Below are 121,896 nucleotides of genomic sequence, written 5' to 3' on the forward strand. Positions count from 1 at the left end.
TTATATAAATTCACTGATTCCTCCCAGCAACCTGAGACAGGTACTATTAACAACCTTAGTCCACAGGTGGGAAAACTCAGTAGCAACTCCCCAGAATCAGACTCTGATAAGTGGCAGAGATGAGATTCCAACCCAGGCCTCTCTGAGCCCAGAACCCATGAATCGAACCACTGTGATGATGTGGCCTCTGTCCCATCTGCTCGCAGATGCCCTACAGCTGGCATTTGCCACTGTGAATGTTGGCTGAGCCAAGAGGTCCCATGTAGGCTCCACAGCTATAGTGTCCTTGGGGACACCTTGGCCAATTTTCCCAGCATCCCCAGCAAGCAGAGGGGCAAGTATGTCTCACAGGTCCCAATGGTTTCATGCTACCCCTTCCTACAGTGGCAGGGACAGGGACTGTCTGGTTCCATCTCCCTACAGTCCGAGATCTGGTTTGTGGCACAGAGTAGGGTGTTTCTCGGAACTTCAACTATAAAGATGTTCCATTTTGATTCTCAGCTTAGGGCTTTCTTCTTGCGGTAATGACCAGCTAGTATCTGGGGGTGTGGGAGAGGGAATCTTTCCTTAATTCTTTGTCACCTTTTAGGAAAGAATGCAAAAGTGAACCTAAAGGCAAGAAAGACCAGAAAGAGGAATAGATTCTCTGGTGATCAGCCACTCCCGACAGACTAATACACCACTTGGTCATATGCGCAACTGACTTTCTATTGGATGTGAGCAAGAGGACAAGAACCATACCTTTCCCGTGCTCCCAGCACAGCGTGGGTCATGGTAGGCACTCAATGAACATTTGTTGAGTCAACGCTGCACATTGCCAAGGCAGCCTCATTTGGCATGGTCTACGGGAATAAAGTATAAAAAGGTAAGATGGAATGAAACAGACACCCCCATGGTTCTTGGCAGTTAAACTCTCTGTACCTAATAAAAGGTAACAGGGCTCTTCTACTGGAACTCTGTGGCCTCCTCATTGATTACAGGTGAACTCATATTGAGGAATAAGTATTTTCACATCTAGACCCAAAGCACTCATCATTCAGGCACAAGTGAGACTGGCAATCAGGGTGGGGACAGCGAAAATGAGGAACCTGGCACCAGGCTATGAAAATGCAGTTCCATGGGAGTTGCTTGAGCTATGCAAGTTGGAATACTAATCTGAGACACAGATACTTCCTTTGAGTTCCACAAAAGTTAATTTGCAAAATGTCATCCCATTGCACGTGCACCACTGCTCCCCTTATTCTCCTTCTTATAAACTCTTCTTTTCTTTTTTTTTTTTGACAGGCAGAGTTAGACAGTGAGAGAGAGAGAGAGAGAGAGAAAGGTCTTCCTTCCATTGTTTCACCCTCCAAATGGTCCCTACGGCCAGCACGCTGTGTTGTTCCAAAGCCAGGAGCCAGGTGCTTCCTCCTGGTCTCCCATGTGGGTGCAGGGCCCAAGCACTTGGGCCATCCTCCACTGCACTCTCAGGCCACAGCAGAGAGCTGGCCTGGAAGAGGAGCAACTGGGACAGAATCCAGTGCCCCAACCGGGACTAGAACCCGGGGTGCCGGCACCGCAGGCAGAGGATTAGCCAAGTGAGCCACGGCACTGGCCATCTCCTTCTTGTATACTCTTGACATGTCTTTTTTTTTTTTAATTTTTATCCTTATTCCACAGATACAACTCCAAGAAAACAACCATAATGCAGCCCCCTCCCTTTACTTCCTCTTCTTCTTCAACTTTTGCAAATACACAACCCCAGTCCACTCTGTCATCACAGGCCAAGGGCAACACTAACCCTAATGCTCAACCAGTAAAAAAATATAAAGACCACAGCTCCACAGGAATATAAATAATGGCTAAAAACAACAATCAAATCACAAGATGTCTGTTTCTTTCCTACACCTTTTCTGTATTCTATATTAACTACCACATATCAGAGACGAATCAGACTGGTTCTTATCCTCACAGATGCAGGTAACACACAAGGCAAGACAAGTCTACATTTTAAAGGGAAAATCATCAGTCCCAGAGAGGGCCAGAGACTTTGCTGTAGGAGCTCAGAGGGATCTGAATGAGTCCAACAGGAGGTAACAAGGAAGGCTCCAAAGCAGAGGCCGCTGCTTTGGAACTGAGTCTCCAGTGTTAAAAAGGAAGCACTTGGAAACAGAATATAAACATATACACTGGGTATGGCTTATAAATAACTAATCTACGGAATTTTCTGTGTTCTAAAGAAATGCCTGCCTAAAGGCCTCAGCTAGATTTCCAGCAATAGAAAATATATATGTGCAGAACAAGGTACTACACGTTCTCCATTGGAAAACTCAGTGTCAGCTGAGCCAAAACCCTAACAGGCAAGACCTAGTACCACGATGTCCACATGTCACAAGTGAGCAAAGCAAGGCCCTGTGGGGTTTTTTTTCTCACCCACAGTCACACAGACAATTAATTACAGAGCCAAGATTGAAACTCAGGTGGTCAGAGTTCAAACACCGCCTCTCAGACAAAGGAACACAATAATAAAGTGATTGTTCTCAGATAATTAAGTCCCCTTGAAAATATGCTCTCGAGACAAACAAATTTTAGATCTTGGTATGGTATCTTATGGCACAATCCATCTGGGAAAATATGTTTCAGACTGAAAAGATACAAGCATAAGACCTCCTTCTGCACCGGCACCATTGGCTGGCATTCCAGGGTATTTTGTGCTGTGACCGGTAGATGGCAGAAAGGGACAAGAAAAACACTGGAAGCCACAGTGGGAATCGCAGCCCTGCAGCTAGCTCCCAGCCAGCAGGATGAAATACATTTTGCCTGCAATATGGTTTGTTTAAAGTAACAAATCCTTTCTTAAAGCCAGCTCTTGAGTGGAGACTGTCATTGTTTGTTTGAAACTCTCCAGTCCCCAACTGCTAATGACGCAAGGAGGAACAGCCTCAGCAGCATCACCCCGGAGCTGTGGTCGGGCTCTGGCCAGGGCTGACCAAGTCACCCCAGCCTCATCCAGGGCCTCTCTTCAACTGCAGAAAAGGCTAGGACTGCGCCAGCGATCAAGTCAGCAAAGTAGCTGGTGATGCAGTAAGAGTAACCCCCGGTAAAGACCAAGGCCAGCAGAGCATTCTTTCAGTGAGGCTGGGTTACACCTACTGTGTGAGCACAGGAAAGCCTGGCAGCTGCTATTTAACCTCCCCCTGCTCCCTAGCTGCTCACTTGTGCCAAATGAGCCAGGAAAGAAGCTACTTCCCTGGATTTGTTTCCCAAGCAGCTCTGCCATGAAAAATCTGAGAACCTGAAGATATGCTGGAAACCTGGACAGAATTCTAAGCAAACCTCAGAGAGTCCCAGTGTCATCTTCCACCATAAAGGAGTTCTCCCATTAATAAAGATGCCTCAGAAGCTACAGAAGAAATTATAAACTTGATTTTATAGACATTTTAATCTTCTGAACTGCAGAAAGTACTTTAAAATCAAAAGGAAAAATGTAACACATGTGACACAGAACTAATGTTCTTAAATAGAAATACACTAAGAACTATCATCAATAGAATTTGTATATCAAAGAATGTTATAAATCAATAAAAGAGGAAGGAGGAAGAAGGGTGGGAGCATTCACTATGTTCCTAAATCTGTATTTATGAAATTTGTTTACCTTAAATAAATTAAACACACAAAGAATGCTATAAATCAATAGAAGAGGCAATTCACAGGATAAAGAGGAACAAAGGACCCCCTAAACTCTGGGAATAGGTCCCACAGCATTTGTAACAGAGAACTACGAACTTAGACACACACAGTTATTTTTTACCCCTGAGTTTGGGATTCCAGCCATATCTTAGGGCACTGGTAAATCCAAGTTGGCAGAAGTTACCCTAGAACGATTTGACATTTAGGAGCATGTTTGCAGGGCCAGCGTTGTGGAACAGACACTTAAACCACTGCCTGCAATGCTGGCATCACATATCTGAATGCCAGTTCAAGTCCTGACTGCTCTGCTTCAAATCCAGTTCCCCGTTAACGCACCTGGAAAGGAAGCAGAGGGTGGCCCAAGTGCTTGGACCCCTGCCACCTACGTGGGAGATCCAGATGGAGTTCTTGGCTCCTGGATTCAGCCTGGCCTAGCCCTGATCATTGAGGCTATTTAGGTAGTGAATCAACAAATGAAAGACCTTTCTCCCACCCCGATTTTCCCTCTCTATAATTCTGGCTTTTCAAATAAATAAAAATATATTTTTTATTCCCTTGACTCGGAAACTCTAGTCCCTGCTTCCCTCACTCTCATGCACTCATAAGTCTCCTGGCTTCCCACAATTTCCATAGCCTGACCACGGCCCAGCTGGGTCCCAGTCTCATTTCTGAACCCTGACTCCAGGACTGTACAACGATCACAGCAAAGCTCAGGCCTCAGCAGGATGCCCTTTCCCTTCCCCTACCTTCTTAATGGCCCCTCCCTCACCCTATCTTAGTAAATGATTGTACCACTCACATTTAAGTCCCCAAACCTTGGGCTCCTCATTGAGTCTTTCTCTGCCAGACAGATGTCTATCTTTAACTTGCTGTTCTAGAACTCTCTCCATTTGGTTCATTTAGGTCTCTCATCAGAGAAGCCTTTCCTGACAGTCCCCGACCCCAAAATAGCGCCCCTAGCACTCCCCTGCTTTATTGTTCTTAGTGTGTCACTGCCTGATTTCTATTCACCTGTTCATAGTCTGTCTTGTACAAGCATGTTCTGTCATTCAGGCAACATCCATCTCTGTCTCCAACACCATGCTCCTGGTACCTAGCACAAAGCAGGTTCTCAAAAATAGATGTGGGATGAATGAATCTAGGGCTTTATCTTATCAATATGTGTGTATACAGATAGAAGGGATCCTCAAAAAGTTATAGAAGTACATATGATGAAAAATATGCATAGATTTCAACATTTTTGCACCAACATAATCTTTTAATTCCATTTTCCATAAACTTTTGAAATACATATATATGCATACAAACTCATGTTCAATTAAATTCACCTTAATATGCCTGATTAAGTGAATTGTGATTAAACAGCCTCCATTTCCTCATATTAAAAACTATGGCAGGGGCTGGTGCTCTTGTGTAGTGGGTAAAAGCTGCAGCCTGCAGTGCCAACATCCTATATGGGCGCTGGTTCGAGTCCCAGCTGCTCCACTTCTGATCCAGCTCCCTGCTAATGTGCCTGGGAAGGCAGCAGATAAGAGACCTGGAGGAAGCTCCAGCCTCCTGGCTTTGGATTGGCACAGACCCAGCTGTTCAGCCAGAGAGACCTTTCTCTCTCCCTCTGCCTCTGCCTCTCTGTAACTCTGCCTTTTAAATAAAATAAGTAAAGCTAAAAAACAAACAAACAAACAAACAAACAAAAAACAAACCTATGGGAAAGGGGCCAGTGCTGTGCTGTAGTGGGTAAAACCACCACTTGCATTGCAGGCATCCAAATGGGTGCTGGTTCAAGTCCCGGCTTCTCCGCTTCCGATCCAACTCTGCTATGGCCTGGGAAGGCAGTGGAAGACGGCCCAAGTCCTTGGGGCCCTGGCTCTTGGCGTCAGATCTGCCCAGCCATTTGGGGAATGAACCAGTAGATGAAAGACTTCTCTCTTTCTCTCTGTCTCTGCCTCTCTGTAACTCTGCCTTTAAAATAAAAATAAAATAAATCTTTTTTAAAAACTATAGGAGAAAAGTACCTACCTCATATGGTTTTTGTGAGAATAAAATTATTTCTGACACTTGTTACACAGGTGTACTCAATAATAAACATCAGCTGCCAGCAAGGAGCAGTTGCTTTGTAACCATTAAGAAGAATGAGTTAAATTAAATGCACTGGCATGGAAGCTGTCCACAAAATAATGGTAAAATTTTTTGAAGACCAATGTTGCAAAGCAATATGCATAATACAATCTTAGGGAAAGTTCCAGAAAAAAATCTGGTGAGGTACCCCAAATTGGCAGTTGGCTGTGGTGGCTAGTTACAGTGAATAAAACCCAGACAGGTCTGGGACAGAGAGAAGGAACCAACATGTAATGATTTTTTCTTAAAAATTTTTCTTTTTCTTGTACTGTGTGAAAGTTTTTGTAAAACCTATTTACTGCATTTACAATACTAATTTAATTTTGAAAGAAAATAGATGGGAACCAGAGCCCCTCAGACTCTCGGAGAACAGCCCTGCTGTTAGACCACATCAAGGAAATGTACCGCACGAGGTCAAACTGTTCACGAAAGGCTGCCCCCGCCTGCCTCGTGTTTTCATCGGTGAAAGCTGAGACTACACTACAAGCTCAGGACAAGTCAGCGAACACATTTTGCTAGAGTCTAGTGAGAAACCTGCTAGCTTTGCTTTTGAAAGAAAGCTCTCAGGATGGCTGGAGGGTGTGGCTGGGGGGGAATGAGTCAACAAAGGTGAAATGCAAAGCCTGGTCCAGGACGGCCACCCATTCAGTCCCAGCTGTGTCGGAATCTGATCCACAGAGTGACCTTTTGCTGGACTGGGGAGACTGATTCGGTTGCATCTGCTGTTTGCTCTCCTTCACTCCAGAGCATGTGCTTTGTGCCAGGAACTGGGCCAGGTGCGGGAAGCACAGGACCTCACAGGCTTCCTCCTTGCCCTCAAACCCTCTCCTTTGCCATTCCTGCCACTGCAGCCCTCCAGGGTTAGCCAGGATGTCAGGCATCCTGGTTAGTGAGGCAGCATGATTATCTGCAGTGTAGTAAATTTTTATCTACAATTAAACATATAATTATTTGGGGCTGGCGCTGTGGCGCAGTAGGTTAATCCTCTGCCTGTGGAGCCGGCATCCCATGTGGGCGCTGGTTCAAGTCCCAGCTGCTCCACTTCCGATCCAGCTCTCTGCTGTGGCCTGGGAAAGCAGTAGAAGATGGCCCAAATCCCTGGGCCCCTACACCCGCGTGGGAGACCTGGAGGAAGCTCCTGGCTCCTGGCTTTGGATAGGCACAGCTCCGGCCACTGTGGCCATTTGGGAGTAAACAGAGGATGGAAGACCTTTCTCTCTGTCTCTCCCTCTCACTGTCTGTAACTCTACCTCTCAAATAAATAAATAAAAACATATAATTGTGATAGAAAACTATCACAATTGGAAATGCAACTAATCTTCTTGAGCAATGCATTGGCATGAGCATAGTCTTCAAACAGGCATATTCCAGTGAAATAACATACTGCACAATGTCAGTTCTGCATGTAGCAGGAACAGACACTATACGAACTCCAAGAAGAAAAGTCCCCACTTTTGTTCAAAGTAACAAAAGGACCCTGACCGAGTAAAAAGAAAAACCAACAAATAAAAAATCCCAAGTCATTGCACTATGTACAAGAGTCAAGTTTCACAGGCTCTTTGGAATATTGTCTACTTGAAGAAGGGCATGTACCACAAGCCAAAGTCAAGAGACAATACATGGAGCCTGTGATGTGGCACAGTGGGTAAAGCCACTGACTGTAATGGCAGCATCCCATGTGGGCACCAGTTTATTCCCCAGCTGCTCCACTTCTGATCCAACTCCCTGCTAATGGCCTAGAAAGCAGCAGAAGATGGCCCAAGTGCTTGGGCACCTGCCATCCACATGAGAGATCGAGAAGAATCTTCTGGCTCTTAGCTTCAGCCTGGCCAGTCCTGGCTGTTGCAGCCATCTGGGAAGTGAACCAGCAGATAGAAGATCTTTCTCTATCTCTCCTTCTCCCTCTGTGACTCTTTCAAATAAATAAATAAACCTCTTTAAAGAGAGAGAGAGAGACAGACAGACAGACAGACATAAGAGGGAGGGCAGACTAGAATACATTTTCAACATAATTTCCCTTAGCAGTTTCCAAACTCCAGACCTGGAAACTCTCCCAGCCAGAGCTGAATTCATGGCAGAAACCACACACATTTGTGACAGTGTGCATACTTGTGCTCATACGGGTTTGGTGTGTGGGCCCCCCAACCATTCATTTCACAAGGATTTCTTTACAAACTGCCATTCACCTTTCTTACTCCTCTCATGGGGATCAACCCAGTGCCTCGTCCAGAGCTGATACCTTCAAAGCCATCTGTACCTGTTGAAGATAAAGCGAGTGGACTTTACAACATCTAATTTCCTTGGATACAGAAACAGCATGAGAACTCTACTCTGTGGTCCCCCCACTCTATCTCATGCTTGAGCAAGACATTGAACAGAAAGTATTAGAGCAAGGCTGGCTGTGTCATTAGTATTTGTGGAAGGGAATAGAGCAAAACTAAGTAACTGAAGGCCAATGTGACCTGTAACCAGGAGACACACTGGAAAACAGTGCTTTTGAGTTGCCTACTTCCGATGGCCCTCCAGGACTAACTTTAAACCACACATTGCTGCTTTTATAGGAGGTATAAGCTAAATCAGATCTCATAAAAAGTTGGTTTTGTTTTCAGTTTTCTCCTGTAAGGAGTTGTCCCCAAAACACTGGGTAAAATTTGGGGGTGCTGGTGAAAGTAACACAGGAAGAAAACTGGAGATCTGCCTTTGGCTACCTCTTTAGACATTGAAGAGTACCTTTCAAAGCAGAGAACACAGTTCAGTATCAGAAAAGCATTGCCCAGTTCCCAGAATTCCTCAGAAACACTGCTGCTTGGTTCTATCCAAATATCTTATTAATTATTAGTGGTAAAATGAAGAGTTCTAGAAGTAAGAATATTTCTGTTCTTTTTTGAACAGAAGATATTTAAATCCTCCTCTTCTCTATAGCCATAAACCTTTCAAAGGTAGATCTTGAATTCAAAGATAAACTACCCCTGAAATGCATTCCAAAGAATTTTCATTCACATTCAGCAGTTCCTGCACTTAACCTTCATTCCTTTGGATTTCCCCCTCAGGCCTGCACATCCTTTCTGGCCCTACCCTCAGCCCCTGGCCATCAATATGAGCCTTGGCAGGCAGGAAACGCTTCCACCAGCTCTGCAGGAAACTGATGTATGCATCTCCCACCTCCTTCCTTGACCACCGTGGAAAACCCAGCATAGCTGTAGGAAGAGGTCATGGGGAGAATGATTCAAGGGAAAGCTATGGGAGGCTTAGGAGCACTCACATTGACAGTAGTCACCCTGAAGTCTGTCTGGATGGAACCCTCAGGTGAAATCGGGGGTCACCAGAGGAAACAGCCACTCAGCACCCTGAGCATCTTGTGACTTTGCAGAGACATATGACAAGTACAGTCATAAACTCAAGTCCTAAGACTTAGCCTTGCAAGATGTTTATCTTAATTCTGTTGAGTAGTACAACTGTTGAGTACTACCAATGCACTGTGATATGTTAACATGATTATAGACAAATTTTTAAAAATTGTTTTTGCCCTATGGGAACAAAGAAGCCACAGCCCACTGTTCCAAAAAACATTCTCCTTTAGAGGAAATCACCAAAGCAACAATCTAGAAATTTTGCCATTGCCACACTTTAAAGGCCTGAGTTTTCCAGACAGAGAGTCTGCACAGACAATAAGAGAATGAGGCATCAGAACACTGGGACCAAGAGCAGATCCTAAAGAGTCTAAAGATGGAGCAGAGTGTGTACCTGCTTATTAAAAAAAATAAGGAATAAATTTAGCACTGTAGGACAATGGTTAAATGTCTCAAAATTCAAAGGGAAACATACATCCAACACAGAATTCTCTGCCCAGTGAAATTGCAAAGTCTCAATTTTTCCTTTCTTGGGAAGTTTCTAGATCAAAGAAAAAAAGACAATGTACAATGGATCTATGAAAGGGGGGAATCTTTCTTAAGGGGGACACAAGGGAACCACTAAGATGTCAGAGAAAAAATATTCCAGGATGATCACTCTCCCCAAGCCCAGCATGCAGCAGGTCCAAAAGCTCTCAGAACACTGTCTGCTACAAGAAAAGGACAGAACTCCTGGTGTATTTGAGGGCTTAGACAGCCAGGGGAGGGGATGGAGGATGAATGAGTGATGAATACATAGAAACCTAAGCAAACAAAGCATGAGATAATGATTAACTTTAGGAAAAACGGTTGTGCAAGGAAAAAGGCATATCTTGCATGGCTCACACGGGACTAGTGTTCATATCAAAGTAATGTAAATACTGAATATGGATCTCACTGAAAGAACGATTTCACGCTACTGGGAGGATGCAGGAGCGTGGACAAGCAGTAATACACGTATAGTAGAAGTGGACAGAGAGGTATTAAGCTTTGCCTGCCCTCGTGAAAATTCATTGAATAATGCCTACAAATTGGGAAAATTAAGAAGTACATGAAAATGAGAGGGAAAAGCCAAAAGAGTTAGGAGTGTCTGATGCCAAGAATAGAAGACGCAGATAAAAATGGGTAAGGCATAGGTGGTTTTTATAATACGCCTTGCAGAGCCATTCCACTTTTAAACTATGTGCACATGTATTTTTGACTTTAAAAATCAAGGAGGGGAGGCCAGCACCGCGGCTCACTAGGCTAATCCTCCGCCTGAGGTGCTGGCACTCTAGATTCTATCCCGGTTGGGGCGCCAGATTCTGTCCTGGTTGCTCCTCTTCCAGTCCAGCTCTCTGCTGTGGCCTGGGAAGGCAGTGGAGGATGGCCCAAGTGCTTGGGCCCTGCACCTGCATGAGAGACCAGGAAGAAGCACCTGGCTCCTGGCTTCGGACTGGTGTAGTGCACCAGTCACAGCCGTCCGTAGTGGCCATTTGAGGAGTGAACCAATGGAAGGAAGACCTTTCTCTCTCTCTCTCTCGCTCTCTCTTTCTCTCGCTCTCTCTCTCTCTCTCACTGTCTAACTCTGTCTGTCAAAAAAAAAAAAAAATCAGGGAGGGGCAAAAAAGCTAAAGACACATTGTCCTCTAGACTATTTCCATCTTTCACAGCCTGGGAACCACTGTTACAGTTAAGACTACATAAAGCAGAAATTAAAACACGAGCTTTGAGTCAGACATATCTTGGCTCAAATCCTGGAGCTCTCAGCTACTCATCAGGACCTTAGAAAAGTTACTTTACACTTCTGAGTCACAATTTCTCATCTGTAAAATGAGGATGGTGGGGGACAGCGCTGTGGCACTGCGGGGTAAAGCCCCAGCCTGCAGTGCTAGCATCCCATATGGGTGCCGGTTCAAGTCCCAACGGCTCCACTTCTGATCCAGCTATGGCCAGGGAAAGCAGAAGATGGCCCAAGTCCTTGGGCCCCTGCACCCACCTGGGAGACCCGGACGAAGCTCCTAGCTTCGGATCAGCTCAGCTCTGGCCATTGTGGTCATTTGGGGAGTGAACCAGTGGATGGAAGACCTCTCTCTCTCTGGCTCCACCTCTCTCTGTAAATCTTTCAAATAAAATAAAATAAATCTTTTTAAAAATGGGGGTGGTGGTAATAATAGTATCTGTCTTGTTTGGTATTGCAAAGAAAAAAAATGGTTCACAAAAAGCACTTTAAAAGTTAGATATTATTATTGCTAGGGAAGTAGGCCAAAACCCAGAGATCAGGTTAATGGAAATAAATTCAGTGCTAGCTGTGTGTCTGCCTGGCTATATGAAGTCTGCTACAATCCATAACTCAACATCTGGTATACTGAGAATGGTTCTTTGACTATCTTTTGAATGAATGAATTCATGCATGCACGTATAACTCTTAGCCTCCAAATCTCTCTAGATAGTCTAGAAACAGTTCAACCACAGGGAGAGGAAAGATAACGACCCTTGGACTCAGGCTGTTAGTTGTCAACAAATAATGTGTCTTTCATTCCTCAATATTTGAACTTCAAGTTTTAGCTGGGCACTGTGGCTATCCAGAAGGAGACAACACTTCTTCCTGATAGTACTTATCTTCTGCTCTTGGATTTTTCTCCCCTACTTCCTGTTTCCTAGCTGTTGAGTCTGCTTTCTCTGGCTCCTCAAAGGTAAACTCATGGCACCACTGCTTAGACATTGCCCATGCTGGCTCTTGGGCTGACAAACCAAGGAGATGAATAACTGGGGGAGAAGTCGACATCTGACTGATGTAACTGAGGATCCTCATTTATAAACAAATGCCTATGCTTACCCCAACAGATGTTCAATAAATGTACTTTGACATTTTTCGGCTAAGCCAATAATTCAGGTGACTTTTACCCAAAGTATAACTAAATGATCTGTTTCCTTGGTTATTTTACTAGTTTATCCACAGATACATCTCTGCTCCTGGAATTTGGCTGGAAGTAGCTAGTTGTCAAGGAAGGTTTTAAGAATTTCTCTTTCTTCGCTGGCACCGTGGCTTAACAGGCTAATCCTCTGCCTTGCGGCGCTGGCACACCGGGTTCTAGTCCCGGTTGGGGCGCCAGATTCTATCCTGGTTGCCCCTCTTCCAGGTCAGCTCTCTGCTATGGCCCGGGAGTGCAGTGGAGGATGGCCCAAGTGCTTGGGCCCTGCACCCCATGGGAGACCAGGAGAAGCACCTGGCTCCTGGCTTCAGATCAGCACAATGTGCTGGCCGCAGCGGCCATTGGAGGGTGAACCAACAGCAAAAAGGAAGACCTTTCTCTCTGTCTCTCTCTCTCACTATCCACTCTGCCTGTCAAAAAAAAAAAAAAAAAGGAATTTCTCTTTCTCACACATTGACGATGCTTGTGGGTCATCTCATTTACCAACTCTTGCCTCTCGTGTTTTCAATGTGCCAACACCAACAGAGGTAACAGAACTGACAAGAATGACAAAATGGATCCTGTCTCCATGGGAAAATGAAAAATAGTCACTTCAGGAGGGAGATTCTCCCTCCGGAAATCAAAATTTTTTTCATAAAAAGCCAAAAGATTGATGCCATGGGAAGCTACTAGACTTCCTGTGTCAATAACTAAATACTCTTTGAAAGAACTGATTCTCTTTACAAGAAAAAAACAACTTTTCTTACCGTATTAGTTTGCCAGAGCTACACAGCAGAACACTACAGGGCAGCTTAGACAACAGAAGTTGATTTCCATACAGTTCTGAAGGCTCAAAGTGTGTGACCAAGGTGTGGGCAGAGTTGGTTTCCTCTGAGTTCTCCCTCCTTGGTTAGCAGATGGCTGACTTTTCACTGTGCCCTTGATGTCTCTCCTCTGTGTGTACACATCCCTGGTATCTATGCGCCCAAACCTCCTCCTCTTATAAGGATATCACTCAGATCAGTTTAGGGTCCACCTCAATAGCTTAATTTAATCCTAATTACCTCTTTGAAGACCTTATACCCAAAAACAGTTAAATACTGAGGTCCTGGGCATAGAGTTTTTCAACATATAAATTTTGGGGAGAGGAGAAGGAACCCAATTCAGTCAACAGCTTTCGTTCTTTCCATCTTTAAATTAGGATAACTGAGACCATCAATGCATAGAGAAGGAAGAAGGCCATACCACTCCCAGGAAGCAAGACAGAAACCTTAAGCATTATTGTGGGAAGGCTGGGAATCTGTGGGACAAAAGGCAACAAGTAGAATGGCCAGAGCATCAAATACCTGAAGAGCTGGATATAACATGGGGGGAGGGGGGGTTGGTTTGCAACCTGGATGATGAAGAATTGGAACTCGAGTTTTTAGACCCAGGTGGCAAGCTCAAGTGTTTATGACCCCAGGGACATATTGTCATGACAATAAATCAAGTTGAAAGGGAAATATAGGTGCAAATGAATACATTTAGAGCATGATTGAGACAGGGACAGGTGCCCATCAGAGGCATAGGCTGTGTCCCTCTTAAAGGGCAAAAGAAAGAGCTTCTTAGCTCCAAGCAGGCCAAACGGCACCCATTGCTTCCAAATCCTGATATTCTTTAAAAGAACCAAATCCAGACTTTTATGTTACTCTCATAAATGATACTCTTAACATTTTAAAATATATAATTCAAATCAAATTTGGACTACAGGTAACGAGTTTGAGTCTTACTCTAGGCTTTTCTGAGCTACCAAGTAATACGAAACAAGGGTGATTGGCTTAGTGTCCATAGGCTGTGCATCTGCAGTCCACTATTCCCCCATGGACACTGTGGGATAACTGTATTCATATTGAGAGATTGTGTACACCTAGCAACAAGTGGCATGGCCTTCTCACTCCACCACAAGCACTGTGTTAGGAGCTGAACATATTTTGTCCTGATTGAGTCTCACAATCCCAAGAGGCAGGGATTATTAGCCCTGATTTCACGGATGAGAAAATTGAGGGTCACACAGTGAGGAGCACATCCAAGGTTACCTTGCCCTTCAGTGGCAGAGCCAGATTCGAACCCAGGTGAACGGACCACGTGCTTCTATACCACCAGCTGTCCTCGGCCATGACTGGCCTATGCCAATCACTTGAGGAGCTTTTAAATCTCTCCATAGCCAGATCACACCTAGACAGTTAAATCAGAATTCTTTGGCCTAGGACCTAGGCATCGCTGGCTTTCAAATCTCCCCAGGTGATTCAAAGGGAACCAAGAACCATGATCAAAGAGACACTGGCATCCCAAGGAGCTTGAAAGGAATGCAGAGCCCAGGGCCCCACCCCAGAGTGACTGCATCAGAATTTTCATTTTCACGAGCTCTCCATGTGATCTGAAGGCACATCAGTTTGAAGGACATTACTCCAGGGGAGAAATAATGAAGCCCTAAACTAAGCTGCACATGGCTGGTTCATTGCCAAAATTTGGCATTTATACATTATCCATAAAGTTGAGAGGAGGGGGCACAAAGGAGAGAAGGAAGAAGAATTTACCCTGAGGAGCAAAACACACCCACGGACCCAAAAGCTATGCTTTGGTTTCCAGGGGCTTTGCAGATAACCCATTTCGGTTCATTTGGTTTATTTTTTCTTTACCCCCAGATCATTAAAAGATAACTGGCACCGTCTTCAAGGCTTCAGACTCTTTCTTGAGAACAAGGAGCCACAGAAGTTACCATCAGCCAAGATTGACCAAACATGGACCCAACTTCACACGAAGGATTGGCATCCCTCTAGCATCCAGCAAGTACCCTCAGGGCCAGGCACTCAGCAGGCAGAGAAAGGGAAGGTGGCTTGGGCCAACCCCCCAGGCCATGTGGCCCAGCCTGCAGGCCCTTCATCTATCATCCCCTCCTGGTTTCCCACCTTGATACGCAGTAGAGGTAATCTAGGGGAAAACCCATCTCTCTGGTTCTCCTCCAAGTTACAGGCCGCACCTGCAGGCCCAGCACTGTCCCTCCTCCTCACCCACTTTGCTCCTTAGATGCAGAGAGGCCTGGCTCCAGGGAGGCACTGGCACTGAGTATTTTACAGCTCTTTATTTCTGCCTGATTATCCTCTGTTCCCACAACCTGGCTCTTTGACTGCTGCTTTCATGGTGTTGTCAGGTCTTTCTTTGATGCCTGAATTAGTACTCATGGGAAGCGCTCTCAGCTGTTTGCTTACTGTTCTTCCTGCTCAGTGTCTCCTGCTGAATACCACTCAGTTGGTGCCTGTGCTCATCTGTCAACCCTTTCTTGGACCCACTTGAAAAGAAGCCTGAGGGTCTCACACAGGGTTTGCCACTCCAGAGCAGGAGTGGAGATCGCTCCGAGATCTGCCTGTTCCCTTGTCTGGATGCAGCCTTTGACAGCTGGGCTGCCTATGCTGCCCTTCACACTTGCCAATTGAATGATTTCTCTGTAGGCCAATCCCGGGTACTTGAGGAGGCCCCGAATGGTTCTCCTGACCCCAAGTACCTTCTTCTGTGGCCTGAGGGCAACTGTAACGTCACCTCTTCAGAAGTTGTTGCTTTGGCTTGTTTTCACATTTGAACCAAAAGAATGAGTCCAAATAGTTTTGGGATTGTGGCATATTCAAGCCACAGTGAGTACTCATCTGGACTGGATGCAGTCTGTTGACAGACAACCGAGGGTGGCATGGAAAAGGGGCCCATGGGTGAGGAACCACCTCCCTCTTCACAACTTTGCCTGCAGGAAACTGTGATTTTAGTGAAAAAAAATGTTAGCCACCCCCACTTCCCAAGATCATTTCTCCTGGTTTCTTTCCTTCCCTAAGTAGCCAATATTCATGTTCTGGCCAGAGTGCAGAGAAAGAAATAGAAAAGAAAGTAAATTAGTCACACATCTTCAGAGTCTTCTAGATTCAGAATACAGCGATCTAAAGTGCCATCGAGACTCAGAATACAGCAGTCTTACACAGTGTCTAAGTTCAGGCTAGAAGACGCCACAGAGACCTACAAATAACTTAGACATTGCCTGCAACACACACAGCCGAAGGTGCAAAGTGACACATACACCTGGGGTCGGAGGATAGGTAAAAAGGAACTTCCGACCGTTCTCAGAAAATGGGCTTAGAAAAACAATTTACTTTGGCGCAAGAAACTTTGAAACCCATGCGTAATTTCTTAATATGTCTTCTCTGTGACTTTTATAAAGACCAGTTACATGTATACACACACACACACACACACGGTTCTACAAATTTTATATATCTCTTCCTCCCTGTGTGTCCCTTCATGCTTTAGTCTATACACTTAGACACATAAGTAGACATAATGTTCAGTTCATAGCAACAAGCCTCACTGAATAATAAACTTCTCATCATTGCTGATCACACAGTCTGGATCCTCTGCGCCCATCACCTTTGATCCCCTCCTACTTTTCTTCAACAGCCTCAACTCAGGGACATGTGCTCCTATTCTTTACTTGCTGCCTCTCCTTCATCCCCTCTATTTTCTCCTTATCTGAATACTTCTCGTAGCCTTCCTTTTGGTAGCCATCCAGAATCTCGTATTTGCCAGTTCTCTTGTCTTTTTCCTCATTATTTTCTTTCCTTCGGTTGGTTGGCTTCCTCTTCTTTTCTGCTTGAAGACTATTTCCTTGACTTGGTCTTCCCAATTATTGGGTGATTCAGATCACAGTTTTTAGTTAGAAAATCTTTTCAAGCTCTTCTTGAATTTCCTTAAGTAGTGGTATTTTTCTTAAAGTCAGCAAGTGTCCCCCCAGGCTACTCGACTTCACTTTTTGCCTCTTTGGTGTGTTGTTGTTGTTCTCTGCCTGCTCTTTGGGGTCACGCCCTGTGGGGATTCCCGTGGAACCTAAGTCTTTAATTGGTCTGGAGCCCCCTGCCAGCCCTCACAGCTGCTTCAGTCAGGCCTGTGGGGCTTAGCATTGGAATGGAGGGGAAGTGAGATGGAGTCAGGTTGCTGATGGCCCAGAGTCCCCTAGAAATCTCTGGGAGCTGAGCACTTTTTCCAGACACCCAGCCTGAGGCTGGATGATGCGGACCGAGTGCAGTGCTTTATTTGCCATCTTATGAGCTTGAGCATGCCATTTAAGACACAGAGTTCCTGTTGCTCCTGAATAAATCAAGGACTAGCCATTCTGCCCTGCACGCCACCCCACCCCCGAGGTGCACTGTGGAGTCCAGACACGATGATAGCTGACTTGCACATATCAATGTGTCTTTGCGGTTTCTACTATTCTCAATCCCAGCTCTTTTTCTTCCTTTGTCTAGAAGAATAGGAATGGAAGAGGAAAGCATCTAGAAAGTCATGAAATAACACACAGCTGCCAGCACCTTACAGAGAGATGTCTGCACGCAGAACAGTCGTGGTGTACTTTCCGGATAGCTAAGAATTTACCTGTTTAGCTCAAACCATACACAGGAAGAAGGGAGGAGAGACAGCTGCAGAACTACAACAATACCTCCCGACCTGTGAAGCAGGCCTGGGAGCCCAGGAGAAGGAGAGGAGGTGGAGGAGAGGAGAGACAGATGGAGCAAACCAGCCTGGGAATCAGAGACAGCAATTAAAGAACCCCCCCGCCCCAGCAGTCAGCATTGAGAAAATAGAAATCAATTTAACACAGTTTAAGCAAAGAACGAGTCATGATTGGAGCAGCCCTCAGATTCAGAAGGGGTGCAGGCAAGCCCTTCGCACAACGTGGTGCTGAGTCCTTTCACATAGACAGGAAAAGGCTGAAGAAAGCAGAAACAAGGAGCAAAGGAGTGGATCAATCATTTCAAATTTACTTTTCTCATCAGGCTTAAAGCAGAGGGCACTTCTCATGCTGGCTAAAACTGGCCTGTTGAGGGATCTGGTTATTATCACTCTCTCCTGATTCTCAGGGGGTCCAATAAGCAACTTAGCTTCGGCTTGGTCACCTGGACTTTAGCATGAGTGACTTTCATGTTGATTTGATCCTTTAGCATGTGGTCAGCGCAACAGCCCAGTCCCAATCAATGACAGCCTACAAACGTCATTTAACTACATGTATATAACGTTGGACAAGTTATTTTATCTCTTTGAACATATTCCCTCATCTGTAAAATGGGCAAATAATACAACAGCTTTGCCACGGGGCTTGCGAGAAGATAAAGCGAGTTAATAACATATTCATAAAATGCCTGCACACAATCAGTTCTGAGTAGATAGAAGCAAATAGCATCGGTATTTCTCTTTCCAACTACTCGACTACAGTGCTTGACTTCACAAGCAGACAAACCCTTTTTCAATTTTCTAATTTAAACTCCCAATCCATTCCTTGTGATTCAAGGAGGGAGGAGGAATCTCTTTCCTGAGTTATAAAAGAACAGCCTTCTGTAATGGGCTTGAACGATGAGTTTTTCCTCTGCCAAGCATGAAAATAAAGGGAAATTAACATTCTCATCAGCTGAACACAGGCCCCAGCGAGACTGGCAACTGCCACTACGTCACCGTGAGGACACATTGAGAAGCAGGGACACAGAGTGCCTGGTATAACACTGTCTAATTATAGAGCCAGTAATTCACTGGGCTATTCTGGCGATGGCCCCCAGCACAGATTCATGAGGACAAATAAAGATTCTGCATATTAACACTTGGCTTCACAGCCAGCAAGCGCTTACGGAACACCTGCTCAGTGCTAAGCACCAAGCATTAGGGGGAATCAAAAGAAATTAAAGAGGTGGTCCCTGCCCTTGAAGAGCTTATGGTCTGTACCACCTAGTTGCTTCCACATTCTTGCTTTAAATTTATATATATAAATAGCTTTCCCTACTCACTCTGGATTTGCAGACCCTTATTTTGAAAACCTCGGGGGCTGGCATTGTGGTGTAGTAGGTTAAACCTCCACCTGTAGTGCCAGCATCCCATAGGGGCACTAGTTCGAGTTCCAGCTGCTCCACTTCCTATCCAGCTCTCTGCTATGGCCTGGGAAAGCAGCGGAAGATGGCCCAAGTGCTTGGACCCCTGCCCCCATGTGAGAGCCCCAGATGAAGCTCTTGGCTCCTGGCTTTAGATCAGTCCAGCTCCAACCACTGCAGCCATTTGGAGAGTGAACCAGCGGGTGGAAGACCTCTCTGTCTCTTCCTCTCTCTGCCTGAAACCCTGCCTCTCAAATAAAATAAATAATCTTTTTAAAAATATGTGAAAACTTTACATTTTATGTTCTCCAACCCTCTTCATTTTGTAGTTTAAGTAACCGTGAAGCCTGCAGAGTGTGTGTAACCTCTTCATGCAGAAAGTTCTCCTGTTTTCCGATAAACTACCAGCCTCAGCCACAGGTAATTAACATCTTCCACTCTCCCTCCCCCAGCATCAGAATTCTACAAACATTTCTCTTTCGGCATGATGAGAAGTTGCCACCTAAAACCCTGTTACAAACAGCCACATGCTCTAAATTTAAATGCTGTGTCCAGACAGAGGGCTAAAGAGGTAAGTAAGACAAAATGAGGGTGCAGATCTAATCCAACAGGACCGATGCCCTGGTGAGAAGAGAGACACCAGGAATATGTGCACACAGAGAAAAAGCCGAGGGAGGCCACTGTGAGAAGGCACACTGCCACAAGCCAAGGAGAGAACCCTCATCAGAAGACAACTCTACTGGCTCCTTGATCTTGGAATTTGGGGCCCCAGAATGGTCAGAAAATAAATCTCTGTCATTGAAGTCACCTACTGGGTGGTATTTTGTCATGGCAACCCTAGGAGACAAACATAGCCGGCCTCAGTGACTCGAACTCCATCCCCTTCCCTGAAGTCTAGAGTGAAACAACTGACATGCACAACCATGCAGTGTGGAAGGGAAGCCATGAAAACTGCTGCAGTTGCCGGCAAAATGGAGACTGCTTACAATCTCCACACCAGCAAAAACGACGAAAGATACTCCAAGGCTTTGCAGTTCCCGTGTAAGGAAGAAAGAATCACAACTGAGTTAATTGATCATCTACCTTTTTTATTTTTTTAACTTTTATTTAATAAATATAAATTTCCGAAGTACAGCTTTTGGATTATAGCAGCTTTTTCACCCCATAACCACCCTCCCACCTGCAACCATTCCATCTCCCACTCCCTCTCCCATCTCATTCTTCATCAAGATTCATTTTCAATTATCTTTATATACAGAAGATCAATTTAGTATATACTAAGATTTCAACAGTTTACACCCACACAGAAACACAAAGTATAAGGTACTGTTTGAATACTAGTTATACCGTTAATTTACATAGTACAACACATTAAGGACAGAGATCCTAAATGGGGAGTAAGTGCACAGTGACTCCCGTTGTTGATTTAACGATTGACACCCTTATTTATGATGTCAGTAATTACCCAAGGCTCTTGTTATGAGCTGCCAAGACTATGGAAGCCTCTTGAGTTCACCAACTCTGATCTTATATAGACAAGGCCATAGTCAAAGTGGAAGTTCTGTCCTCCCTTCAGAGAAAGGTACTTCCTTCTCTGATGGCCCCGTTCTTTCCACTGGGATCTCACTCACAGAGATCTTTCATTTAGGTCATTTTGTTTTTTGTCACTGTGTCTTGGCTTTCCATGCCTGAAATACTCTCATGGGCTTTTTAGCCAGATCTGAATGCCTTAAGGGCTGATTCTGAGGCCAGAGTCCTGTTTAGGACATCTGCCATTCTATGAGTCTGCTGTGTATCCCGCTTCCCATGTTGGAATGTTCTCTCCTTTTTAATTCTATCAGTTAGTATTAGCAGACACTAGTCTTGTTTATGTGATCCCTTTGACTCTTAATCTTATCATTATGATCAATCATGAACTGAAACTGATCACTTTAACTAGTGAGATGGCAGTGGTACATGCCACCTTGATGGGATTGAATTGGAATCCCCTGGCACGTCTCTAACTCTACCATTAGGGGTAAGTCCGATTGAGCAGATCATCTATTTTTTTAAATTATTTAAACGACAAATGAAAAAGGTCCACCTTGTCATTTCATGATGAAAAATAAATTTTTTTGCACTCTATTTCCTGTTGTGTCACTAGTTAGGATGTAAAGTCTTGGGAATAATGTTTTGGTTTTTCCAAGTGTTCATTTCTTTCAAAGCAAATTAGTCAGACGATCACAACTAATATTAATCTGTCATCATCATGGCCCTTGATCTCAGAACACTACTATGCTGAATCCTGAGATAAATCTTTGTGCCAGAAATCCTATTATTTAGAAATACATCAAAAATAACAATCGGAGATGACATCAGCACTGTGAGAACATTATACTCTTCTTCTTTTTCATATCAGAAGAAACTAACTTCCGCTCATCATTGGCTAACACCACAATACCAGACCCTGCAAAATATCTGGTTGGCTCCAACATAAATAATCTTCTGTCCTCTGGGAAAAATTCTTTTTTTCCCTCCCAGGCTTCAGAAAAGCCACTGACATGAGCATACAACACCTTCTGGAGATGGCATGGAAATGAATTGAGAACAGATAAGGATGTGTTTTCACACTTGTGGATAAGTAGATGCTACTTGGAGTGCAGTGGTCACTATTGTCAACACATCCCTCCTCAACTCTTAGTCTCCAGCTTAATTAAAGACATTACAGGGAGCAGTGGTTGGGGGGATGGAGGAGGTGCAGTTAGATGGAAGAAATTGGCAAGAGTGCAAGACAGATGAAATTGAAGAGATGAGGCTAGGCCAGAGGAAACATCTGGAGCCCCTGGCTAGGATGGCTGTAGGCTCCTCGCCTGCAGAGGCCCATTATCGTGTGCTCCTCATTGTTGGGCTAGGATCTGGTTTTTCCTGCCATTGCAGATTTCTCTAAAAACAAGCAGGATAAAAGGAAACACTGCCATTTGCTTCTAAGGTTCACAAAATGACCTCCCAAATCTCACATGCCACTCTTACTTCAATAACACACACTGAGTTGGGGTATCTGCTTAAACGGGTCCTCAAAACACCACTGAACTTAAAGAACTCATGGCGAGCACCAATCCGTGTCTTCTTGAGCCACCCATGCCTGTTTCAAATCTAAGAGAAAGCCCCGTGAACCTATTCCTTGAGTATCACCGAGTTAGTTGCCTTTTATTTTCAAGTAAATATTCCAGATAGATATCTGGAATGTTAAGAGAAAGTGGTTTAGTTTTTTAAGTTTTATTTTATTGTGGTAAGAGCAGTAGGTAGGTGCACAATGCAGCAACATCAGCTCCAGGCACAATGATGTACTGCAGGCTCCTGCTTGGTTGCATGTTAAGCCCATGGACAAGTAACTAACTGTGTTTCCTCCTCCCCTCCAGCCCCTGGCAGCTACCATTCCTTCCTTTGATTCTATCAATTTGATTGATTCAGAGACCTCAAATACATGGAATCATGCAGCACATACATTCTTGATCTTGCTTCTTCTGCTTAGTATAATGTCCTTGAGCTTTGACCACGTGTCTTGGAAAATGGATGGTTAAGGCAGTAAAAGTGAGTGAGACTCCCCTGAGTGAAGCCCTCTGAACTGAACAGCCCCTTCCATTGCCTGAAGATGCTCCTGTGTCTTGCAGAGCTAGAGGGTTTTAATGCTAACCCTCAGTCCACAAGAAGAAACTCTGTAGAAATAGGATGTTGAGCTGACACAACACAGACATCGCTCTGGAGAACAAACTGCAGTCTATTGATTTGTCATTTTCAACGTTCTCAAAAAGGAAAAAAAAAGAACCCAGACATTTTGGTGACCTTTATCTCTCCCCCCTAATTCAATTACATATTTCTGGGGACATTCCAATCCTAATATGTCCAGTCACTCTTTGGTGATCCCCTGACTTTATTTTCTGTTGCCATAATAAAATACCTGAGATGTGGTAATTCATAAAGAATAGGGGTTTATTTAGCCTACAGTTCTGGGGGCTGGGAATTCCAAAGGCATGACACTGGCATCTGAATGGCACGTGTTGAGGGTCCGGCTCTGGCTGTGGTATGAATTTGGACACTGAGCAGAGAATGGGAGCCGTCTCTCTTCCCCTCCCCCCTCAACTCTTTTTTCTCTCTCCTTTTCAGATAAATAAGTAAATAATAATTAGAAATGGAGAGAAATAGTGGAAACAGAAAAACAGGCTGGGACTGACCCCATTAGGATGGATAATATAACAACCACTGGGTGCAGATAATCCTTATTCCCCACCTAAGTATGCCAGTGGGCTGGGACTTCTCAGTAAGATGCACAACCCATATTGGTAATAACTCAGTGCTTACCTAGACCTATGCTATGGTATCTATATACATTATTTCATTTGATACCAACATCAAGCCTACCAGGCAGACATTACTATACACATTGCAAGATGAGGAAACTGAATCTTAGAGGGATTAAGCAACTTGGCCATGAAGTGAGTGACAGAGCCAGAATGTGGACCCTTATAGCACGGATTGCCATTATAGCAGTGGGCATCTCTGAGGTCAAAACTATTCTCCTAATACTAAGACTTATTTGTTTTTACTTTCATCCTTTCCTAAGTGTGCCATCGACTTTTCCAGAAGCTACATGATGCAGGTATCCTTCTGATAGCTAATAGGATGTGTTCTTGTGAATTCTTGTATTTTAAAAGCATACCACTTGAGCACCCTGACCTCAGAATCAGTTCTTAAGGCATTCTGGTCTGGCTGAAAAGCCCATGAAAGCATTTCAGGCATGAAAAGCCAAGACACAGTGGTAAAAAATGTCCTACATGAAGGACCTCAGTGGGTGAGACCCCAGTGGGAAGAAGTGGTCATCAAAGAAGGAGGTTCTTTTCTCTGAAGGGAGGAGAGAACTTCCACTTTGCTTATGGACTTGTCTAAATACTGATGGAGTTTGTGGACTCAAAGGCTTCCATAGCCTAGGCAGCTCATGTCAAGAGCCTCAGGTGATCACTGATGTCATATAAATTAACAACAGGAATCACTGCATACTAACTACTCATGCAGGATCTCTGTTCTCAAAGAGTTATGTTATAATTATGTCTAAGTGTAACATTCTTGGGTGCTTCTTTAAAGTTAAGTTTCTAAAAAAAAAGTGAAATTAACTTCAAGATGCAATGACTTTGAACAGCCCTTGTCTCAACTATTGAAGAACAGGTTTTTTTTTCTTTTTTTCGTGCAAATTGTTGAACTCTTTACTTAAGTATTGAGTTGGTCTTCTGTTCACTTCTATAAAGTGAATTGAATATGGATCTTAGTGGAGAATGGGAATGGAAATGGGAGAGGGAGGAGAAGGTGAGGTGGAAGTGTGGGTGGGAGAGTAGGTATGGTGGGAAGAATCACTATATTCCTAAAATTGTACTTATGAAATGCATGAAGTTCGTATTTATTAAATAAAAGGATTCCTTGAGGAAAAATAAAATAAAAAATAAAAGTAAATATGATCAAAATGGAAAAAATGTACCATTTGGGGCTGGCACTGTGGCACAGTAGGAAAAGCCATTGCTTGCGATGGCAGCATCCCATATGAATGGCGGTTTGAGTCCCAACTACTCCACTTCCAACCCCACTCCCTGCTAATGGCAAAGGATAGCCCAAGTGCTTGGAACCCTGCACCCATGTGGGAGAACCAGAGGAAGCTCCTGGATTCTGGCTGCAGCCTGGCCCAGCTCTGGCCTTTGCACCCATCTGATGAGTGAACCAGTAGACGGAAGATCTCTCTCTCTCTCTCTCTCTCTCTCTCTGTCTTTTCCTCTCTCTGTAATTCTGCCTTTCAAATAAATAAAATTAATCTTTTAAAAAAATATCACTCTTCATTTTTAACATACTAAATAATCATAGGAATAAACCCACATGAACAAAATCACTTTGGGGTCCTCAATAGCTTGTAAGAGTATGTAAAGCATATCTTAAAACCAGACAGTTTGAGAATCTCAGCATTATATGATGACTACACTGCCTCCCAGAGATTGAAGACATCCCAACTTCAGATTTCAAGTAGCCCAGTAAATTAAAAAAAAAAAAAAAAAAAGGAACCCTTGTTAGCAAAGCATTTTGTTTTAAATCAAAGGGTTTTAACATCCAAGAGAACTTCAAAAGTTCATGGAAATGCACATTATCTTTCAAGTAGGTTTTCCCACCAAGTGTTTTGAATTCATATTTTACAGTCAGAACTCTTCATTTCAAGGTTGAAGAGAAATAATGAGTTGGTTCGAAAACATAGTTATGAAGTGGGTTTCCACTGAATCCTGGAGATGTCAGTCTGACTGCGACTTCCTTTTGAGATCAAATGGCAAACTTCTCCCCTTCGTGGGACATAGTATAGTGTCTAAAGGCTTGGTTATGGGTCCACAGCCAGACTGCCTGGTTTCCACTCCTGGCTTTTCAGCCCTAAGCACATTGTACTACCCTTTCCGGACCCATTTCTCCATCAGAATCATGCAGCTGATAATTATGTTATAGGGTTATTGGGAACCCTACATGAGATAATGCTTCTTAGACATGAATGAAAGGAAAATCAGTTAAAATGCTTTGCACGCCCCCTTTAGTACATGGTACACACTCAACATGCTTTAGCTGTTGTTATTTTTCTGTTGCGGTCAGCTGATAGCTAAACAGATCATTCTTTGTGGTTTCATTTTTTTCCCTTCAGCTTCACTCAGATTTCAGTGAACAGTTGGCTCTTTCTTTGGCAAAGAATTGATTCTTCCTCTTCTATCACATTTTTAGCAATGGAGTGACAGAATATTCGGGAAATTTTCAACAAGCATCTCAGTTGGTTGCTTCTTCCTTTTCAGGAACCATCTGTCAAAGATGATTCTGGAAAAGATAGAAACCGTGGACCCCACTCTCAGACTTGTCTCTGCTGACAACTTTGGGTGTAACCCACAGCAGACTGTGTCCTCCTCTGAACCCCCTTTCTCCTCGTGAGAAGGGAAGGGGTTTCAGTAACAAGGTTTATAAAGATCCTTACAACTAAGTCACTCCATGATTATGTGTTTTCAGATTTAAGCACTATTTTCTCCCTGAACAGGCCATGCAGTATTCAACATGTCTGTGGCATTATTCTGTAGTATTATACTTAAGAATAATTGAGTAAGATGTGCAAAGTATTATAAAACAACAACATGAATGCATAGTCCTTCATATTTTCCAGGTAAAACAAACACAGATTTTAATATGTGCATGGTATTTTGTCCATTTTCTTGAGCATTTCTGATTTATCATAGGAACATAATCTAATCCTGGACTGATTTCCCTAAGGGATTAGTCAACATTTATTTTAATGCCTTTTAAATCTTTGGGTTCATAAAATCTTACATCTCTCAATTTAAATGAAATCTTGATTTCCTGGAAATACTAGTTAATGTCAGAAATCCCTTGAGTCCTTAAAGAGTAGCTGAAAACTCATGGAAATATTTGTAGCAGATTAATTCTTAGTGACCATGGCTTTCTCACATAGAAAGCAATGTATTTTTGGCTTTGTTTATTTATATGTTTTATTTAGTCAGTCATCAAATAGTCATTGAGCATGGTCTTACTTAATAGTAACAGGCCAATATATTTATTTAAGTTATCCCTAGAATTTAAATACTGTTAATCATTCCTTTGCTTTTTCCTCACCAGCACTGTGACTTTGAGATTGCCTTTATACTCATTTATTCATAAACACTCTTCCTATTTCTATTTTCCTTCCTATTCCAATTTTCCTTCCAACTGTACAAAACTGTAAAGATAAATAAGGTACTGAAATATATTAAAGAATATACATTTAGCACATATAAAGTATATAGTAGTATGTATATTACTCGTAAGTATATAGCATATGTAGTGATTAATATATATAATAGCTATATGTTCACATGGATATACTTGTTGGTAACACATGCATAAACTGAAAGTCATCAAGGACTAGAGTGTCTTGAAATTTTTGTTTCACTTCCTCCCTTTCATCTCTAATAAAATAATGTTCTCTGTCTGTTGGGAAAGGAGTGGCCATCCTTGACTTATTGCTGATAGCAGAGTACCAGTGCTAATCTGTGACATTTAAAGGGAAGCTCTTGTGGCATTAGCCAGGCACACTGGGGTCATCAACATTTACCTTCATCACCAACACCATCAACATTATCATCAGTCAAGTATAATAATCTAGGAATTCACTGGATGGGCTATTCCAAGGTGACCACTGAGTATCTTGTTCTTGTGAATTCTGGGACGGGGTTGGGATGGTGGAATAGGGACAGAAGAAGATCGTGGAGAAGACAACCCCCACAGTGCCAGGTCTCTTCTCCCTGGTTTTTTTTTTTTTTTTTTTTTAACAGGCAGAGTGGACAGTGAGAGAGAGAGAGACAGAGAGAAAGGTCTTCCTTTTGCCGTTGGTTCACCCTCCAATGGCTGCTGCAGCCAGCGCATCTCGCTGATCCGAAGCCAGGAGCCAGGTGCTTCTCCTGGTCTCCCATGAGGGTGCAGGGCCCAAGGACTTGGGCCATCCTCAACTGCCTTCCCGGGCCATAGCAAAGAGCTGGCCTGGAAGAGGGGCAACCGGGATAGAATCCGGCGCCCCAACCGGGACTACAACCCGGTGTGCCGGCACCGCAAGGCGGAGGATTAGCCTGTTAAGCCACGGTGCCGGTCTCTCCCTGTTTTTTTAGAAATACCCTCTGAAGTTCCTATTTGAGAACTGGTAGAAGCCTGGAAGATGAAGGGAAAGTGAGACACAGAAAAGAAAGGATTTGCAAATCAGAACACAGTTCCTTTGAACAAGAGAACCCTAAGAGAGGATGGAAGGGAAGAGAAGAAAGGTATGGAAGAGAACCAGGGACAAAACCTGCCCCATTACTTACCACTGGGTTCTGGGGTGAGGATGGACGAGTGGCACCAGTCACAAAGGTGGACTCCCAAGCCTCTTTTTTTTTTTTTTTTTTTTAATTTGACAGAGTTATAGACAGTGAGAGAGAGTCAGAGAGAGAGGTCTTCCTTCCATTGGTTCACTCCCCAAATGGCCACTACGATTGGCGCCGCACTGATCCAAAGCCAGGAGCCAGGTGCCTCCTCCCGGTCCCAAGCACCTGAGCCATCCTCCACTGCCCTCCCGGGCCACAGCAGAGAGCTGGACTGGAAGAGGAGCAACTGGGAACAGAACCGGTGCCCATATGGGATGCCAGCGCCACAGGTGGAGGATTAACCAAGTGAACCACGGCGCCGGCCCCTCAAGCCTCCTTATAGTCTCTGAAAAACGAGAATTCTTTGAACTAATTATAATATCACATCTTACGAATTTTACTTTAGACCTGTAATACTATCTCATACAGATTTCAAATAGTGTTAAATGCAAGCAGAACTCCAAATTGTATAAGAAAATGTTTGGAGATTTTGATTCACTGCTCAAAATTGAAGCTACAGACATCAACAGCCCATTTCGTTAGGAATGTCCACATGGCTAGCCATCAGCAGTGTGACTCCGCCTAACAGGACAGACTGCCAGCACGCAAGCTTCCCCAAGGGTAATATGAATCTGAGTTTCCACTCACCCCACAAACAAAAAGGTCAGGGTCCCGCTGACCTTGCGACAGCACTAAGGCCCTCACTCCCACCCCACCACCACCTTGTAAACTAAGTTAGCTTTGGCTGTCACACGGATGACATCCACACAAGATAACAAGATGATATGGCTGACAACTATGCAAATACAAGAGACTGGAACAACAGTCATAGCTTTCTTCTGGGAGTATATAAAACAGTAGTGTAGATCAAGCATACTTTGTTCTTTCTCTTATTTTCTTTTTCTTTCTCCTATACATCACAATGTCAAAGATGTATTATATTCCCTTCTAATAGACAAAAGGCCTGAAAAACTCCCTCTCTTCACTTTGCTGTTAAGGAGTTAGTGAGAAACACGTTAAAGCATCATAGGAGCCTGTTACTGCCGAACATCCTAAAGGTGGAAGGCAGCTCCGATCTGCTCCTGTGCACTGGTTCTCAAGCGACTTTGCTGGACCCACACCCGGAGATTCTGATTGCGCAGGCACGGAAGGAACTCAGGTATGTGCTCACTTGAAAAGCCTCGGAATTTGTTCTACAATCCAGCCAATGTGGGCAACTCTAGTCCAAATATCTTATTCATGAGAAACTAAAGACTGAGGAAATTGTTGTGAAGAGTCACTTAAATTTCTTTAGAAATAAAAATGTTTTATTATCCCATAATAAAAATACACAACCTCACTGTGTGTTATGCTCTAAGACAATGAGAATATGCAGACCAATAAGACAGAGACCTTGTCCTCAAATCATCTGGCTGAGGCAAATAATCATCTAACGAGTTAAAAACACTTGCAAACTCTAAAATGTTATGCAGCTGTAATGTTTAATTACTGCTTCTCTGTATTTAAACCCGGGAATTCTATGTGAAGTAAATACCCCTGCACAGGTGCACTGGTTTTTCTTTTCAGGAAACGGTGGTAACTATTTTGACATATGATGGAGCAACCTTAGATGCCCAAAATACTATTTGGGGAGGAATGGTGAATGACTTTTGTGTATCAGCTGGACTGATCAGAGAGAAATGCCATGGTACTATCTCAATTGACCTACATATATATTCTCACTCACCAATGTGAAGGAGGAAAAATTAGACTTCAGTTTTTCCAGATCATTCTGCTGTCCCTGTGCAGAAGGCCTAAGACCACAGTCACGCCCTCTGCACGTGCTGAGCTTCTGAACATGCACTGCACATCCAACAAGAAGCTTCCAACGGCCCTGCTTCCACCTTTCCATCGGCTGGTGGTCCAGGCACCCCTCTGCAAGCCCCACAGTGGAAACCTACATTTTGGGCATTGAACTAGACAGGACTTGGATTCCTCTTCATTCCCATAGCTAGTGCTGGTGCATCTGCTCCCTGATAGAATGCTCTAGAAGATTAGCATGAGCATTCATTTTCCGCTAACTGCACACTAACACCCAGAGGCGACTCAGAGGCTCACTGATACCTCAAACAACACTGCTTTCCAAGTTTGCTTTTCATTCTTCTCTGTCTTTTCTTGTGCCATTTGGCACAGTGTCTCTACTCTGTAGGAAACTAACTTTTGAATTTTTTTTTCCATTTATATTCAGATTCTTTTGTTTCCCACTTGGGGCAGAATTTTGCTAATAAATGCTTCAACAGAAACTCCACATTATGTGTATGTTTTCATTGCCAGAATAAATACCCACTAACTAATTATACAAGTAGGCCCTTGGATGGCTTAGGAAAAATTCATTTTATTGTTAAAAATAAACAGCGGAAGAGAAATTCCTTGTAGACGGCACCATATGCTCTCAAGGGAGGGTTAAGGATATTATATTTTTGGATGCGCCAGGAATATTTTGAGAACAGTCTTCTGAAGAATGATGATCATCCTTTACCATAAATTATCCTTCAGTCCTGTTTCTGGGGAAAAATCCTAAGATGGGTGGACCATAGTTCTCACTTAAAATACCCTCTGATTTGTTTGCTTTTAATGAAAGAACACAGATACAAATATAGGCTTGATGTCCCCAGTGGGGAATTACTTACGAGTTAGAATGTTCCGTTATGCTATAGTTGGCCTTCCTTCTTTACTTTCACCCACATATAGGAGGGATTAAATGGAAATGGAATAACCCCAGTCTAGGATGTGGTGGAAACTTTAGTCTCAGAACAGGGCATCCTTTGATAGCATTTTAATCATGCATTTCCTCTTGGAGCCGGGTTCCGGGGAAGATGATCCTGCTCCGTGACAATGCCTCCAATCCCTCACTCTCTCGGAGCCAAAGTCTTATCTCAGGTTCGCTCTCAAACACTATGGACCAAGCATCCGTGGCCATCTTTCAAGCTCTTTTCCTGTTTATTGCCTTAAAACTGGGAAATGGTTCACTGAACAAAGGCAGTCTCCCAAGGCCAAGCAGTGTGCAACACGCTAATAAATATTCAAGCCAATGTCTTTCAAATGTTATTGTGAATCATCTTTCCCTCCTTCCTTCCCATGGTTCAGTCATCTTGCTGGCTCCAAAGTTTCACCCTTTGTCTCAGCTTCAGCTGCCTTCAGTTTTCTGCATATGACTGCAATTGTCTTTGTCTCCTTTATCCGCTTCGCCGTGTCTCATTTTCCTAAAGGTTCTGGCACCCACTTTTCCACAACATTGTTCCTTTGTTCCAGGAAAAAAAATAATTTTGGGAGGCAGCAGAAACACAGTTCCAAAGGCCACAGGGTGACATCCTCCCTCACCTGATCTTTATTCATATCTGGTTTTTAATTGCATTTTTTTCCCATTTCTCAAGCACTGTACACCTCCCTTCCTCCCCGACAGGAAGGAGCATTTTATTTCTCATTCAAAATGCTTTCCTACTGATCTCTATTCTTCAGAAGCTCCCGAGGCCCCTTGTTACCTGTTGGTTTTTCTCGTGTTGGTTGATCTGTTGGCCTTGCTGTAGTTTATTACCTTTTCAACCTTTTTTTCTCTTCCTCTTTCCGAACTTAGGCCAGAACTTATAACCTGCTGTCTTTTCTCATCTTCACTATCATTATCTTCAGACCGAGTCTTCCCAAAATGGATTTTTTTACCAACCCCGTGCTCTTTAAAGAGACAAAGAGGAGAATTATGTGATGGTTTCCACTGTCGGAGCGTCTGCGGCTTTGTTTGAGCGAGAGCTTCAAATCCAAAGCTAAACCTTGACTTAACACAAACTCAATTGACGAGAGGAGTACCCATGTTCAAGCCCACCAATTGGCCGAGGACACAATCAGAGGGTTATTGGCAGGTATCTTCTTATCTCCCTGGTGCACTGAAAAAACTCAATTCATTAAAATAATAAAAAAAGATCTTGGTCCCTCATGTGAGCGGCATGTGATTTTCCATGAACGTACGGCTCAGAAGGCATCGTGCCTATTATACATTCCATTTATAAATCAAACACCCCTCGTCCTGCGGCTGCACGCTGACATGTCAGCGAGGTTTGGGTCAGCCGCACACACTTCCACGTGAACAGCAGATGAAGGCAAAGAGACAGAGAAGCGGCTCTTTTCTGCCCCCCTTTTTCACCAGTAATAGGCAGCTCGAACGTTAAAATTGGGCTGAGACTCCAAAACCAAAGTCCCGTGAACCATAGAAGCAAAGAGACTTGAGATCAAAGACAGGATCTGTCTGTTCCCTTGGATCCTTCACCTTTCTTTCTCTCCCCTTCATCATGTTCATTGGAAAGGACAGTATGTGCATGCGTGTGTGAATTAAAGAATATGTCTAGGAAAAGATGGGAGAAAAATCTAGCCCAAGGAAGACTTTGGTTTCTAAAACCTGTGAAGGTGGTTTGGGCCTGGCAGTCTAGGGCTTTGTCCATGTCCAGAAGTGAAAACAGAAAGAGGACGTTCAGCTGCCAATCAGAAGGCCATGGAGAGGCCTGCTGAGTTGCTCCACCATGAAGGCAACAGGTACCAAGTCAGCCCCACCACGTTTTAAGGTCATATTGCTGTTCCTCACTGCATGTGGAACTAGTTTTATCTTGTAGCTTTCCATCCATGTCAAAAACAGGTAATTCGCCAAGATCTGCTGGGGAGAAGATTTCGTTAGGAATATTGATTTCCTACAGAACAAGGTATGTCAAAATTTTCCAGTCTTTGCTCTCCTGTCCCCACTCCCATCACTTATAACCCTATTATCTTTTGTCATGAATAATAGAAAACAAAATCAGTAGGGGAGGGAGGGAGAAAGGAGAACTCATAACTTGCATTTCCTTTGGAATTTTCATTTTTACCTACTGTACTAGTTAACAACTAGAAAGGCAATGAGTTGAAGGGATCTAGAAAGATGAAAACATACTAAAAATGAGAGGTTCTGACTACATACATCATTCTCATTGGGAAGTGGGCTCAGCTCATGGGTATTGATCCTATAAACAAATGAGGGAAAGCCACAAGCAGAAAGGAGGTATACTTTTTTTTTTAACCTATTTTTTTTATATGTGTTGTCCAATGACTTACAGCCCTCCTTACTCCCCAAGCTTTGAGAAAGATAGAATAAATAATTCACTAAAGCCCCCTAAAAAGGAAAAACAGTAAAAATTAGAGTAGAATATAACTAGTTCTTTTCCTTGAAACCATGATCTATTGTCAACAAAAGAAAAAGCAGGCCATTACCTGATGAGCTAACAGGAGTCACCACTCATATTTCCTTCCCAAAGATCAAATTTAAAGTAATGGTATAGAATTCAGATAGATTAAAGATAAATTGGTTGTGTCACAAATGTCTCATTGTCGTACAGAATGGTCTTTTTCAATTTTGTTGATATCTGAATTAGCATTTAGTACTGTTTTCAAAAAACAAATTGTAGACCAAGTGGTGGGGTCCAGGCATGTGAATTTCAAAAACACGAAATCCTCAGATAGTCCTAATGGATTTCAGAAGTTTAAAAACAATGAGGTAGTGCCCTGGCTCATGTACAAATTGAGGGCTCTAAATAATCAGTAATGCATGATTCTTTGAACAAAGAGTTGGCATTCCATATTACTTTTTCCAGTAATGGAACTGAATCTATATTGTTCAACTGATTCTGGCACGGCATTTGTCAGAGGTGATAGAACCTCGAAAGGAAAAGATAACTGTCTTCCAACTATGGATCAAGTTTCCTTAGTAGCCAGAGACCTATACAGTCTGAGCTCACCTGCAACAAAACGAGCACAGTGTAGTGTGTAGTGCCTGCAGTGATTTGGTGTAACACTATCACAGGCATGATTCTTACTGTTTTCATTAGGTGCAGTAACTAAATTGAGAATTTTTTCTTAGATAGGGTATAATGTACACTTAGTAAGATTTATATGTTAGTGCCTGATGTTATTTCTTTAGAATAGTTTCTAATTATTTAACTATAGATGACTCATGTTCTCAAGGTATTCATCTGATTTTGGAAAGTCAGCTTCTGCATTGGCTGGCAACATCACAGGGTGCATAAAACAAGCAGTGATAGGTGCAGACATTTGGCCTAAAAGTGTAGATGCCCACATCCCATATTGGAGTGTGGGTGTGATGCCTGGCTCCAGCTCCAGCTCCAGCTCCAGCTCCTGACTCCTGTATCCTGCTATCACACACACTGGAGGACAGTGGTGAGGGCTTAAGTAATTGTCTTCCTACCGCCCACATGGGAAACCTTGATTGAGAGTGAGAACCAGCAGGCGGAATCTCCTCTCCTCTCCTCTCCTCTCCTCTCCTCTCCTCTCCTCTCCTCTCCTCTCCTCTCCTCTCCTCTCTTCTCCTCTCCCCTCCCTCTTTCTCCTCTCCCCTCTTCTCTCCTCTCCATTCTGTCTCCCATTCCCACCCTCAGCCTCTCAAAGAATAAGTAAAGATTTTTTAAAAAGAAATAGTTGTAGCAGGATAAATTTTATGGACTAACATTTAAGGTAGTCAAACAGCTTAAAACCAACATTTCGAAAATATATGTCCCATTTGCTCATAAATGTGCCACAACTGATGAAGGATTTATCCTTAGAATATCATGCTATACATAAGTCACCAGCAATAGAATGCCACTTTAATAGTGTTTTTTTCCTTTAAAAATTGTATGTGCCAGTCACTTAAGTTTACCCAGTTCTTTCTATTAAGTTTTTATTTGTCAATCTATGGTACACAATATCCAAAGCTTTATTAAAAAAAAGTCCCACTTAGTTCACACTGTGTGATTTAATCTAGTAACAAAGCATTTAGATAAATGCAAATGCATATGCACAGATTCATACAATATTGTAGCCGCGAGATGCTTAGAGAGCTCCTATTGGAAACCTTTCCATCAGCAAGTGAGAAAATGAAATGCACAGATGAGATGGCCTGGTAGGGGTAAGAATCAAGTCCCCCAGTGCTTTTCCCATTAAGTCATGCTGCTCTGATAGTTACTAATTAACAGGGCTCAGATTAATTTAAAAATGGGAAGTACTGACTCTTGACTAAGAAATATGATCCACCAGCTTACAACCAAACTAAGAAGTGAGCAGAGGAAAGAGAATCTACGAACAGGTAAGAAAGTGCAAGGGAGGGAGGCTTATCTGCACACTGTAGAGAGGAGGATGCTTGGGGCCTGTTAAAAACACAGCCAGTCAGAATTATTGACACACAAAGTACAAATTGTGCTAGCTATAAATGCCTTCATTAATTAGATGCTTAGAGATGAAAGCTTTTCATTTCTAGATCTTTTGGGTAAGATTATATCTGAAATGGAATAGAAAAATTCACTTTCAGTAACAACACAGATATCTTTCTCAGTTCAATACAATTCCATATGAATAACAGATCGACAGTGTATTTAGCCGTGTCTTATGCATTATGTCTGCCAGTGGAAAATTAGTGCTGACAATTTAAAGGCTAGTAAACTCCAAGAGAGTTTACTTAGAAGAAAATTACATTAGCAATCTTATGTTCCACTGATTTATTTCAAATTTAAATTTTCTATTTATCAAAGTCATATGTGCACAGTCTAAAATTTCAAATAGTTCAGAAGCTTATTTTTTTAAAAGACCCCAGAGTTGCTCTCCAGAGGCAGCTTCTCTGTATTCTTTCAGCTTCTTTTTTATGTTAATATCTTTCAGTAACTGGTCACTCGTATAGAATGGCATTGCAAGATTAGCATCCGCAATCATAGTCACACCTCAGATATTAAAGATTTGGCTTTTCTTCCCCACTGCTACACTCATTGTCATCATCACATATGTATACACACATATATACATATATTTATGTAAATTTCATATATAATAAACATACCACATATATTCTCATATGTAACATGTATACTTACATATTTTTCACATATATGACCTTAAAAAGTGTATATACCTTCTGTACTCATCACCATGAAATATGAAAGTACTTCAAAAAGTTCATGGAAAATGGAAATAAAAGGTAAGTTTATTTTGGTGCAAAATATTTTGAAATTCATGCATATAAAGGATGTTCATAAAGTCAATGGGAAATGCATATTACCAAAAACTATGTATGTATTTCAATTTTTTTGTCACCAATACACAAACCTTTAAAATTTATTTTAGGGCACTTATAAACAAAAAATTGCAACCATCTCAGAATACATTAAATTGATGTGTCAAATTTCTCCCTTAAGATTAAACAGTTATAAATATCATTTTTAGTCTACAAGAATTTGAAATAAAATGGTTAAATGAACACTTTAGGTTTATGCACTGGGATTTAACCATCATAGTGTTCTGATATCCATCATTACACATTTGAAACACAAACTCATTTTTCTTATTATTATTTCGATTTCATTTCCCCATAGAGTATTATCCTAATATAACAAATTTTTATATTCAAGTATTTCATTGATCACATTACATATTCAAACAAATGTCTAGGTTGAGGGAGAATTAATTTTTAAAAGCTCTCAATGACTATAGGACTTGTACATATTTAAAAGATCTTCTGGATTGAGTTATCAGTATAATGCTCAAATGTACACATTGAGCAAAACAATACAATTTAAATAAATTATTAAACACAAAATATAAATTTTATGCATCTCTTAATGAAACTAACATGGTAGGGTTCTGTTTTCTCCACTTGGTTTATGTATCTGTGGATAAAAATTACTTGTGGCTGGAATGAGCCAGAGAAAAGTCATTGAGAAAACTTATTCATAAATAAACAGAAGGTATTTCCAAAACAGCAGAGACATCCAATTATTTTAATTTCTTCCAAGTCATATCCAGGCTTATAAATAATAGAAATCTACCATCTGACCTTCCCCTCCTGGTCATCCACAGTCATTCACTGTCAACAGCACCTTCTGGAACTGCCTTCTACCAGGCACTTGGTGGGATTTCAGGTACCCGCCAATCCATAGAACAGGGCGAGCCTTGGTCTTTCTTTTGTGGGGAAGAGTGAATGTATTTCAATTTTTTGCATCAAAATGAACTTATCGTTCAATTCTGTTTTCCACAACTTTTTGCAGTACTCTTAACTTCTGGTTAACTTATGGTTAATTCATATTCAGTGTTTACAATATTTTCACTATGTTTATCCTAATCATAGAGAAGCAACTTTATTCAGTTGATTTTAAGATTTTCCTCCCCACCCACATGTCTGACAACTAGGATGTGTTTCAAATGCTGTTATCCAGTCATTGCCATATAATCATCATTGCATCTGCACAAGTTTGGTCAAAGCTATTGATAACTCACTTCACTGAGTTCATGCATGGTTGGCAGGAAAACAAATGTTGAGTTTAAGTGCCACATAAAATACCTTCAGGAAAAATCGTCATTAAAACAAATGGTTATGTACAAAGGCAAAAGAAAAAAAAAAGAACAGTGGTACATAAATTTATCAGCAGTAAAATAAATGTTTGTCATTGGAAGAATGACAGCAATTAAATACTTCCTTGCAAAACATAACCCAGTGTTTTGGGAAATCCTAGAACAGACACCCACTTGTAGATGAAACTGTCTTATGTTGGTAAAAATGTCTATGGAAAGGATTCCCTATCAGAGAAAATGCAAGTAAAGACAAACACATAAATCTCTTACTACAGTGGAAGAAATTTCAAAGCAACAGGAGACTGATATGACAGGTTCCTATTCCATCCGGGACCAACATTATATTATTTTGTCACTGTCTGGTGGCAGAGGTTTCTCTTTCTTGGTGGTACATACAATATTGGTGCATCTCATGGTTGATGACATCTTAAATCAACAAAATAAGGAACATGGTATGTTATGATTTTATTTACGGTTTTGAACATTTTGGTTTTTTAAAGTTATTATTCTATCTTTTCATTTGTGTTGTTTTCTAAATGGTTGTTACAAATTCATCCATAATTTGTTCTCTTGACATGCAAATCTTTTCTGAAAGAAGGCAAGATCAGGAATATTCCCAGGATTATTTGACTGGTCCAACCTGCCCTAAGTACTCTGTCTTCTATCACACAGCTGATGGCCTAAGACTTTTCTTCATTAGCATCTTAGGACTTTCTTCCCTGTTGTTTTGTGTACTAGATACCATATCATTCCCCTTGTCTTATTTTGGTATATCACAACTCCTAGATAGTTATGGAAAAAGGGGTTATAAAAGTCATTCCTGGGGGCGGGCGCTGTGGCTCACTTGGTTAATCCTCCGCCTGCGGCGTCAGCGGCATGCCATATGGGCACCGGTTCTAGCCCCAGCTGCTCCTCTTCCCATCCAGCTTTCTGCTATGGCCTGAGATAGCAGTAGAAGATGGCCCAAGTCCTTGGGCCCCTGCACCCACGTAGGAGACCTGGAGGAAGCTCCTGGCATCCCTGCTTCAGATGGGCGCAGCTCCGGCCATTGCAGCCATTCAGGGAGTGAACCAGCAGACAGAAGACCTTTCTCTGTCTCTCCCTCTCACTGTCTGCAACTCTACCTCTTAAATAAATAATCTAAAAAAAAAAAAGAGTCATTCCTTTGAGGTGTTGCATATCAGAAAATATCCTTGCTCTGAATAGTGGTTTTGCAGAATATAAAATTCCAGGCTGGAATTCATTTATGCTCAGAATTTTTAAAATATTATTCCTATGCCTTTTAACTTCCAGTGCTGCTATTGCTCACTCAAATGCCATTCTGATGTTCTATACCTGTGGCTTAATCCTCACCCTTTATTCCCTTTGGAATCTTTATGATTCTCCCTGTATCTCCAGTACTAAACGCGATGGTGATATCTCATAGTGCATATCTATTTTCATCCATTATAGTAGTTTCTTGGTGGGCTCATACAATTAGAAATAGGAAATTTTGTGACTTATTTTTCTAATGATTTCCACTCCTTCTGTTGGTCTATTTTCTCTTTCCAGAGTTCAGTGATTTACATATAGGCACTCCTGAATTTATTCTCTAATTTTGAAAAATATTTTCTTTTTTCTATCTTTGTCAAATTGTTCTACTCTATTGGAACTGTTTTTTCTTTTTTCACTTCTATGATATTTTCAATTGTCCAGATTATATTATAGTCTCTGAATGTCTTTTTTTTAAGCATCATATTCTTGTTTCATAAATATAATAATGTTTATGTTTTCAAGGCTGGTTCTTTCCTCACAGCTTTCTTTTTTATTCACATTATGTTTTCTATTTCCTCCAAAACTCTTTTTCTATTTTTTTTGTCTCTGTTTTAGAGACTTCCCTCAAATGTCTAAGAATTGAGAACTAAAGCACTGTTGGAAGTTGTGAGGAGGTGACCCTTCAGGGGTCATAATAAACTTGGGCTTCATTCTAAGGGAATTTCCCTTGGCGTTTTATTTTTTTTTTAATTTGCCAGGCAGAGTTGGACAGTGAGAGAGACAGAGAGAAAGGTCTTCCTTCCATTGGTTCACCCCCAAAATGGCCGCTACGGCCAGCGCGCTGCTACGACCCGAAGCCAGGAGCCAGGTGCTTTCTTTCTGGTCTCCCATGCGGGTGCAGGGGCCCAAGCACTTGAGCCATCCTCCACTGCCTTCCAGGGCCACAGCAGAGAGCTGGACTGGAAGAGGAGCAACAGGGACTAGAACCTGGCGCCGCAGGTGGAGGATTAACCAAGTGAGCCACAGTGCCGGCCCCTCCCTTGGCTTTTTCATTCCTGGATCCTTGGCTGTCAGAACTTGCAGGTCCATGCTCTTAGACTAGTTAGATTTCTCGGAAAAAGGATTTCCCACATCCTGTGTGATTTCTGGCATTGGGGAGTGGCGTGAAGGAATGAAGTTGGAGTTTTCCCTTTCTACTATATAGATATTTGTCTGATCATTCTAATTTTAGGCAGTCATCCCTCCCCTTTGCTGTGCTAGTGTCTCCAGGTCCAGAGATCCTCTGGTTCATCTCTCCAGAAAATTACTCTCCTCTCTTTATATTATGATGTAGAGGAATGGAGAAGGGCAGCAATTGTCCACCTACATTGTATCAGAGTCCCAGTCGGGGATGTCACTGATGCTTTAACAACCTCACCAACACTTCCCAGTTTTCAGTCCCACCTACACCTTCATATTCAAAGATACCGTTTACTGCCAATTCCTGAGCCTTCTGGGACTTAGCGGCTCAAATCAGACTGCTTCGGTGCTTCTTCTATCTCAGCCTTCAGTTTTCATGGTCAGGTGCTTGTCCATTACCTACCTGGTTTCCATCATGTTGCTAGTATTGTCTCCTCCTATTCTCTGTCCTTGAGGATTTATGCCTTAAATGACACCTTTCATTTCATTTTAGTATGGCTTTAGCGGGAAGCTGTGGTTATCACACATGTTCACTTCATCAACTGTAGTTGGAAACTCCCCATTAAACTATGACGCCTCTGTTGGAATCATCCTTATAATGGTACTTCAAATAAGCTGCTATCATAAAAACTGATTCAAACATCAGTGACAGAGAAGAGTTCATATAAAAATGGTGTTTATGTAGATGTTATTCTGTGTCCTGGTAACATGAAAAAAACCAAGACATTGCCCATAAATGCCACAAGGCTTTAACTGTTTATATTGGTTAGTAGCTTAGGAAAAAGTAAATATTTCTCACCTAAGCTCTAGATCCAGTTCTTTCACAAATGGATATTGTTGGGTTTCTGTCACTGGGAAATGGAGAAAGTCCCTGGAAGAGAAAAACATTAGGAAACTGAGTCTTAACAACTGATGCAAGTAATGTGTCTACTGAGCTTGGATCATTTGGTGGTCAGGTCCAAGGAAGGCCATGATGCCCATCTCCTCCAAAGCTATGCCATTCCCACCCTGCTCTGCAGCTATGGGCTTCAAAGGGCACTGATGTCTTCAAAGACGTAAGCAAGTCAAGGGAATCCCTTTGATTTTGTCACAGGGATCAGGTAACTGAAGCCTTCCAACTATTAACGCATGGCATTCTACTGGCCACAACAATTGGCACTGAGCTCACATCGCTTGCCTGATGATTAAAGAACATTCCTTTTCCCTGAGCATTTTCAAGAAAGCAAACAGCCCAGCTGCTCTTGGCAGCCTCTCTAGGCCTGCAGAACAGCCAGCTTAAAGTTGAAGGCAGCAATTTGAATGGCAAAGCCGAGAGGCAGGGAAAAATAAAGGAACAAAACCAAATAGATCCTTTATCAAAAAACACAGAACAAAAACCAGTGGTCTGCCTCTATTTTCCAATACATAAGTCAATAAACTCCATTTTTAAAAAAACTGGGTTCAGGTGGGTATTCCATACTAACACACTTCGTCACATGTATATACTATCTAGATTGTTCAGCACCATGACACAGTTTATTACGAGGAAAAATACTTCTGAGCTTGCCCACGTTTGCTCAATTAACTATTATCAGAGTATTAAAATAGTTCTGACATTAAAACTGAAGCCTTGCTGATGACAGGAATTCATCACATGGGCTTATTTGCAGTTGAGTAAACTCCTTATCTTTGCCAGTTGTTTTCATTAGATAAAACAACAAATACATTCACATATCTTTGCCTGGTGACAATATTTCCTCCTGAGTCCTTGATTAGTAGGATTTTGCTTGGGCATAACTTAAAAGCCAAATCACCAAGATGAGAACAGTCAAGTCATCGGTATCAGAAGAAATAATTCTCATATTCCAACAAAACATTTGACTTTAATTCATAAAATAAACATGGATGAGGATCATCCCCCGTAGAGAATAATTTGAAAGCATTTTTGAACTTTACTGTTCTAAAGGTTAACATATCATGGATTAAATAACACAAGGATAGAGCAGCACAAAATGTAGCTGTCCTGATGTCTGAATAATAATGTAGACATTTGTAGAAAATTAAGCCAGATAATTGAGGAAAATTAATCTGCTTTGCAAATGAAATGATTTGATTGACTATCTTTAGTAATTAAGATAATTGTCAATTTTCCCTTTTATTTTGTGCAGTGTAATAATTTTCTAAACACAATGAGAAACATAACAAATCTCAACACATGAAACAGAATAATGGTGAGGGCACAGTCCTTCTGCATTCTCTCCACTCTCTCCGCACTCACTGCCTTGGTCATCCCATCCACACTCTTGGCTCTGAATACCATCAATATGCCAACTAGGACCTGTTGTGGGGTTTTTTGGTTTGTTTTTTGTTTCAGAGAGTTAGTAGGAGAGAGGGAATAAGAGAGGGAGGGAGGGAAAGGGGGTAGGGAAAAGGGAAAGAGAGAGAAAGTGAGAAAGAGAGAGAGAGTGCTATCATCCACTGGCTTACTGCACCAAATCCCTCCCCACAACTAATTTTAGATTCCTGCTCCTGACCTCCTTCTAGTCTCAAGACTTCCACATATAACTGCCTTTATGACATTACTATCTAGGTGTTTAACAGGCAGCACACACTTGCATGGCATGTCAAAACTGAATCTTTGACCTCCCATCAAATCTATTCTACCCAGTCTCCCTACCTAGTGGATGACAACTTCACCTGTGCAGTTCAAAAGCATTGAGTCACCCTTGTCTCTTTCAAACATGTTATCTAATTTATCAGTAAATCCTTCCTATTGGTTCTGCTGCCAAACACATCCAGAACCTGATGATGTGTCTCCACGGCCAGCTCTTCTAGCATGTGCTGAGTCATTGTCATCTCTTGCTTGAAATGTTGTGATAGCCTTCTCCCACCTCTGTCACCCCACAAGATTAATACTTTGAAAGATTCCGATGACGTTACTTCTCAGATCAAATTCATCAAATGATGTCCTGTTTTTTTTTAGGATGAATCCCAAAGCCTTCACAATGATCTCTGAAATCCTCTGTACCCTCCCTGGTACCCTTCTACTCCCTCCCTTTAGCTCACTCAGCTCCAGCCTCACTGTGAGCAGGCTCTAACCCGAGGGTCTTTCTTCTTTGTTCTCTTCCACTCACCTTCCAGTGCCTTAAGGTCATACTTGAATGACGCCTACCAAGGAACTCCTATTTAAAATTGCAAATCCTCTTCTCTTCAACCACCTGTCCCAATTTCCCATGGTGCTACTGTTTTTCCACTTTTCATTGGCAAGGAGCACTTTCTAACATTCTCTGCAGTTTACTAAGCTATTACATTTACTGTCTTCTCTCTCCCACCTGAAGGTTAGATCATGAATTCAGGAGCTTGGTTTGGCTATAGGTTTATCCCCAGCACCTAGGTCAGTCTCTGGAACACAGTGAATAATTGATCCATTCTTACTGAATAAATAAGAAAGGTAGGCTCCTAAATATGTCTTATTTGTTGATGACAAAAATAGAACATTGCAAGATTAAAATTAGACCTTTTTATAAAAGGCTTTATAATTGGCATTATTTATTTTCTACAGGATATGAAACCTTGAAATATTTTTTGGAAAATATATACTGACATATATAATACCTAGTACTAATGGAAAAAACACTACTAAATAAGCTCTAATATCTCATATATCACACATAACACCTCTCTACAGATCGTGAAGCTTGACTGAGGATTCCAAATACATTTCTCTTTTTTTATTTTTAAAGATTTATCTATTTATTTGAAAGGCAGAGTTACAGAGGCAGAGGCAGAGGAGGAGAGAGAGAGGTATTCCATCCGTTGGTTCACTCCTCAAATGGCCACAATGACTGGAGCTGGGCTGATCCAAAGCCAGGAGCCAAGAGCTTCTTCTGGGTCTCCCACAAGGGTGCAGGGCCCCAAGCATTTGGGACATCTTCTACTGCTTTCCCAAGTCACAGCAGAGAGCTGGATCTTAAGTAGGGCAGCTGAGACTCAGACTGGCATCCATATGGGATGCTGGCACTGCAGACTGGGGCTTTAACCCATTGCACCACAGCACCAGCCCCACATTTCTCTTCTTTAGCACCATTTGGGGTGGTCCAGGCAGATGCCTTGGTTGTATCCATAGCTGGCTCTTGTTCTGAGATAAAGCTATTTTCCTTTTTCTTTTTCTTTAATTATATTTTTTTAGTTGACAGATAGAGTTAGTGAGAGAGAGAGACAAGTTAGTGAGAGAGAGAGACAGAGAGAAAGGTCTTCCTTCCATTGGTTCACCCCCCAAATGGCCGCAATAGCCAGAGCTATGCCGATCTGAAGCCAGGAACCAGGTGCTTCCTCCTGGTCTCCCATGTGGGTACAGGGGCCCAAGCACCTGGGCCATCCTCCACTGCCCTCCCGGGCCACAGCAGAGAGCTGGACTGAAGAGGAGCAACTGGGACTAGAACCCAGCACCCATATGGGATGCCGGCACCACAGGTGGAGGATTAACCAAGTGAGCCGCAGCACTGGCCCTCCTTTTCCTTTTTCTCTGGAAATTTCAAACCTAGAAAAAAGCTTTAAAAATAGTGTGATGACTATCATACACCCTTTATGTAGTTTTCCAATTTTTAACATTTTCTCGTTCTCACATATATTTTTTTTTCTTGAACTGTTTGATAGTAGCTTGCTGCCATCATGACATTCCACCCTATATTCTTCATCAAGTATTACTTAAGAATAAGGACATATTTTCATATAACCAAAATAAAAACATTCTTGAGAAATTTGAGATTTTCCTCCTTCTCTTCCACCTCCTCCTCCTCCTCCTCCTCGTCTTCTTCCACCTCCTCTCATCACCTTCTCCTTCTCGTTCTTTGTCTATCATATCATTGACATTTTTAAGTGTGAAGGCCAACTGTTTCCTTGTTATCAGATTAAGGCTAAAGATTTAGTAAAACCTCTACCTAAAAATCATATTTATATGCATTAATAGCTAATAGACAAGCCTGGTCCATCACCCAGAACCAGCTGGGCTCAAGTCCAGCTCTACCACCCAGAATGAAGTGTTCCCTGCCTGTGCTCTACTATTCATAAGATGGAGAAGACCACACTACCTACCCATCAGGACTGTTGTGTAAATAGGTTAAGTATATATGAAATGCTTAGAATAGTACCTGGCATGTGACAAAGGTTTAGTGAGTGAGAGTTTTATTTATAGTATTAAAACAACTTGGACATTTCTACTTAGTGGCTGAAGTGAGGTGTGAGAAACACAGGACAAGTCTGTTTTAATTTTTTAAGCAAGCTCAACATTTTTATTTGCAATTTGTATCCAGAAAGAAACAAATGTTGTGTTTTCAAAATCTGTTTTCAATCCTCTACCTGTAGATGTTTAATTAATTTATTCTGTACAGGTATAAATTACCTTTTGATGAAAGAAATTTGTTCTGGATTTTACATAACGATATTCCCTTCCTCCCTCCCTTTTCTCTCCACCCCACCCTCCTTCCTTTTCCCTTTCTTTTTTTAATTTTTGAGATAACATATTTTAAATTTGCATTACAGGAAAAAGGCTTAATATGCAGTTAAAAGCTAAAAAGCAAAAAAGACACTAGTTTAGTGGGAATGCAGACAATGGCTATAAACAAGAACTGAACTGAAAAATGACCTATTCAAAATACAGTACACTTTGAAGTAATCACAGATCACTAAAACTATAGTATAATATTCTTAACCATTGGTTTCACAAAGGTATAAAACAGGGTTTTACAAAACTGTATTTGCAGCCATACTGATACACACAGACCTTTCTTTTATATTTTTTTTCTTTTTTCGGTTTGCTTTCTGAATTTTAGCTCTCACATATAAGGGAGAACATGCAGTATTTGTCTTTCTGAGTCTGCCTTATTTCACTCAACATAATGTCCTCCAGTTGCATCCATTTTGCTGCAAATGTAGAATTTCATTCTTTTTTTTTTTTATTTTTTTTTATTTTTTATTTTTTGACAGGCAGAGTGGACAGTGAGAGAGAGACAGAGAGAAAGGTCTTCCTTTTGCCGTTGGTTCACCCTCCAATGGCCGCCGCGGTAGCGCGTTGCGGCCGGCGCACCGCGCTGTTCCGATGGCAGGAGCCAGGTGATTCTCCTGGTCTCCCATGGGGTGCAGGACCCAAGGACTTGGGCCATCCTCCACTGCACTCCCTGGCCACAGCAGAGAGCTGGCCTGGAAGAGGGGCAACCGGGACAGGATCGGTGCCCCAACCGGGACTAGAACCCGGTGTGCCGGCGCCGCAAGGCGGAGGATTAGCCTGTTGAGCCACGGCGCCGGCCAGAATTTCATTCTTTTTTACAGCCGAAGAATATTCCATTATGTATACATACCACATTTTCTTTAACTGATGACAGGCACCTTGGTTGATTCCAAGTTTTGCCTAATGTGAACAGTGTTGCTGTGAACATGGTGGTGCAGCTATCACTATGTTTAAGTCTTTTGGGTATATCCCCAGTAGTGAGATTGCTGGATCCTATGGCAAGTCTATTTCTAAAGAAATCTCCACAGTTTTCTACAGTGGCTGCACTAACTTACATTCCCACCAACAGTGTATAAGTTTCCCCTTTTTCCACAGCCTTACCAGCATTTGTCACTCTCTGTGTTCTGGATTTTAGCCATTCTGTCAGAGGTGAGGTAATATCTCATTGTGGTTCATTAGCATTTACCTGATGGCTAGTGATGTTAAGGATTTTTTCATATATTTGCTGGCTATTTATATTTCTTAAGAACTGTCTATTGAAGTCCTTTGCCCATTTCTCAATGGATCAGTTGTTTTTTGTTGTTGAGTTTTTTAAGTTGCTGATATACTCCAGACATTAATCCTTTGTCAGATCAGTGGGTTGCAAATATTTTTCCCATTCTGTTGGATGCCTCTTCACTCTATTGATCATTTCCTTTGCTGTACAAAAGCTTCTGAGTTTGATATAGTCCCATTTAGTTTTGCTTTTGTTGTCTATGCTTCGGGTGTCTTGTCCAAGCCATCCCCTACCCCAATGTCTTAGATTGTTCCCCCTGTTTTTTTCCAGCAATGTCATAGTCTCAGGTCTTTAATTTAAGCTTTTGATCCATCTTGAGTTGATTTATGTATACAGTGAGAGGTATGGCTCTAATTTCATTCTTCTATATATAAATCCAGTTTGCCAGCACCATTCACTGAAGAGATTATCCTTACTTGTGTTTTGTCAAAAATCAATTTGCTATTTGTATGTGGATTAATTTCTGGGTTCTCCATTCTGTCCCACTGATCTGTGTATCAGTTTTTATGCCAGTTCCATGCTGTTTTTTTTTTTTAACTTTTATTTAATGAATATAAATTTCCAGTGTACAGCTTATGGATTACAATGGCTTCCCCCCCCCCAATAACTTCCCTCCCACCTGCAACCCTCCCCCCTCCCGCTCCCTCTCCCCTTCCATTTGCATCAAGATTCATTTTCAATTCTCTTTATATACAGAAGATCAATTTAGTATAAAGATTTCAACAGTTTGCACCCACATAGAAACACAAAGTGAAACATACTGTTTGAGTACTAGTTATAGCATTAAATCACAATGTACAGCACATTAAGGACAGAGATCCCACATGAGGAGCAAGTGCACAGTGGCTCCTGTTGTTGACCCAACAAATTGACACTCTAGTTTATGGCGCCAGTAACCATCCTAGGCTGTCATCATGAGTTGCCAAGGCTATGGAAGCCTTCCAAGTTCACCGACTCTGATCATATTTAGACAAGGTCATAAAAGACAGAGTGAGGATAGTAACCAATGATCCTAAGAGTGGCATTTACCAGGTTTGAACAATTATACAGCATTAAGTGGGGAAGAGGACCATCAGTACACACATGTTGGGAGTAGAGCCATTGGTGGTAGAGTAGAGGTTATGATTACAAAGGAATGAGGCCCAAGTGCACTAGACAGGGCCTAGAACAAAGGACAGAGTCATTATTAGAGGAGCTAAGAAAGGTGCTGTCTAAGCTACAATGAAGTTTTCTGATTGAGAGGCAAATAGAACCTGATAGAAGGGGCTTGATAATAATCTGGTGGGCTTTAGGCCTTGTAAATTCAGAGGCCCAGACCTATCTATCTCTTCACGTGGGGTATATCCTAAGGGAGGTGTGAACCTCCTAGGGGAAGGCACTCTGTTGACTTTCATTACTTGGCTGGCCTGGGAGGAGAGCTGGCCAGGTAAAGGCAGGGGGCATCTCTAACAAGAAATTTACAGTTCTGCCTGCAATGTTGCTGACCCTACTTGACCATCCCCTCAGCTGCAGTGGTCACTTTGGAAGTTGGGCTGAGTGAAGGGCTTTTCAGCTTAGAGCCAATAAGATCTATGGCTCTGACCTGGGCATCCTTCGACTCCAGGGCAGGTCCATTTCCAGTGATCCAACTCTTGGCAGAGCTGCCAGGGCTCTTCACAAGCTGACTTCTGCTGAAGCCCAGGCTTACCACATTGAAAGCCACTGCAGTGGACTGGCCTGTTGGGTCTCCTTGAGGGCAGATCACTGTACAGATCAGCCATTAATAGGCCTGCCACCCATTGCTTCTGATGCCTAGCTTTCTTTTCCTCCTGGTTTGTGTTAAAGCAGACCAGAGGATGCAAGTCAAGGGAGTGCCCGTTTCCCATCTCTAATCTTCGGTGGCCTGAACTACAAGTCTATAGTCACAGGCATGTTCTGTAGTAGTTTTTCTAAGGTAGACAATGCCCATGAGGAAAATTATATTCTCACTTTAAAACTTTCTTTCCCTTTGGTCTGAAAGGGAGGTTTTTTCTACTTACTGTATACTTCGCTGATGGCGAAGTGAATCTAGCTATGAGATTATTATTTAAGTTCTTATTTTGGCTATGCTATTGCAGAAAAATGTTAGCCATCTCTTTTATAAGGTCTAAAGATTAAATTGTGCATCCTACAGATTCCTTCATAATAGAATTAGTTTCCTACCTTGAAGAGAATAGAGAAATGAAAGAACAAGTTGGGCTTAGAATAGAGAAATGAGGGAGCAAGTCCTAGATCGCTTGCTGACAATAGCAATATCACATGAATACTTAGCAAACCGTTTCAACCATTAGATAACAACTTAAGAAAACATTTACCAGAAGGTCCAATGCCTTCTATAAATTTTAAGAATCATGTATTTGAAAACACCTCTTAACTATCTAACATGGTGTAGTTTGTTTAGCCAGTAAACTTAAGCACAACCATCTAAAATGTTTTTAGTTTCTTTCTACCAACAAGTCTAAAACATATGATACACAGATTCAGGTCACACAAATTAAAATGTATCTTTGATTGATTTTAGCAGCTTAAATTTATGGACAATCTTATCTATAAGCCATTTAAAATAAAACTCTTAATAAAATTTCCCCATGTGGACATACAATATGTACACACATATAATATAGCATAATAGACCAATATATCAATTTTAATAATAGCTTTTAAAATCTTTAACTCTTTTTGTAGATTGCCAATTGATTTGCTTTTTCTTTTTAGTAACCTCAGTTAACCATACTTTCTCTCAGTTGGTACTGTTAATACATTATTGGCTTCATCTGTTTACAGAGCCATCCCAAAGTACTGAATACAATAAAAGTGGCTGGAAAAAGTCCATAGGAACCTATAGGAGGACAGCTAAACACAGAACCAACAACGCTTTAGTTTTATGAGCAGCAGATATTCAAATTTTTGAAAAAAGCACATATTTAAATAACCCATAGCTCTTAATAAAAATTCAGCTGTTTTTGAACAATTAGAATTTAACAGACATCAAGAGAACATAATAGATTACTTTAACACATTGCTTTAACAGAGCATCAGAGTTTAATTCTATGTCAAAGAGAAACTGAGCTTCCTGTGATCTTTTGCTGTGAGGTTTCCTTCCTTTACCTTCTTTCATATTGGTGACCATGTTTCTGTGTTTCTGTGTGTAACACATCTTTAAGCATCTTTTGCAGGGCAGGATGAGTGGCAACAAATTCTTTCAGTTTCTGTTTGCTGTGAAAAGTCTTATTTTCACCTTCATTCACAAATGAGAGCTTTGCAGGATATAGTATTCTGGGCTGGCAGTTTTTCTCTCTTAGTACCTGGGCTATGTCTCGCCATTCCCTTCTAGCTTGTAGGGTTTCTGATGAGAAGTCTGCTGTGAGTCTAATTGGAGATCCTCTAAGAGTGATCCGACGTTTCTCTCTTGCACCTTTTAGGATCTTTTCTTTATGTTTCACTGTGGTGAGTTTGATTACAACATGTCGTGGTGAGGATCTCTTTTGGTCATGTTTATTAGGGGTTCTATAAGCTTCCTGTACTAAGATGCCTCTGTCCTTCTCCAAACCTGGGAAATTTTCTGCTAGTATCTCACTGAAAATGCCTTCTAATCCTTTCTCCCTCTCCATGCCTTCAGGAACTCCTAGAACCCGAATGTTGGGTTTTTTAATAGTATCCTGTAAATTCCTGACAATATTTTTTAGATTTCTAATTTCTTGTTCTTTTCTTTGGTTTGCCTGTTTCCTTTCCTGTTCTCTGTCTTCTAAGTCTGATATTCTCTCTTCTGCTTCGCCCATTCTGTTTTTAAGGCTCTCTAATGTGTTTGTCATTTGATCTATTGAACTCTTCATTTCATTATGATTTCTAGTCACTATCAGAGTTTCTTGTTCCACTAGTTGTTTCATTTCATTTTGATTCCTCCTTAATATTTCACTTTCACGAGAGAGATTTTCTATCTTGTCCATGAAGGATTTCTGTAGTTCAAGAATTTGTTTTTGAGAACTTCTTAATGTTCTTATCAATTTTTTGAGATCCGCTTCTTGCATTTCTTCGATCTCATCATCTTCATAATCTTGAATTGGGGTGTCTTTTTCATTTGGGGGCGTCATAGTTTCTTCCTTGTTCTTGTTAGCTTGGTTTTTGCGTTTGTTGTTTGGCATGTTGGAGATATTTGGTTTCTTCACTGTGGTGTTTTTTCTTGTTACACTATGGCTCTATATTAAGTGGACTGTCTGCTTTCAGTGGAGCCTTAGAGGCTTGAGATGAGTGTGGACTGAGAGCTGTGTTTGGTTCCTCAGGGTTGAGGGTGTGTCAAGGATGACACTCCCAGGTTAGGTGTGGTAAATCTCTCTTTCTTTTTTTGATTTAAAAGGGAAGTAATTCCGCACAGCTGAACGTAATTGGAGGTAGTTAGCAGGCAAATGATATACCCACAGGAGCCAGAGATCGGAAGCTCTTTCCCAAGGACCACACAGGGAATCTCTGCTGCCCTCAGTGTGGGCTCCAATTCTCCTGCAGTCTCCCACTGGGTTGCCAAGTTAGATGCTAATCTCCTGTTATTTCACCCCTCCCCACAGAGTCAGGTTTTTCTGCTAGGCTCAGGGCTGGTGCAGACCTGAGGTCGCCCTGCTTATGACGTATGTCCAAAATGGCGCCTGCTCTGTCTTGCTCGCCTGTGAGAGGTGAGCGGAGAGAGAGAAACTTGTGTCCGTATCAGTCACTTTTTTTATTTTTTTTTCTCTCTCTTCTAGTTAGCCTGGTGAACTTTTCCCCACGGAGTTTCAAGCCTCGTTCCCTTTAGCCTCCTCTTTCCGCTTGCCTGCTGGTATCTCGGGCTATGGAGGTTCGGCTCACCTCGCGTTCCAGCGCTGGTGCGTTGAGTCTGCCACTGGTGTCCCGAACTTGGGCTCCCACGCTCTCCACGCAGGTCCACTGTGAATCACTAGTTCCGAAAGAGTTTCCTCTGCTGTTTCATCCCCTACTCTTCCTTGACCCTGCAGTATCTCCACTTATATTAAACTTTCTCTCCCCCCGGACTAAGTGTGCTTCCTGCCTATTCCGCCATCTTGCCGCCTCTCCCATGCTGTTTTAATTACTATAGCTTTGTAGTATGCTTTGAAGTCAGATATCGTGATGCCTCCAGCTTGATTTTTCTTGTTCCAGATTGCTATGGCTATTCTGGGTCTTTCATGATTCCTTACGAGGTTTAGGGTTGCCTTTTCTAGTTCTGTAAAGAATGTCATTGGTTTCTTGATAGGGATATCATTGAATCTGTAGATTGCTTTAGGTATTTCAGACGTTTTAATGATACTGATTCTTCCAATCCATGAGCAAGGAATATCTTTCCACTTTTTGTCTCCTTGATGATGTCTTTCATCAGTGTTTGACAGTTTTCATTGAAGATATCTTTCACTTCTTTTACTAAGATTATTCCTAAATATTTGATTTTTTTTTGGTGGCTACTGTGAATGGGCTTTCTTTCTTTACTTCTTTTTCTGGGAGTTCAGGACAAGTTTTAGATGTTCCCTGAGTACCAGTAACCATCAGTGGCCAGTAAGGGAACTGTAATCGTTTTAATATTGTTTTGGAAATTCAGGGTGTCTTACTCTCCCTTTTGATAAACGGCATTTACAGAAGACCCAAGAGAAAGAGGAAACGGCGTTGCCATGCATACTCAGCAAAGGCTCAGAGGTGGGTTGTCTTGACCCAACTCGCCTCTGGAGGGCAGCAGAGGCACTAGCGGCACTCCCACTCCTTTGCACGCCAGCCTCCAGACCATAATAAACGGGATAGGAGTTCAGTTTGAATCAAGAGACTAAATTGATGTGCAATTAGTTACCTGGGGAGATGGAGAAAATAACCATGGGTAATACCAGCATACATTATCTTTTTGGTATTAAACCTAATCTTACATTTAACTTTCTGAAGACTAAATTTATCACACTAATGTGCTCACCTCATCCAAACCATGGTAACTTGAGGCTCAGTAGCTCTGGTTTCAGCAATTTAATTCTTAGTGAGCAGCTGAAGATTGGGAGTGACTCGTGGTAGAACTGCTGCAATGACAGCTCCCTGTGGGCAGAGAGTTTGTCTGCCTGGCCACCAACTCTTGTTTTCTTAAGTTTTAAAACATGTACAAAGGTTTTCTACTTCATATCAACTTAAGGCCATTTTATAGATGTCTCTTGCTATTAGAATCCAAGTTTTTGGGGCAGACATTTAGTGCAGCGTTTAAGATCCCATATTGGAGTGTCTAGTTCAAGTTCCAGCTCCTCCTACCCAGCTTCCTACTAACACACACCCTCGGAGGCAGCAGGTAATGGTTCAAGTACTTGGGCCCCTGCCAGCCATGTGGGAGACTGGATGGAGTTCTGGGCTCCTGGCTTCTGCGTGACCCAGCCCCAGATGTTGTGGGCATCTCTCTCTACCTGTCACTCCATTTCTCTGCCTTCTCTTAAATAAAGTGAACAGAATAAACATTTTTAAAAATTCAAGTTTTCCATAGCTTAGCTACTTTCAGGGGTCGTGTAGAAAGATCTCTTTTAAAAACTGTAGATCCTGCAGTGGAGAGCTGCAGGTGACTGTTAGCAACATTATCAGCACGTTCTCTACACTCCACACGGGTCACCCAGAGGGAGGGGTAAAGGCACAGAAGACGGAAGCAGGCAACTTGGGTTCAAATGCCAGCGCCACAACCAGCTAGCTGTCAGCTCTTGAACAAGTTATTTAATCTCTTTGTATCTCAATTTCCTCCTCAGTAAAATGGAGACCCTAACAGTACTTCCTAGGGTTGTTAGGAGAACGTAAGGAACAGACGCTTCAAAAAGTTTTTGGAAAAGTGGAATTCAGAAATATAAATTTATTTTGATGAAAAAAATTGGAAATCCATAGTTTTAAAAATTTTTCCATGAGCATTTCTGAAGGCCCCTCCTAGATACGATTTCAACATATTTTGCACCAAATTGTATGTTCCACAAATACTGTGAACTCTTATTAAGTCCCTTGCATGTAGTAAATCGAATGGCAGCATTAGCTTTCACTATCTAGGACTGCAAAATCTTTTGCAAGCATTCAAGCTTTTCCCTTCCTCAATCTCCCCTCCTCCACAGTCATGATTCACGTAGCAGATCCGGTGCTAGGTACTCACAGAGCATCACCCCCACTTATGCAAAAGAGGGGTACTGTCCCCCTTTACCTAAAGCATACAGGAGGAACACTGAATGATGTCTACACCTAAGACTCCCCCTTAAAATGCTCTAGCTCTGGTTAGCCCCTCCTTCTTGCCCTTGCGTTATCTTCCCTGAGGTTGTAAGGTTCTGCCTGGTTTTCCCATGCAGGTGAGCAAACACTTGTTTCTCTCCTGGTCCCCCTTGAGGAAATTACTTAAGAGGTCATCTCACACCATACAGTTTTCCCTCTCTTTACCTAGCAGAAACAGACACGCATTATGCATACTCCCTGTATTTATTTTAAAATAAAGACAGAGAGAGAACTCACCACCCACTGTTTCACTCCCTCAAAGGACTGCAAAGGCCAGGGCTGGGCTAGACTGAAGCTGGGAGCCAGGAACTCAGTCCAGGTCTCCCATGTGGGTGGCAGGGACCCAACCTATAGGGTTACACCAACTAAAACTAAAACACTAAAGTAAAAAGGGAGGGATTAAAAAGATAATGTGTATATAGAGAATCAAGTCAGCATTTTAAACTGATGTAATCTCAATGTTAAAATAGGATCTGTATAAACACAGCTTGTTAATGAAAGACTTGTGGAATCATGTTTTACAAAATTCTACCCTACCGTGTGGATTCCATCAGTTAGAGTGTGTTATTCTTCGAAGTACACCAGTTGTCTAATTTTTAGTCTGCTCTCTGAGCCTGCCTTAGGTTTGGGGGCTTGGGTAGCTGAAATTCAGTCCAACAAGACATGAATGGTTTTATCCCAGCCATACTTTCAGCATTTTCAGAAACTGAGTATCTTCAAAATAGTTTGTGCTAAGTGTAAAAACTGCTGTGGTATTGATAGTATCACAGTACCCTATAAAGATATGATCTTACCCAACATGGCATGTTGTTAAGCACAGGGCCTTTGGAATCAAACTGTAGGGTTTCTTTAAAAAAAAAAAAAAAAGTAGATCTTATTTATTTGAGAGGTAGAATTAGAGAAAGGTCTTCCATCCGCTGGTTTACTCCCCAGTGGCTGCAATGGCCAGAGCTGGGCCGATTCAAAGACCGGAGCTTCTTCCAGGTCTCCCACACAGGTGCAGGGGCCCAAGCGCTTGGGTCATTTTCCGCTGCTTTCCCAGACCATAAGCAGGAAGCTAGATCAGAAGAGGAGCAGCCTGAGACTAGAACCAGCACCCATATGGGATGCCAGTGCTACATGCAGAGGGTTAGGCTACTACACCACAGCGCTGGCCCCCAAACTGTAGGGCTTCAAATCCTAGCTATGCCACTTATGAGCTTTGAGATCTTGGGCAAGACTCAGTGGCCTTGACTGTCACATGGAGATAAATAACATCATCTACCTGTCACAAATTGTGTTGCTATTTCTGCACCTGACACTTTCCTTCCACAGATCGCTCTCTCTCTCTCTGTCACAAGACACACACACCCCTTCCTCACCACCCATGGAAGCTGTCAGCCAGTGACTGTGCAGCAGAATGGAAGCCTCGTTCCTGTTCCCAGGCCACACCCCACAGTCACCCTGTGGGATAACGCTGCCCGGAAGGACTTTGGCCTGAGACAAACCCTTTCCTGACTGCCTCCCTGTTGCTGTCCTGCTTCTCCCAGTCCATTAGTGGGCTCTCCTGGGGTCACCTCAGGGACAAGTCTGCACTGGAACCGCTGCTTCTGAGGACCTAGGACTTAACACCTATCCTGCCTAGGATTTGGAATGGATGGATTATGACAACATGAGAGTTTTTTAAAAAACTCATGGGAAAGTCTTCTTATGAAAAAAAAAAAAAAAAAAAAACTATGCACCAAAATTAGTCTAGCTTCAGATTCCATTTCCATGAACTTTTTGAAATACTCACATGTAAAGTGGCTAAACCAGGGCATGGCATAGAGTTAAGTGCTACTTTGGTATTAGCTATTGTCATTATCAAGGGTTAGACCTATGGTACCCTGGAGAACAGAGGGAGCAGTATAGGGATTCGAAGCAATCAGAAAACCACAAACATACAAACTCCTGAGCAATGTTGAGGGAGCTGAATAATCCACATAATTGCTTCCATTCGCATCAGTGGTTGTACCCTTGGCCTTAATTACTAGGGAATAAATGCTTCTGGCTGAGTTGCACTAGAGAGAGGCTGCTACTGTGTGCTCCCAAGAGACCCACCGCAGGCATCCAATTTAGCTAATAAGTATGGATACTAGAAGACTGGAATGTTCTCCCTCCCACTCCCATGTGCTTTTTTTAAATAAGTGAAACTCTTTGGTTCGTCCTTTACCCAGGTTTCATAGAGCAGTTTCAAGGTGGCTTGTTTGAAGGTAAGCAGCAGGAGTCTTAAGAACTTAATTTTAAGAAATTCAAAGAGCAAAGAATGCACTTTGTTCTTTGAGTTTCTTAAACCTATATTTCATATCCTTTCATAATAATTTGTCTTTTATGGATAAAATATACACAAATCACTTAGGAAAAAAGGCATCTGAAATGACCTTGGGCGACCAAGTTCTTCTGTTTTAAAACGGCATGCACAGAGGATATTAAGAAGATTTCTATATGGTAGCATTTCTAGCACATAGAATAGCTCAGAAAGAGAATTTATCATTTCTTTATTTTTCAGTTCAAAAATAAGGGCAAAGAAACTTACTCATAGGATTTCTTTTTTAAGGTTTTCATTTATCAGCTTCTGGAGGAAAAAAAAAACTGATATAGGCAAAATCCCAACATGATAAAACCAGAACTAAAGTAAGAGTGGCTGGGGGGAACCTCTAAGTGAATTATTATGATCCTAGGTCCTTAAAAAATTATTCTTCTCTGGCTCTCTCATCTGACCCCACTACAGACTGGCTTTTGTCCACTTCACAGCACTTGAGCCATTAATGATCTCCTCCAGGCCAACTGAACCTTCTCTCTCCCATCCCTACTCACTTTCATCTATTTGTCGCCTTTGTGCGACTCAACCACGATCTTCCTCCTCCTCCATAAGCCTCTCTTCTCCTAATTTTGTCTGATCCTTTAGTATGTCTCTTCTTTTCAATTTTATGATAGATTTTAAAAATAAAATGAAAACGGTAATTAGAGAAAAGGGGGAAAAAGGACCCAATCCAAACGCTATTATTTTATTGTGTTTCCTGGATTTTTTTTCTTCTTGGATTTTATAGATTACAAATAGGATTCTGTGACCTTTTTTGAGAACATACTTCCCATTAATTATTTTCCATGTTACTGTATAGTCTTCATAACCTCCCTCCTTAATGCTTCTTAATAATTTCCTCTCTCCCTTTGATTCCTTCCTCCTCAGTCTATTCTCTTTCTCTCTGGGAGTTCACAGCTTTGCAGCCCCCAAGAATCCACCAACACGTCAAAAACTATATCCCACATCCTCTTTTAGTGTCCATGTGGCCCTTTTATTGTTACAACATGAACATCATTTACATAAAAAACTCCAGTGTGCCCACCAAAATAGCCAAACCAAAATACTACTTACTTGGGAAGTTAATGTGGCAATTTATATCAAAGATGTATTCTTTGGAAATATCCAAAACATATCTTTCCTTTAAATAATTCCTAAGATGTGTGCAGAGTTTGCAGAAAAATAACAGGTAAGTACAGGTACTTAATTAGTAGTTATTAACAAGATTGATATATAGTAGTAGTATTGAAATTCTCTTCTAGGTAAGACTAGTGAAATATTAGTAGCTATTTGGCCTTAAAACGAGGTGGTTCCATGATAAAAAAAAAAAAAAAAGGTCTGGAAATCTACATTGAGCAAAATTTTAAAAGTTTCCTAACTGTAAGAATTTTTAGAGTCATTAAAATATGAATCCCCAAAACCCAGCATCATTGGTAGGTGTTCAGTATATCTGTTTATTACAGAAATATATACTGTGAACCTCCACGAAATAATGTTATCTGTAATATTTTCCAAAAGGAAAGTAGTTTGAGATATTTAAACACTGTTTTAAAGATTATTTCAGCATTGTTTGGACTAGTTAAAAACTCCCAAACAATCCTCATGACCGTAAGCCAGCGGCTGGTTAAACAAATGATAATTGACAGTACAACAAAAACTCATGTAGCCCTTACAAATTATGGTATGGTTCCATATTCACTGACATTAAAAGGTGTCCCTGACATGTGGGAAAAAGCAGATTATGGGATAGTATGAAATTTTACATGATCTCTTTTGATAGATATGTGGGTAGATTACATAAAGCACTTATGCCTATAAAAGATGACACAGATACATAGCAAAAAGTTATGTAGCAATCTTTGGTTGGTGGAATTACATGGTTTTTCACTTGACATTTCACATTTTTACTTTTATTATTATTTTTACAATGAATATGCCTGATTTAGTCAGAAAGGCTATTTCCATTTCTAACAAATAAAAACATATAAGCAGCATTGAATGGAATTACATGACACTTGGGAGCCATTGGTATAAAATAACAGATAATAAACCAAACATTTGGTGCTTATTTGGACTAAGCATTTTAATCACAAAATGATTTTTAGACATTCTACCTTATTAATCACAGTAACAACAAAATTAACAGTGAAACAGATGTGAGAGTCCATTTATTTTTTTTTTCTTTTTATTTTTTGACAGGCAGAGTGGACAGTGAGAGAGAGACAGAAAGGTCTTCCTTTTGCGTTGGTTCACTCTCCAATAGCTGCCACAGCCGGCGCGCTGCGGCCAGTGCACCGCGCTGATCCGAAGCCAGGAGCCAGGTGCTTCTCCTGGTCTCCCATGCGAGTGCAGGGCCCAAACACTTGGGCCATCCTCTACTGCACTCCCGGGCCATAGCAGAGAGCTGGCCTGGAAGAGGGGCAACCGGGACAGAATCGAGCGCCCCGAACGGGACTAGAAACCCGTGTGCCGGCGCCGCAGGCAGAGGATTAGCCTGTTGAGCCATGGCGCTGGCTCCATTTAATTTTGCACCTGTATTCTCAAGTGCTACCTGGATAGCTAACAAACTTGAACTTTCCAGAGCATCTTGAGAGGATAAGAGAGCACCCGAGTATAAGACTGGATAACTGCTCCTTGTTAGTCATGACTGTGGACAGAACACATAGTGATTTCAGCACCAATTTCCTCAACTATGGAAGAAAGCTTTTGGACTAGATGATAGTTGGATCCCTTTATCCAAATGTGATGATTTTATCCAAACTGTCTCAGATGAGCTATGGTGAAACTTTTTGGAAATTAAGTGAAATGCAGGGAGTTATAGGAAATGAGTTAAATTATTTTTCCTATCTTCTTTATGGGTTGCAAACATTATAATAAGTAAATAACCAAATAAATAAATATATACATTTTATATCAGTTCCATGCAAAGTATCATCTTACAAATTTCTATATGCTTTACCAGCAATTCTACTTTTGGGATTCAGCCTAGCAAATTATTCAAGAATGCAAATAAAGATTTAAGTTGACAAAGATGCTCATTTCAATATAATAACAGAAGAAAAATCAGACATCAATAGGATCCAACACCAAGGCATTAAATAGATGATAGTACATAAAAGAATATCACAATATGAAGCCATTAGGATGAGGTAGAAAAATATTTAATGCCATGGAAAAAGATTTACAATGTTATTTTTTAAGTTGAAAAACAAGATTATAAAACAGCACATACAATATAATTCCATTTTGTTGTAAAATATTTACACATGCTTAAAAAAGCATAGAAGGATCTACAACAAAAACTTTACACATAATTACTGGGTTTATATATGTTCCCTAAACTTTATAAAATTAATACATACAGCTTATAGAGCAATAAAATCAGTGGCCTTCCTTGTAAATTTTTTCTTAGTTTGTTTCCTTAGTACCCTGGGTAACATAAATAAATCACTTACTATCAAAGAAAAAAATAAGATTTAATAAAACTATGTCAGCAAATACTTGGTTAAATACTTTGTAGTGTTAATAAGACTGATACCAAAAATGCCGATTCTCTTTTCCAAAAATAATCAAAGTGTAGTGTGCACAGAAAATTTCAACATGTCTTTAAGGAAACAACAATTTCTATGCAATGGCATGTGGCCTTACCTTTCTTAATCCTCAACAATCTGATGTATCAAGTGGTGAAGATGTGCACTAGTATCCATGACTGAGACCTAAAAGAAATCAACATGTCCTGATTCTGAACAGTTAGCATAAATGTATCTGAAGACTCAATGATCTGTGCTAAGGAATAATTTCAGAGTCTCTGTTATGACACCGTAATGCCATTCATAACATTCATGCCTCTAAATGCCATAGACAAATATATTTTTGAGAGGGATGGTATCCATAGAGGGTTGACAATTTTTATTTGGTTAAGAACATGAAAGAGAATATGATGGACAGTCTCCACTGTTTAAAAAGAAAAGCCAGTCTAACCTTAAAAATGTCCGAATTAAAAAAAAAATTGTAAGTCCTTTTAGTTGGCTTAGCTTTACAAACACAAGTGGTAGATTGTGTTTTTTCTCATTTTGCTGCAGATGGGTGAACACTTCAGTGGGCACTGGCACCATTCTTCTAGGCTGTATAGGAAAACACCCCAGGTACCCCAAAAAAGCAGTCAAGCACTCAGACAGCTGTCGAGAAATGGTTCAGAGGATTCAAGTATATGAATGAGGTCTAACATTATTTGGTGGGGCAAAGGCGATTTTCTGGTTAATTTAAATAATAAAATATTAAAACTAAAATGATCTGACTTCAGCTGGTCATTAAGACCATCTGGGGAGTGAACCAGCAGATGAAAGATATCTCTCTCTCTCTCTCCCCCCATCTCTATAACTCTGCCTTTCAAATAAATAAATCTTTAAAATGACCTTAAAAATCCTTCTTCCCAGGTTTTCCAAACTTCAATCACTCATGTCTCCCACCAAAGAACTAACCAGGCACGACCCTGCTTAGCTTCCAAGATCGCAGGAGCTCAGGCTGTGTTCAGGCTGGTATGGCCATTCCAACAATTACTTAGGTCTTAAATTAGCTGCATTTAAACATAATGCTGTATAGATCCATTTGTTATCAAGCCAGTGAGAAATCCCTTTTTTCTGGTTTAAGTGTTGTCAGGAAAGAGAACTAATCCGATGATGTATTTAAAAGTGTTGCAACGGCTCCTACTGAAGATGACAACTTTCGACCACATTTAGCTTTTGCAAAAATTGATATTTGGCCATGTTCATTTTTTGCATGGATTCTTCTTCAACTCTCAGTTGTCAACTTTTTTCTTCTGCATTTTTCTCCTCTGATAGGAGAAATACACCACACTGCAAGATTAAATCAGGTACAATATAGCTTGAAAGCTTGCAATATCACAGCTCACCTCTTCTTTCTCTGACACTTCTCTGCATAACACTGGTGGGAATTTTACAGGGTAGAAAGTAATGAAAATCTGGCATCCTGGGTGTTACTTGTGGTCATGAGCCTTTGGCAGTAAAGTCAAATTCTGTACCCAGCCCCCACCTTCCAGCCACTAGATGACACTGCCTCCCCAAAAATAAAAATAAGAAAGCTATTAATAGTTCTCAACAAAAGAGAAATCTGCAAGACTCAGGAACTGTGTTGTGTTCAGTGCTTTCTTTTTTGCAAGACAGAACAAAAGTAATGATAGTTTCCAGAGATAAAATTTCAAAAGCTCCCAAGTCTAGATCAGGACCAAACCTGTTAGTAATCGGGTCTTCCCTTGGGTCTTCGTTGCCTTTTTTTATGCAATTGTTCGTATTTAGTCAGCACTATTGTAGTGTATAAATCAGGACAAAAATCAGCTTACGTGCCAACCCCCCCCCCCCCCAATTTCTCCCCAATACAAGAAGACATGGCTGGTGGTTTAAGAATCGATCAACCTGACCCTCAGAATTTATTATGGACGGCTTCTCTGCCTTCCCTAACCCCCGCCCACATCTAGTTGCTCCCTCTGGGGTTACTCTGCCCCGGCAGAACTGCTGCAATGCAGCTGAAGGGCTGCAGCTCACACAGTGTATTATGCATTCAGGTGTTTGCGCTTGCAGCGCGTCGGTCTGCTAGCAAAGGTTTATTTCTGTTCAGGTCCGCACCTGGGCTTGCCAGACAGCAGAGCATTCCCAGGTGCCTGTGGCCATGGAGATCCACAGACACCCCCAGGCAACACACACAATCCCCTGAGCAGTCACCTAACAACATACCCCCTCTAACACAACAGCAACACCCTGGCCTTGTTTGTAGCGACCTTGGAATAAAGATGCTGATCAGCAAAGATACTGATGAATTTAAGCTCTGCATGGATTCACTACCTAGAACGATTTATTCCTTCTCTGAATGGAGGGCTCATACACAGCCCCTTCTCACTGGGTCCTTCCGGGATGGGAGGGGCAGGTCAGCCCCCTCAGGACACTAATCCCATTCCTGAGAGCTCCACCCTGCCATCTAAAGATCCTGCCCCAAGACCCCACCTTTTAAAACAAGGCCTGCCAGATGAGGATTCCAGCATAGGGATTTGGGAGAGTGGGGAGTGGCACACATTCCCATCACGGCTGACAGCTCACTTGCCCACTCAAAGGCTCCTGCTGCCTCCTGAAAGGTTTCTCCCATCTCCCAAACAACTGATTCCACTACACAGAGGCCTCTGGGGCCTATGTGAGACCAGACATGGGTTATCTTGGCTCTGAATCCTCTCAGGCCCAGGGAGAGTTTAAGTGATGTTACCCCAGAGTTCAATCTGGAAACAGACTATGATCTATGCCCTTGTCTCAGAAAAGTTGGCCCAACTTCTCTCTGGCCTGCCTTCCGATTCTCCCTTTACTCTAGTTTCCTGGGTCCAGTGAGTCTCCACTTGCACACCATCGTGAATCTGCCACGGTTGGAGCCAGAGTGCTCTGAAACTTGAGGATTTTGCAACTCCAACCCCTAGGCTTTTGAAGCCTGAATCTTTTCTTTGTTCTTCTGCAATATCATCTCCCCAGGTCAATGCTGCTGACTGACCAGAAGGAAAGGATGGGGCGTGACAGGAAGCATGGAGCCGCACGCACCATCCTCGACTGGTTTCTCCAAATGTCCCCTGCCCTACTGAGGATAATCCAGGCAGGAGGCCTTAACGGCCAAACACATGAGAACGGAAAGGAAAGGAGACTGAACAATACACGGTGAAAGATGCAACAGCAAGACGTTGTTTGTGGAACAGGCACGGGCCTGTGGTGAGAAGCAATGAACAGGGCGGGAGGGCGGGGCTGAGTGGAGGCAGTGCCAGTTGTCCTTGTCCTGTAGGGCTCACGGTCCCCTTCTCCTCTCTCCTCTCCCCCTCCAGTCACAGGTGCTGCTCAGGAAAAGCTTTTCACGTCCATATCCATCCTCCCCATCACTACTTTCCTGGCGCTTGTTCATGCCAGCAACCTCCCTCCTCCAGACCGTCTACTGCATCAACTCCAGTTCTCTCTCTCTCTCTCCTCCACGCCCCAAGCCCCTACTAATTTACTCTCTATTCAGTCATGAAAATGACCCTTGCATAGAAAAATCTGATCATGTCAGTCAAAATTCTCCTCTGGCTCCACAGCGCCTGCAGAGTGCCATGGTGCCATGGAACTCCTATGCCTATGATCTTCAGGATGGGGCTCACTCCTGTCCAGCCACCTTCGCCCTGACACCCTTTACCTAGGGCTGTAGCTCTGGCCAGAGCTGCAGCACAGTGCAGTGGCCCAGGGCAGGGACTCACTGCCAGACAGTCGGACTTGGCTTGGACAAGTGGTTTAACTTCTATCATTCAGCATCCTCATCTAGAAAATGCCACTAGGATTAAATATGCACTAAGAGGTGCACCTGGTACACAGTGGGAGCTATATAAATATACAAGGGTATGTCAAAAAGTTAATGAAAAATAGAATTAAAAGACAAATTCATTTTGTTGCAGGGAGCCAGCATTGTGGCATAGAGGTTTAAGCCACCGCCTGCAGTCCTAGCATCCCTTTCGGGTATCAGTGAAAGTCCCAGCTGCTCCACTTCTGATGCAGCTCCCTGCTAAAGCACTTGGGAAAGCAGCAGCAGATGGCCCAAGGTCTTGGGCCCCTGCACCCATGTGGGAGACCAAAGCTCCTGGCTCCTAACTTTGGCCTGACTCAGCCTGGGGCCACTGCAGCCATTTCAGGAGTGAACCAGTGGATGGAAGATCTCTCTCTGTGTCTCTCCTTCTCTGTCTATAATTCTGCCTTTCAAATTAATATAAATGTTAAAAAATTTTTTTTAAAAATCCATGCAGTGGTCTTATGCATATTATGAAGAAACTGTAGATTTCAAAAAAATTTGTACATCAATATAAATTTACCTTTTTTAAAAAGTATTTATTTGAGACAGCATGCATGTGATTCTATCAGCTGGTTCATTCTACAAATGTCTGCAATGGCTAAAACTAGGCTGGGCCAAAGCCAGAAGCCAGGAACTCAATCCAGGCCTCCCAGTTGGGTGGGAGGGATCCAATTACTTGAGCCATCTATGCTGCCTCCCAGGATTGAAATTAGCAAGAAGCTGGAGTTAGGTACTGAACCCAACACTCTGATGTGCGATGCAGACATCTTAACCACTAGGCTTTTAGATGCCTAAAAATTCATCGTTTTAATTCCATTTCCCATAAACTCTTTGAAGTAGCATCGTAGATCAAAGTCTCTCCTAACCCCATAATTTGCACCATGAGTGTCTGAAACCCATTCAAGGAACCCATTTCCCTCAGCTGATCTTTATGCTCTCTTGTAGAAGTTAAAATGTCAGACCCTCCCTGACGCCCTTCTGTTGCACTTTGTTCAGCTCTCTATTAAAATTTTATCAGGGGTAATCTGCATTAGTTTCCAGTTGCCGTGACAAACTACCACATATGGGCTGGCTCCAACAACAGACATTTTTTCTCTGCCAGTTCTGGAGGCCAGGAGCCTGAGATAAGAATCCTTGGGCTACAAGCAAGGCATTAGCAGGGCTGCATCCCTCCACAGGCGCCAGGGAAAAATCCACTCCTGGCCTCCTCCAGCTCCTGGGAACTGCTACATTCCTTGGTTTATTGCCACATCACTCTGATCTCTGCCTCCTCCTCTGTCAGTGTCAAATCTCCTTCTGCCTCTCCTCATAAGGACACTTGTGACTGCGCTGAGGGCTCACCTGGATAATCTAGGCTCGCCTTGCTAGCTGGAGCTCCTTAATTTAGCACAAGTATCTCTAAGACCTTTTCAAGCCCTGGAGGGTAACATTTACAGGCTGCGGGGACTGGAACCCCGTGTTGACGGTTGTCATTACTCAGCTGCTTCACAACTGTCTATGTGCGTGCTGGTCTTTTCATCTACAAGGGGTCTGTTTCATTACAGGCACTTGATCGATGAACTGGATGCACAGGTATGGCGGTACAGGGTACAGGACCCTTGTCCATGCTCACCTCCTTTGCTAAGGCTTTATTTCCCTAGGCCTCAGCTCTTTCTTTCACGTGCCAACCTGTCCCTGGAAGGATATTTTACTCATGAATCAGATCAACCTGTAGGTTAGAGAAATTCCGCACTGGGGGTCTTCATCTTTGTAACGTTCTCCTGAGCTTCAGGGACGCAAAAGGTACCCAAAAACCTCCTTCCAAACTCGAACCCTGCCGAGCCACGGCAGTGTGGCAGGCGGCTGGGCCCTGCAGCTCGAGGCCTTCTTTCACGGAATGTGAGAATGCAGAGTGGCAGAGTGACAAGCATGAGCTTCATGAAGAGCGCTGTCATCGGCTGGCCCCTGCTGGCTCGTGGCCATCCCTCGGCCGTTTATTTTAAACACAGTTTTCGTCGTAACTTAAGCTCCCACATTCGTGGCTCTTGCCTCACGGACCATTTCCCCCAGCTCGGGTTACTAAAGTTCAGCACGGGCATTTTTCCGAAATGAGGCTGTTTCTTTTCCAGTGTTCTCAAGTCACTGTCACCTCCACCCACAGGGATAAGCCTGCTGCAGCCACCGTGCACCTGAGAAAACAAGTCTGTCACCGCACTATCGTTCCAGTATTCCCCCAAAAAACCATGACTTACAATTACAGAAAATGAAACAAGTAGATCACTTCGCACAGTTCATCTCTGAGGCAGTATATTGTCTACTGCATTACAAGTCTGTCAGTCTTTTCATTTTCTTACTGGTTAGAGTTGAAATCAGAATGTAAAAAAAAAAAAAAAAGCTATAAACTTCAAAAAAGTATTCAAGATTTCCCTAGGCAAGCAGATGTTCAGAAACTTCTAATTCTCCCCTTTACATATATTATCGAAAAGCAATTGTCAGAATCAATATAGGTCATGCTACTGGAGCAAAGCTCATCTCATATGGTGGCCTGGAGCTGGCAGAAGCTTCATTGCTCAGGGTCAACTCCAGCAGCCTGGCTGAGAAGACCTGCTTACTTCCCAACATCCCCCGGAGCCACACTCTCTTTCCAGCTCCCCTCCAGTCACTCTTTCAGTCTTTCATCCAGGTCACACCTGTTTCTTCCAACCAGTGGAACTCTGCGCATGCCGTGCCTTCTGCTTAGAATGCCTGTCCCTCCTCACCTCTCTTGGTTAAGCTTTACGCATCCTTTGGATCTTAGGTCAAGTGTTCTTCCTCTCCCAGACTCGGTTGAATCCCCTAAGCACTGCCTTGGTATTCGAGACCACCGAGAGCTTGCATTTATTTGTGGGAGGGTCTCATTAAACCTCTGCATCCTCCCCATAGCACACAAGGCTGTGAAGGCAGGGATGTTTCCATAGCATCATCAGCCCTTAATACTGTTCCTGGAACACAGTGAGCACGGCATACATACCTAAACGCTGAATAAATTCATTCCATGTCATGGACTCTCCTGCTAGTTCTGTGTTGTGAGGCAAAGCACCAAACATCAGGGGCCTCGCCTTCCTTATCAGTAGGAAAATGCCTGTTCCATTCCAAAACTTCTGGGGTAGCGCTGCTACCTCAAGTCTGGAAAGCTGCAAGTCTGGAAAGCTGATCGGGCTAAAGCCAAAAGGCAGCACAATGCAGTGTACGCTGGCCTCACATCTCCCCACGTAGAGACACTCCATGCCTAAGCAAGAAGCTGGAATGACCCTTTTTTTTTTTTTTTTAACTTTTTGACAGGCAGAGTGGACAGTGAGAGAGAGAGACAGAGAGAAAGGTCTGCCTTTTGCCATTGGTTCACCCTCCAAGGGCCATCCTCCACTGCACTCCCTGGCCACAGCAGAGAGCTGGCCTGGAAGAGTGGCAACCAGGACAGAATCCGGCGCCCCGAACGGGACTAGAACCTAGGCGGAGGATTAGCCTGTTGAGCCACGGCACCGGCTGGAATGACTCTTGACATCTTTGCCTCTTTTCCTGAAGCCACTGCCTCGAGTCCAGCTTTCTCCACCCTTTATTTTGAAAACAGCAAATGCTCCCTTAACTGGTGGTCCTGGGTTCAACCTCTCCTCTTTCCATCCATCTGCAGTGCTGCCAGAAAAACTCAGTCTAAACCACTGGGCTGAGCGTGACGCCCCTCTGCTTGGACACTGCCAGTGGCTTTCCCTCGGCCTCTGGGATGAATCTCACCTCTGGACAAGATGGCCTTCCACGGTCCTTGCCTCACCTCCTGTCCTCTCTTTCAGGACCCACGCTCTTGTAAGAGCTGCTCAGAGGACTCAAACCATCCTCTGTCCTTGCAGGTCCTCTGTCCTTGTATGTGGCTGTCCCTGCCGGGAAGCCTCTCTTCCCTCAGCCACTTGCAAAATCCTGTCCATCATTCAGGCTCCGCATGCATGTAGCTTGCAGGTGGCTTCTGCCTTGCTCTTCCCCAGGCTCTATTTGTCATTCACTGCCTGTGCTCCCACAGAACATTTTGGACAAACCACCTAGGAACACTTACCCCAGGGACCTGGGTTTGCAAAAGCACATAGCGATCAGGGGCATGGGCCCTGATAATCAAAGTCTGCAATGTACTGTGTCAGGGACTTGAGTCTTGGTTTCCTAGCATTGCAAATGTGGGAGGTAACACCAAACTCACCCAGCTGTTCTAAGGATTAGATAAGGTGCTTAGCGACTTAGAGCAACTGCCTACCCACAAAGTTAGTAACTGATGACAATCGTCGTTGGTGTTGACTGTCCAATCAAGAACCCAGGGCTACCTCTCCTCCACCTTTCGATGGCAGTGCCTAGCCCTAGTCAATGCTTCTTAAAATGCATACATGAAACCATAATCATGAGGGCTCAGGCATGCCCACTTGGCCCAACCATAAGGAGTTTTACTAAAGTGCCGAAACTCCCACTGAGCTCTCGACTTAGTCTGTATCATTCCCCTCCCTTTACTAAGCCAGCCCTGGATTCCCAGGGACCACACAGTTCGAGATATTTGAAGGAAAGGGTTTCTGTTCAATGATCCCTTCCTACTTTATTGGAGTCTGCATGCGCATCCATCGCAGCCCTTATTGCCACCTGGGACCCACATTATATTCTTTCTCATATGAAAAATAGCGTGTGGGGTGTGTGTGTGGTGGTGGGGGGGCGCTGTCGACGCTTTCAATTCCAGGTGATTCATTACCTGATTATCGACTTTTCTGAGCTCACAGTGGGGACGCAGTCAAACCCGTGAAAATCACGGCCAATTCCAGCGGCAAGAGCTCAAGTTCCTTGAAGACCAGGTGTCTCGGGCTCCCCGCGCGGGGCTCCTGGGGTGCAGCGACCAGGGAGCTGGGCGGGCCAACGCCGCTCCGTCCCTCCGCGGAGGCCACTTCCGCTCTGGGGCCGAGGGCCGCCGAGGTTCACCTGAGCGCCTCAGGAAGCCACAGCCCTTCGCCCTCAGCGCCGCGAACTTCGCGAGCGTGCTCCCCCCTCAAGGGTCTGCGACACGGACCCGGGGACCCCAGCTCGGGACACGGCCTCGCCCCCTCCCCCGGCCCAAGGGCGGGTGACGCCCTGCGCCGGGCCACGCACGGTCCGGCCCAGACCCCCGGCAGCGTGGGCGACCACCCCGGCCCAGACCCGGGGCGGGGCGGGGCAGGGGGCGACCACCCCGTCCGGCCCCGCGGCCAGGCACGGCCCGCCGCGCCCACGCCCCGCGCCACCCGGCTGAGTCGCTCGCGCCGCGGCTCTTTGTGGCCGCCACACCGGAAGCGGGAGCGAGTGCGTGCGGGGCCGCCGCCGGGGGGGGGGGGTCCCGCGTGCGCGGGGCGGGGCCGCGCGGCCGCCCCCCTCCCCGCGGGGGCGCGCGAGGCCCGGGCGGGGCGCCGTCCCTTCCGGGGAGCGGGCGGCGTCCCAGCCCGCCCCCCGCGGCTCGGGGTGACGCGGCTCCAATAACAGCTCGGGGGGGAGCCGCCGCCGCGCCCCTGCGCGCCCGCCCAGCCCAGCGCAGCCGCGCGCCTCGCTGCCACCATGCGGGCCGAGGGCCACGGCGGCCTGGAGCGCTTCTGCAGCCCGGGCAAGGGCCGGGGGCTGCGGGCCCTGCGGTCCTTCCAGGTCGGGGACTTGCTCTTCTCCTGCCCGGCCTACGCCTACGTGCTCACAGTCAACGAGCGGGGCAACCACTGCGACTACTGCTTCGCCAGGTAGGCGGCGGGGGCGGCCGGGGGCGCCGCGGCGGGAGGGAGCGCGCGTGGCGGGCGGGGTCCTAGCGCCGGCGGCCGAGGGGGCGGGCAGGGCGCGGAGGCGGCGCGCGTTTCCGCCCCGCGCCGGGCCACGTGCGTTGGGGCAGACGAGCCAAGTTGCTGCTGCACGTTTCCGGGGTTGCCGGCTCGGGACGCGCCAGCCAGCTCTCCCACGTGGGCTGGGAGCCAGGCTTGGTCCGAGCGTGGGCGTGCGTTGCCCACTGGGCACCTTGGGGGCCCCAGACTGGAGCCCGCGCGGCTGGCGCCAGGCCCTGGCCACCGCAGCCTGGCCCTGCCGCTTCTCCTTAGCTCTCTCCCCCAAGGAATTGAACGAGGGGGGTGTGTCCAGGACGGGACCCTGCGCTTCCTTGTCATTCTCTGCCTTAGGTCCTGGGAGAGATGCCAGCCGGCCTCCTGGGATCTGGAATGTTGACCCTTATCCCTCCCTGATTTGGGATCTGCAAAACATAGGCGCTGGGACAAAATGCGTGGTGGGAGGTGACGTTTAACTGTAGCATGTCATAAGTATGATATGTGTCATCCGTGTATTCATACAAACGATGTAGACGTGTACATTTGCCGCACCCGCTCACGATTGTGTCCTCCTGCGGTTTCAGACAGTTTCAGAGCTGAAAGGCAACGTTGGATGTCACCAGTGTCACCTTCCTCCCTGCTTTACTTAAGGGGGTACTGCAGCCCAGAGCCGGATGTGCTTGTGTGTTTGCATTCACAGCGCTTAATTAGGGCAGTGAATCTTGGTTCCTTGTGTTCTGCCCGGTTCCCTCCCAGGAGCCCAGTATGTCCACCAAGGCAGGAAGCCTGGGTTGGGGTTCAGTTTGCCCCTCTCCTCTCTGAGGGAGGGACCCTGCTTTTCTTTCTTTGAACCCCCGTTTCTTCATCTTTGAAATGGAGATGCCAGGGCTAGATGAAGCTGACCTGAGGCCCGGCGGAGACCTGCTGAGTAGAGAGGTCTCCAGTCCCGCATAGGCTGAAGCACTCCATCTCCGAGGCCCGGTGTCTCATTCCACGAGAAGACGGAGCGAAAGAAGGGACAAAGGCTGGATGTTGTAGTAATCTTGCCCAGACTCCCTGCCAGAACTGTCTTCCGCTTGGGGGGGGACCTGGAAAGGAACTAGACACAGAATCATGCCGTGGGCAGCGTCAGGGCTGTATGTGATGTGGCTCTTTGAATTGGTGAGCCAAGAGCTAAAGGGTCATGGCACCACTTTGCGACGTTTGAGTGAAGTGAGCATTGGGTTTTCCCAAAGTTAAAAAGGCTGCTGCGACTGGTCCCTTGATCTTCTGAGCCTTGCTGTGGCTCGGAGTCTGCAGCAGTGTGGGTGTCTGCAGTGGCGGGAGCAAAGCAGGTCACCCAGCACAGACGGAGCCTCCCCCAGGGGTCCCGGGGAACTCCTGGAAGCCACCGTGTGAGATGAGACCTCGTGTGCCAGGTACCGAGTAGGTAGTCAGGAGAGTTGCCGGCCCTCTCCTCCCGCGGATTAAAGATCAGATGTCTGGGTTTAGCAGGGAAAAGAGGAACTGAGAGATGCTTCCCTTTCACTGAGGATCCTGATCCTGTCTTCTGCACACACTCCCAATGTCGGGATGTTAACGCACGATCAGATGCAGCCTCGGGTACTCTGCCGCGTGGGACGTCATTTGCTGCTCTTCATTTTTGCATTTTTTTTTTCCCTGCTCGACATTGGTTAGGGTCACTAACTCTTGCCTGCAGCGGGCTGGCATGGCGGTGCCCCCTCCCCACCCTTCTCTGGCTAAGGCGAGTGTCCACCGTTCATTTCCTCTCTCTCCTGCAGAGACTTGTTGGAAATCAGCTAAAATAATAACACACAAGTAGTGCCCACAATACCCACGCAGTTAAAATGTCTCTGTACTCCTCTTTGAGCTTTTGATGAAGGTGGATTCATTTGCACTTGGCGGTTAGACCCTGCTAATAGAGTTGTCGGCTGCCTGTACGCGACAGAACAAATCAGTCTCTCCAGCTGTATCCAGAAGTAGGAGTAGAATTCTGCCAGCGTCAGGGGTTCAAGGTCAGAAGCTGCTACTGTGCCCCCTACACCCCTACTGAACCCCTCTCTCCTGCAGGAAGCTGAATGTCAACAGTATTGCTTCGGAGAAGTGAGCCGGCCAAGAGCTTCCACAGCATGTGGATTGTCTTCGAGAGTTAATGTATTCTGAAGGGAGAAAAAGGGATTTCTTCACGAATAAGCATGTTCTATAAACTAAAAAATCCAGGGAAATTTCTCTGTGGTGGGGGATTCTTACTGTCAAGACGGTTCGGGCAAAGATTTGTCTCTGGGAGTTTTAAATTGGAACCACGTTTTCTCAATTTGGTGAGTGACACTTAGGCAGATACGGATCTTGCCTTAGCTGCTGGAAGCACTGTCTAAACATATAAATGTCTTCCAGTTAGAAGCTGTCCTGTTAGACCTCAGCTACGCTGTATACACGTGCGTGTGTTGGCCACTCTTCATCCCTTGTGGCAGGTTTTTTTTTTTTTTTTTTTGTGCGTGTGTTTTAGGTCTATAGATGAATTCTTCTTCAAGGTGAATGAGTATTGGACACTTTATTTTCTTTTTTAAAGGCTTATTTATTTGAGAGTTGCAGAGAGAGAGGGGGAGAGAGCAAGCGAGCTTCCATTTGCTGGTTCACTCCCCAAATGGCTGCAACTGTAGGGCTGGGCCAGGTGGTAGCCAGGAGCTTGGAACGCCATGCAAGTCTCTTTATGTGGTTGCAGGGGCCCAAGTCCTTGGGCTGTCATCCCTTGCTTTCCCAGGTGCATTAGCAAGTAACTGGATGGGAAGTGGAGCAGCTGAAACTCAAACCCACACTCTTGTGGGACGCCGTTGTCCCAGGCTGCGCCTTAACCTGTTGCACCACAACGCTGGCCCCAGTATTATAGATTCCACTTGGTTTTATAGATATTACTTTGACCCAGTGCTCCAGCTGAGTATTCACTCTGTGTGTGGTTCCTCAGGTGGGCAGGTGTCTCCCTTTTAATCTTTTTCTCCTGGGTCCTAGGTGGTTGAAGGGCAAGAATGTTGTCTTGGCTTTGTTCTGAGCCTGGAGAAGTCGGAAGGCCCACTTAGCCTCCTCCAACAGCTGGCAGAACCCAGTCTCCGGGAGCTAGCGTCATGTCCACTCGGGTGGTTGCTTTCAAAATTAAAGTGCTTGCATGAGCAAACAGTGGTTAAGATGCCCATTTCAGGGTTTGCAGCCTTTCCTGCCGGGTCCCCAGATTTGTCCTCCAGCAATGTCTTTATTGTTGTTGGAGCAGACTGGCAGAGTAGGCTTCACTTGATCTTGCCTGGCAGTAAGGGCCGTGGAATCCTAATGCTCCTCTTTTTTTTTTAAGGTTTATTTATTTATTTGAAAGGCAGAGTTGGAGAGAGGCAGAAGCAGAGAGAGGTCTTCATCGGCTGGTTTACTCCCCAAATGGCCGCAATGGTCAGAGCTGGGCTGATCCGAAGCCAGGAGCTTCTTCCAGGTCTCCCATGCAGGTGCAGGGGCCCAAGGACTTGTGCCATCCTCCATTGCTTTCCCAGGCCTTAGCAGAGAGCTGGATTGGTTGGAGCAGTGGTGACTGGAACCAGCGCCCATATGAGATGACGGCACTGCAGGTGGCAGCTTTACCTGCCACGCCACAGCGCTCTTCCTATGCTCCTCTCAAGGTTCTCTGAAATAGCCCTGGCCTGAGCTTGTCCCACAGAACGGGGAGATGTTGTCCCAAAGACTTGTGTGGGTTCTGGTCACTCCGAGGACGTTATCTGAGAACCGTGGAGTATCCAAGAGGAGACGTGGATGGGAATGCTCTCAGATTATCATGTTGCCTGAATGAAAAATTGGACACAGGCTCTAGTAGGGGGATTATCCTCCTATTTTTGGAATCTTTTTTTTAACAGTGATACAATTAAAGCATATAGACAGCAGATTTCCTCTAAAAAGTTACCTTAAAGAATGTAAAATTAAGCTTTCTGTATAAAAGGTAAAGAACCATTTCAATCTTGTAAGCTTTTCATTTACTTCAGGTAGGAACAGCAAAGCAGTGACGCTGTGCTGCACAGCCTGGGTTTGAGCTCCAGCTTCCTCCCTTCTGCTGCTTTGTCTTTAGGCCAACTCGGCCCACCTCGCTGAACTCCCAGGCTCCTTCATCTGGGAAGTGTGCAGACGAAGCCGGCCCTGCCAGCTGGTCTAAGTGCGATAGTGGAGGTCAGGAACTTGGCCCACCCCCAGCGGGAGTAGGCTGGCAGAGTCGCCTGGCCCCTTTCTGGCTCTTGTCGGATGAACTCTGCCGGCTGGATCCGCCTTAATTAAGTCATGGGATAAAATGTTGCCCTTTCACGGGCATTTTTCTGGGAGAGGGGCTGTGGTCAGGGGTACTGGGAAAGAAATACGGCGAGCCGGAGACCCTGTTGACATGTCGCATTGATCCAGGGCTGAAACCAGCAGTACTCGACCTTGGGGTCCTCCAAAACGATTCCGGGGGCTGGGGTCGGTGTTCAGTGTTTTTGAAAAACTGGTGGAAATGATAGAACACACCTACACACAGGTCGGCACTGCTTCGAGAAAGCCTTCTCTGACATCCCAGTGCTTAGATTCGGTGCTGTTCTCTTAGCAAGAGACTAAGCAAATGTTTGTAAAGAAAAATGGAAGAAAATGGGCTTTTCCACAGAGCACGGGAGGTGGTGGCCCCGCTTCGCCCCTCGCCTCCAGCTGTACGCTTGCAGCTGGGCCCAAGACAAGGCTGAGACCCTTTAAGACTTCAGTGTGCCTGGCACGGTGACACAGGCATACTTTCCATATGCAGGGAGCCTGATTTCCACCGCAGCTCATAGGGGCTCAGTGGCCAGGCCTCTCGTGTGGAAATGATTTCAGATGAAAGAGAAGGAACAGCAGCAGGAGCTCCTGAAGTGAAATTCAAACCCTGGTGAGTTAAAGCCGCCAGCTAATGCCATTCCCGCCCCAAAGCAATTGCACAAAATCCTGTCCATCAAAAAAAAATCTGAAATCCCATATAAAATGACGTTCCTTTAGATCATACTGCTCTTCGCAGCGCATAAAGGGCTTCGGGATTCTTATTTTGGACCTTCCATGCATGGCTGGGGTAGACAGGGCCTTATCCTATTTTATGTAGAAGGCGACTGAGTGTTGGCCTGAATTTCACATATTTTTGGCTCAAAAATTTTTTAAAAGACTTATTTATTTGAAAAAGTTACAGCGGGGCCAGTGCTGTGGTGCAGTGGGTTAATCCTTTGCCTGTGGCGCTGGCCTCCCATGTAGGCACTGGTTCTAGTCCTGGCTGCTCCTCTTCCGATCCGGCTCTCTGCTGTGGCCTGGGAAAGCAGTGGAAGATGGCCCAAGTCCTTGGGCCCCTGCACCTGCGTGGGAGACCTGGAAGAAGCTCCTGGCTCCTGGCTTCGTATTGGTGCAGCTCTGGCTGTTGCAGCCATTTGGGGAGTGAACCAGCAGAGGGAAGACCTTTCTCCCTGTTTTTCACTCTGTAACACTACCTCTCAAATAAATAAATGAAATCTTAAAAAAAATTAAAAAAAGGTTACAGTGTGAGAGGGAGAGACAGAGAGAGCTTCCATCCACTGGGAGCTGGATCGGGAGTGGAGCAGCTGAGATGGATCCGGCGCCCAAAGGGGATGCTGGCAGAGCAGCTGGCTGCTTTACCTGCTGCACCGCAGCGCTGCCCTGGGTCAGATATTTGTTGAGTGTTTCCTGTGGGCCGAGCTCTGTGACCTTCAGGGAAGGAATCAAATCTTCCTGTTTAGAGTGTGATTTTTCCTTTCTGTGACCCCTTTGGCCTGAACCTACTGTGTGACTCACCTGGACTTAATTCTGTCTAAACCTGCTGTGTGGTTCACTGGAGATCAGAGATTTAATCCACCTGATAACTCTTTTGGTGAACACAGGTTATATCACCTGTTTTCGTTTGGTTCCCCTCCCCACCAGGTAGATTAACAAACTAATGCATTATTTTAGAAAATATTTTTTAATAGCCACTTTTTAATTAAAAAAAATGGGGGCCGGCGCTGTGGTGCAGTGGGTTAACGCCCTGGCCTGGAGCACTGGCATCCCATATGGGCGCTGGTTCAAGACCCGGCTGCTCCACTCCCCATCCAGCTCTCTGCTATGGCCTGGGAATGCAGTAGAAGATGGCCCAAGACCTGGGGCCCCTGCATCTGCATGGGAGACCTGGAAAAAGGAAGATCCTGGCTCCTGGCTTTGAATCTGTACAGCTCCGGCTGTTGCGGCCAATTGGGGAGTGAACCAGCAGATGGGAGACCTCTCTTTCTATAGCTCTCCTCTCTCTCTGTAACTCTCACTTTTAAATAAATAAATCTTTAAAAAAAAATGTGAGAAGCAGAGAGTGAGCAAGCTCATATCTACAGATCTGCAGCAGGCCAAGGCCAGGTGGGGAATGAAGCCAGGAGTCAGGAACAGCATCCAGGTGGGTGGTGGGAACTCTGTTACCACCTGGTGCCTGCCAGTGTCTGCATTAACCGGAAGGTGGATTCAGAAGCCTGAGGCAGGGATCAAACCGAGGGCTGTGGGCATTGTAACTGCTAGGAGAATGTCCACTCCAAGTTTTTGAAAAGTTTGAAAACCCAGTTGGTCCAGCTGTCTGCCGGCCTACATGGGTTCGGAGGTGTTGGCTTTATTAGGACACTCTGGAATTTGCATGGGAGCCACATGTATTCTTTTGTTTGTGTGAGTTGTTCCATCATAAACCATAAAAGAGCTCCTGGCTGTGGTCCTTTGGTGGGTTTGTTATGTTTGGACTCGAGTCTGTGTCCACATGGTCTGGTCGGCATCAGTGTTCTTTACTTAAACACATCCATTCTTCCCTGGCCTCTTGCTGCAGAAGTTAAATTGGTCAGGAGTGAAAGTTTTGGTGCAGCTGGTGCTACCCATCCCCCTGGACGGTATTCTTGTAGGATAAGCAGGTAGCACACTTGTCATCCTGTCAGAAAATTCTCCTTTTGAAGAATTATTTTATTTTTGACAGGCAGAGTTAGACAGTGAAAGAGAGAGAGACAGAGAGAAAGGTCTTCCTTCCGTTGGTTCACCCCCCAAATGGCTGCTACGGCCAGCGCGCTGCACCGATCTGAAGCCAGGAGCCAGGTGCTTCCTCCTGGTCTCCCATGCAGGTGCAGGGCCCGAGCACTTGGGCCATCCTCCACTGCCTTCCCAGGCCACAACAGAGAGCTGGACTGTAAGAGGAGCAACCAGGACAGAATCTGGCACCCTGACCAGGACTAGAACCTGGGGTGCCGGCGCCGCAGGCGGAGGATTAGCCTAGTGAGCCACGGCGCCGGCCCTGAAGAATTATTTTATTTATTTGAAAGACAGAGAGAGAGGTAGAGCCAGAGAGATAGAGGTCTTCCTTCCGCTGGTTCACTCCCCAAATGACCACAATGGCCAGAGTTGAGCTGATAGGAAGCCAGGAACTTCCGGGTCTCCCATGCAAGTGCAGGGGTCCAAGGACTTGGGCCATCTTCCACTGCTTTCACAGGCCATAGTGACATCGGAGTTTGCGGTGCCATACGATATGATATCAGTGTGTGCTTATTAATAAGTTCGCAGTATTAGTAAGCCTGTGTGGGTTCTTGCCTAATACTCAGAGAATTCTGAATACTGGCATAAATGAACGAGGCAGCACGATACGTTTTAAGCTTTTTATTCAATGGGAGAAGTGCGTAGTAGAGTGAGGGCCCTATGTAAAAGAGGGAAATCTGGATTCATAGTGAGTACCAGGAGCCAGCCATGTGGAGGAGCATGCAGGCCAGGAAGCATGGAGCAGGTGACCCAGAGGCCATATGCACTGCAGGCACAGGGCCGCAGGGCCCACAATGGCAAAGGGCCAAAAAGAAGAAAGGGAAGGGGGCACCAGGGTTTTAATCCACTTCTGAAGGGGGGTGGCTAATTAACCCGATTGGCCAGTGGGCACGCAGGTATAGCCAGGTAGGGTCATGAGGTCACATGGGCGTGGCTTTCCGGCTCACAAACCTAACCAGTTTTATTTTGTATGCCTGCCTACAGCAACAATAGCAGAGAGCTGGATCTGAAGAGCAGCAGCAGGGTGCCTGTGCGGCAGGCTGGGGCTTTAACCCACTGTGCCACAGCGCTGGCCCCAAGGTTCTTTAAGAGTACTAAGAACAGCCTGAAATTTCCCAGGAAGATCCAGGGTGCAGTGCTACAGTGCTGCAGGAACCTGACATTCAGAACTTGGGACAGTGAAGCTGTCTGTTTTAGAATTTGAAATGGAGATTTACAGAGAGAGTTCCTACTTTCTTTTGGTGTTAGAGACTTACCTTTTTGGACTTAGGTTAACATTCCTTTTTTTATTCCTGCTAATGTAAAAAGAAAATGTGGAATGATTATGAATTTTTACTTCGTTTCTGCCTCTCAAGGAAGCGGGAATGATGATAAACATCCTTTATAAATCCTAGAGTACATATAACTAAGTGCACTCCCCCTGCCCCCTGCCCCCTCGCACACACTCATGCCCACACGCATGTGCACATACACTCAGATTTTTTACCTTAGCTGCAGAGTCTGGATGACCTCTGGTCTCAGCTCAGGGCAGGCTTCCCCCTGGTGTGTGCAGGCCAGTGTGGTTTTCTTAAATGTCACGTCTCCTTCCTGCTCCTTCCACAGACAGCCCTCTCTCTAGATTTGGCAGTCTGTCTTTGGATATCCACGGTGGGGCGGGTCTCCAAAAATTTCATGAAAACAATGTAATTCATTCTGCGCAAGTATTTCACAGTTTTTGCACCAAATATGCTTGTCTTTTAATTCCATTTTTTCCAGGAATCTTTAAATTATATATTTATTTATTTATTTGAAAGTCAGAGAGAGGGAGAGACACAGAAAATCTTCCATCTGCTGGTTCATTCCATAAATGGCCACAATGACTGAGTCTAGGCCAGACTGAAGTCTGGAGCCAGGAGCTTCACCCAGGTCTCCCCGATGTGGGTGCAGGGGCCCATGGATTTGGGCCATCTTCCTCTGCTTTCACAAAACATCGCAGGGAGCTGGATCAGAAGTGGAGTAGCCGGACTCAAACCAGCACCCACAGGGGATGCTGGCACTGCAGGCAGCAGCTTTACCTGCTCCGCCACAGCGCTGGCCCCTCCAGGGGAACTAGATAGACCCAAGCCAGGGCACCCTGACTATTCCTGACCAAATTCTGACTGTGCACTTACTTCTGGTCAGCCTGGCCCCGTAGCCACCTCCCCATGCGCCCCACGCACCCCTTGCACCCCCACCCACCGGTGGCCTGTCCTGGGACCAGATGGAGGCGCTCTCAGCGCTGTCAGCCTCTGCGCGCTACCATCCCCCTTCCCACCCACACCTCCAACCCTCACATCTCTGGATTTCTAGAAAATCCGCAGTAGTTTAGGGGTGCAGTTCTCCGGCAGGGAATTGACTGAAGTGCCTGCCTTTTCAGGGCTGAACCTGTGACCTTGGCCTCATTAGCGCGGTAACCAGTCACAAAGCCACCCACCTCACTTTGTGTGACTTCTGCTGACTCCCTTCCCGCCACCCTCGGTGGCCTCCTTTTCAATTGCAAAGGCGTTCACGGGGACACAATAGAACAGAAGGAAATCCGGTCTCTTCAAGACTTCTCTGAAGGACAGAAATACGCAGCGTAGCAGGAAATTCCTGCAAAAAGCCTCCAAGGTCCAGGAAACAACTTCGCTTTCTGGTCCATGCTTTGGCCCTGGCTCCAGCTGCACCCTGCAGGATCTTCAATCAGAAATCTTGCCAATGTATTAACATAAAATCTTGTATGTGAAGTGGAAGGTTTCAGATGGCAAAGCAGAAATATTTTTATGTGTTATTAAAGTGGATTGGACTAGCTTTTGTAGTAAAGTGTGGGTCTGATGTTCATCTCTGGCCAGTTTATAGGCCCCCAAGACCAAAACAAACACTTACCTGTGATAACAAAGACATGGTTGGGTATTGGCCAGGACCCTGGGATGCACAAGGCCTGTGGTGGCCAGAGGATATGGACAGAGTCACGTGATGGAGAGGACAAACAAGGAGGGCACCAGGCTGGAAGACAAGGGCCTTTCCTGGGGGAGGAAGAGGAAAAAGAATATGGCTGCCAAAGAAGATGCAGGTCTTTGTGGGAGTCAGATAGTAACCCTGAAATCGGACATGACCCCCTAAATTTTACATGAAAATGTGGCCCTTTAAAGTTCCCCAAAAGTGCTATCTGGGCTGCCACTACTGCTACCGGAATTTGGGGTGCCATACGATTTCACCCTGGGCTTATTACTAAATCCCCAGTATTAATAAGCCCGAGAGGGTTCTTGCCTAATATTTAGATTAGAATTCTAAATACTGGCACAGATAAACAAGGCAGCATGGTGCATTTTAAGCCTTTATTTAGTGAGAAAGATGCATAGGAGAATGAGAGCTTTATTTAAGAGAGAGAGGTAAATATGGGCTCATACCAAGCAGCAGCAGGAACCAGGAGTATCTAGGTCAGGAAGCCTAGGTGGTCTTCGGGCCACGTGCCCTGGAAGTGCAGAGCTACAGCAAGCCCCCTCCTGGCAAGAGGCCAGGGCCGTAGAGAAGGCCAGACACACCATGTCTCAGGCTTTTAACCCGCTTCCAAAGGGAAGTGGTTAATTAACCTGATTGGCTGGTGGGCACCCAGGTGTGGCCAGGTAGGGACATGAGGTCACACAGGGGCGTGGTGAAGGCGTGGTCTTCCAGCTCACAAACCTAATTAATTTTAACCTATATGCCTGTCTACTTCAACCCCAAGGATTTTAGATCCTGGCTCTTGAAAGGAGTCATGTTGAAATCCATGACAATAGGGCCATTAAAGCCCTAACCTGCAGCAGGCTTCGGTGGAATCCTAGCTGCCCCACTTCCAATCCAGGTTGTAAGGCCCAGCTACAAAACACACAGACACCAAAGTAAGGGAAAGGGTTTATTGGGGGAAACCTCACAGACTGGAGGGAAGGGGTGAAGAAGGAAAATAGAGAAGGAAAGTATAAGAGAGAGATCCAGAGACAGATCAGGAGATGGAGAGAAAGAGAGCCACGTGTTCAGGAACAGGTCCTTCTAAAACTTTGCTGCAGGGCGGGCAAGGAAGTAGGAGCAGGGAATCCCCTTAGGATGGGGGTGGGGCTGACACCGGTGGTTGGGCCAAGTGGCTACCTGGCTTCCAGCAGTGGCAGCCGGGCTAGAGCCTAGGATGGTGTCGGAACTGCTCCATTTTACTAACACAGCTCCCTGCTAATGCACCTGGGAAAGCAGTGGAGGATGGCCCAAGGCCTTGGGCCCCTGCACCCACGTGGGAGACCAGGTGGAAGCTCCTGGCCCTGGATCAGCTCAGCTGTGGTCAGTTGCAGCGATTGGGGGAATGAACCAATGGATGGAAGACTTCTCTGTCTCTACCTCTCTCTCTCTGTAACTCTTTAAAATAAAAAAATAAATCTTTTTTTAAAAAATCCATGACAACAGGAGACACGACTGGACTGTGGGAGCCTTTTCTGTGCGTGCCAGGGAAGACTCTTCAGGGCGGAGGGTGCTGGCTGACACCCTGCCAGTGTTCCTCACCGTGGCGGTGATTGTGTAGGGATGGTGCTGAAGAACGCTCTGCCGACAGTTCCAGGAGCAGAGGCGGTTGCTGTTTGCAGCCCCAGCCTTGCGTGGTTTTAAAAGCTCAGCAGGAGGAGAAAGTTGGTTTTGAGCCAAGGGTAAGAATTCTGTTTTTTAACTCATTCAAGAACTGTTTATATTTATGGAATATTTCTTGGGTTTTGTGTCATTGGAAAAAGAAAAATCCCTGACATTCTAAAGATTCTGTTCGTCTTCGTTTTGCCCTCAGTGCCGTGAACTCTGTGAGGTTTCAGCAGAGGCTGTGTGGAAGGAAGCTTGGTTTTGACGTGGAGTATTTTCTAGCTCGCTCTTGTGCTCAGGGGAGCACTGTTGGTGCAGAGCTGCTGAGATGAGTCTGGGTTCTTGTCCTGGTGTCGGAGACAATTTAGGAGACCGGACACAACGGTGAGGGTAGAAGAAGGAAAGTTTAAGTAAGAAAAAGAGAGGCTCTGAACAGAGAGGCTGGTAGAGAGACCAAGCCTCGGGGGCTTGCGGTCCAGGGGCGTTTGTGTGTCTTTTGCATGTTATCTCCACGGAGCAAGTGTGCTGGTTATACATCAGCTACTGTGAAGGCTAGGGGCCCTTTCTAACTTGTTTGGAAACCCTAATCTTGTTGCCCGTCTTGGCAAATGTTTCAAGGGGCTTCCATCTGTTTGGTTTGGTGCCTAGGTGGTGGCAAGGAGCAGCAAAAGGAGTTGCAAGAAGGAGCCAGTGTGGCCTGCTTGTAGCCCCAGGCTCCCTCACTGGAGCCCACGTTTGTCATCAAGAACGTTCTGCCACCCACCAAGTTTAGCTGCAGCACCTGGCTTGTGACTTACAGAAACTGAGCATGGGAGGCCCCGGGTGGATGTTTAGCCTAGCAGTTAAGACACCCATGTCCCGTATCCACGTGCTTGGGTTTGGTACTCAGCTGCAGCTTCCTAGGGAAGGCCCTGGAAGGCAGTGATGATGGCTCAAGCAGTTGGGTTCCTGCCACCCATGTCGGAGACCTGGATTAAGTTTCTGGTTCCTGGCTTCAGCCCATTCCCTGCCATTTTGGGCATTTGGGGTGTGGACAGGCAGATAGGGGATCTCTTCTTCCTCCCTCCCTCACAATCAAGAATTATAATAAAAATACTTAGGTCTAATGCAATTGTAACATCCCCACATTGTGTTAAAAGAGCAGCTCTGTGAGGGTATATGTATGTGTATATATATATATATATATATATTTAAAAGATTTATTTGTTTATTTAAAAGGCAGAGTTACAGAGAAGCAGAGGCAAAGAGAGAGGTCTTCATCCACAGGTTCACTCCCCAGAAGGTCACAAGCCAGGAGCCAGGAGCTTCTTCTGGGTCTCCCATGTGGGTACAGGAGCCCCAGGACTTGGCCCATCTTCACTGCTTTCCCAGGCCATAGCAGAGAGTTGGGTCTGAAGTAGAGCAGCCAGGACTCAAACTGGCGCCCACATGGGATGCTGGCAGTGCAGGTGGTGGCTTTACCCACTATGCCACAGCGCTGGCCCCAAGGGTACCCATTTCAAAAGGTAGTAGAATGTAGCTTGCCTAGGCACAGGATGAAACATTCCTAAATATCACTTTTACAAAATCCTCTTGGGTTTTTCAACCTAAAAACATTGAAATTAACAAGGAAGAAGAGGTGTGCTTGTTTGACCCAATGTTTAATTGATTTGGGTGCATGCTCAGGCCATCCAAGATGCCAGGCTGCCAAGTACTTTATAGACGCAGAGGGAGAGGAAGCCCACAGTCCACCTCCTCTTTCTGTGGCTCTGCAGAGTGGCCCTGCTGGACCTCTCTGAGGGCAGGGCTGTCTGATGAGCAGCAGGAGATGTGAGTCTGGCCCGCCCTGCTGTGCTCATCTCATTCCTGCAGACCCCAGTGGTTTGGGGGCGGGGTACGGGAGAGGGGGGTGCAGAGACCTTGCTGACCCTCCTGTGTCCCTCTCTGCCCAGCTGACCTCCTCAGTGTCTGAGTCGGTCCTCACCCCTGCAGGCTGGATTCATTCCCTGCACCCTTGCTCCCACAGCCCTGTGTGTGCACCGCCTTCGTCATGCTTGCTGCTCCTGTGCAAGAACTAGATGTCACTCATCTCTGACCCCAGCACGCAGCAAGAGGCTATGGCTGTTAAGCAGTGTTGCCTGGCTGTCTCCGAAAATATGTGCAATGAACGCTTTCCTTTCTGCTGCTGAGCCATAGAGTGGCCCTGTGGCCAGGCTTGGCACCTCTCTGAGTGTGCAGCTCTGCTCTTCTTGGAAATGAATCCTTTGTTGCATCCTTGTTTTCTGAAGGACAAAATCCAGGCTGCTCAAGTCCTCCATATGAAGTCCCTTCCCACCCCATCTGGCACTACCCCCACTCCCATGTTGTACTTAGACCCTCAGCTCCGTGTAGGTGATCTTCCCAGCACCTGCCATTCTCCATTCTTCTATGGTTGCTTAGTGGCCCCAAACACTCTTATCTGCATGGTTCCCTTCCTCGTCCTTGGCCACCTTGCCAGGGACGCCTTCTCCTTCTGTGCAAACTCAAGGAAGGTCCAGCCCAAACTGCATCTCTCTCTCCACCTTAACCACCTCCACCCACGGATCTCCCCATGGTATTTGTCCGCTGCCTCCTGTGTATTTTACAGTAGTTTCCATTTATCCCACACCCTGCTGTTCTGTGCATTATGCTCTCTCCTGAGAGAGAGAGAGACAGTGCTGTTGTCTTGACTCCCGTGTCCTCCAGGGCCTCCATCCCAGGGTACAGTCCCTCTGGGGTAAGGTGTGAATGTGCATTGCTGGTTGCCAAGGACCCAGCCATGTTCCAGGAACTCACCTTTAGCCTGAGATTATAAAGGTATTGTTAGGGCGATTTATTTCTCACTCTGTGGATAGAATGTTGAAGTGAGGAGTATTGTTAGGAGTATTTTAAGTATTAAAATAGTTAGGTTTACGTGACATTTGCTTTTGTCATTTAACTTTATATTTAGTCGTGAGAGTGTTGTGCAAATTAGAGCTGTAGTGGTCGGTCGGTCGTGGGAGCATCTGAAGAGACCGGCATTGATCACGAAATGCCGGTGGTAATGCCTGGCTGTTGACGGCACCTTTGGACGAACTGGAAGATGTTATTTATTGCCGGCATCTTTGTGAGAGGACAGAATTCGAAAGAAGGGCGTTAGTTGTGTCTTTCCCTTTGGATTCTCCATCAGCGGGCATTCGAGAAGTGAGGATGAAAGTAGCGAGGAAGTGTCACTGTGATCTTGCACCAGAGTTAGGAAGCATTTCCAGAGGAAAACGTGGCATTTTAAAAAGGAGCACATTCATTTTCTGAGAAAAATCTTCTAGAGATTGTACGGGGCCTGCAGGATGAGGTTTGGATGTGGGTGTTTTCCAGTGACAGAAGGGAAGAAAGTTCACTGTGCTGCAGGCCAGATCTTTCTCTCCTCTATCCGGAAACTTCCTGAAGATTTTTCCTTCTCGGCCAGAGCCTGCATTAAACCAAATCCTGAATCAGTGTCACTGCGTTCTCACAAGGCCAGCCAGCAGCCTGACCCCCAGGCCCAGCCTGCTCTGTGTCAGTGGCGGCTCCAGGAACAGCTGGGAAAACCCATTAGCTGCTACCTTCCTGCCTCCCCCAGAGGACTCAGGCTGTAACTTTTAACAAGGCTCAGCACAAAGCCTGGTGCTGGCAGGAACGCTCAGGGAGAAGCCCCCTGCTGCACGTGGGTCCCTCCCGCGCTTCCATTGTGGATTAAAGTGCACGTGCAGCATCTCTCACCGCTGCACAAAAACCTGTAGCCCGGTATTATCCTTGTCCCCCGACCAGGGTTATAATAGGGCTCTGCCACAATTCCTCCGATTTTTATTTCTCTCCAACAAGATTGGAGGCCTTGCCAGTGTAAGCACCCTGTCCGGGTGGGCGGCTGACTTTGTTTCTGATTGTCTTGTTCCAGCCCACGGTGAAGTGCTCCTGCGCCGCTGGGCCTTTTTCCCCTCTCTCTTTTTCATTTCACCGGGGCTGCCTCTGTTCAGGGCATACTTGTCACTTCTTCTGTCACCGTTAGTTAAAAGTAATTGTTATTGCAAACCCCCCGTATGCCCAGTGTCGTTTGCTTTCATGGTGAAACCCACCAAGCATTCATTTCAGTAGCAGAAAGTCGGGAGCTTACAGAATCAGATCCGTTTTATCTAGACCAGCAGCACCTGCGGCAACGCATTAACTAGCGGGAGTTGTTAATTACATTTCCAACTTGTTGATCTTCACGGCTTCCGACTCTTAAAAGCAAGGAAATTAATCACTGTGCGCGTCTCCTCCAGTGGAAAATGACAGGAGCGTGTCTTCGCCGTTCTGTTCCAGTCACTAATAATCAAATACTTGCATTGCTCTGTAATGTTTCTTTCCCCCTTTGTGCAAGAACCATTTCTTAAGTTCAAAGAGCCCTTCTGTTCACAGCAGGGTAGATATTTGCCCGTAAAACAAAGGCTTTAGAAACATAAATCCTCTAACTATGAATCTGAGCGAGACTGTGCTAAAGGTTGCAGCCATTGACATTGTTTTAAAACAACAGAAGTGCGAGGACTAATTAAAAGTGTGCTGGCGGTACTGAGGTTTCCCGAATATTTACCATGCTCTGAGTGTTGCATCGAACACGGGTCTTGAATTTCCTCGATTAATTTTCCTAGCAAACCGATGAGGTAGAAGTGACATCTTCATCTTAACAGTGGAGGAAACAAGGTTCAGAAAGAGTTCAATAACCTGCCCGCGGTCCCATGAACAGCAAACACCAGAAAGAAAAAGGGATCAGAGGCGGGCAGGCGGAGAGCCTCAGTACCGGGACTCCAGAGTGCAGAGAAAGCCGCACCTGGCTTGTAGAAAACACAGCAGCCACCTTGTTGTTCGTAAACATTCATCATCAAGACAGCTGCACACCTGGTGCACTCAGTGCCTAGCCTTTGCTCTCCGGAAGAGGTGCTCCTGCGGCAGCCGGCTTCTCAGAGAGAAGAGGGCCCCCAGGCCTGTAGCTCTAGCGCCTGCAGGGTGCCCTGCCCAGGCAGCCAAGGTTGAGGACCATTGTGAGAGAGGTTTTGGTGATTGCTTTTAGCTTTCTTTGTAGTCCCATTCCTCTGGGGGCTATTTCAGCCCCCTCCCCCCCTTTTTTTTTTTAATTTGAGGGACATTTTGTTGTCTTTGTGTTGCATGGTCTTGCCCAAACCTCCAGGGCAGTCCAGATCAGGTGGCGCGCTTCTGCACGTTGCTTCTCTTGCAGGGCCGGAGTTGATTCCAGACGCCTTGCAGAATCTTAGGTGAAAGTGGATAGGCCATCGAAAGTTTTTTCCTCTGGCCGTGCCCCTTCAGCCAGCGATGGTCCTGCACTGGCAGGAACTCCTCCTCGCCCGTTGTCTCAAGCACAAACACGGACGGAGCTGAGTGTTTCAGTCATGAGGCCCATGATGAGTCTGCATCTCTCCCTGGCTCAAGGAGGCACTGAAGCCCCTGTTTTGGGCGCTCATATGGAGCTCCCTCCCCACTCATCGACTGCTAGTTAGAGCAGTGCAGGTCCTTAGGTTGTTTCCTGTGAGCAGTGGCAGCTGGCACAGCTGTCCCGGTCTGTCCTCACTCTGAGGGCCAGGTGGTGGGCTCAGCGGGACCTGTGTGATATAAGAGAATTCACACGGAAGCAGGCAGCTGACTCAGTGAGCAACCAGTGAAATCTGCCCAAGAGCCAGGCAAGGCCTTTCAACTGTTTTGTTTTCATTTTTGGATTTTAAAAATTGACATCAAGGGCAGCGAGACACAGGGACAGACACAGATCTTCCATCTGGTGGGTCACTTCCCAAATGCTTGTATTGGGCTGGCAGCCAGGAAGTGAATGCTGGGTCTGGCATGTGGGTCTTAGGGATGTCACTACTGGAGCCATCACCTGCTGCCTCCCAGGGTGTGTATGAGCAGGAAGCTGGAATGGAAAGCAGAGTCCAGACTTGACCCAGGCACTCGAGAGTGGCATGTGGACGGCCCAAAAGGCATCTTGACCACTGCACCACCCGCCCACCCCAGCCTTTTGTTGTGTTCCGCCATCAGGTTCTTAGACAGCAAGGTCTGGCTCAGCCTTGCCTAGTTCCTCTGCCTGAGACCTCCGTGGGTTTATGTGCCTGCATGGCAGGGAGGAACTTGCTTTGCAGAGTAAATAAAATGTCAGCCCTTATTTCCTTCCCATCTGTTTCAAGTGATGGATCTTTGTGTCATCTTTGGCTGGGGATGCTTTGTGGGATGCTTCCCACCCCAGATCCCATTTTGAAAAAATGATCCTGGATTCCTCCCCATTGCAGCTTTGAAGCAAAATGACTTTAATGTACTACTTATTGCAAAAGACAGAATTTCTTTTATTTTTTGTTTTGTTTTTACAGCTAGGTAGTAGTGTATATATACCATAATTTCTTTATCCAGTCAACAGTTGATGGATATCTGGATTGATTCCATATCTTAGTTATTGTGAATTGTGCTGCAATGAACATGGGGGTACAGATAACTCTTTCATATGCTGATTTATTTTTTTGGGTAAATTCTCAGGTGTGGGATGGCTGGATCATATGGTAGGTCTATATTCAGATTTCTGAAGTATCTCCATACTGTCTTCCATCGTGGCTGCACCAGTTTACACTCCCACCAACAGTGGATTAGGGTGCCTTTCCCCCCATATCCTCGCCAGCATTTGTCGCTTGTTGATTTCTGAATGAGAGCCATTCTAACTGTAGTGAGGTAAAACCTCAGTATGGTTTTGATTTGCATTTCCCTGATGGCTAGTGATCCTGAGCATTTTCTCAAGTGTGTGTTGGATATTTGGATTTTCTCTTTTGAAAAATGCCCGTTCAAGTCTTTTGCCAATTTCTTTTTTTTTTTTTTTTTTAATTTTTGACAGGCAGAGTGGATAGTGAGAGAGAGAGAGACAGAGAGAAAGGTCTTCCTTTTTGCCGTTGGTTCACCCTCCAATGGCCGCTGAGGCTGGCGCATCTTGCTGATCCGAAGCCAGGAGCCAGGTGCTTCTCCTCGTCTCCCATGCGGGTGCAGGGCCCAGGGACTTGGGCCATCCTCCACTGCCTTCCCGGGCCATAGCAGAGAGCTGGCCTGGAAGGGGGGCAACCGGGATAGAATCCGGTGCCCCAACCGGGACTAGAACCCGGTGTGCCGGCACCGCAAGGCAGAGGATTAGCCTGTTAAGCCACGGCGCTGGCCTTGCCAATTTCTTAACTGAATTGTTTGTTTTAGTGGTGTTGCATTTCTTGAGCTCTTTATAGATTCTGGATGTTAGTGTTTTGATGACAGATATTTTACAAAGCAGAAGAATTAGAGTTTCAGTATCGTTTTACGTTTTTACAGATTTCTTCAGTGTCCAGATCTGCAGAAAGCTACTGGATTCTCAAGTACGCTTTTGGATTTAGTCTGTGGTGTTGCATTATTTGGGTTGAAGAACATGGCAAAGACCCAGCTTCCCACAGATATGTAATTGGAAAAAGAAGGATATTTTGGTAGGCTTTTCAGTCAAATGGAAATACTGTCTCTAGTTGAATATTAAATAAATGAGACCATCCTTTTTTTAAAAAAAAAATTATTTATTTATTTATTTATTTGAAAGGTAGAGTTACGGAGAGGCAGAGGCTGAGAGAGAGAGAGGTCTTCCATCCGCTGGTTCACTCCCCAGATGGCCACAATGGCCAGAGCTGCGCCGATCCCAAGCCAGGAGCCAGGAGCTTCTTCCGGGTCTCCCACGTGGGTGCAGAGGCCCAAGGACTTGGGCCATCTCTGCTACTTTCCCAGACCACAGCAGAGAGCTGAATTGGAAGTGGAGCAGCCGGGACTCGGACCAGCGCTCATTTGGGATGTTAGCACTGCAGACCGGGGCTATAACCGGCTGGGCCACAGTGCTGGCCCTTAAATGAGACCATCTTACAAGCCAGCTGCAGTGTGGGATCTGAAGCCATTTCAGTGAACTTCATATATCTGCTACATTCAAATCCTTTGACTTATCTTCTACCTTGAATGACTCTATTAGCTGTGCCTTTTGTAACACTGTAACTGGCCACTTGGAAAATATTGGCTCACTAAATTAATGCAGATCTTCTAGCATTGTTGAGTCAGTTCATCAACCATTTATAAAAATCAGTACTTAATATCACTGCCAGGGTGGGCATTGAGGCACAGTGGGTTAAGCTGCTGCCTGGGGCACCTGCATCCTGTATCAGAGCACTAGTTCTAATTCTTAGCTCCTCTGCTTCCAATCCAGCTCCCTGCTAATGCGCTAGGGAGGGCAGCAGATGCTTGGGTTCCTGCCACCCATGTGGGTCACACAGATGGAGTTCTTGTTTCTAGCTTTGGCCTGGCCCATGTGTGGCTATTACCGGCATTCGAGGAGTGAACCACTAGGTGAAAGATATCTGTCTCCTCTTTTTTCTCTGTCACTCTGCCTTTCAAATGAATAAATCTTTTTTTTTTTTTGACAGAGTGGACAGTGAGAGAGAGAGACAGAGAGAAAGGTCTTCCTTTTGCCGTTGGTTCACCCTCCAATGGCCGCCACGGCCGGCGTACCTTGCTGATCCGAAGCCAGGAGCCAGGTGCTTCTCCTGGTCTCCCGTGAGGCGGCCAAGAACTTGGGCCATCCTCCACTGCACTTCCGGGCCACAGCAGAGCTGGCCTGGAAGAGGGGCAACCAGGACAGAATCTGGCGCTCTGACTGGGACTAGAACCCGGTCTGCCAGTGCCGCAGGCGGAGGATTAGCCTATTGAGCTGCAGCGCCAGCCAATCTTTTTTTTTTTTTTTAATTACCACCCAGGGCTGGCACCGTGGCATAGTGGGTAAAGCCGCCACCTTCAGTGCTGATCCCATATGGGCGCCAGTTTTAATCCCAGCTGCTCCTCTTCCGATCCAGCTCTCCACTATGACCTGGGAAAGCAGTGGGCAGTGGAAGATGGTCCAACTCCTTGGGCCCCTACGCCCATGTGGGATACCTGGAAGAAGCTCTTGGTTCCTGGGTTCAGATCGGCCAAGTCCAGCCACGGTGGCCATATGGGGAGTGAGCCAGCAGATGGAAAAATTCTTTCTCTCTTAGCCTCTGCTTCTCTGTAACCCTGCCTTTCAAATAAATAATAAATCTTAAAAAAAAATTCACCACCCATCTCAAACCAAAATTCTGAAGTATTGAGATGGTGTCAATCACAGGATGGCAGATACATGTTTTCCAAAATTCTGATTTTTGCTTGAAAACTCAGATTTTATCATAGGAAACAAATACTGTTTCCCTGAAAGCAACAGGCCCAGTTCATTCTTTTCAATAATGTAGCTGCCAGATGCTCAAGCTGAATAACACTCAAGCTGTTCTTTCATGCCAAAAAAAAAAAAAAATTCTGGGGATGGAGAGGAAGATTTATTTTTTAAATTTTTAAAAGATGATATTCTAGGGTCCGGCTGTGCATAGCAAGTAAAGCCGCCGCCTGCAGTGCCGGCATCCCATATGGGCGCCAGTTCAAGTCCCCACTGCTCCACTTAACGATCCAGCTCTCTGCTGTGACCTGGGAAAGCAGTGGAAGATGGCCCAAGTCCTTGGGCCCCTGCGCCCACGTGGGAGACCTGAAAGAAGCTCCTGGCTCCTGGCTTTGGATCAGCGCAGCTCCGGCTGTTGCGGCCAACTGGGGAGTGAACCAGTGGATGGAAGACCTCTCTCGCTGTCTTTCTCCCTGCCTCTCCTTTTCTCTCTGTGTAACTCTTTCAAATAAATAAATAAATATTTAAAAAAATAAAAAAGATGGTATTCCAAGAAGAAAGTGGCCAGTTCCATGCACAGTGCCACCAAGCCCACAAATGCCTTTCCGTGAGGCGGCCAGCAGACTGCAGCGTGAAGCTGAAACGCCCTCTGCATTTCTTCCGTTTCGTCCTAGAATGTGGAAGTGAGGTACTTAGAGTGGAGGGTGACTAATGGTGATGTTCACTCCTGCTTGTCAGGAGCATCCTTACCACAACTGGCTCTCCCCTCCCTGCTGGGGTGCAGCGGTAAAGAAGACTCCTGGGCACCGGGGCCAGGGCTCTGCTTAGTGCTCAGGTACCTGACCTTCATCCAGGCTCATTTGCAGTGCAGATGGCAGAACACTGCAGGGGAAAGCAGCCGTGTCCTAGAGCCATCTTGAAGGTGGTTTTCACCTCCCTGGAAGGACCTTCCTAGCTGTGGACTTCGTGACGGGCTGGTTCCAGGAAGGCCCAGCCTTGGGGAAGGTCACTGCCTGGAAGAAATCCCAGGAGAGTGCTTTCTCACTTCCCTAAGTGCCCGGTAGCCCTTTCTTTCCCTGGAATGTTGTGTTGAGGCCGAAATCTGCAAGAAGACCTTCATGACCCCTGCTGCTTTTCCTATGATTTGGAGCTGGGCTGTGCATTTTAAAAGGTGGCCACCCCCTAATCCTCTCCACCAGGGGGTCAGACTCTGGTTTCACAAACTCCTGCAGCAGTCTGAGTAGGGACTTTAGACGGCCCAGGAGCCCTTGAGCTGTTGTGGGTTTTTGGGTGGGGGTTGAGGAAGGAGGAGGGTCCTCAGGGAAGATCAGTAGCTTCACTCAGATTCTCAGCAGGGTCTGCAGCCTTAAAAGGACAAATATTGCAAATGACGATTTCAGCTAGATGGGTTCTGGAGGTGGGATGTCCTCACCCCATATGCATTTCCTAACACACCTATGTTCAGAGAGAATTTAGAGATTTCCCGGCCTGGCCTGGTCGGCCGGCCCGTGGCACTGCATCCCAGCACGCATTGCTCAGCACTTGCTGGCCAGTCACTTCACGGCACCCCTTCTGTCCTGCCCTAAGAGCAGCGGCCAGTTTCTGTTGGAGGGAGGGCAAGTGGCAGGCCAGAGAAGAGACTCAGGCCAATCAGTGGGCTCCCCTCTGAACTGCTGAGGTGTGCACACTTGAAGCTTTATTTATGCCTCAAGCCCGAGACGTGTTTTTCCTCCCACACAGCCTCAGTCTGCTTCTCAGAATCCAAGGGCTGTCGGGAAAGCTGCAAGGCTGTCTGTTGAGTTCCAACAGTGGCATTTTTGGAAAACTCTCTTGATTCCGTGGGCGGAGTGTGGTGACTGCCACTCACTGACAAGAAGCAGGGGAGGATTCTGCAGCGTGACAGTGTATATATATCCGAATCCCGAAGCGCCAGCCCCGCCCGTCGGCTCTGCTGGGCTGCACAGGAGGCGGCCCTGTGGCCGCTGTGGCTGCAGCAAGGCCCCTCACCAGGTCAGCGTCTCCAGGGCACAAATTCAGCTGCAGGTTTCACAGATCGTGCACCCCGACTTCCACAGTGTGGGGGGTTACCAGCTTTAAAAAAAAAAGTGGAGAGTTTTGTCGTGTGTGGTTTAACCAGGTGACTCCACGCGTGTGGAAGAGCCTTGGCGTGTCACAGGCAGCACACATACTCACACCAACCAGCCGGAAGCAACACCGCCCCGTCCTCTACCGGACACGGGAAAGTGAGAGCACCGCCAGCTTTCTGACCCATCTGTGAGAGGCGGTGGAGCCGCTCAGTGGTGCACTGACACGGTGCGTGTGCAAACCATTCTGAGCCAGGGACGCTGATTTTAAGACCATGGGTCTTTGCCCACTTGCCTTCTGTTTGAGCTTAGTGTTCTGTTCAGCATTTGGATTGTATCGGAATCCCAGATTCCACCTTCTGCAGTGCTCGCCACCAGGGCTACGTGTACCCCCAGCGCCAAGGTGGTTTTATTTGTACCCTCCTTTAGCGGGGAAGAAAATCCAGATATGTGGCCTTGGTGTCCCAGGCCGGTCCCTATGTCAGGGCCTGTGTCCGGCATCTCCCTGGACAGTGCCCTTCTTGCTGGTGGGGTATGGTCGTGCTGACGCGTGTACTGTGGGACTCACTACTCCTCGAGGGCTGACTCTGGCCCCTCCACTGTGGGCAGGTGCCACTGAGCAGTGGGAGAGAGAGGCAAGGTGAGTCTCGGCTCTGCTGCCCGACCACGTGGCTCTCGTGATGAATGCATGACAACATGTGCAGCTGCACGGGTCTGCTCTCGCCACTACCGTGCCCTTTCTGTTTTCAAGGAAAGAAGGACTGTCCAAATGCGGAAGGTGCAAGCAGGCCTTTTACTGCGACGTGGAGTGTCAGGTAGGTGCTGGGCCAGCTGGCCAGGAGGGCCTGACCTCTCAGGACACTGGGACCCCACAGCGCCCTCACGGCCAGAGCTGGAGAGCTGGGTTGTGGCAGAGGAGGTTGAGGTGGATCCCCTCGTGTGTGCCGCCCCAGGGTTGACAGCTCAGTGACAGTTGGGGCCACATATAGGAGCAAAAGAAGGTGCAGGTGGGAAAGACAGGTGAGGACCACGTCAGGTGCAAGCAGCTGAATTACTAGGGTGGACACTTTGCTGCCTAGGCTGCCAGCGCCAAATGGAGAATGCAGAGATGAAAATGAAAAGCATTCAAGTGCTATCCCGAACATTTAAAAATCATTACTGTCGCAAGGCTGCGTTTTTAGAAGTCCCTCTTTACAGCTGCCATGGCCTTGAGCTGTTTGCACCCGGCTTGATTATGGACCGTGGTGAGCCCCTGGCACGGCTGTTGGGCAGCCAGAGGGTGGCTGCTCTGAGTGTGTGCAGGGGGCAGAGCCTGGGCTACAACTTGGGGTGGGTTGCACAGGAGTCTCCCCTACTTGCCCTCCTGGCAAGGTGGTGGGGAGGCGAGCGGGTAGCTGTGGCAGGAACTCCTGGTGGGCCTTTTGAGGGACGGAGCTTTCTCAGACTTCATGGTGTTTGTAGGGGTCCTCAGAACACTTCCCATGTGCAGACAGTTGGCAGGGGCATGTGGGATCCCCAGAACACACTTTCCATGTGCAAACAGTAGGTAGGGGCATGTGGGATCCCCAGAACACACTTCCCATGCATAAACAGTTGGCAGGGGCATGTGGTCCCTTTACTTCCTTCAGTACCTTTTACAGTCTTATTTATTTATTTGAAAGGCAGAATTAGACACACAGAGAGAGATCTTCCATTTACTGGTTCACTCCCAAATGACAATTGGTCGGGGCTGGGCGAGGCCGAAGCCAGGAGCTTGGAACTCTGTTTAGGTTTCCCACGTGTGTGGGTGGCAGGGACCCGAGGACTTGAGCCATCATTCACCGCCTTCCTGAGCGCATTAACAGGAATGCTGGATTGGAAGTGAAGCAGCCGAGACTCAAGCCAGTGCTCCACTGGGAATCCGGCGTTGCGGGTGGCAGCTTAACCCGCTGTGCCACAATGCCAGCCCCCTTTTACAGTCTTTAATAGGCTTGTAGGGTTTTCTAAACTTTCTGACCTGACCCCTGTATTCGCTATTACTGCACCTAGGAAAATGGTGGCGCTAAGTGACGGTGTCACGCACCTGCCCACCGCTTCCCCCCGGCCCCGTCTGGTGACAGTCCCTTGTTCGTGTTTCCCTCTCTCACCTGCCTGTGCTTTTGGCCCCTGAAAGACCTCAGAGAACATCAGCAGCAGTGGGAGACATGATTGAGCCCACTGTCCCCTCTGCTGGCAGAGCTCCTGGGACAGCTGCCCCCAGCCACTGCGAGGCACATGGAGACACCAGTCTTCGGGTGGCCCTGAAGACTCTGCACATGGTCCTATGTGTCTCCCTCTGTGGGCAGCCCATGTGGAGGCGAGAACGGGCATGGGGCTTGCCCTGGAACTTTCGGAGGGTATGCCTTGTTTGGAGGAGGAGGTCATCCTTGGCTCCTGCCAGTCGTGGATGGGATCTTCTGCAGTTAGATTGCTGTGGCACTTAGACACCGGCGAGCCCTGGCAATTTGCGGTTTAGTTACAGGCGTGCCAGATACCTTAGCCATTTCTGTGTTAGACACTTGCAGATAGCTGAGCTCATTCCATCCTGGTGTTTTAGATGTAAGCGCAGTAAACCACATGGCATTCAGATGCTGTAACGGGGAATAGCAGGAGGACAGGGGCCCAGCTGCGGGTCCCAGAGCTGCTGCTTGCTAGTCTAGGGGCTTAGCAAGTCACAGTTGCTCCACTGTAATCTGAGGGCAGTGTGCCCATCGTGATGAGTCTCAGGGCCAAGTGACAGTGGATTTGAAAGTCTGTTACAAACTCTGGTACTGTGTATAAGTGTGAAGGGTTACTGTGGATAATAGCATCACGGTCCTTAGTAGAGTTGAGTTGGTTCGAGTCAGGCTGGACTGCAGCTAGTTTTATGCAAAGAATAAAGAAAATGGCATACTTGATTTAAGGTTTTTAACCCAAAGGAATGGTTGGATCCAAGGAATTTGGGAGCACTAATGTTGTACCCCAGGTGAGTGGGGTGTATTCCAGTGTCAGCCTCAACTCCTCCGAGTAGCCGTGAATGGTTAGTTCCCACCTGGAGACCCTCAGAATGCCCAGCCTGTGGCGCCCTCTGTGTCTCCCGGTGCCCACTGGGCCGCAGTTTGTAGGGCTGCAGCAGGTGGCGGTACTCTGATGAATTGTCTGGGGCCACTCAGATGGAGGTGAGGTGCCCATGGTGACTCCCCAGATCTGCAGACTCAGGAGCCTCATCTGTGAGTCCACGTGGAAGGTGCCTTTCCTAGGGGGAGGCTCACATTACCCAGGTACCCCAGCCTGTACGTAGTGGATCGCCTGGTTACTTCTTCGCAGGGAGCACCTCGGCTGTTCCTCTCCCCCTGAAGAGGAACCGGACGTTGGTCACATCGTGATGAGACAAGGGTAGCAAGGAGTCCCAGGGAGGAGGAAGGAGCTACAGGGTTCTGGTGCTGCAGCCTGCTGCCTGCCACCTTCCTGGTGGGGCGTTTGCCCCGCTCCTGGCTGAGCAGCCAAGTGCTGGGGAATACTCCTGTATTCTGTTGTTCTGTGCTTCTGGTAGGTGTCTGGGACCAGAACGCCTCCTTGGTGGCGAGCAGTGACACAGCTGCAGGTCCCAGAGGTTTCTAGAGATGCAGCTGGGTTTAACGAATCTATTCCAGTAGTTTCACCTGGCCGCTAAGGGTTTTCATCCGTCACTACTGGAGCGGGATGACCTGGAGCAGGCACAAAAACATCATCAAGCAAGTACCTAGAACCGAAGGCTGGCACGAGGGTGTGCTACTGCAGATCATGAGGGAGGAACCCGGAACGCTCTTTCCAGAAGAAAGTGTATTCAGGGTTCAGCTTAAGGGAATGCTTGGACGGGATCAGCGTGGGGGAGAGCCAGCTGCGAGGGAAGGTGGCTGAGTGCTCCCCGCCCCCCCCCCCCCCGGCCCCCGGCCCCAGCCGACTGTCCAGACTCAGCTCACTCACGTGCAGTCAGCAGACGGATCGCACCGTGCAGCAGCATGCACAGCCACCCGTGACCTTGGAAAGGAGGTTATCTGGGCTTGGCCTCTCGTGGATAAGAACACAGTTCCCAAGTGGTTTGGTGACTCCCCAAGGTCAACAGTGGGGGAACTGGGAGGAGGGCTTTCACCACCTTATCACAGAGCCCAGGGCCCTGTGGGAATGTGTGAGACAGAGGAGTGGCTGGCCTTCTGAGAGAGGCAGATATCATGCAGTGAGTTTACACAAATTAGCAGAGCCACAGCCTCTCTAGGGGGTGTAGCCTTGAGGGACCAACCGGACTGTGCTCAACAGAAAGGTCACTGTGAGCTGGGGGCCTGTGGGTGGACAAGGCGGCGTCTTGGCCAGCAGTGTCCCCAGGATAACCCGGTCCAGGGTCCTTCCCTGGGGGTGTCCTCTTCCCCAGAGCGCCTGGTCACCACGGCTGATCTCCCCACCTCCTCCGTATCCGCAGCGCCTGAGGGTTTTGCTCTGTTTGGTTCTGGTTGGTTCTGTCTTGTCCTGATGACAACCCTCCTAGTTCACTTGGCTCAGCGTGACTGTGCCAGAGGAAAGATTTTAATTAATGCTGCATGAAAGGGTCAGGGCAGGAAATATGAAAGAAGTAGAAATTCCTTTTTAGTCAGGTTTGCTGTTTTGTAACCTGTGTGTTTTAATGAACTGTATTTATTTTTATAACCATGCCTGGAAAGCTAAGTCCATTATTCATCCAGACTTCATTAAATTGGACCTCGGTATGTACGAGAGAACAGCTTTAGAAAGTTGCCAGGTAGAGTAATCATCGTGTGGTGGAAGATGCTAGAGTTTGTTTATTTAACAAAGGAAACAACTTTTGTGTTTTGTAATAATGGTGGGGCTGAGAGTGTGGCAGGTGGGAGGGGGCGTGTCCTGATAGAAAAGCAGTAGCAAGAACGTGTGGCTGAGAAGGTGGGGAAATTCTAGACCTTGGTCTTGGAGTTGGAAGTAACTGAAGCGCAGACGGAGTCTGGTAAGGGCCTGCCAGACCCTGACTGCAGCCTTAGTCCCAGGCTCAGTCCTGGGGAAGTTCGCACTCAGCGCACCTTGGGAAGCGTCTTAAACTCGGGGCCACCCTTTTTCTGTAAATGCTGAGCGTTGTCCCTGGAAGTGTGTGTGGCTGGCTGAGTGTGTGCTCACTCTCACTCCACATGGCTCGGCAGGGCCACCCTTGCCTGCAACGGAGGTGACTCAGCAGGGGATTGCATTTGCACTCTTCCTCTCAAAGATGGTGGCAGTGCGAGGCAGACATCCTAAGAGGACTGCTAGCTCTTCCACACTGTAAGAAATCTCACCTGACGAGTACAGAGTACACCATTTGGGAAGCTGCACGAGGCTAACAAGCACCAGATGCTGGACTAGGTAGACAGGGGGCTTCTACAAGGAGAGTCCGGGCTCCTGGTGCTGGAGCGCAGCTGCATCACTGAGCTTTTCTCACTGCATAGCAGGTACCGCAGAGGAGCCAGGAGGAAGGAAGTTTCGGACTCACGGTTTTGGAGGACACCGTCGGGTGTCCCCGTTAGTCTGGTGTCTGCAGAGGAACAAATCCAGGAAGTAGAGGACTCAGCGTTCATAGCCAACCCCCTGGGGAGAACAACCTTGGAGGGGAGGACAAACCACAGTGACCTGGAGACCTCCCACGGGGCCCACCCAGATGCCGTGATTAGACCAGCTCCCACCTTTAATCCATCAGCCGTGAACCAAGCCCCCAGTCCGCGGGCATCAGGAGAACACCCAGCCTATCACGCAAACCATAATAGCAGCATGTCGTTTGCTAGCAGGAACCAGCATGCCATAATCGTCGCTCTGTTCTCGTAGTGTTTGGGAATGCTGGTGCGCCAGTTTTGCAAGCCTTTGTGCATCTTTAAGCATACTTGTCCTCGCACAGAAATGAAAGTCACGCACAGCAGTTGCTGCCTTGGCCAGAAATGAATTAGAAGTTTAAAAAGAAGACCATCCATCCGTGCAAAAAATTGCTGTACCTTCCATGTCTGTAGATTTGATGGCTTACGTGCATAACACAAACAATCTGTGCTCCTTACAGAAAGTGCAGGAGGCACAGACTAGGAAAAGAGCAGAACAAGTGTCCATAGTCGTGTCTCCAGAGAAAACCACTAGGGCAAATGCTTGGCTGGGTGTCTTTCTGAACCCTTTTGTGTGCATGTGTGAGAGTACTTAAACACTTACTGGGAAAAAAGGAGTGAGAAAGTAAGTTTAGAGGCCAGTGTTCTGACTGCAGATGCCACTTGGAACACCAGCATCCTGTATGTATGTGCGCACTGGTTTGAGTCCTGCTGTTCCACCTTTGATCCAGTTCCTTGCCAGTGCATCTGGGAAAGCAGTGGAGGATGGCCCAAGTGCTTGGGTCCCTGCACCCATATGGAAGACCAGGATGGAGTTCCTGGCCCCTGGCTTTGGCCTGTCACAGCCCAGCCACTCCACTTGGGAAGTGAACCAGCAGATGGAACATATTTTTTTCTCTTTTTGTCTCTCTCTCTCTCTCCCCCAAATCACTCTGCCTTTCAAATAAGTAAATAAATGAATAAATCTTTTTTTTTTTAAACTTTACATCAATGCAAAGAATTACTCATTTTCCGTGACCTTCTTGAAGACTCAACGTATATGTCTATATTGTTTTTCTGGAAAATGGGATTCCACTTTACATAAACAATTTTTTTAAAGATTTATGTATTTATTTGAGAAGTAGAGTTACAGACAGGGAAAGGGAAAGGCAGAAAGGCCTTCCACCTGCTAGTTCACTCCCAGAATGCCCGCAGCGGCCAGAGCTGAGACGATCCGAAGCCAGAAGCAAGGAGCTTCTTCTGGGTCTCCCACGCAGGTGCAGGGGCCCAAGGACTTGGGCCATCTTGTACTGCTTTCCCAGGCCATAGCAGAGAGCTGGATCAGAAGAGGAGCAGCCGGGACTTGAACCAGTGCCCGTATGGGATGCAAGCGCCACACTTGGAGGATTAAGCTACTGCACGGCAGTGCTGCCCCTGCATACAATTTTAGAATCACTGTAATCAAGGCATAAATAATAGCTTGAATTTTGAAGAAAAATGAATAATTTTTAGAAAAACTGATAATGTTTTTAAAAAAGCAGTAAAGAGTTACAGAGCCACTCTGTTTACAACAGAACTGCCATATTTGAAAATAAAACTACTAAATCACATTCATCCCTATTCATCAGGTTAGCCTAATTTTTTTCCCCCAATTTTTCCAATCAGGTGACTTAAAAATTTTTTCTGAATAAAATCAGAGCAAGTTGCCTGTGTCTGGTCCTTTAAGATACGTGGACCATCTCTCTGAACGATGCCTCAGACCTTTGTGACTTTTCTACCAGAGACTATTCCTCACGTCCTGAGTATGTATGTATTGTTCTAAATTTGAGAAGCACAGAGACAGAGCTCCTGTCCTCTGGTTCACTCCCCAGATGCTATCAGCGCTGGGACTGGGATGGGAAAGCAGGTCGCCCACACAGCCGGCAGGTATCCAATCACTTGAGCCATCACCACAGCCTCCTAACGTCAGCTTAAGCAGGAAGCTTGGAGTCAGGAGATAGCCAGGGGCCAAACCCAGGAACCCTGATGTGGGACGTGAGCATCATCACGGTCTGAACTCCAGGCTTACAGCACAACTGCCTCCTTCCTTTTTAAAAAGTATTAAAACTGGCCGGCGCTGTGGCTCACTAGGCTAATCCTCCGCCTTGCAGCGCCGGCACACCGGGTTCTAGTCCCGGTTGGGGCACCGATCCTGTCCCGGTTGCCCCTCTTCCAGGCCAGCTCTCTGCTGTGGCTAGGGAGTGCAGTGGAGGATAGTCCAAGTGCTTGGGTCCTGCACCCCATGGGAGACCAGGAGAAGCACCTGGCTCCTGCCATCGGAACAGCGCGGTGCGCCGGCCGCAGCGCGCCAACCGCGGCGGCCATTGGAGGGTGAACCAACGGCAAAAGGAAGACCTTTCTCTCTGTCTCTCTCTCACTGTCCACTCTGCCTGTCAAAAATAAAAAATAAAATAAAATAAAATAAAAAGATTTATAAAAAAAAAAAAAAGTATTAAAACTGTGCAGTGCCTGTCATTGTGGTATTTACCAGTCCTCACAAAAAGAAAAGTGAAACATTGTTACAGTGGTAAGTCCCCGTGATGAAGGTTGTATGAGTCTTTCCTGCAGCCTCCCCAGCTATCTGACTTCAGTGCCTGGTGCTGGACTGGAGCTAATTATAGTTGTTCTTTCACCCCTCTGTGTTCTCCTGTGGCTCATCCCAGCCTCTGGGGCCAGTTGCTCCGCTTGTTGAATGAATGAATGAATGAAGAAATGAACCAGTCAGCGGAGAGCTGCAGCCTGTGTTGGAGGTGCCCCACTGTGTGTGCCAGGCACTGTTCTCAGTGCTGCTTGTGCTTGAGCTTATTGGATCCCCACAGCACCCTGCATGTTTGCACAGGTGCCTGATTGTCCCTCTTTGAAGGTGCTGCATCTGCTAGCTGTCTTCAGACTTTGTGTCTGATATCACCATTCGAAGGTGTAAACTCACAGACTCCGAGCTCTGGACCTGTTAAGTGACTTAGGGATCATGTTATTTACAGCCCAGGAGGCAGACGCACAGGGATTAAGAGGCCAGCTTGGCACTCGTGGCCGCAGAGCGGGACGGGTGTGCGGGTTCCCTGCGGCCCAGCCCGGCATGCACTCCACTTGCCCCCCAGCAACTGCCTTACAGTTGGGTTCCCTTGCCTTGGAGGACGTTTACATCCGTATCTGCAGGTGCTGTGTATTCTAGAGTCACATTGATTTCAAATTAGTCACACGCTGAATCTGACAGTGGCATGAACTTGGACTTGCCAGCCACTACTAGAATTATGACCAATACATTTCTGTTGTTTATAGCTACCCTGATAGAACAGCCCAAACAGACTAAGAAATTAGGGGTGTCCATCACCTATAGAGAATAGGGCATTCACTAAGTCAGTAGTTGAAAACCAGTGGCTAAATGCCATACTAATGCTCCAGGAAAGAGCACACCTACAAAAGCTACTGAAATTACAGTTGTCAGTGGTTGTGCTTTTGAAAATCCACTGCCATTCTCCAGAGTCTGTCTGTCTTCTTTCCAAGTCCAAAAGGCAAATTTATAGGGATGTATCTTTCAAGTCTTTGAGGAAAACACAAATACATGAATTGTTTTTTAAGTTTTAAATAACTTATTACAGCGTATTATAATTTTTCTGATCATCATTGTGGCTGTGCTTCTCTTACTGTGTCTGATTTATATATTAAACTTTTCAAAATTTATTTTCATAAATTTCAGATTAGTTGCAGCAATAAATTGTGTTCATAAGTAATGAACAAATTATATTAACAAATGTTAATATTTAAATTCTTTTTTCCCAGGAGTTTATTGGTGTTGGTCAACACCAAAGCACCACCCCCAGTTCATAAAAGCAGCAGCTTAAAGACCCCTCAGGGATAGAGACGGTGTCGTAAAGTGGACGTTTCTTAGAGCTCCTGGGGTCACAGTGCTCCCCGTGTCCCTCCGGCGTCCCGGGACCCTGTCTGTGTCTCCCTCTTCACTCTGCAGGGCTGTGTCTGGTGGGGGCCGATGGGTCTGCAGGGAGCCAGACCCACCTGCCTCAGCACTGTGCTCTCATTATAGGCTTTGGCTGTAAACAGCCTCTTCCCCCTTGAGCTTCTCTTGTTGTTTCTTTCTCTCCCTGCCCTTAGTTATATTCGGCACCGTGGCATCATTTAACTCTGTGGAACTCCTGGGACAGACCTTGAGCCAAAGGGCTGTGCCACCTTACTGTGTTAATCACAAGGTGACACCAGGTCCTTCCTTCTCGGGCTGAAGGGAAGGGGCAGGGCGACATCTTTCATTCGCGGCTTTATTGAGTGCCTTGTAAGTGTCAGGCACACGTAGAGGTTCTGGGTGCTTTATTTTATTGAGGGTAGGTAGATACCAAGCCATACACTGACAAATATGTACCATTTCCAGCAGTGAGAAAGTAAGGCAAGGGAGAGTGGTGGGGACAGTGTCACTTTTGGCAGGGTGATCACAGCTGGGGTCCTGAGAAGGTGACATTGGAGCCAGGCTTGGAGAGGAAGAGGGAGGGAGGGAGTGTGCCAGCCAGAAGACCGCACGTGCAGGAGGTCTGGAGCTTGGCTGGCGGTGCTCAGGAGATGTCCAGGACACTGCTGTGGCCCATGCGGAGGGTGGAGTCACAGAGGGAGTGTCCAGCCCGTGGGGCCTTGCAGGCCATCTTTGGGACCTCACCATCTGCCATTAGACGGTTCTGCGTTGAGAACGCATGACTGCGTTGCTCCACGGGATCCCTGGCTCCTCCCTTGAGCGAGTCCGTGGGGCCAAAGGCACAGAAGTGCATCTGGGTGGAAGGCGGGGTGGCTGATACGGTGAGAGAGGCCGGGCTGTCGAGAAGGGAGCAGGACCGAGACCTCCTGCGAGGGCAGCGGGGAAGTGTTTGTGGTTGTGGAGCCTGAGTGAGAGCTGGGCCCAGATGGCTCCACTTCGAGCTGGGGGCGGCTGCGGGCAGAACAGGAGGGAATGCATCTCACTGCGAGAGTGCACGTCTGTGCACCCCCGAACACCTGCGGGCTCACAGGCATCTCCCACGGCCCTCGCCTGTTTCTCCCAGGTTCCACATCCAGCTTCTGTTCCCAGCAGCCTCTTGCTCCTCGATGCCAAAACTGGTTTTCATCAGTCAGCGATGCCCTGTCTGAGGCCAGGTCACTGCCCGGTTGTCTCACGTGAAACTTGGCACCAGCCTCGGCATCACCGTTTACTCCCTAGACCTGGGATCACTGTCTTCTCCGGCCTCTGAGGCTCCTCCCCTCCTCCACTCCCCCCCCCCCGCCTTACCCATCTCACAGCCCCCCAACCCTCTCCCCTCCCCCTCCCCCGACCCAGTGATGTGTGCGACCCAGTGATGTGTGCACATCCTTCACCCTCTCGCTGGGGCACAAGAACCTCAAAATGGGAAAGAAAGGAACACAGTTTCTGCTGCTTTTGTTAATCAAGTGAATCTTTGCATAGTTTGTTGCTACTTATTCCCAGTCCTTGCTTTCCTTCCAGACTTTTCCACGGTCTTGACAGGCCCTCATCTGTGTTTGCGTTAGTACGAGGGTAGATTCAGAAGAGAACCAGGAGAGAGCAGAGCCAGAATGGGGGGGGGGGGCTAAAACCCAGGTCCCTCGCCCCTGCAGTTTGACAGCTGAGGCAGGTGACAGACAGGTGCCCAAGTTTGGAAGAACAAGGGGCTCTATGTGTGTGCGTGATAATTGTTTTCAATCTTCCCAGAAAGAAGACTGGCCCATGCACAAGCTAGAGTGTTCTCCCATGGTTGTTTTTGGGGAAAACTGGAATCCCTCCGAGACTGTAAGACTGACGGCGAGGATTCTGGCCAAACAGGTGAGGAGGCGGGATGATGTTCAGGTGCATTTCATTTTGTGTTTTTCCTCCAAGGGCAGAAAGGACAGCAGCTGACCCATGGTGACCATCTCGTGTCTGACATTCCTGGTCTCCAACTCCTGTCACCATCTGTATGGACAGGGAAAAACTTCACTCCAGGCGGCTGGACCCTGGGCAAGGAACACAGCCAGGCTCACATAGGAAAACATGGCCTGAAAGCCCTGACCAGGAATAACCAGAGCTTCCCAGGGAACCACACTGGTCTGAGAAGCTTTGAGATCTTTCCCCTCTTGCCTTTGTGGCAGAGAGAGCGTAGCCTGCCCTCATCTGTATGCCGCCTTTCTCTGGCTCCTTGCTCTCTTCCCTGCGGATGGGTAGGCAAGGAGTAGAACCAGCAGGACGATGGCAAATGCAGGAGGAAGAAGTAACTGACAGGTAGAAGCAGAGGCAAGGAGGCAGGGGAGAAGGAACGAGCGAGGTGGCCCTGGTGCAAACAGGATGGCCAACAACTGTTTTCTCCAGAGACACAGCCAGCACAGCTCGCTGTCCCCACTCCTGGCCAGTCCTTCCTGATGGCATAATTAGATGCCTGATCTCCAAAGGCCTGAACTAAAAAGAGGAGAGGAAAACGCCATGGGATTTGCCCTTGTGAAATGGGCAGCATGGAACTGAGAAAGTGTGTGTCCCCAGGAGGTCTGGCCTTGCCACGTTGGGCAGAGAGGTAGGCAGCGAGGCCTGTCTGCTGTGAATCTTAAAAAGCTCAAGTCTCCTCCACCACCGCCATACGTCTGTCTGCCAGCCCCTCGCTCCTTAAAAATGGTTCTATTTTGTCTTCATCTCAGCCAAGTGTGATTGCAATGATTAGCATGGATCTGTCCCCAGGCCGAGTTAGGATCCTGGGCTGCACAAACAGGAGAACATTGCCCAGCCCTGAGATCATTGTCCCGCTATGTTCGGACTGGGTCAGGTGTTGCCGAAATGCCACTTGGCCAGCTCAGAGCCACCCAGGGACCGCCTGGGGAGTGAGACCGAGAAGTCAGAGCTGTTGTCCTGGGGGAAGTTCAGCTTGGGGTTCTCAGAATCGGCCATCTTTAAACGAGTGCAGGGTGGTAGGCTGAAGGAAAGGGTAGGGGTGAGTAATGCATTGGCTGCCGTGGGTTTGCCTTTTGGGAGGATGGAAGCCCAGCCTGCGGCTGCTTCTCTTCTCCCACTGACTTCCTGAAGCTATTGAAGTGGCTGTGGGAAGATTTCAGAAGAAGCTGGGGCACTTTCTTGAATGAAAAGCTTTCCTGGGCAAGGTGACTTATTCATCTTAGAGACATGCATCCTGTGAATGAAAGGTTTCTGCTCCCAAAAAAAAGAACGACTGAGATGTTTTAGCACCAGGAGGGCAGGCTGAATGCTACGATGAGTTTATGCGAGTTCCATTCAAGTTGTATTTTAATTACTACTACTAGTAATAGTCTATTAAATGAAAAGGCACCTGACCATCTTTTCATCTCTCTAGGACTTGATGATTAAAAAACCAGAGCATTGATATTCTAGTAGCCTGCAAAGGATTAGGGGAGACCGGCTACCAAACTTCCGAGGGGAAGCCTAACATGTTAACTAGGGAGGTGAGCGCCCAGCCAGACCACCTGTATCCGCAAATTGAATAGCCAGATTACAAAGAGGAGGCCTCGGGCCAGCTCCTGAGCTCTGCGTTTGAACTCTTGTCAACACCAAGTTTATTCATGTGCTCAAAGCCTAGCGGGTTTACTATTGTTAGCTCCTCTTGGGGTGTCTAGAACAAAGCCAGCCACACGTTTAAAGTGAATCTGGGCTCACAGATGCCACCAAAAGTGTTCTTTTTGAAACACAGAATTCGAGATCATTTTAGCCTATGCTTAAAGAAAGTGCAAAACGGATGGGGGGTTTGATTTTTGTTCCTTTTTAAGAGCAAGAAATAATAAATAGGATGATTTGTCTGTAGACTCGGTCCTTTTAAGTAAGGGCCCTAAAAAAAAAAGTTGTTTTCTGGCCTTGCTTGTTCCCATAACAAGCACTTCCGAGCCTCCTGGGTGCGCAGTGTCCTGAGGGTGCTGAGAGCAAGGTGGGCAGGTGTTTCAGAGAGAGCCCACCACCCTCTGGGTCTGGACACGGCGCCCACACTCTGAGCACCCAAGCAGATCTCTCCTTCAGCTTCCTCGACAATGGTTGCTGTTTCTTCACATCATGTAGCTGGGAGAGTCCCGCTGTGCACACTGGGTGTTCAGCTCTTTCTGTGTGATTTCTTCCCCAACAACCAGAAAAGCCACCCCGAGAGAACGCCGTCAGAGAAGCTGTTGGCTGTGGAGGAGTTTGAATCCCGTAAGTCTGTGTGCGCCTGGCTGTAGCCTGGAGCTGCATGTGGATTGGGTGGGACCAGGAGGAAGGGATGGCCTGTGCTTGCAGGAGGCCAGGGGATGTTTTGTTTCAGTGATTAGGTTTTGACTTGTGTACTGTTTAAAAAAAAAATGCTTTTAACTTTTTTTTCTTTCCAAGTAGACAAGGTTTATTAGGAAATAATTACAGGGAGGTGGGAGCTCACAAGATGGGTTAGTGCATCCCAAGCCATCTCCTGCTGGCTGTGCCGGCACACTGCATGGTTATAGGTCTTTGCTTTGTCCTTATGGAAAAGCATTAAATCTGGGGCTGTCTGGAGGCTTGATTGTGACACAGGAGCCAGGGCCCATCACAGATGCCAGGGCTGGGGTCCCCGATGAGACCGAGGCTGGTTACCAGTCACCTGCACGCATCGCTGACCTCCCTGCAAATGGTCAGTGGACATTTCACATCTGAGCGACTTCTGATCCTACAAGGAGGAAGAGGAAAAAACGGGGTGCTTTCTTTTCCCCTGGGGTCTGTTCATCAGACCCAATGTGTTCTCTGGGGCTCATCATGGTGAGTTTTGCATTTCCCCCAGTTTTCCATGCCATGCATAGTGAAAAAAAAAAAAAAACACAAAGGATATAGCTAGAAATCTGGAGTCTTCCACCAGCAGTAACGGATTGTGTATCCACAGACCTAGATAAGCTGGACAATGAGAAGAAGGACTTGATTCAGAGTGACATCTCCGCTCTCCATCACTTCTACTCCAAGCACCTTGAGTTCCCTGACCACGACAGCCTCGTGGTGCTCTTCGCCCAGGTGAGGGGCCAGCACCGGTCCCACTGGGTCTGGCCCTTCCCCCACTGAGCTCCACCCCTGAGCCCCCCCTCCCTCCAGCCCCACAGCAAAGGTAAACAGAAACAGAACCGTGGCCCCCACTGAGGGTACCGCAGAAAGTTTGTGTGAAAGTGAATTACCGGGTAAGTTGACTTTAGTGCACACATTTTTTTTTGAAATCCACACGTAGCGCCTTCATCATGCAGATTTTTCATGAATTTTTTCTTAAAGGCCCCTCATACTTAAAGCCTAGGCCATGGACCTGCTGGGCCCTTTGTTGCCATAGCCTCGTGAGGTCCCATCTCAGGGGTGTGGCCTTCACTGAGGGGTGTGGCTTCAGAGATCATGAGAGCAGAGGAGTGGCCAGTGCCCCAGTTCTCCGTCACTCCTATGCTCCTTGCAAAGAGAAAGCCATTTGAAGTTCTTGTATTCAATGTACTTTTCCTGTCTTAAACCATACACCCTAGCAGGAAATGTCCTTCTCTCCCTCATGCGTTTTTACTTCAGCCGAGGTGTACAGGTGTCCCGAGAGGAGGCTCCTTTGTGATGCCCGAGGAAGGACACTGGCAGAGAGGAGTCCAGGCCGGGTCCCGTGGGGGACATTGTTTCTGGTGGCTGCTAAGAATCTTCCCTCAGAGCCACCTAGGTTTTCCAGAATGAGCTGTGACAAGATGTTAGGCTTCTAAACAGGAGCAACTTAAAGGCGACTAAAGAATTGGGCACCAAGGCTAAGAGCTTCACCTTGTTAAGGGAAGAAAGGATGCAGCCGTCGGCCTTCTGTGGGACTCGGCCAGGTGCGCAGACCTCCGGGCACCTCCAGGGCTGCTCTCCCTGGCCTGAGGCACTCGATTGGGTTTCTCTCCCTCGCATGCCCCTGTGTGCGCCTCTGCAGTCTGGGCACCTGGCTAAGGTGACTTTCCAAGGGGAGATACTGGTGTCAGATGTTACTCCATGGGGCAAGCAGCCACGCCCCCTGCTGGAACCTGCTGCCTCCAGGTGCATCGGGGCTTGGGAGGATCAGAACAGGTTTGAGTCTTAGAAGAGAGTGACCCTGTGATTGCATCTCCAGGAATCTCTCCTAGGGAAAGAACCAGAGACTGTGGACCGGGAGGCACACGCAGGGGGCTTCTGGTAGGGTTCCTGTAAAAGCCAAAGGAGGCAGAGGCAGAGGGGAAAGAGGACAAGGAGGAAAGGGGGAAAGAAGTTGTGTAAATGGCCATCAGTAGGAGTCTGGTGAAATGAGTTACGACCTGGCCGTTGGATGCAGCTTGCAGAGCCAGTCTAAAGATGTGGGGAAGCAGTAATAAATGACATGAATAATTATGAAAGCAGGATCTGAAAAACATTCTCAGCCTGAAAGTACACATACATATTTGAAAAGTATTGGAATAGAGTTCACAGCGCTTTGTGTTTGGAGTTGTAGAACGTGTTGCCTTTTCCACTGGGTGATCTTTCTGAGTTTTCTACAGTGAGCACCATAAAACTTTCAAAAATGCTGAAAAGGGAAAAAGGGTAAAAGCATGCATCGCGGGGCATGGAATGTCCCCAGAGAAAAGTCTAGAACCAAAGTGAGAGGTGCCCCCATGCCCCTGCTGGTCCTCCCTCACTGCCCCCCCGCCTGTCTGCTGTCCCCACCTTGAGTCCTTTCCTCTGGCCACCGCAGGCTGTTGAGGGTTAACTCATGGCCCCGCAGCAGCTGGCAGCCGAAGGTGACTGCACTCTGCCAGCATCGAGGTGTGCTGTAATCTCTGGGAACAGGTGCATGGCTGTGAAGTGTATTTTTGGTGTGCAGCCTACATCTAGTCTAAATGCTAATTATGACAATAGCTTTAGCAAGGCACTTAGGCCTGATTTGACTTGGGGAGAAAGAAAAAAAAAAAAAAAAGGACTGTGGCCCATGCATCGTTCTTAACTTGCAAGTTCCCCTTTCTTCCCTAGGGAGCTATCAGAAGGGACAGAAAGCTGGCAGGAAAACTGCTGTAGGATTTGGCTGGAACCCCGTCACCGCCTCCCGGAAAGGAACAGCAGTGATGCTTAGCTCATGAAGAAACGTGCAGCAGAGGCAGTGTGGGGGCGGGGAGGGGGGAGGGCATCAGGGGACTGACAGTCACAGAACGTTGGAGCATGAAGGATTCTGAAGTCACAGACGGGCCCAGTTGGGCTTGCTGCCGAGGAGGGCACTGAAAAGCAAAGGACGAACTCTCACCCCCCAGCGTAGTCGGGAGCTGTCTGCCCGTAGATGAGTCCTGAAAACTTGCTGAACCCTTACGTCCGTTTATTCCGTCTGCAGGCACTTGTCCTCTGTGTGTGCCAGACGCTCGGGAGGCGTTAGGGCCCAGTCTGAGATCGCACATAGAGCACTTGGGGCAGGAAGCATGTGGGTCACGCTTCCCTTCGTTCTGTTGCATGAATGAAAATCCTGATTTACTCTGCCTGCCCTGTTGGTTCACGGTCATTGCTTAAGGGTGGGGGGAAGATGTCTCCATGACTGAACCAGTCAGGTACGTGGAGCTGGCACAAAACAGAGTTTGCTAAGCCTTCCACTTATAAACGCCCAAGCCCTCAGCATTTCAAAGGCTGCGTGTTGTCTTCTCACCCACGGGACCCTCCTGTTTCTCTTGCTCAGTGTTGAGTGGTCCATCCTGCCAGGCAGACCCAGCATGGCCCTTATCGCCTCCCTGTGTACCAGGTTTTCCAAACCTTTGCTCTTAGCCCGTCCGTTTTAAGTGTAATTGCCACGTTAGTGTTCGGCCGACGCCACCAGTCTTGGAAAAACCGTGACCTAGTTTGGGGTGGGGGGAAGCAGGCTGTGCTGCCAGAGGGTCTCGTCTGAATCCTGTCTCCTTCTCAGAGGCCACAGGTTTTGGCCTATTCACATCTTTCTCAGTGTAGCACATAGGTCTCTCCGTAATTGTCTGGGGAAAGGTGACTTTTTAGGGCAGTCCTAAACCGGCCCTCCACAGGGGTGAGGGTTGCCCTCGGTGCTGTTCACTGCAGCGTAGCTTTGAAATAGGCTGCGGTCGATTTGGCCACGACAGCAAAGTCAAGGTCTCTGTTCCTTACTAGGCCTGAAGGGTAAGGGCTTTCACAGTGACTGCCCCCCTTATGTCTTAGGCATTGGGTTGAATGATTCCTTTTTTTTTATTATTATTATTTTTTGACAGGCAGAGTGGACAGTGAGAGAGAGAGAGACAGAGAGAAAGGTCTTCCTTGGCCGTTGGTTCACCCTCCAATGGCCGCCGCGGTAGGCGCGCTGCGGCCGGCGCACCGCGCTGATCTGATGGCAGGAGCCAGGTGCCTATCCTGGTCTCCCATGGGGTGCAGGACCCAAGCACTTGAGCCATCCTCCACTGCACTCCCTGGCCACAGCAGAGAGCTGGCCTGGAAGAAGGGCAGCCGGGACAGAACCGGCGCCCCGACCGGGACTAGAACCCGGTGTGCCAGCGCCACAAGGCGGAGGATTAGCCTAGTGAGCCGCGGCGCCGGCCTGATTCCTTTTTTTTTTTTTTTGAGGATAAATGACTCAGAAATGGGCTCCGGATCGCACCCCGCAGCTATGGGTAACCAGATTGGACTCTGGGTGTCCTGACTTTGGTCCATGGAGCCTTGGGATCTGAGTTAAAAACTGGGAAGTGGGTAGATTGGCTACCCCCGAGGGTGCCTCAACCAACAGTTCTGCTTGTATTTGTTCACATAGGGGTGGCTAGGGGTGATGAGTACATTTTGTTTGCACAAAGGATACCATGGGCAAAAGGGAGATTGGAAAACCACGAAAGCAGATGTTCTCGGTAGTTAATTTGTTAAAGGTCAAAGTTAAAGCCACGGTGTGGATCCAGAGAGAAGCTTTAGCTCTTTTCCCTTTCTTTCTCCTCTCTAACCGCAGGTTAACTGTAACGGCTTCACTATTGAAGATGAAGAGCTTTCTCATTTGGGATCTGCGATATTCCCCGAGTAGGCTGAGTTGGACTTCGTTTCTCTTCTTTGTACTTATTTAACACTAATTTGATTTTTTTTTTTTAATTTTTACATAACCCACCTAACTGCATGCGGCAGACGTGTATCTCCAAGGGAATTAAGACTGCTTTTTAATCTGCCAGGTTTCAAAATATTTCCCCTACCCTTAAGGCTCTGAAGGCAGTAGTTAAGAGAGCAGTTCCTTGTTGAGCCCTGCGAGGCGGGGAGCTGTTATTAGAGAACATTTCACAGTGGCAGAGGAGGCACGGCCCAGGCCCCGTAGAGAAGTTTGCTTTCCGCGTATCTGGTTGTGTGTTTGGTTTCTGACGCTCAAAGTGAACTATTAATCGCCAGCCAGGACTCGGCCATAGGCTCGTGCAAATGAGCTGCTTCTGCATCTGCTGTTTCTGAAAACTACGAGTTCAGAAAGAGGCACAGAGTTGGGGAGGAGAATTTGTGACTTTGTCAGTCATGGACCAGAGGCACATTTCGGAGAAGTGGTGGATTTTTCTCTCTACTTCTGGAACATTCAGGTAATGCAAGGAAGGCTAGGCAGTGGGCACACGGAGGCTTTCGTGGGCTCACCTGAGCCGACTGCTGCGAGCGGCTCTGGGCCTTGTCTTCTCGGGTGGAACGGATGTTTCCGTAATTCCTCCTTCGTGGCAGGAGCCCGGGAAGCTTTGCACGTGGTTGAGCGGCTCCACGCACAGGCAGGTCACAAGTTGCCGACTGCTCTGGCACTCTGACGAAGTGTAGGGGACAGCTCACACCCAGACGTGCGATGCTGGTGTGCGTGTGTCCCGTGGGCCATAGGGAGAAGCAGCATGAGTGCAGGTCCCTATCTGGCAAGCAGCTCACTAGAACCAGAGAAAGGATGCTCACTCAACCAGTCCCTGCAGCCAAAACGGTGTCACTCACAGTTTGAATTCTGGCGAAGAAGAAAGAAAGTGGTTCTTTGGGAGAGGCTCTTTCCGACCTTGGCCCCTGGGAAAAGGAGAGAGGAAGAGAGAAGCATTAGGCCGCCTGATGAAGGCTCCCCTCAGCAGCTTCAGAGCCAGGATGGACGCAGCAGCGTCCTGCTCTCTGTGTCCAGAGAGCCAAGAGGGAGCTGAGGAGTGTGGCCCCGGGCCTGGCGTCCTGGAAGGAGTTACTCAGTACTGTCCTGGGACGGTTCTAGACACCTGCTGTTCTTTCTTGTACAACCACCCTTCTGGTGCCTCTGTTTACCTGATTATCTGTGCATCCCTTCCTGGGGAGCCCAGTGGGTGGAAGTGGTCCTCCCCAGGCACAGAGGGGAGTTGCCCAAGGCCAGCCTGCTCAGCCCTCCAGCCCCCAGGAGGTGCTGAGGCCTGCTTCCCCACTGCACGTGGTGCACCCGGGCAGCTCATCTTCCTCACTCTTCACATCCCCGTTCCCCTTTTTGTATTCTTGGGACAAGCCCAAGAGTGGGTTTTGGCCTCTGAAGGGTCAGGCAGGGGGCACTGGGCAGCAGAGCAGCGATGCGCATGGACACAAGTGCCCAGACGAGCTTGAGCCCCAGTTCCCGGGCAGTTTTAATTGGGGGAAAAGTCCCTTTGGGCTGAAATCATCTTGGCATTGTGATTTCAAAGGCAGCATTTTCAGAGATCAAGCACTTTTCCCCTGTAGTTTAGAAATTTCTGTTCTCAGAACTTTGACCTTGATATAATCAGAAAGCTCAAAGCACCTCACATAGGCGAAATCTCTCTCTCTGCCCCCCTTCCCTTCTCTCTCCCCCATCCCCTCCCTCTCTCCCTCTCTCTCCTCCTTGTGTCCCTGAAAAGCAGAGAGCAGCAGGAACAGTCCTGTCCCAGTTTTCCAGACGAGGAAGTTGAAGCACAGAGAGACCCAGAGCGGGCTCCTGCAGGTGTCTCGGGGACCACGAGGCCCTGCCTCGCCCGGGCACCTGGTGTTTCTCAGCTTCTGAAGCAAACGCCCGGGAGGCGGCAGTGGGTTTTGGTGCCTGGGTGTCAGGAGGCAGTAGTTGCGGCACATGTTTTGTGTTTTCTAGATTTGGATGTCACTGTTTGGAATTGTAGAGCCCACTTTTCAGTGAAGTTCAGAATGTCGGCTGTTATCCTGAACGTACCCAGAACCCCCTCTGAGTGGGTGATGGCCAGCCCCGAGATTTCTTACAGTGGTTCGGGTCTTTTAGCCTAGCAAGTCAAGAGCCCCAGGGTCCCCCTGCAGTTTGTCTCATTCAGAAAACCGGGTTTTCTCTTCTGATTGACAGTGTCGCATTGATGAATCACAGCTGTTGCCCCAACGTCATTGTGACTTACAAGGGGACCCTGGCGGAAGTAAGAGCCGTGCAGGAAATCAGCCCTGGCGAGGAGGTGAGTACGTGGCCATCTGTGGCTGGGGCGTGTGGTGGACAGATCCGGGTCCTGTCACTTGTCACTCTGCTGCCAGCCACCAGTGATCCCAGCCGTCAGACTGTCCGCAGGCCCTCCAGGGCTGAGTGATCAGGTCTGTGAGCTGTGGTTTTGAGTCTTGCATCCCAGGGGCTTCCACTTGGTTAAGAAGAAACAGGAAAGAATGCATTTAAGTTTTTCTCGAAGATTGATAAAGGAGACTGCTGGGATGAGCAGATTGAAAATTGTGGTTCTCTTTCGAGTCTGTTTCTACCACCACACAGTCAAGCTTGAGCCTTCTCTCTGGGGAGTCAGAGGCCCACTGTTAGCCCCAGTGACACATGGGCATGCCACGCCCTGCCGTGCCACATCTGAGCTGCAGGTTCAAGTTCACCACTGAGTAATCCAGATGGCCAGCTGGAAGTAGAGGCAGTCTGGCGAAAAGACCCCGTCAGCCTCCCTCCTGGGACCCTCAGGCATGGGGAGAGCCAGGCGTTCCGTGCCGGGCTGGCCTGCTGAGGTGCTGGGCACCTGTGCTGTGTTCCTTGGTAGGTTTCATGCACCCCATGCGGATTTTTAAGGGCTGTCGTCAACACATTTCATTTGAGTACTTCTCAGCTGTTGCAAATCTGGAACTTGACATTTTAAATACAGCCGTCAGTGTGTTAAATGATGAACGCTTTGCTTGCCCTGGAAGCTGCTCACTGGTCCCCAGCTGAAGTGGGGCCGGAAGCCTAATGTACAGATCGGCCTCTCTGCCCTTGGCTAAATCCCCCGTGATGAGGAGGTCCCCCAGGGGCTGCGGGGTCTGGGCTTCCCACTGTTGTGCGGGGACGACCCCGACTCTCTGTTAGGGGAGAGTCCCACCAGGGGACACTGGTGGGAGAGTCATCTTCAGGCTCCTGGGAGCCGCCCGTCGCCGCCTCCGGCTCAGCCTGGGCTGTGAGCAGTGACACTGGAGTGGCCTTTGTCGCCATCTCCTGGCACCTTCTGTTTGTTGCACTGTGTCCAGCCATCATTTTGAAGGAAATTGGGCAGGGCAGGGCCAGGCTGGCTGCTGTTTCTGTCTGCCCTATGCCGTCCTGGATCCAAAACACCGGTCAGGCAAGTCAGTGCTTCAGAGTTACTTGTCGTTCGGAGAGGAAGGAGCCCCTTCCCCAGGGCGTGAGAATGAGCCGCGGCGTGTTCAGTCCTGCGCTCGGGCTGGGCAGAGCGTGGCTGTCTCTGCAGCACTGAGCCCCATGCCTGGCGGTGCCCAAGGTCCCTGGCAGCAGTGGGCAATGCGCCAGTGCAGGTGGGTGTCTGCCCAATTGTGGGGCATGGGTAGTCAGGGCCATCCCCGGCGAGGGGAGGGCAGGCAAGCCTTCTTAAGTGCTGGCCTCCTCCATGGGCCCCAAGTCTTAGTTCCAGATCCCATCAGCAAAAAAGCAAGGACGAGAGAACCCAGCGAGCCCAGAGGTTAAGAGGCCCCCAGTCCTCTGGCCCCGCAGGGTCAGGAGCTGTCCCGGGTGAGGCAGCAGTGCGCCGCCGCCCTCGAGGCTGCATTTTCCCCGAGCCGACCCCTGAAGCCGCCTGGAGCCGCCGGTCCCAGGCTCCTGAGCTGTGCTTCTTGTTCCAGATGATGTCAGCAGAAAGGTGGACTGGGCTGGGTGGGCGTGTTTCTGCTCCCCCTCCCCCAACCCCAGCCCCCAGCTCTGACAACAACAAGCCACCCCAGGCAGTGAAATAAACGAAGCTGAACACAGGCCAGGCAGAGGCAACACAGGCCCGACCCAAGGATGAGTCCACTGTCTGGCCAGACGGGCCTTGACTGCTGTCCAGGAGACATAGGACCGAGCCCCAGCTTGCTGTGTCTGGGAGGCAGGGGTCCTGTCGGTCCCCCAGCTTCCTCTCCTAGGGACTCCCCATCCTCTGGACTCTCTCCCACCAGGGGAGATGGCCTTCCAGGGCTGCCCAGCCTCGGGGCTGCAGTGTGCTCAGGCCCACAGCCCTCCTCCTGCTCCTGTGGGGTCACCACCCAGCGCTTCGCAGTGCCCTGGGAGTGATAAGGGGTGAGCTTCCTGCCTGCAGACTGAAGCTGCCCTCCCCACATCCCTTAGGTTTTCACCAGCTACATCGATCTGCTGTACCCAACAGAGGATAGGAACGAGCGGCTCCGAGACTCCTACTTCTTCACCTGCGAGTGCCTGGAGTGCACCACCAAAGACAAGGCAGGCTGGCGGGCGGGGCAGGGGCGCCCCTGCACTCCGGGTCGGGTGGGGACCCCCTGTGCCCAGGGAGCTCGCCTGTCTCGCTCAGCGCATCTCCTGCGGCATTGAGCCTTGAGACCACCTCCCGGAGTCAGCCGGAGGGGAGCCAGTTAGACGGGCTCTGTTCAGACCTGCCCTGCCACTCGTGGCTGATGCCGACGCCCCGTGACACTGTACCCATGAGAGAGGGGTCTACCAGATGGGGTCCCTTCATTCTTTTGTAGCTGTAGACTGAACAGGCCACCGCCTCCATGTGTTACTGCTGGGGCGGTGACGCCTTGCACTTGTGGGCATTTCCCCAGGACAAGGCCAAGGTGGAAATCCGGCGGCTCAGTGACCCGCCCAAGGCAGAAGCCATCCGGGACATGGTCAGATACGCACGCAACGTCATAGAGGAGTTCAGGCGGGCCAAGCACTACAAGTATATCCTTCGCCTTGGCACCTCGGGGACCAGGCTCGGGGCGGTGTGGGCGTGAAGTCCTCCCGCTGAAGGTGTGGAAATGTGGCGGCCACCCGTGACGGGGACTGCCCTGTCAGCCGTGTACAAAGCTGGTTTCTTCATCCTGGACTGGGCGGGTCCGGCCAGAGTGGGTAGGACAAGGCCTCGAAGGCCCTGGGTTGTTGGGTGCTTGGCGTTGGGGGAGGCACAGTACCGAGGTTGTGGCTCATCATGGCCTGCCCCTCCAGGTCACTGGGGCGGGACTGCTGCCTTGGCCAACCCACAGGCGAGGGCACGGGCTGGCAGGTACCCAGTGACTTCCCCAGGGGACAGGGCAGATCTAGGCTTGTGCATAGCTCTGCCGACTGCAGAACTCTGGGAGTTCAAAGACAGTTTGCTTTGTTCCCCCGAGGGTGTGGCTGCAGTGCGGGGACAGGCACGGTGGTGTTACCTCCCTGCGCTATGGCAGTGGCACTGGCTTCCTGCAGCTCCCACACTCGGGCTCCAGCCAGGTGAGGACTGGCGGTCCACGGAGACACTGAGGATTTGTGATGGTCACCAGCCTCACTCACGACAGGACTGAGGGTCTCCGCCTGCCGGGGCGAAGATGCTTGTAGTTTTGTATGGCCGGTGAGGCCTTCAGGTTTCCCTAATGGAGTTTTGGGAAGATGTAATCTCTGCCCACTTTGTGTGTGGCTTTCTGGAACCTGCCTTCTCGGGACGAGGGAGTGGGTGGAGCGGGCAGGGGAACGGCTCGGGCCCTGCCTGGGGAAGCCCCCGCCTGTCGTTTCCTTGACGCCCCCGCACCCCCTCCGGAGCTGCTGGAGATCTGCGAGCTCAGCCAGGAGAAGATGGGCTCCGTGTTCGAGGACAGTAACGTGTACATGCTGCACATGATGTACCAGGCCATGGGCGTTTGCCTCTACATGCAGGACTGGGAGGGAGCCCTGAGATACGGACAGAAGATCATTAAGCCCTACAGGTGATTGCCATGGCCGTTCGGAGCCTCCTGGACGCGGGTGGGTCTGAGTGCCTGCTGGGACTGTGCCACAACATGCCAGGGGAGCCGCCCCCGCCTCCTGTCAGCACTCACATCCGGAGGCACGAGGTGCAGGGCGCTGCTGCCCTGAGCCACGCCTGTTCTCTCCCAACACCAAGGAGAGCGCGGGGAAGGCAGGTTGGGGTTGTGCGTGTGATGCTGGAGCAGGTTCCCTCGCAGGGCCCGATGCCTGTGCTGGGTACCACAGGCTGGTGTGAGCACACTGCCCAGGTGGTGCTGCTGTTCTTGTCCGCCCCCTGCTGTGGTGAGTGGTGCCTCTGAAGCCGCCAGAACACAGCATCCCCTTCCTTTGCTTTTTTTTTTTTTTTTTAAAGATTTATTTATTTATTTGAAAAAGTTACAGAGAGAGGAGGAGAGGCAGAGAGAGAGGTCTTCCATCCGCTGGTTCACTCCTCAGTTGGCCGCAGCGGCTGGAACTGTGCGGATCCGAAGCCAGGAGCCAGGAGATTCTTCCGGGTCTTCCATGCCGGTGCAGGGGCCTAAGGACTTGGGCCATCTTCCACTGCTTTCCCAGGCCATAGCGGAGAGCTGGATTAGAAGTGGAGCAGCCTAGATTCAAATCAGCACCCATGTGGAATGCAGGCACTGCAGGTGGCGGCTTTGCCTGCTAAGCTGCAGTGCCAGCCCCCCTCCCTTTAAAGGTTGCAGCCCCAGTTTGTGAAAGGGAAAGTGTTGGACTAGCGGGTTGGCTGTGGTTACTCAACATCATGAGATTTGAGTTGAACGGCCTGGGCCTTAGCTGCTGCTATTAGCCACAGGGAAGTGTCCTGTCCCAGAAGTGGGAGACAGCAGGAAGTTGCCACGTTGTCATCTGGCTCTGACTGCCCACACTGGGGCTGGATGTAGTCCCTGGGGTGCTCATTAAACACAGACATACATTTACAGAGTCCCCCTAAGACCCAGTGACCAGAATCTCTGGCCATTAGACCGAGAGATCCCTGTGTTTCCCATGAGTTGCAGAAGCCCCAGCACCTGGTCAAGAAGAGGCTGGGGATAATCTTGGTCTGTTCCACTGCCACCTCTGCCCAGTATGCCTTGAGTCACCAGCAGGGGGAGCCCAAGAGGAGGCCAGCTCCTAAATGCTGTTCTAGGAAAAGGAATTTGTTATACTGCGGCTCCTCTCAAAGCCTCCCCTTCCTCTGGGGGTGGGGCTGAGGGAGTCCTCTGCTCTTCCTCTGTGCGATCTGCCAGGAGAGCGCTGGCCTTCTGAGGGCTGCTGGCTTCAGGGGCCCCTCCAGGCAGCATACTGCCCCTTGCCCAGGAGTGAGTTAGAATGTGCTTTTGTGGGACAGACTAGCCTGTAATAAATCCCTCATCCGTATTCCCCTCCTCTGTCTCGCCTACAGGCTGAATCGGGGCCCTCTCAGTGGCTCCTTCCTTGTCAACCCTCAGTTAAAACCAAAGAGACAGTGTAAGACCCTGGGAAGCAGTGGTGATGGCTCAAATAATTGGGCTCCTTCCAGCCAGGTGGGAGATCTGGACTGAGTTCCTGGCTTCCAGGGTTGGCCTCAGCCCAGCCCTGGCCATTGTGGGCATTGGGAGAGTTGACCTGTAGAAGGGAGCTCACGCTCTCTCTCAAATTCAAACACATACAGAGAACACCTGTATATGTAGTCCTCTCTAGACAGCAGTGTGTCTGGGAGAAGGAGCGGCTGTAGTTTTCTCTAAACAAACTCAGAGCACAGGGGAGCTGAGGTCTTAGAGCATGCTGGGTAGCATGCTGGGTAGGCCTAGTTGTTGCTCTCATGTGAATGGGACATTTTAAAAATTTATTTGAAAGAGTTACGTAGAGGGATCCTCCATCTGCTGGTTTACACCCCAGATGGCTGAGGCAGGCAGAAGCCAAGGGCCAAAAGCTTCATCCAGGTCTCCCACATGGGTGGCAGGGACCCAAGCACTTGGGCCATCTTCTGCTGCTTTCCCAAGCTGTTGGCAGGGAGCTGGGTCAGAAGTGGAGTGGCTGGGACACAAACAGGCACCCATGTGGTATGCCAGCCTTGCAGGTGGTGGCTTTGCCTGCTATACCATAGCACCAGCCTCAAGGGACATTCATTTTGTTTAAAGATTCACTTTTTTAAAGATTTATTTATTTGAAAGGCAGAATAACAGAGGTAGAGGCAGAGAGAGAAGGAAGTCTTCATCCACTGGTTCACTCCCCAGATGGCCGCAACAGGCACAGCTGGGCTGATCCAAAACCAGGAGCCTCTTCCCAGTTTCCCATGCGGGTGCAGGGGTCCAAGGACTTAGGCCATCTTCTTTTGCTTTCCCAGGCCATAGCAGAGAGCTGGATTGGAAGGGAACAGCTGGGACTTGAGCCGGCGTCCGTAAGATGCTGGCACTGCAGGCAGTGGCCCCACCCACTACAGCACAGCGCCAGCCCCTGGTCATTTACTGTAATAGGTGTTTTCCCATTGCTTTGCTTTGAGCATACCTGAAGTAGAAAAATCCAGACGGAGACCACAAATGTTTCTGTGTAGGGTTTTTCCTGCGGTTCTGATGCAGCTCCGCAGATTGCACGCCAGGGACAGGATTAGGTGCCATGGGCCTGTGCACGCTCTCACCAGCCACCTGCAGATCTGGAGGAGCCTGGCTGCCTGCCGTGCCAGCCCGCTGGGAGCCCAGCGGCCTCTGACAAGGTGGCCTGTTGTCTCTTTTTCCAGCAAGCATTACCCTCTGTACTCCCTCAACGTGGCCTCCATGTGGCTAAAGCTGGGCAGACTCTACCTGGGCCTGGAAAACAAAGCTGCAGGGGAGAAAGCCCTCAGGAAGGTACGTGGATGGCGGGGCTCAGGGTTGGGGCAACTGGGAGGCCTGCAGGCCGGCTTCATGCATGACGCAGCTGGAAAACAGGTGTGGGGGAGGAGGCCAGCTCTCAACCCACTTAGCAGCCACAGGGACGTCCCTAGGGGCTCCACACCCAGGCCCTCCTCTAAGGAAGGCAGGTGGGGCTGCTCACACACTCCTCCCGAGGCCCTGCCCCTTGCCCAGCCAAGACAGTGGGCAGAGGCCACGGCGGGCCAGGGCACCAGGGTGAGGGCAGGTCCCTTCGTGGCTGGCAGAGCCGCATGCGATGTTGCTGGGGTGGAATCGAGGTCCGGAGGAGAGCCGCTCGGCGTCAGGGCCATGCGTGTGCACTGATGCCCTGGATTGTAGTCCCTGTCACTCACTAGGAGCCTCGGGTGTGTGTTCTCTGAACTCTCAGAGAAGCACAGTGGGTTTCCCAGGTGCACAACGTGAGGTTCAGGCAAGGTGGGTGAGTGGCCTGGGCCTCCTTGGTGTGGATCTCCCAGGTGGAACATTTGAGCCTGGAAGCCTGATCCTCCTCGTTCCCCAGAGCTTCCCAGTGGACTGTGAGGGGGAGATGGGGGCAGAGCTCCACATCCGGGGCCCAGCCGGGCTGGGAGTGGCAGTGAAACAGGAAACTGGCCGTTTTCTACCCTGGGGTTTGTCTTCTCAAATCCAACACCGATTGCCTTAGGGGAGGGAAGCTCAGCCAGGCAGGTACCAGCTGAGTGCAGGCAGGCAATGAAGTGACAGATCCGTGGACGCTGGAGGAGGCCTGACAAGGGACAGGACCCTTGAGGGCACTGTGCCCTCGGCCTGCCTCCCGTGAGTCTGAGCTCTGGGAAAAGAAAGTTGACAGAAAGGAAGGTGTGTTGTAGTCACCGGCCAGCAAAATGCCCTCTTTGGGGGAGTATTTTGGGTCTTACTATTCAGATACAAGTAGATCACATCTGAGAGGTGCATGGGGGGGTTACTCCAGTGTTGCAGCTAGGTGACAATGAGGCACAGAGTGGGTGACTAGCCCAAGGTCACACAGCCGGGAAGCAGTGGGGTCACAGGCAACAGTTGCACCGTGTCCCCCACTGTAGAGGTAGCATCCCCACGCCGAGCCACCTGCTTTCAGTTTAATTCCGTGTTACAGGGAAGAAGAGTTGAGCGACAGCTTACAGGTTAGTCAGCTCAGCCACAGCCCAGGTGGGTTTGAGCTGAACTTTGCTTCGACTTTGCTCTTCCAGCATTGCCTGTTTCTCTTACTGAACGCAGCCAAATGATTGGGTCCCTCGAGCCTGACTCTAACACGTAGAATCTCAGGGCAAAAGAACGTCACGAAGTCACTTTCTCTTCCTCGTTTCCCGTGCTACCACCCGGGCAGTGGTGCAGCGTGTTTGACGTGGCAGCAGGGACTAGATGACTCGCTGCGACCAGTCGGTCTCGTCTCCTTTCTTTCCCAAGCCTGACTCTGCAAAAGCTCCTGTCCTGTGCCTTAGAGCCGAGGAGTCCGGCTTGAGTCCTGGGCAGCCCCGGGGGAGGTGTGGGCGCACGGGCCTCTCCACGCTCACACTTCCTGTCTTTCTCTGCGTAGGCCATTGCAATCATGGAAGTAGCTCACGGCAAAGACCACCCATATATTTCTGAGATCAAGCAGGAGCTGGAAAGCCAGTGAAACTAGGCAGCGTCTGTTTTCATCAAATGCTTCATCCAGAGATCCTCGCGGACTCGTGTCCACTCTCCCCCAGCACGCCCGCACCCCCGTGAGCCCACTGGAATGACAGCACCTTCCTGCACTGAGACCTTGCACTTGCCACCCCGCCAAACTGGCCTGGAGCCTGAGCAGCCCATGAGTTTTGAATGATTTCCTTTCCTAAGAGGTAACAGCATGGTTTCGTGTCTTAGAATACACTTTGGGCAGATCCACGTTCTAAAAACGCAGCTGTTCCTCCCGTCATCCCCGTTGTCCTGTTCTGAACACATCTGGGGGATGAGGGGGAATAAAAGGCAGAACGGTATTTGCGGTTTGTGTTTTCTTCTGTGCTTGGGGAGGCAGTGGCGGGAGCCCAGTCCCTGGCCGGGAAGCCACATGTGTTCTCCGCAGTGCTGCGAGTCCCAGACTTCTCCCCACAAGTGGCACCAGGAGGCCTCTTGATCCTGCACTTTCTTTCCTGGGACAGCGCCTATGGAGGAAGAACCGAGAAGGGAGAGAGAAGACGCGACAGTGAAAGCGGAGCGTCTGGCTGGAGGAGCCTTCG

The 121,896-nt window shown here is 47.1% G+C and overlaps 1 protein-coding gene and 1 long non-coding RNA gene across 2 annotated transcripts; one reads left to right on the forward strand and one right to left on the reverse strand.

The window, feature by feature from the left end:
• Positions 1 to 32,428: 32,428 nt before the first annotated feature.
• LOC133773734 (uncharacterized) lies at positions 32,429 to 68,384 on the reverse strand. Its single transcript, XR_009867964.1, has 4 exons — positions 68,173 to 68,384; positions 59,730 to 59,797; positions 40,540 to 40,611; positions 32,429 to 32,598 (listed from the first exon to the last, which is right to left on the reverse strand). It is a non-coding gene; the product is annotated as an uncharacterized LOC133773734 (long non-coding RNA).
• A 586-nt stretch (positions 68,385 to 68,970) lies between these two features.
• On the forward strand, positions 68,971 to 121,656 carry SMYD2 (SET and MYND domain containing 2). The gene is made up of 12 exons (XM_062210341.1): positions 68,971 to 69,175; positions 92,931 to 92,994; positions 103,496 to 103,606; positions 105,895 to 105,955; positions 106,650 to 106,774; positions 110,676 to 110,743; positions 112,998 to 113,100; positions 115,218 to 115,328; positions 115,670 to 115,790; positions 116,614 to 116,788; positions 119,527 to 119,635; positions 121,233 to 121,656. Exons 1-12 carry the CDS (start codon positions 69,003 to 69,005, stop codon positions 121,311 to 121,313), a joined length of 1,302 nt encoding a protein of 433 aa, XP_062066325.1. The 5' UTR covers positions 68,971 to 69,002; the 3' UTR covers positions 121,314 to 121,656.
• Positions 121,657 to 121,896: the final 240 nt, after the last annotated feature.

This window comes from Lepus europaeus, chromosome 14 (genome assembly GCF_033115175.1).
Source record: "Lepus europaeus isolate LE1 chromosome 14, mLepTim1.pri, whole genome shotgun sequence".
Classification (NCBI taxonomy): domain Eukaryota; kingdom Metazoa; phylum Chordata; class Mammalia; order Lagomorpha; family Leporidae; genus Lepus; species Lepus europaeus.

Bases quoted from the DNA above. Each gene is read 5' to 3' on its own strand.
- SMYD2 (XM_062210341.1), top strand. From the start codon at position 69,003: ATGCGGGCCGAGGGCCACGGCGGCCTGGAGCGCTTCTGCAGCCCGGGC. The intron at 105,956-106,649 runs GTAAGTCTGTGT...GTGTATCCACAG, and splicing joins TGTGGAGGAGTTTGAATCCC to ACCTAGATAAGCTGGACAAT. The intron at 119,636-121,232 runs GTACGTGGATGG...TTCTCTGCGTAG, and splicing joins GGGAGAAAGCCCTCAGGAAG to GCCATTGCAATCATGGAAGT.